The 144,179-nt window shown below is 37.5% G+C and overlaps 5 pseudogenes; 2 read left to right on the forward strand and 3 right to left on the reverse strand.

The window, feature by feature from the left end:
- Positions 1-5,153: 5,153 nt before the first annotated feature.
- Positions 5,154-37,553, reverse strand: LOC125777572 (uncharacterized; annotated as a pseudogene).
- An 11,690-nt stretch (positions 37,554-49,243) lies between these two features.
- Positions 49,244-87,825, forward strand: LOC125777573 (uncharacterized; annotated as a pseudogene).
- Positions 87,826-90,869: 3,044 nt separating this feature from the next.
- On the reverse strand, positions 90,870-91,748 carry LOC125777371 (ATP-dependent DNA helicase pif1-like; annotated as a pseudogene).
- Positions 91,749-93,820: 2,072 nt separating this feature from the next.
- Positions 93,821-93,950, forward strand: LOC125777943 (small nucleolar RNA U3; annotated as a pseudogene).
- Positions 93,951-134,242: 40,292 nt separating this feature from the next.
- LOC125777930 (small nucleolar RNA U3) lies at positions 134,243-134,372 on the reverse strand (annotated as a pseudogene).
- Positions 134,373-144,179: the final 9,807 nt, after the last annotated feature.

Raw genomic sequence — 144,179 nt, forward strand, 5'->3', positions numbered from 1 at the left:
ACGTATGTCACCGCATCCTGGGAGTACTTCTTGCCTTGCCTTGTCTTGGGCTGCCATACTTTGATGGACCGATATTAGAGCGACCTCTTGGTGGCTTCGTAACAAATTTCAATCTGCAATTGACCTCTTTGTGTGAAACACACGTAAAGTTTTCACTGAATAATTTTCAATAATTTTTCTTTTGAATAGCCGGAATAAAAAAGCAAGCGACCGAAATTGAACTATTCAAATAATTTACAAATCAAAATATTGAAAAACAAAACAAACAAAAATTGAAAAAAAAAATGTTTATGGAAAAAAGTTACTTCTTGGAATTATCCAAATTGCCGACTTTTCATGAAAAGTATAAGATATTTTTATTTCTAAACCTTCCTTGATCCACAACGAACAACCTCTTAAAATTTCATGAATATTGGTTCAGCCGTTCTATTAGCGTTACTAACGAACAAACATTCATTCGTTTGTATGAGAAAAAGAAAAGGGCTGTCTTTAGGTCCTTTCGATTGTCATCTCAAATGCAATTTTCACTGGAAACGGAATACGTTTGAACTGAAATGGCAAATCGTTAGAACTCAAAGGATTTCGTAGAATCAAGCATTCTGCCCCTTGTATTCTATAGGTGCGACACAAACAGTCGGGTTCCATTACACAGTTTCGGCGCATTTTGCGCAGATTGCGAAACACAATAACGACAGATCCAACTTTGAGACGCAAATGATGCGATGGCACACAGTGGTGCCACTTCATACAAGCCGCGGCAAAAAATAGAAGGAATCGAGGTAGGGCTTTGAAATTTAGCACACATCTCTCACATTGCCAAATTAGATGAAAAAAAAAAAATTTGTTAAAATCCGCCCACAACACGCCCACCTCCCATATAACATAACCAACAAGTATTCAAAAATGATCATATATTATTAATTATTTATTCAACCAGTAATTTTTTAACATCATGGTCCAATTCTAAAGTCTTATTTTTGGTATTTGTTCTGAAACCATTAATAAAAGGATCCAATGAAGCTAAAAGCAAGTGCATTACATCTTGATTTGTAGAAATCCTGTCGCATTTTCTAGAATGATTAAGCCTATATTTTTTGTAATCTTTATTGCGAGCTTCTTGAGCCTCCTCTGATAGCATGCCCAATGGAAAAATAGAGGATGAAACAATTTTACTTCCATGCATTAAAACTTTATGTACCGCCATTGGCATATAGTAAAAGTCATAAAGGTTGACATATAACCTCGCAGTTTTCATGCAATAAATTTCAAATTTTTGAGGATCTATTGCTGCTTGACTATTAATTGTATTAAATATTATTTTTCGTCAACGCCAACAATATCGGCAGTTTTAGCAGGATTCTCAAAAAATCTTCGTGAGGTATTGCCATCATTTGTCGTACCCAGTCCCTGCTTCACTACATCAATATTTATTCCTAAGGATGACTTCAAATCTGCTTGAATACGTGCTTTTTAATCTGCCTTCAGTTTTTTGCTACGATCGTCAGTTCTCCATTTGCAAAAATGTTTGTTGTAAGCAATATGCAGAATACACTCCATAAACTTAATTCTTGCATGCAAGGGGGAAATTCCAAATCTTAGGGAACCTTCGTTTACTGTTCTCCTCAATATACCATCTAAATCATTCATTTCCTTTGGTTTTGCTTTACATATGAAGCATACACTCATTGCTGGGGTTTCAGTTACGGTATTAACAACTTTACCATCAACCATTGTAAGAGCAAGACAATCACTTATTTCGAAAGTAGATTAAAATGCAAAAACAAAAACAAAAAAAAAATGTAATAGTTGCAGTAGATTAAAATGCTAATTACTCATGAATTGGCAGCTAATTGCAGCTGATTTTTTTTTCTATCGATTAAGCAGATTTTAAAGTTTATTTAGTGTAAGTGGCTAACCTGCGCGCTCCTGCGCACATTAGTTATATTCTGTTGAAGTTGTGAAATATATGATTTTTTGGACCATGAAAAACATCATATTAAAAAAAATCTTGAAAAAGAAAGTATACATTTGATGATGCAAATCACATCTATAACATTGGTTTTAATAAATAAAAACTTTACAATTGATATTTTATGGTTAACTTTTGAGTTTTAACCTTTGCAATATTCATCACATTTTTCTGAGTAACTTTGCGTTGATACTTTTTTGGGCTTTGAAGCTCTCCCAACAAAAAACCATTGAATATATCAAGCCCAAGTATAAGGATAATGTTATTTGATTAGTTCTTAGCTTAAATTGAAAAGATGGTACAAATTTGGAATGATAAAAAAAATCCTTTTTTTCCGCTCTGGCACCACTGTGTGGCATACCAAGTCTCTCCAAAGAGTTTAGAAATTCCACTGGATAATTCACGGCATCGTCTTCATTGTCAAGACGATCGATGGATTTGTGTGAGCGCAAGTCTACCGGAATTTGACATTGAATCTTCCAGTTTAAGTCATCAACATCGGTATTTTTGGCAGCTAACATTTCGCGTGCACTTAAGGAATTATAGTTACGATAATTTGGCCAATGTTCGGATAAACATTCGTCATGAGTTCATCTTTCGTGAATTGATAAGAGGCAGATGGAATTGATAGCAAACTACCGGAAGTATCAACCGGAAATGACCCATTTCTAATTATTAGCGAATACAATGTAAAATGTTTTCGTATCCCATAATAGACGCGGATTTGAAGGCATTTGCATTCCAGTGATTATCATTGTAATTGCTGGCTTGCTTCTCAAAAAGTTGCACGCACCGTATCATTCACAGTACGCAATGACTAAAATGAAGTCGAACCGCGTACATTTATCAATAGCAACCGAAGGTAGAAAGAATCGTCGCCAAAAAGAACGCCAACCGATATTAGCGCGAACTCTTCATGGCATCGTGACAAATTTCAATCTGTAATTGATCACTTTTTGTGAAAAACACATAACATTTTCACTGAATAATTTTCAATAATACCGTATCATTCACAGTAGGCAATGACTAAAATGAAGTCGAACCGCGTACATTTATCAATAGCAACCGAAGGTAGAAAGAATCGTCGCCAAAAAGAACGCCAACCGATATTAGCGCGAACTCTTCATGGCATCGTGACAAATTTCAATATGTAATTGATCACTTTGTGTGAAAAACACATAACATTTTCACTGAATAATTTTCAAAAATTTTTGAAGCAAACGACAAATTTGAACGATTCAAATAATTGAAAAACAAAACAATAAAAAATTGAAAAAAAAATTTGTATGAAAAAAATTAACTTTTTGGTATTGTCCAATTTTCCGACTTTTCCTCAAGAAAAGCATATAGGTTTTTTTACTTCTAAACCTACCCCAATCCACGCAGAACATTCTCTGCAAATTTCATCAAGATTGGTTCAGTCGTTCCCTTAGCGTTGCTAATAAACAAACATTCATTCGTTTCTATGGGAAAAAGAAAAGAGCCGTTTTTAGGGGTTTTCCGACAATTTTTCGAGTTTTTTTCTCCGCATAAACCATCCCTGAACCTCAACGAACATTCAAAAAAAAGAATTATCAAATTTGGTTCAGTCGTATGAAAGTGATGAGCGTACATACATTTTGGCGATTAATTTTTATTTATGTAGATATAGATTATATATTTATGTACATATGTACATATAAGTTAAAATTTTTGTAATAAAATGAATATCCAAGAATGATAGAATAAAAGATTACGACGACCGCCATTACGAAACGTCATAGTTCCGTGTTGAGAAGAACAAGAGTGAAAAACTGTCAAATGGCTTGCAAATTGTAAACAGAAAAATTAAGACTTTTGTAAATTCGCAAAATATTATTAATTCTTTCGATTTTAATGAAAAGTTTTAGTGAAGCGATTGAATATTGTTGAGTGAAAAGATTTGAATAAAGTGATCTCTGCATATTAAAGAGGATTTAGTATTAAATATATCACTTCTTTTGCAAAATAAGACCCATTTTTTGGCAACTTTTAATTCGGCCGGAAAACTGAAAAAACTCCTTTTCAAACCTTTAATTGCATAATAGTTATTACAACAAACCACTGCACATTTCATTTTAGAAAATTAATATATTTATGCTTAGAAATTTAAATAAATACAACAGTACACTTTCACTGGTTTTCTTCATTAGAACAATCTATTTATTGTGGATGTGCCTAAAACTACTTATATCTCTTCTCGCAACAATATTCTAAACATTCCACTGAAATTTTTCTTGCAAAGACGAATGAATTAATATTATTTTGGGAATTTCCAAAAGTGTTTACTTTTCTGTTTACAATTTGTATGCATTTCTATGCTTGTTCTTCTCAACGCAAAACTGTTACGTCACGAAATTGTTGCACAATGTATTTGTTTTTGTAAGAATTGCCACGAGCTAAACCGAAAAAAACTAACGGTAAACTAGTGTCGTAATCTTATATTCTATCGTTCTTGATGAATATCGAAGAAATACGCGCGATGACTGTTGAGGAGTTGAGAACGAAATTAAGGGATCTTAATTTAAATATACATGGACTGAAAAAAGATTTACAAACTAGACTGATAGGGAATTTTAATAAAAACCGAATAAACGATCAGGGTGACGATATGAGTGAAAGCGAACATTCTTATACGACCGTGACTAACGCAAGGGAAAATGCAACACGTACGGAAGGAACAGAAAGGGTTGCTTTTACACTTCGCGATATCAGAGATAGCGTATCCTCTTTTACTGGTGACAATTCCATAGACATCAATCATTGGATTGTTGAGTTTGAAGATGTGGCTGACACAGTGAATTGGGATGAGCTTCAAAAGTTTGTTTATGCGAAAAAACTATTGAATGGCGCTGCTAAAATATTAGCGTATGGGTTAGTGGGAGTGAGAGATTGGGGAACTCTAAAAAATGCTACATATATACACTTATGATGTTAGGTGACGTAGAACTAGGAAAGAAGAAGTTACATTTGAGTGGAGCAGGAAAAGGCAAATTCACGACATTGGGTTGCTTTGATACTGAAATCTACATATGTGGATGAAGTTTTGTTGAAAATAGCTTTTCATGTGGTAAAATAAAGGGATATACGATACGCTGCAATTATAGGATGCGATGTTCTAATGAAATTTGAACTTGTTGTTAATAAGGAAATTCTCTTTAAGCCATTAACGAAAACTGGCTGCGGTTACGGTAGTGAGAAAAGATGTCGAGAGTGATGGTAGGCCATGTGCGACAGATGATGCTGCGGTATCAGTCGTATCTGTTGCTGCGGTAACAGGTAGCAATATCACTTCTGTGGACGAGATGCAAAAAAGTAATGAAACGGATGCTGAGAATAGCATCGGCGGAAAAGCGTTTTGGTTTAAAGAATTTGAAACATTATGTTTAACAAGCGATTTTAAGGAAATTGACGAGCGGGGAAACGCAGATTTATCGAATATCAGTAAGGAAAATGTGAGGGTAATTGAAAAGTCAATAAAAACTTATGAACCTAGGAAACCGGAAAAGTCACCAATACGAGAATCGTAGAAATGAAATTAATCTTATCGGACTAATTACCAGTTTATCAACGCCCGCGTAAAATGTCGTTTTAAGACCAGGAATTCGTAAGCAGTCAGGTAGCAGCTTGGCTGAAAGAAGGCATCATCCGTATGAGTACCTCGGAATACTATTCACCGATTGTACTAACGACTAAGAAAAATGGATGAAAAAGGTTATGCGTAGACTATAGGAAAATAAATGAGAAAATTATAAGAGATAATCTTCCGATGGCAGTTATCGGTGAAGTTCTCGATAGGTTATATGGTGCATATGTTTTTACGACATTAGATTTAAGGGATGGATTTTTCCATGTTCCGATAGAACCAGATTCTACGAAGTTCACTTCATTCGTGACGCAAACGGGTCAGTATGAATTTTGTTTCGTACCGTTTGGTATATCTAATTCGCCGGCAGTGTTTTGTAGTTTCATCCAGGCAATTTTCTATGACTTGTTGAGAGATGGCACGATAATCGTGTATATGGACGACATTGTTATCCCGGCCAAAGATAAAAATGAGGGAATAGAAAAGCTTAAAGTCGTTTTAAATCGAGCAAGTGAAAACGGATTGAATATCAGATGGTGAAAATGCCAATTTTTGAGGAGGCAAATACACTTTTTAGATTACATTATAGAAAATGGCAGAATATTGCCTTCAAGTGAGAAAACAAGGGCTGTTGAAAAGTTTCCGATACCATCAAGTAAGAAGGAAATTCAACGATTCTTAGGATTAACATCATTTTTTAGACGTTTCGTTTGTAATTACTCCGTGATAGCTAAACCACTAACGGAGTTATTGAAAAATTTTTGTTTAATCCGACAGCATATACAGAGGTTCATGCTGATGCATCGAAATATGGTTATGGGGCAGTGTTATTACAGAAAGACGTAGAAGATCAACAATTACTTCCAATAGAATGCATGAGCAGAAAGACGACCCCAGCAGAGGAAAAGTATAGTTCTTATGAACTGGAAGTATTAGCAGTAATTATGTCGGTAAAAAAGTGGCGAATTTATCTCAGGGACTTGAAGTTTAAAATAGTGACGGACTGCAATGCTTTCGCATTGACAATGAATAAACGTGACGTTACAGAATAATGAGATGGGCAATATATCTTCAACAATACGATTACACCGTAGAACACAGAGCAGGAACACGTATGAGGCATATCGATGCACTCAGCCGAGCATATTGTTTAATAATCGAAGACTCGCCAAACTTTAGACTACGAGAGGCACAGGAAAATGATGAGTGGATTAAGGCTGTTAAAAAAATTTTGGTAAACGAACAATACGAAGATTACTTTTTGAGAAATGAAATTTGATATAAAGACCCCGACAAAGAACTTTTAGTGATACCCACCTCAATGAAAGACGAAATAATACGTATAGCTCACAATCAGGGCCATTTTGCAACAAAGAAATCGCAAGATATCATTGAAAATCCCAAGATTAAAAACTAAAATTGGTAAAGTAATTGGAAGATGCGTGGAACGCACAGTCTTCGAGGCCAAGTCAGGGAAAAAAGAAGGACTTTTGAATCCAATCGATAAAGCATGTGAACCCTTAGGCACCTATCATATCGACCACGTCGGTCCATTGGCAGAAACTCGTAAAAAGTATAACCATTTACGAGTTGTCATATATGCATTTAGTAAATTTGTTTGGCTATACCTAGCGAAATCTACAGGGGCAGAAGAGGTGACTGACAGATTGTTGAAGCAAGCGGCAGTTTTCGGTAATCCGAAACGCGTAATTACGGACAGGGGAGGTGCATTCACTTCAAACGCATTTCAAAAATATTGCGAACAAGAAAATGTACAGCATTTACAGATAACAACAGGGGTTCCGCGATGAAACGGTCAGGTGGAAAGAGTCCACAAAATAGTTATACCTATGCTTGCGAAGTTACGCCATAGTGAACCAGCTCACTGGTACAGCCACGTCGAAAAAGTTCAGCAAATCATAAATAGTACAGCTCCGAGAAGTGCGAAAGCATCACCTTTCAAAGTTCTTACTGGCTTATACATACATGCGCGTAGGAAACTTACCGGACTTAAAAGAAATACTTGACGAATTAACTTTAGAGGAATTGAACTTAGGAAGAGACATAATTAGAGAAAAATCTTAAGAAAATATACAAATTTTAACAAGAATCGAAAAGCAGAAAAGGAGTATAAGGTAGGAAAACTTGTCGCGATAAAGAAAACACAATTCGGAACGAACACAAAATTAAAACTTAAATATCTTGGACCATACGTTATAACCGCTAAGTTAAACCACAGGAGATATGAGGTAGAGAAGGTAGGAAATGACGAAGGACCAAAAAGACAAGTACTATATGTGAATTTATTAAACCATGGAGTTCGTCATTCGGGACGAATAACACATCAGGACGGCAGAATGTGGGAATATAGATTGAAGGCAACTCCGCCAACGAAGACGGATAGCTGGGATAGACAATAAGACCAAAAGCAAGAATTAGTCGTTAAACTGATGTCGTCGGCGTAAAGTGTTTCTTCGGTATTTTACTTAATCTTGTATTTTCGGCATTTTCTGAAATCACACTTTAATTCGCGCTATACTTTAATTTGATATAATATTTATATCGGTATTCTGCTTGAGACGATTGTCTCATGTCTCTAATTGTCACAATAGTAATTTAGTGACTCTGTTAGTCAGGAGTCTCATTTTGGTATTCTGGCAGATACAGTATAGTAGTATACTGCATGTAGTATATTAATGTCATTGCCAGCTGCAATTTGATAAAAATAGTAATTAAACTGTAATTACAAACTATAAGCAGCAAATTGTAATAAGAAATTGTAATTTGATTAAAAATTCCACAATAAATTCTAAAACTGTGTAATTCTAAAAACTGTGTGAAATGTCGTTATTATAATTGGAAGCGTGTTGGGGTGGCAAATCCCACATGTATGATAATTATTTGCAAGATATACACATACAAATTTGTACACTAAATAGCACCAGCATTTAATGTGTGGCGTTTTCGAGTTTCGTGTGAGTAATTTAAAAGTTTTGTTTTAATTTTTAATTAAATGCTAATAATAATAATAAAAATATACTTTGTAATTTCCGTTTATTTAGTTGGCTTTAAATGTAATTGTAATAGTAATTATAATCGTAATGGTACTTATATAAGTAAATCATGAGCTAGTTGCAATTAAAATAACAATTTGAAAATTATACAAATTAAAAAAATATATTTACGACTTTGATTGTATATATGTTTTGCACCCGGAAATTGTAATCAAATTCCAAGGTTAATACATATTTCAAACACATGTGTGCAGCTAAGTTGGTAGGACTGCACTCAATTACTACTCCAGATATGGGCGCGATCTGTCAAGTTTGGTTACAGCAGCTGCTTAAGTCGGCACACCTTCGTAGTGCGTTGCGATTTTTACAATGGATAAAAATATCGAAATTTTTGTATTTTTAACCAAATTTTGTGTGCGGAATCGTTGCGAATGTTGGAAAATGCTTACGATGATTCAGTTTTATTAAAAAGACAACTGGTACAAAGCCTTTACAGACAGTCGAGAGTTCGTTTAGGACATACCTCGTTTTGGACTACCGGGACCTGTTCAACTGATGAAAATATTAAAAAAAATTAGGGATATGTTGCTTAGTATCGTCAGGCAAGTTTTAGTAAGACGGTAAGAGCTTCTCACCTCTCGCGAGTCCGTTCGAATGATTTTGGTGGATATTTAGGGTATGAAACGTATTTTTACTTCACATGTCCAGATAAAGATGAACTTGTTTCAAAAAGGGTACGACTGTGACCGACTTTAACGCCAAAAACGCAATACATACCATCGATCAACCACCATATTCACCAGATTGCAACGCAGTATCGACGCAGAAGTAGCCTATTTCGAAAGTTTTTAAAGAATGGTAACGATTGGTTCAGTGAATTTTTTAATCGACTCAGTCCTATTACTTTCCGAACAAACCCTGTGTTTTTTGGACATAAGATGAAAAATCTTGAGAACACTATTTTTTGGAAGAAGGCGAAGTTTTATTTGATGTCGCCTGTTATTTTGGGAATTTGGTCGAAATTGATCTGGATTTTAACCTAATTGTTAGCGGTGCCACGCACTTTGCCCATATTAGGCACAGACTCTTGTAAAACTATCCTTTACCTTCTTGGATGTGAAATCTCTTATCTCTGAAGCATTTATTTATTGATTTATCGCGGTTTTAGTAGTTAAATAGTTTTGTTTAACTATTATATCGGAAGTAGGTGCGGTTTTGATCCGATTTCATCCTTTTTCACATTGTCGAACTTACAGTTTTATATCTTCAATAATGCTTAGCTAACGTATTTTTTAGGCTTTTGATTATTTTTTTGTGGGCATGGCAGTGGTCCTATTCATAACTCGTCTTTATACTTTTACCATTAAACACGATATCTCAATTTTGACTCTTGTTACAGCTTTAACGGAATGACGCATGGACGTAAAGACACTTACCCGGATTTCAACGTGTCTCGTAACCCAGATTATTTATATATACATATGTGTAATATATAACTTCAATATTGAAGAGAATTCTTCTTCATTGTCTCAGTATGAAGAAGAACGAAGGAAAACCTCAGCCGATTTTCATTATTGGTAAAAGTTTATGCTGAACATGCTCTAGCTGAGCCCACCTGCCAAAGTGGCTTAACTGACTTAAAAGTGGTGATTTTCGAAGAAGTGATCTCGCAGAATCTTTAGGAGTCACACAAGCAGCCATTTGAAAAAGTTTAAAAGCAGCTGTATGTATTCAAGAAAATTTGCATATAAATTAAATAAAGCTGAGGGACTTTGAAAAATGTTTTGGCATGTAAGATATGCTACTTGAACGCTACATAAAAAAAATAATGGGCAAAGCTGAACAGGCATAACGCCAAAGTAATGAGTTGTATTTAATGAGATCAGTAGGGTGTGCTTTATTACGAACTTCAAAGCCCGGGTGAAACCTTTAATGGGGAAGGCTAACAACAACAACTCACCAAATTGAAGCGAGTGATTAACACCCAGAATTTGCGACTTGGTAAAAGTTTTTGTTATTAAAAAAAAGATAGAAAAATTTTGCATCATGGCAACGGTCGGCTCGTATTGAAAGATTGGTTAATTTAATATTTGGAAAACAGCGGCTCACTACCTGATTACGATTTTTCCTGGTTGATACCGAACGCCCTCACTGGAACACGAGAGAAGAGAGAATCAAAGATTGGCTTAATTCATTTTTGGCCACCATGCCGATGCAGTTCTTTTAAGGTGGAATCAACAAATTGCCAGAATGGTGCGAAAATCTTACAGCTTCAGGGGGGCAGTGGACATACTATTGTACATTTGTTTATTGAATAAACATTCAAATTCTGAAGAAAGAAAACAGTAAAAACCGTTAAATCGTTCAATTCGTATGGCTCCTATATGCTATAGTGCTCCGATATCGGCGGTTGCGACAAATGAGTATCTTGTTGGGCACAAACACATCGACAAGGCAAAATCGACTCAGCTCGACACGCTGATCATTTATATACATGAGTGAAAAGTTCTGCTTCCACTCTCAATCAATACACAGACGCCGGGAAAGAAAAATCCCATAGCATCAACAAAGGGATATTGCTCCATAATTTATAATAAGTATTTGACTCGTAATTATTTGCAGCTGCTACTTTCAAAAGATTTAGGTAAATGCAATTTCCTAACCACAAAAAAAAAATATGGCACATGATAAATTTGTACCCGAAAAAATTCGTTATTATTTCTATGTGCACAAAAATTACATAGGAGACATTTACTTTTAGGCGCCACACATTTCGAATAATTTTGAATAAGCTCAGAGCGCATGTGTTTTTTTTTTTTTTTTTTTTTTTTTTTTATAGTAGGAGGAAGCATCGAAAGCCGGAGTGCGGGACTTTAATCCGCTAAACCTAACCTACTCCCACCTCATGTCTCTCCCACGGGACCACTGGACAAAGTATTACTTCATGGGAGAGAAGAAGACGATTAAGTCTCCTCTAATGCACGGACTGACTGACGCCTAATCGGTTCTAAATGTCTCAACTTTGTCATATTTAGATTTGCCGCTCTACTGACAGCTTTCCACTTTACAGAGGACTCACACATATGTGCAGTCAAATTTTCCACCGTGATACTACCTCCCAGGGTGATTTTCAATATTTCCCTTATACTTGAAAACCGTGGGCAATAAAAGAACACGTGTTAAGAGTCTTCTATACACTCTGTACACGTCGGACAGTATTGACTAATGTCATGACGATATTTGAAGAGATAGCTTCTGAAGCAACCATGCCCACTGAGTATTTGGGTAAGGTGGAAATCCAGGTCTCCATGTTTCCTACCTATCCACGAGTGTATGTCCGAAATCAGTCGGTAAGTCCACCGTCCTTTGCATGAAGTTTGCCACCGCTGCTGCCACATTGCAATGCTTTTTATTTTCTCTTCTCTTTTTGCTGTGGTAGACGTGTCTGATAAATTATATATTCGCGCGAATTCGTCCCCCTGGATGTCAATCGGTGCCATACTGGCTAATACCTCAGCAGCGTCATTTGAAATGGTTCGGAAAGCACTTATCACTCGTATTGCTGAAAGCCTATGCACAGTGTTGATTGGTCTAGCATATGATTTTGTTTCTAGTGCCTGTATCCATATTGGAGCCGCATACAGGATCACTGAACTTATTGCCTTAGCTATCAAACATCGTCGGCCGGAACGCACACAGCCTTTATTTGCCATCATTCTAGACAACGCATTATATATTCTATTTGCTTTACTTGTCGCATTTTTCAAGTGTTCTTTGAACTTGAGTCTTGAGTCCACTATTACCCCAAGATACTTCAACTGCGGCTGTGAAGTAATCTCACATTCTCCGATGGTCAGCGATATTTTCTCCTCAATTTTCCTTGAGCTTATGAGCAGGACTTCTGTTTTCTGCTCAGCCAGCTCTAGACTCATAGTAGTAAACCATCGGCGCAGACCATTTATGCTGTCATTGCATTTGATCCGGAGGTCATCCAGATGTTTAGCTACAGCTACCACTATGAGGTCATCCGCATAAGCGACTGTTTTCACATTTTTTGATTGCGGTATTCTTAACACCCCGTCGTACATCAGGTTCCATAGCAGCGGGCCTAAAACCGAGCCTTGCGGTACTCCACTGGAGATAGTGTAGCTCTGAGTTCCCTCGTCCGTCTCGTATAGCAATCTCCTATTTTGAAAATAACTCATTATAATATTTATCAGATACTGAGGAGCATGTATATCGTGTAGAACTTTTATTATATTTTCCCACTTTGCGGAGTTGAACGCATTCTTCACATCCAGGGTTATTAGCGCGCAGTATTTTTTCCTACCACCTTTCCATCTTTTTCCGCTTATTGCACATTTTGCAGTATCAACTATTTCTCTTAGTGCGTCAATAGTGGACCTCTTTTTAATAAAGCCGTATTGTCTCTCTGATAATCCGCCGGCTTTTTGGATTGCTAACTCCAAGCGGTTTCTTACAATGCTTTCGTACACTTTTCCAATTGTGTCGAGCATGCAAAGAGGTCGATAAGATGAAGGTTCTTCTGGTGGCTTTTTTGGCTTTGGGAGTAGAACCAGACGCTGTATCTTCCACGGATCAGGGAACACCTCTTCTAATATACACGCATTGTACATGTTAACAAATAAGTTAGGTCTTAGAGTTATGGCTTCCTTAAGGGCTCTATTTGGTATACCATCTATTCCGGGCGCTTTAGAGTTTTTGATTTTTTTCGCAATAGCCAAAAGTTCGTCTTCTGTGACTAATAGGGGTAGCTCCGTAGCTTCGTTTCGTTTAGTATAGGAAATGGAGGCATGTGTCGGGAATAACGCTTCGACCACATTTTTCATAAAGGATGCGTTCTTAGGTTGCTGAGACTTGTATTTAAACTTCGACATACAAATTTTGTATGCCGTTCCCCAGGGGTCTATGTTCGCTTCTTCACAGAGCTTTTCGAAACAGGATCTCTTACTACGGATGATGGCTGACTTCAGGAGCTTTTTCTGATATTTAAATGATTCTCTGAGGCTAAGTTCGTTATCACCTCCCTGGTTACGCTGGTGGCGGCGTCTAGCTGAGTGACAGAGCTTCCTCAGCTTGGTGATTTCGTCGTTCCACCAGTATACCGGCTTCCTATTTATATTGCACCTCGTCCTGCGCATAGTTGCATCGCATGCTGCAACTAGCTCTTTCTGCACAGCGGATACTAAGTGGGCGGCATCTACGCCTGATGATTTTGCCTCACTCCAAACACTCTCAAAAACGCCAATATCAAAGTCTTTTTGCCGCCAGCTTCGTTTTCGACAAGTATTTCTACGACAGAGTTCCGTTTCCTGGGAGAGCGAAACTTCGGCAATTATAGCCATGTGGTCGCTATTTGTATACATGTCTGTCACCTTCCACTTTATATGCCTGCTAAGCGCATCGTTAGCAAACATTAGGTCTATTATTGATCCTTTATTTCCCTTTTGAAAGGTATTTTGTGTCCCACTGTTTATAATCATAAGGTTTGTTTGACTCAAGAATTCTAAAATGAGGCGACCACGATGGTTTGTGATTCTACTACCCCAAGCGATTCTACTACTCAATGCGTTGAAATCTCCCGCTATTATTATTGGCGATTTGCTTCTGATTTCTAGAGACAACTCCAGGAGAAAATCTTCAAATTCGCTAATTGTTGCGCTAGGTCGAGCATAGCAGCTTACAAAAAATATTCCTTGTATATTCGCCCATGTAAAGCCATTATGGGTTTCTTTGGAGCGAGATGTGAAGACTTGTCCTTTGCAGGCCCATATTGCTGCTTTGCCACTTATATCTTTACACCACGTGCTTTCCGAACGTTGAGAATATTGTTCGCTTAATATGGCGACATCTATGTTTTCTTCTAGCACCGTCTGTTTTAGAAGGTCTTGTGCTGCAGCGCAATGATTAAGATTGAGTTGCAGTATCTTCATTTTTCCGTTGACTTCAACATATCTGCGTATTTAGGACAGGCCGTACTCAGAACAGAGTGTTCCCCTTTGCAGAGCATACAACTCGGGGAATTCGTACATGTTTTTGCCATGCGACCTGCGGTTCCGCAACGAGTACAAAGGGATGACCTATCAATGGGGCTCCTACATTTGTGTGCGATATGTCCTAGTTGGAAACACCTAAAACAACGAGTAATAGGTGAAAATTCCCGGAGACGACAAATAGACCACCCGATCTTTACTTTACCGCACTTAAGCAAAGTTTTGGCATCCTCAGCCCGTAGGCATATAAGCGCAATTTGAGTGCCACTTCGAGTTTTCCGCAAATTTTTTATATTTTGCTTCCCCAGGTTTTGGATCCCACACTCCTTTTGTAATGCCTCGCAGATTTCTTCCGGGGTGGTTATCTCATCCAAGTCTTTGCACATAATGGTAATATTATGAGTTTTTGGCTGTATTACGGCCATATCACCAATAACTCCCTCTAGGGCACTTTCGAACGTATCGGCTCTCTTTTCTGTTTGACTTTTTAATTCGATTAGTAGGTCTCCTTTGAGGGTTTTTCTAATATACCTCACGTTTGATCCCAGTTCTTCAAGGCCACTGTCGCATTTTATTTTTTTCAGTATATCTGCATACGATGCTCCCTCTTTTTTTGTTAAGATAATAGCGTCTGGTTTCGATCTTATTCTCTTTTCAATTGGTTTCTTCTTTCTGACAACGTCTACCCATTTTTCGCCTGCGGGCTTGACTCCCAAACTGTCTTTGTGCATGCATTCAGTGACCTCACTATATGTTGCTTGCACTTTATGAATCATATTTTTCGGCTTCTTCGTTGGTGGCAAATATCCCAATATCTCGCGAGGACTCTTTGGGGCATTTTTATCACTTTTGATAGCGGATACCTGCGACGCCTTTTCTACCATAACTTTTTTTGACGGGTTTTCTTGCTTTTCAGCCTTGTCATACAAGCTTGTTATACAGCTTAACAGATCACGCATAGCTTGGTTAATATGTCTCTGACCAGACATCATGCTTTCGAGCTCTTTAATTTTTTTACCCAGTTTGCAGAAAATATTGGGATTTTCATTATTTTGAAACTGCTCAGATTTTCCACCTTTGCCTGCTTGGTCGGCATTTTCACATATTTTTGCTGATCCAGCAGCGGTGGCTTCTTCAGATCTGAAGAAGAGCGCATGTGTGCATGCATGGGTGTGTGCTTGGATTTGTGCAAATCTACCTGCAAAAGCTAATCGGCTCTAGCGTGCAATCCATTTTTGAAACGTCATTTACGTAGTGTACGAGTATGGGTTCTAATGCAACAGCAACAATAACTGCAACGACGGCAAAGCATGAGTAGACCTAATCCATATTGGTCAATAAATTGCAACACTGTCAAATGGAGATTCACGACAATTTTACACTTTTTATGCAATCACAATAACAAGATTATATTTCTTTCGAATTCGGAGTAGAACCACAACAGAACCAACAACAAACGGGAACAAAAAGTGAACCTTAGAGGAGGAGAAGGACAGTAAAAGAAAGTATGAACTGCAGTTTTTAACTGCCAGCGGCTTAAGCGAATTGCCATGTACAGTCGTATTCCAACATTCGGCCACATGTTGCATGCCACGTGTGCGGCAAGTAGCAAATGCAATCTCAGCAAATTGTAGCTTAGGAGCGTCGGCATCGAGTGTGCGCCGGACGGAAAAACAAGAAAAGTAGTAATAATAACAACAACCGTAAATATAGGTACAACAACTTCAAAAATTGCCATACCAACAACATTGTTTATACGGATATGTGGCAGCTAGCCTTTTTTGTTGTGGTACTCTTTCCACGTTGACATATAAATCCTTTTATTTTTCACACCTAAAACCGAGATTTCTCCGCAGCATACCAAAGCTCGCACACTTACAAATATAAAAGTACAAAAACACACATGCTTTTTACATAAGGATAGCTTTTAATGCATGCAAAAGTGCAGTAAATGTTCGCTTATAAAACACCTCGGCAACAACGTTGAAGATGCCTTGGTTTTAACACAAACACATCAACAAGGATATCGAAACAATAGTTGTTGCACTGCCGAACTGTAAGTGCAAATGCATTGTGCCCGTGTGTGAATATGTTTGTGTGTTTGTACATATAATGCTAAACATATCAACAAAATTCCAGTAAAACCCAAATGGTCATAAATTCCGAAATAGTTAAGTCGCCGGCGTTGTTTGTTGCCCAACGGTTATTTTATAGGTTACACACACACTTTGTGCACGAGCACAAAGGCCAACACACAGTTGCGTTATTAACATTTATGCACTTGTGTAAAACTTACTGCAGAGGAGTCCCTCTCCTTTGAATACATAAACACTTGAAGCACAAAAATATGTTCGCAAACAAACCTGTGGTTGAGGCCAAGGAGAATAGAAAAAAATAGGAAAAGAAGGAATGCAAACAATACCGTACCCTCGCACACCTAGAGCCATAAAAGCCACCAACGTGCGTTTTTTATTCAGAAAACTCCAAGTATTTTTGTGTGCATAAAAGCTTAAAAAAGCAAGAAAAGGTATACTAGTACAAAAAGGTCTAAGTAGTTCCTGTTTCCTAGTGTATAGAAAATACTGTCACTAGAACTGAAAAAAGTAAACTCCTTTCCCATAACCACAATAAATTTTAAAATATTAAAAAAAAAATCTGTATCTGAGTCGTGAGACTCACGCCTGTCGTGAGACTCACGCCTGAACAACGTTTACAAATCGTTCAACTTTATTACGAAAATTCAAGTTCCGTAAACAATGTGTTTCGCGCGCTTCTCTCAACCTGTTGTCAACATAATCGGCTCACAACAACTCAGACTGACGTATGGAACGACTTGGCTCATTTTACGTCGAGTTCTTCAACAGAAAGTTAAAAGGAGTTCAAAAAAGATTTTTAGACCACACTGCTAACATTTGTACCAAATTACAGTTCTATATCTTATTTTTGTGTTTAATTACGGAATTTTATACGTTTCCAATTAATGGAGTCTTGTATGTACCAAGTTTCATCGAGATATCTTAATTTTTCTTCAATAATAAACAGCTTGCACGGATGAACGTTATATATAAGAGACAGTACTGCTTTATATAAAAGAAACCCGCTACTGAAGCACTACGAGAAGTTATCGAAATGTGCAGTAAGTGCAAAAGATGCAAAAAGTGATGCGCCCTTATTACCCTGGATGCAAAAAATACGTTCAACTCGGCAAAATGGACACACAAAATTAAAGCCCTGGATGAAATACGCACCGTATAAACATTATAACGAGTACTTTTAAAAACATAAGGCTGATTTTGGTATGGACGAAGGCACCAGGAGCTACTCTATTTTGAGTGGAGTACCCCAAGGCTCAGTATTAGCCCCACTATTATGTAACCTAATTTATGACGGTTTGCTAAGAAGACAGCAACCAAATCATGGTGGTAACAGTGGCTGAACAATTCATCGACTTAGAAAGTAAATTTAATGAGTGCTTAACCCTTAAATGCATGATGATGTATATATACATCAGTGTTTTCTTCCTTACATAATTTCTAAACGGTAACTCAAACACAGTACTTTTTACTTTTATTAGGTGCTAAAAGTATCTGTGTTGGTTTTGAACGCAAACTTTCATATGACATTTCACTTTTTAATTTTAATAATTTGACACCTTGGCGCGCCACTTACAAATACACACTTTGGCGGTAAAATTGTAATTTCATATTGGTGGTTAGTTAATAGTATTTTTACGTGCTATAAGTGATTTATGAGAGGATAAAGGTAAGAAAACACATTACATTGGTTTTATTTAGAATTCGATAACAGTTACAGTAAATACGAGCGTTATAATTGTGATGCAGAAATACATCAGTAAGCAAAATCGGCAAATAATAGTTTTACTGTGGGTACAATAATATCTTTTTTATATTTGTCTTCTTCTTCTTCTTTACTGGCGTAGACACCGCTTACGCGATTATAGCCGAGTCAACAACAGCGCGCCAATCGTTTCTTCTCTTCACTACGTGGCGCCAATTGGATATTCCAAGCGAGGCCAGGTCCTTCTCCACTTGGTCCTTCCACCGGAGTGGAGGTCTTCCTCTTCCTCTGCTTCCCGCGGCGGGTACTGCGTCGAATACTTTCAGAGCTGGAGTGTTTTCATCCATCCGGACAACATGACCTAGCCAGCGTAGCCGCTGTCTTTTAATTCGCTGAACTATGTCGATGTCGTCGTATATCTCGTACAGCTCATCGTTCCATCGGATGCGGTATTCGCCGTGGCCAACGCGCAAAGGACCATAAATCTTCCGCAGAACTTTTCTCTCGAAAACTCGCAACGTCGACTCATCGGTTGTTGTCATCGTCCAAGCCTCTGCACCATATAGCAGGACGGGAATTATGAGCGACTTATAGAGTTTGGTTTTTGTTCGTCGAGAGAGGACTTTACTTTTCAATTGCCTACTCAGTCCGAAGTAGCACCTGTTGGCAAGAGTAATCCTGCGTTGGATTTCTAGGCTGACATTGTTGGTGGTGTTAATGCTGGTTCCTAAATAGACGAAATTATCTACAACTTCAAAGTTATGACTGTCAACAGTGACGTGAGTGCCAAGTCGCGAGTGCGACGACTGTTTGTTTGATGACAGGAGATATTTCGTCTTGCCCTCGTTCACTGCCAGACCCATTTGCGTTGCTTCCTTGTTCAGTCTGGAGAAAGCAGAACTAACGGCGCGGGTGTTGAGACCGATGATATCAATATCATCGGCATACGCCAGCAGCTGTACACTCTTATAAAAGATTGTACCTGCTCGGTTCAGTTCTGCAGCTCTAATAATTTTCTCCAGCAGCAGATTGAAAAAGTCGCACGATAGGGAGTCGCCTTGTCTGAAACCTCGTTTGGTATCGAACGGCTCGGAGAGGTCCTTCCCGATCCTGACGGAGCTTTTGGTCCCGCTCAACGTCAGTTTACACAGCCGTATTAGTTTTGCGGGGATACCAAATTCAGACATTGCGGCATAAAGGCAGCTCCTTTTCGTGCTATCGAAAGCAGCTTTGAAATCGACGAATAGGTGGTGAGTGTCGATTCTCCTTTCACGGGTCTTTTCCAAGATTTGGCGCATGGTGAATATCTGGTCGGTTGTTGATTTTCCAGGTCTGAAGCCACACTGATAAGGTCCAATCAGTTTGTTGACGGTGGGCTTTAATCTTTCACACAATACGCTCGATAGAACCTTGTACGCAATGTTGAGGAGGCTAATCCCACGGTAGTTGGCGCAGATTGTGGGGTCTCCTTTTTTATGGATTGGGCATAGCACACTTAAATTCCAATCGTTGGGCATGCTCTCATCCGACCATATTTTGCAAAGAAGCTGATGCATGCTCCTTATCAGTTCTTCGCCGCCGTGTTTGAATAGCTCGGCCGGCAATCCGTCTGCCCCTGCCGCTTTGTTGTTCTTCAGGCGGGCAACTGCTATTCGAACTTCGTCATGGTCGGGCAATGGAACGTCTGCTCCATCGTCATCGATTGGGGTATCGGGTTCGCCTTCTCCTGGTGCTATGTGTTCACTGCCATTCAGCAGGCTGGAGAAGTGTTCCCTCCATAATCTAAGTATGCTCTGGGCATCGGTGGCTAGATCACCTTTGGGGGTTCTACAGGAGTATGCTCCGGTCTTGAAACCTTCTGTAAGTCGCCGCATTTTTTCGTAGAATTTTCGAGCATTACCCCTGTCGGCCAGCTTATCAAGCTGTTCGTACTCACGCATTTCGGCCTCTTTCTTCTTCTGTCTGCAAATGCGTCTCGCTTCCCTCTTCAACTCTCGGTATCTATCCCATCCCGCACGTGTTGTGGTCGATCGTAACGTTGCGAGGTAGGCAGCCTGTTTTCTCTCCGCTGCGACACGGCACTCCTCATCGTACCAGCTGTTCTTTTGCACTTTCCGAAAACCAATGGTTTCGGTTGCAGCTGTACGTAAGGAGTTTGAAATGCCGTCCCACAGTTCCCTTATACCGAGTTGTTGACGAGTGCTCTCAGAGAGCAGGAGTGCAAGCCGAGTAGAAAATCGTTCGGCTGTCTGTTGTGATTGCAGCTTCTCGACGTCGAACCTTCCTTGTGTTTGTTGGCGTGCGTTTTTTGCTGCACAGAGGCGGGTGCGAATCTTGGCTGCAACAAGATAGTGGTCCGAGTCGATGTTAGGACCTCGGAGCGCACGCACATCTAAAACACTGGAGACGTGTCTTCCGTCTATCACAACATGATCGATCTGGTTGGTGGTTTTTCGATCCGGAGACAGCCAGGTGTCTTATTTGTCTTATTTCTTATAAATATATAATTTATTCATATGAATTATATAATTACACAGTACAACAGCCAATCTGGGGGGTGAGAAAATAAATTTTTTTTCTTTATTTTTCCCTTAATCTATGTTTAATTTTCTATCTGTTACAATTTATGGTATTTAAAAAGGAAAAACCATGCATTTAAGGGTTAAATGGTCTACGCCAGTAGTTCTCTTCTGTGAGTCTGAAACTGGCGGAGCAAAAAACTGAAGTTTTACTCATAAGCACAAGGAAGAAGGAAGAACGAATAAAGCTCACCATAGAGGAGTGCATAATTGCAGTGCTTAACCTTTCCGCGATTCGTGCAATAAGTCCTTTCCGAACCAAATCTATCGCCGTTGAAGTATTAGCCAGTATACCGTCCATTTAAATCCAGGGAGATGAATTCGAGCGATTATATCAGCCCCCAGTGCCTAAAACAGTGTCAACAAAAACAGAGAAGAGGTTGCTTTGTACCCTTTTTGCTAACGCTATGTTTCGCTCACGCAATTATACATATGTTTGTTTGTGCACATTAGTTAATTCTATTTAGCATGTATATACATACTAAGTTTAATATGTAAGCAGCATATTGCAATGCTGCGTTCCCATTTTTTATTTCTCTTTTAATAACTAAATTATATATGAAGAGGCAATAGCGTTAAGTAGGTACTTAGTTTTATGAACTGTTAGAAGTACATAACATATGTATATATGAATTATTACAAAGCGGAATTATGTACATATGTATTTAGCGGTATCGAAATATTGTATAGAATATTATTTAAGGAGAAGAATTGTGAAAATAAAGTTAGTCTAATACCTGACCAGCTTACAGTGTCGTTACTCGGCCCTTTGCTGCAGTTTCGCTATACTTTTCGCTATTTTGTAAATTTGCGCGGTTATAAAAAACGCTTTATAGCCCTACACTACCTTTACAGATTACACAATGACATTGGTCCCAAATGTCCGACGTATACAGAGTACATAGAAGACTCTGAACATGTATTATTATATTGGCCTCGATTTTTGAATACGAGGAAAAAACCACTCCCGGTTGTAGTTTTACGGTCGATAATTTAACGACACTCATGTGCCAGTCGACTCATAAATGGAAAGCTGTCAGCGTAGTGTCAGCATTCATAATGACAAAATTGGAACTTTTTCAAGAAACTAGACGTCCGTTAGTCCGCGCAATAGAGGAGACTTAAAGGTCTTGTCCCTCATACAAAGTAATACTTAGCCGGTGGGTCCGTGGGAGAGTCTTGAGTTGGGAGTAGGTCAAATTGAGTAGATTAAAGCTTCGCACTCCGGCTTTCGATGTTTCTCTTACTATAAAAAACCCTAAGTAAACTTTCATTATTTAAAATACGTTTGTCCTCATATAAGAGCTTTCTTTAGTATATACTTATGTTGATCAATAAAAGAAGTCTGGTAAGCGCAGCATTTAATGCAGGTAATACAAACAGCACACAATAAATTTCTTCTCACTTTCACTTTACGTACTCTCATAAAAAACAGCTCCAAATAAATACCACAGCAATTGCCTTAATTTTTATTATTTATGACCGCAATTAGATGATAATTACCTGAAATTAAAATATAATGAGATTAAATGCCATTAGTTACATCTATGCATATACATATATGTATAGAGAGATACTATTAATAATTAATAGAATAATTTATGATATAAAATGTGTGAGCTGGAATTTCTTTACTAAAAGCGCACAATAATAATGAAATTCTAAGCTGGAGGATGGAGTCATGTGTAGAAGTTCACGCAAGTGAGGAAAGTTCTCTGATCGCCATTCACTTGGGAGTGGCCAGAAACGATTCTTTTGCATATGACTCAAGCAGCTCACGACTTCCGGTAGCCTAAGAACATCCGTTTGAAGGCGAGCTAACGTGAGAAGCCGAAACATCCCCTGCATAGGGTTGTGCGCTGGGTTTGGGACCCGCCACGTAAAAAAACACCCCCAATGAAAAGGAACAACAAGCCTCGGATGAGTGACCCCCCTTTTGATGACGACCATGGCAAACGAAATAAGGACTACGAATTGAGGGCATGCACCTGGAATGTCCGGTCCCTTAATTGGGAAGGTGCCGCTGCCCAGCTGGTTGATGTCCTCGTGAAAATAAAGGCTGACATCACCGCCGTCCAAGAAATGCGATGGACGGGACAAGGACAGAGACAAGTAGGTCCTTGTGACATTTACTACAGTGGCCATATAAAGGAGCGCAAGTTTGGTGTTGGATTCGTGGTGGGAGAGAGACTCCGTCGCCGAGTACTATCATTCACTGCGGTGAATGAACGTCTAGCCATAATCCGCATCAAAGCGAGGTTCTTCAACATATCGCTGATTTGCGCCCACGCCCCGACGGAAGAGAAGGACGATGTGACCAAAGATGCCTTTTATGAGTGCTTGGAGCGCACTTATGAGAGATGTCTCCGCTACGATGTCAAAATCGTGCTTGGCGACTTTAACGCCAGGGTGGGCAAAGAAGGTATCTTTGGCACTACGGTCGGTAAATTCAGCCTCCACGACGAAACATCCCCAAATGGGTTGAGGCTGATCGACTTCGCCGGGGCCCGAAATATGGTTATCTGTAGTACTAGATTCCAGCATAAGAAGATCCATCAAGCTACCTGGCTGTCTCCGGATCGAAAAACTACCAACCAGATCGATCATGTTGTGACAGACGTAAGACACGTCTCCAGTGTTTTAGATGTGCGTGCGCTCCGAGGTCCTAACATCGACTCGGACCACTATCTTGTTGCAGCTAAGATTCGCACCCGCCTCTGTGCAGCAAAAAACGCACGTCAACAAATACAAGGAAGGTTCGACGTCGAAAAGCTGCAATCACAACATACAGCCGAACTATTTTCTACTCGGCTTGCACTCCTGCTCTCTGAGAGCACTTGTCAACAACTCGGTATAAGGGAACTGTGGGACGGCATTTCAAACTCCTTACGTACAGCTGCAACCGAAACCATTGGTTTTCGGAAAGTGAAAAAGAACAGCTGGTACGACGAGGAGTGCCGTGTCGCAGCGGAGAGAAAACAGGCTGCCTACCTCGCAACGTTCCGTTCGACCACAACACGTGCGGGATGGAATAGATACCGAGAGTTGAAGAGGGAAGCGAGACGCATTTGCAGACAGAAGAAGAAAGAGGCCGAAATGCGTGAGTACGAACAGCTCGATAAGCTGGCCGACAGGGGTAATGCTCGAAAATTCTACGAAAAGATGCGGCGGCTTACAGAAGGTTTCAAGACCGGAGCATACTCCTGTAGAACCCCCCAAGGTGATCTAGCCACCGATGCCCAGAGCATACTTAAATTATGGAGGGAACACTTCTCCAGCCTGCTGAATGGCAGTGAACGCACAACACCAGGAGAAGGCGAACCCGATACCCCAATCGATGACGATGGAGCAGACGTTCCATTGCCCGATCATGAAGAAGTTCGAATAGCAATTGCCCGCCTGAAGAACAACAAAGCGGCAGGGGCCGATGGATTGCCGGCCGAGCTATTCAAACACGGCGGCGAATAACTGATAAGGAGCATGCATCAACTTCTTTGTAAAATATGGTCGGACGAAAGCATGCCCAACGATTGGAATCTAAGTGTGCTCTGCCCAATCCATAAAAAAGGAGACCCCACAATCTGCGCCAACTACCGTGGGATAAGCCTCCTCAACATCGCATATAAGATTCTGTCGAGCGTATTGTGTGAAAGATTAAAGCCCACCGTCAACAAACTGATTGGACCTTATCAGTGTGGCTTCAGACCTGGTAAATCAACAACCGACCAGATATTCACCATGCGCCAAATCTTGGAAAAGACCCGTGAAAGGAGAATCGACACTCACCACCTATTCGTCGATTTCAAAGCTGCTTTCGACAGCACGAAAAGGAGCTGCCGTTATGCCGCGATGATTGAATTTGGTATCCCCGCAAAACTAATACGGCTGTGTAAACTGACGTTGAGCGGGACCAAAAGCTCCGTCAGGATCGGGAAGGACCTCTCCGAGCCGTTCGATACCAAACGAGGTTTCAGACGAGGTGATTCCCTATCGTGCGACTTTTTCAACCTGCTTCTGGAGAAAATAGTTCGAGCTGCAGAACTCAACAGAGAAGGTACCATCTTCTATAAGAGTGTACAACTGCTGGCGTATGCCGATGATATTGATATCATCGGCCTCAACACCCGCGCCGTTAGTTCTGCTTTCTCCAGACTGGACAAGGAAGCAAAAGGAATGGGTCTGGCAGTGAACGAGGGCAAGACGAAATATCTGCTGTCATCAAACAAACAGTCGTCGCACTCGCGACTTGGCTCCCACGTCACTGTTGACAGTCATAACTTTGAAGTTGTAGATAATTTCGTCTATCTTGAAACCAGCGTAAACACCACCAACAATGTCAGCCTAGAAATCCAACGCAGGATAACTCTTGCCAACAGGTGCTACTTCGGACTGAGTAGGCAATTGAGAAGCAAAGTCCTCTCTCGACAGACAAAAACCAAACTCTATAAGTCTCTCATAATTCCCGTCCTGCTATATAGTGCAGAGGCTTGGACGATGTCAACAGCGGATGAGTCGACGTTGCGAGTTTTCGAGAGAAAAATTCTGCGAAAGATTTATGGTCCTTTGCGCGTTGGCCACGGCGAATATCGCATTCGATGGAACGATGAGCTGTACGAGATATACGACGACATTGACATAGTTCAGCGAATTAAAAGACAGCGGCTACGCTGGCTAGGTCATGTTGTCCGGATGGATGAAAACACTCCAGCTCTGTAAGTATTCGACGCAGTACCCGCCGGGGGAAGCAGAGGAAGAGGAAGACCTCCACTCCGTTGAAAGGACCAAGTGGAGAAGGACCTGGCTTCGCTTGGAATATCCAATTGGCGCCACGTAGCGAAAAGAAGAAACGACTGGCGCGCGGTTGTTAACTCGGCTATAATCGCGTAAGCGGTGTCTACGCCAATTAAGAAGAAGAAGCTTTGAAGCTACAATATGTGCAAATATCGTACAAAGCAAATTAAGTGAATTAAAATAAGGAAATCATTTTTGCAATTTGCCTGACATATATTCCTTGTTTTATTTGTCTACCCTGAATAGTGTATGTTAAATTATCAATGAGCTGAGTCTGTCAGCAAAATATAGTAAGACTTTTTAATTAAATTTCGCGCATTTGTCGAAATATTTCTATGCTGCTATGAGGGCAATGACATAGATTTTGAAGAATAAATTAAAAATGTTAAAATTATGAACAAAGTCTTACTATTTTTGTTCATAGTAGTTCCTTAGTTCTGGAGATATCGGCCAATCAAATTTAAGTTCTTGTACGAAAATTTCTTTATCAGGCAGGGTATGACACAAAATTCGCATATAAATTATTATACAAACCATAAGTACAACATCAGAAGTGATTTTTCAAATCGAACTACTGTAGCATATAACTGTCATATAAACTGAATAATCGAAACTAAGTTCTTATAAAGAGCTTGATAACTTTTTTTTCTTGAGATGAATTGTTGTCCGAAGTTTTCCCTCAAAATGGCCATAGAATCGCGAGCTGTGTGGCATGTAGCGCCATCTTGTTGAAACCACATGTCAACCAAGTTCAGTTCTTCCATTTTTGGCAACAAAAAGTTTGTTAGCATCGAACGATAGCGATCGCCATTCACCGTAACGTTGCGTCCAACAGCATCTTTGAAAGAACGGCTTCTGGTTGCTCTTCACCTGCGGCATTTTTGCTTATTTACGTAGCCATTCAACCAGAAATGAGCCTCATCGCTGAACAAAACACGCGCGCGAAACACATTTCGAACCGAACACTGATTTTGGTAATAAAATTCAATGATTTGCAAGCGTTGCTCGTTAGTAAGTCTATTCATGATGAAATGTCAAAGCATACTGAGCATCTTTCTCTTTGACACCATGTCTGAAATCCCACGTGATCTGTCAAATACTAATGCATGAAAATCCTAACCTCAAAAAATCACCCGTTATATAAAAATGTAACCCAATATTGGCTAAGACAACGCTATAATAGTTGAAGGAATCTTCCGGATAAGACTACTATTTGATATACATAGCTGCCAAATAAACTGAACGATTAAAATTAAATTCTTGTATGGAAACCTCTTTATTCGTTAAGGGGCTTTTTCTTGTACTCTCGTAATACCGGCTTAAAAATTTAAAATTGTACAAAATATTTGCTGGTAGGGCCAGCTATTTGAATTGGCTCCTTATTTATATTTGTGTAATAAATTAATAATTTGATTAATTTTTATTCAAGACTAGCTGACCCCGCATACGTTGTCCTGCGTGTAATTATGTGTTTTGAAATGAAAAGAAAGTTGAATTTACGTTGTGTTAAAAATCTTTTATTTTCGATTTTTCTAAATTTTTTTCAATGTAACGCAGTTTGATAAACAACATTTTTTGGTTTCTATTCCGGAGCGTAAATGTACAGAGAAGATGGTTTTCCAACTCGGGAACACGCCACGTATAACTGGCATGCACTCATGCAATCGTAGTTACGATAATTTGCCAAATTTGGCATAAACATTCGTGGTGAGTTCATATTTCGTTGAAGTGAATTGATAAAAGACAGGTGGAATTGATATCAAACCACTGGAAACGAAATTTGCCTATTTCCATCTTATCGAATACGATGTAAAATGTCTTCGGCAATGTAATTTTGTTCGTATTCCAAAATTGACGCGGATTTGAAGGCTGATATGTCGAAATGACCATCGCGAAAAGTGTGCGAACTTCAGTGGCATGCGAAGTAGCTATCGAATCGTCCATCGTTTGATTACATTTATTATCATGTTTCAACAATTGTAATTGCTTGTATGCTTTTCAAAAAGTTACACACACTCTACCATTCACAGTGCCCAATGACTCAAATGAAAGCTGAGAACACACCTGGATGTCAATCTACTGGTTGGCCTTGCTTTCTGCGTAACTATTTCTTCGACGGTGCATTCCATGTATAATATCAAGGCATTTCCGAATAGAGCAATCTTCTCGCAAACGAATCACTGACGCAAGTTGAGAAAAAACTCGTCAATGTCAATGTCAATGTTGTTGAAAGTGTTTCCACTGGCTGTACTGTATTCTCTGGGTTGAAAAACACTCTTTAGCCATTCTCCAAATTAACTGCGAGACGCACAACAGTTAAAAAACGTTCATGAATTGCAAAAGTAAATACCCTACAAAGCGCTTTATTGCAATTCGACCGTATCGTTCAAGACCAACAACCGCCATATTGGTTCCTTTGGTGACGTACTTACAAACGTATTTTATAGATTACACCAAACTGCAATACTAAACATTGATATGAGTTTTGAATGTGAATTAGGCAACAGTGGACAATATAGTACGATCCATATGTTGTCAACTTCGATATTCACTACTCTAAGTAGTATGGTCGTCTGATGAGCTACGACGATAGAGTGGATATCTATCAAGCAAGTGGATAGTGTTTCGTGCATTTATTGTTAGACATACAAACCGAAGTGGGATTGTGGTGTCCGCAAGGTCCATGAACCATATTGGTTTTCATCACTTCGTTTAATACTGGATCTGCATCAGGAATTTCCGCAGAAATGATTTCATCAATTTGATCTGGTGGAACCACTATCCACCATCCAAAGAAGAACATCGTAACTGTTGTTTGAAAAGTCGTGCTGTGACAACGTGACGCTTGCTTTCTGATTGATCCCGATCCGTAATTCCACACGTAAGTATGTCATCGCATCCTGGGAGTACTCGTTCATGTGCCTTGGCGTTGATGACAAAAGGAACACCGACCGATATTAGCGGGACCTTTTCGTGGCTTCGTAACAAATTTCAATCTGTAATTGATCACTTCGTTTGAAACACACATAAAGTTTTCACTGAATAATTTTCAAATTTTTTTTTTTTTAAATAGCCGGAATAAAAGAGCAAGCGACCGAAATTGAATGATTCAAATAATTTACAAATCAAAATATTGAAAAACAAAAGAAAAAAGAATTGTATGAGAAAAGTCAATTTTTCGACTTTTTCTTATGAAAAGTTTTTTTTTTTTTTTTTTGAACCTTTCCAGATCCAGATGCTTTCATTCCAATTCAAGAAACAATGACTGTAAACAGTTTTTCGCAATAAAAAGATATTTGTCTTTTAGAGATGAAAGCGAGAGGAATCAAAAAAGGTAAACCAGGATATGATCCATTGTTTCGTATCTGAAAAATGTGAAATGAACTCAACAAACTGTTCAATTCTGTTCCAAAGCCTGCTCGCCTTTGCGCCAAATAAGCCACATAAGTGGGAAATAAAATTGTTCGTTTTGTGTGACCCCACTGGATTTGCGTATCGCTTCGAAGTCTTTAACGGCACTGACGATAACACCATTTTACCAGGTCAGCCGGATCTGGAAGGTACCGCAAATGGCGTTGTGCGACTATCACGAACAATACCAGATTTTTCTCATCACATTCTCTACTTCGACAATTTCTATACATCTTTATTTGTCTTCGCAAGGGTCATCAACAGCTTGGACACGATACGAGTGAACCGAATACCAAAATGCAAGCTTCCATTGTATAAGGATGTAAAGAACGAAAAAAGAAGCTATTTATTTGAGTACGTGGGTACTGCATATGGCGTCGATATTAACACGGATTTGGGGAAAGACAATAAGATAGTTCGATTGGCATCGATCGAAAACAAAAGCAGCATATTGAAGAAGATTGCCTCAAAATTATACGAGAATATAATAGCCAAAAGGAGGGAGTAGACTTAATGGATGGACTTATGGGTTGTTACCATGTCCACGCAAAGACTCGAAATTTGAAGCTTTTTTACCATTTCGTACATATAGATGACAAACTGTTAAAGTTGCCTGAGTTCCAAGTTTCACACCAGCACCACCCTTGGGGAAAAAACTAAAAGAGCAAAACATCCAGTAGCGGATCACTTTCCGATTTGGCTTCTTAAAAATGGTGGCAAAAGAAAATATAAATTGTGCCAAAGTTCAGAAACGCAGTCTTTTTGTTTCAAATGTAAACAAAATTTATGCTGGTTAATTCCGAAAAACTGTTTTTTTGACTATTATCACAAAAATGAGTGAACTTTGTTATTTGAATTCCCCTAGTTATTGAAATTCTTATTTTTTTCTTACTTTCCTTTATTTTAAAATAAAATGAATTCTTAATTGAGACCACACCTATTTCTTTATTTTGACCTAACCGGCAAGGCTGTCCTGAGGCGGTCTTAAGATTATTCTCACCTGTGAGCACAAAAAATTAAAAAAAAATTATATGAAGATATTTTTGAGGTTTATGCAGAATAATTAGCCTACAAAAAAAATCCCAATCTTTTCTGTCCACGATTTTAGTTTTGCCTGTTAGAAGGTTAAAGATTGTGCAATGTAAGCAACTTAAGCATACTTCTCGCTAACCACCAAATTATGCAGTCACTTCAAACATTTGCTTGCCATGCCGAGGCGAGGTCAGCAGACGTTACTCAGTCATTCTGAACATATGTATGTATGTATATGTGCACGGATCTATTGAAACACAGTCCAACATATGTACATACTACTCTAATTTAACAGCATTGCACAATATTTCCAAGTTGAAAGCAAAACGCTGCTAAGCGAGACAAGCCCAGCGAGTTTTATGTCTTGAACAGCAGCCAAGAAACTCTCTCCAGTCGCTGCCAGTGTTTGGCCACAGATGCTTCGGTGCGCATATATAGGGCCAAAAAAATTTTTAATTTAAAGATAGGGCGTAAAAGATTAAGTGTAGCGTTTGCTGTATGGCACGTAGCGCCGTCCTGCTGAAACCAAATGTTGTCCAAGTCTTTCTCTTCAATTTGCTTGAAGAAAAATTCGGTTAACATTGCGCGATATCGCTCACTACGGCTAACGGCGGTTCCTTCTTCGTTTTCGAAGAAAAATGGGCCGATGATTCCATCAGACCAAATTCCGCACCATACAGTGATTCGTGCTGGGTACATTGGCTTCTCGACGATTACGTGCGGGTTTTCTGTGCCCCAAATGCGACAATTTTGCTTGTTAACCATCGAAATTGACCATTCTTGGTCAAACGATCTTCTGCCCAATCTGCAAACTGTGGAATAGTGAATAGCGACCCATTTCGTAAATTTTAGACTTTTTACTGAATATCTGTCACTTTCCGAATGGTATTTGACGTTTCCAATGTTGAAATATAGATAATTCAAATTTAAAACGTTAGATTGCCCACCCGTTACTACTGCCTTTCTACAGTGATTGTTTCCTAAGCATAACGCGGTTAAAGGTAGAAAAGCACGAAAGCGTTAATATAATGGTAAGTAGTATAACGCGCTATCACACCTCCATTTGAATTTTTCACTTTTTTCTTTAACAACGTGATGATAGATAACTAGCAACATGAGCGTATCCGCGCTCAAGCCGCTCAACCCGTGGAGTGCTCTCATTTCCGGCGGCTTGCCATTTTATTTCATATCTGTTGTTTTACAACTGCGAGTTTGCTTAAGCGTGTTTGTTTTTGAATTTTTAGAATTTTTTATCTCTTCAGCAACAACAAAGTGTTCAACCGAGCCTATCGTACTACACACTCACTCGTAGCTCTCAACTTATGCAAGACATACACACATCAATTAGTTGGTTGATTGAGTTGGGCTAGAAATTGCCCTTGTCGCTACACACGACACAACTTTTAATACAATTTTGAGGCCAACTTCATTTTGAATATTCACTTCGTTGCTTAAACATGAGCTCGGAAGTTGTTGCTTTACTTATTACATATGACGCGCTCTCTTCGACAGCCGAAATAAAATGGCGAAATCGTTTGAAATCGCACAACCAACCCAAACACTATTCAACTAACACAACCAACTTCACAAAATATCAAAAAATTTTGATTTTCATCCAACCAGTTGATTCAACTCATTCAACTGCCACATATACGTAGCAATCAGTTGTTCAATTCGTTGAAGTTGATACAATAATTGATGTGTGTATGCCTTGCTTTACAATCACAGTCACTACTCCCAGCCATGCGACTCACAAATATGCCTACCTGCCCGTCTTCTGCCCGCTCTCTTAGCCTTGCATCCTTTGTATGTGTTAATGTCAAAGCTTGTTACTTGTCTGTCACCTACCGTCTGAGTACGAGTATAAATTTACATACAAGAGCACGCACGTGTGTACAGACCCCACTAACCCAATACGAGACAACACAACACGAAAATATATTTATTGTTTCTATCACTCCCTTTGCGTAGTGAAATTTTTATCCGGCAGTTTGCGCTTTAATTAAATTATGAAATGTATGAAATCAAATTTCGTAATTAAATTTTTTATCTCCCTCAAAGAGTGTGACTGTGTATGTGCGTGCATTTTACCGTTGATATTTTCACGCTCTCTTCATTTATGTGCTTTGCTTTGCCGATTTTATTTTCATTTATTTCGCGCAATTGTGCGATAATGAAATTTTCTTCACGCAACGCGCCAACGAACCAAGATAAGACACAACGGAAGAAAGCAATTGATGCTCCAGCAATTGTCTGTTGCTTCCTGGTAACCACATTATCACGGCTTCACATCGTTTGCCTCTAGCGATGAGATTTTGGATTTGGCTTGATTTTTCGGGTTGCTAACACTTGTCGTAATTCGCTTTAGACAATTTGGAGTTTGAGGTCAACGGCTACGAGTAAGAAGAAAAATTTGAGAAATTGGATGGCAACGGAAATTTAAAGAAGTTCATAAAGATCATAATTTTATAATGTAGCTGTTTTATCCAACACGTTTTTATATATACTTGACATAAATTTATATATATTTAAAAATTAACGCATTTTTGAATAAGGAATAAGACCCACAGAAGCTTTTTTATTTCTTTAACTAAGTCTATATTGAAGCTGAACCGTGTCTGCAAAATTTTTAGAACAAACCTTTCACTGCTTAAAAGAAGAGTAGATGGTTGGTGGTTTTGAGGGTTTTTAAGTTTTCTGAGGTTAAGAGGTGTAATGTAGTGAAAATCACACTCGGTAGTTTAGCTACTGATTAAAAACAAACTTACTTAAGAGTCCTTAAATACTTGCTTACAGTCAGATCTTATTCCGGTGATCAATGAGCGACATAACCCATACAGAACTTTTTAATAAAGCTCGTTCTCGTTTGAGGCTATTTCAACAATTGCAAACCCCTATCCGCCAACAAAATGTGCGAAATATTGACAAGTTACACTGAATAGTAAACGGAATACTCATATTACTTCATTTAATGAGTAAGATTGCATATACATATAACACTTTACACAGACAAACACATAATTTTATATTAAGACAATTTGAAGCTTATTATAAGCTAGGCAGTTACTTTTGGACTAGTAAGAAACTAGTGGGCTTATAACGAATGACAAATATAAGGAACAATTTTACAACAAATTAGTAAACTTTAGGTTAATACATACTTGAAAGAAAGCTAGTTGTGAGTGCATTTAGTTAATTTATTAGGTCTACAACTTTGCCTCCGCCGTTTTCCAATAGATATCTCTAGGGTCAAGCGCTGGTCGATTAAATCTATTAAATCGTTTTATATCGATCTTGGACATTTGTGTCAACATTAACCCAATAAAACATTTGTAGAGATCAGTTTGCACCCCAAACTTATTTTCAACTGAAAATGTCACTTTTTGAGCCGAATTCTCGACATTTGCGGGAAATTTTTCTTTTCTTTTTTAATTCCAACAAAAGTGCGGTTGAGGACCCGTCCACACTTTACTGAGGCTGACACATACATAGATAATACTATTACTCTATTACTACCATCTACATGATTTCTATTAGGTATTAGGTTAGGTTAGATTAGGTAAGATGGCTGATCAAAGAACCCACGTAGACTAACAATTAGTCTTTTGTGATGCCATTGAAAAGGAACTCCCGTGTTCGGACTTACAGATTGGCGAAACGCTTTGTAGCCAATACATACTTACACAGACGCTTAACTTCAACACCCGCCAGTTCGGTGGGGTGTTCAAAGGTATGCGTCCCCAAGTGTCTGAGTCTTGACCTCCCAAAAGCGGGACAGTCAAGCAGGAAGTGCTGGCTTGTTTCTACCGCATCTTCTTCCAAACAGCTTCTGCAGTCGGCATCCGGCAATATTCCCATTCTTACCGCATGTAGGCCAATAGGACAGTGGCCTGTTAAAAGACTCACTAACAATGAGAGGTTAGACTTACTGAGGGCTAAGAGATCATTGGATCTCCGACGATCTATCCTGGGCCAGAAGGCTTTTGCAACCGCACAGGTGCCGGTGCTGGCCCAGCGTTGGACGAGCATCCGCGTGGCCCAGCTATCTAGTAGTAGACTACAAGAAGAAACAGGAGCACCGATCCGTTCCCATTCTACCGATAATGATTCTAGGGTACCTTTCCTTGCTAACTCATCAGCTTTGCAATTGCCTGCAATTCCGCTATGGCCCGGTACCCACACCAGTCTAATCACAAAAACTCTAGCTGCTAGAGATAACGACGTTAGACATTCTTCGACCAACCCTGAACGCACTGCGAATGAGTTCAAGGCCAATATAGCCGCTCTACTATCTGAGTGAATAGTCACTTCTCTGAAGGTGGATGCACTCCGTAGCAGCAAATTAGCTGCTACCTTGATAGCTGCGACCTCAGCCTGGAATACACTACAGTAGTCGGGAAATCTGAAACAGGAGTTGGTGGAGAGTTCCCGACAGTATACCCCCCCACTAACCTTCCCCCCAAGCTTTTACCCATCCGTGAAGAAGCTTGCTGCCCCCTCCTCCAACGGCTTCTTCCCACCCACATCTCCCACGTCGGTATATGGGCAGGGAAGGAGCCGCCAGAGCTCGGTACGGCGACTCCATGATCCAGATGATCCGGTATGCAGTCAAAGTTTGTAAGGATATCCGAATGACCAGATGCACGTTCCTTTAAGAAATCAGATTCTCTGAGTCTGATAGCCACCTTCGCGGCTATGCATCTACCGGCAATGTCCACCGGCGTTATATTCAAAATTGCATTAAGTGCCATGGTTGGGGTAGATCTTAATGCACCACATATGCTAATTAGCGCAGCCCGTTGAACGCTTTCGAGTTTCTTGGCCAGTGTGGTCTTCCCTAAATCCCTCCACTACATGAAGACATCATAGATTAAGATGGGCTTTACTATGGTGTCATAGAGCCAGAGGACCACTTTCGGTGAGAGACCCCATCTTTTGCCAATAGCTCCTATGCAGCAGCATGAGGCAATAGACGCCTTTTTTGCTCTCTCCTCGATATTCGGCTTCCATGAAAGCTTCTTATCCAGGATGAGCCCTAAATATTTCACTATCTCCGCCAGTTGCAGGCGAATACCTCCCATCTGCGGAAACGGTGCCGCCGGGATTTTATATTTTCGGCTGAATAAAAACATTTCTGTTTTGTTTGGATTAATGGCGAGTCCACTTCCGACTGCCCACTTTGTTACAACGCTGAGATATCCCTGCGTTAACTCGTACACGGTGCTAAAGAACTTTCCTTTGACCATAAGTGCTACATCGTCTGCGTAGGCAATCACCCGACAGCCGCGATCTTCTAGTTTTTTGAGCAATTCGTCAACGACTAGGATCCATAGAAGAGGAGAGAGAACCCCACCTTGTGGTATTCCCCTACTCACACTACGCTTCGCGCGCGCGCTGCCCCATTCCGTTTCGCTCACTCTGTCGCACAGAAGACTGAGAATGAGGCACTTGAGGTTCGATTCAACCCCAAGACCGTCAAGAGCAGTTACTACTGCCCCAGGCAGGACATTTTTGAAAGCTCCCTCGATATCAAGGAAGGTCCCAACAACGAAGTCCTTGGCTTCAATGGCTTCTTCGAGCCATGACACGATAGTATGCAAGGCAGTGTCCACTGACCTGCCTTTGCGATAGGCATGTTGTGCTTTTGACAAATAGTCTCTCGGAATGCTCTTCCTTATATGCCAGTCCATCAGTCTCTCCAGAGTCTTTAACAAGAAAGAGGAGAGGCTGATTGGACTGAAATCCTTGGCCGTGACATGGGAGCCCCTGCCAGCCTTCGGGATGGACGTAATCTTGACTCGTCTCCAGGCCCCCAGGATGTAACAGAATCTGATGCAGTTCGCATAGATAGGTGCCAACCAGCTGCATGACACCTTCACAGCCTGTTGCAGCTGCGCTGGTATGATGCCGTCTGGTCCCGGGGACTTGAATGGTTTGATCGAGTTAATCGCCCACGTCAAGCGTCACTCATCCAGGTTGCCGACAAAGGCCGCGCAATCGTCATGCGGCACCCCGAGAAATCCCCTCACAGAGGACATGTTGCTCGGGAAGTGGGCGTCGAGAAGCATTTGAAGTGTTTCTTCGCTACTGAGGGCCCACTTCCCATTTGCCTCCTTGAGATACCCCAGGGACACTGGGGTTTTTGCGAGAATACGCCCGAACCTCGAGGACCCGTGACAGCCTTCCACTTTTTCACAGAAGCACTTCCACGACAAGACCTCTCCAGCGCATCGGTAGTGGCCAATGAGTCCACCCCCGGTGCGCGTGGGAGAGTTTGCCGAAGCCTTTGCGGTAACCCTCCCAGTCTGTGTTGCTAGGGTTCCTAAAAGATTTCCTAGGCGGACCTTCTCCGGCTACACTAAACTCGATGTACCTGTGATACGAAAAGGAGTGATCGTCGAGGACCCTCCAGTTCGATATCAGCGGGGCAATCGCTTGTGAGGTTAGGATGAGGTCGAGAACCTCCTCCCTGCCTGCGGTCACAAAAGTAGGAGAGTTTCCTCTATTACAAATGCGAAGATCTTCGCCAATAATGAAATCAAAAAGCGACTCACCTCTACTGTTAGTATCTGAGCTTCCCCAGATCTGATGCCGCGAGTTAGCGTCGGAACTGATGATGACGTCAGTGCCAGTCTTAGATGCTTCTGCTAAGGTCCTCCTCAGCAGTAAGGGAGGTGGCTCCACCACATCATCGTGTGGCATGTATGCGGAGATAAGCCAGCGAGGCAATCGCTTGTGAGGTTAGGGTGATGTCGAGAACCTCCTCCCTGCCTGCGGTCACAAAAGTAGGAGAGTTTCCTCTATTACAAATGCGAAGATCTTCGCCAATAATGAAATCAAAAAGCGACTCACCTCTACTGCTAGTATGGCATGTATGCGGAGATAAGCCAGAAATCTCCGGTGTCGCACTCCAATTTCGCTGTCACTATGTCAGCGCTGCTGAAATTAGGTAAAAGAAATACCGTTAATTCATTCCTTACCAGCATACAGGCTCTGTTCCTACCTGCATCCTTGGCCGTCAGGAGCCTATGGCTCTTTGTCCTCAATCCAGAGATCCCGTTACCAGTGAGCCACGGTTCCTGTATCAGGACGACATCAGCTCCGTCTTGTTCAAGACGGAGCAATAGATTGGCGGAAGCCGCCTTCGCATGCTGGAGGTTAACCTGGAGGAATTTCATCCTTCAGACTTTCCTCCAGGAGCGCTATTTCAGCGCCCAAGTCGTGATCGACCCGAACCTCCTCAAACAGTTGTTCGAGGATGAAGACGGAGTCGCCAATCGACGAACCGCCCCCAACACTCGCCACATCCGAGAGATTCGGATCGACTACTTCCACGGCCATTTGACCGTCGGCGCCCTATGACGCATCAATTTCCACGGTCGTTTGACCGTCAGTACCCCTTGTCACATTCACCGCAGCCACCGAAGCTTGGGGGCCATCAGCCCTGGCATCAGATGGAAGTACTTTCAGCACTACCATCTCAAAACCATGGTTTATGGCTCCCTTTGTTTTGCTGAGAGGACCGATGGATTCCGTGTTTAGCATTATCAGCGCTTGCCGATACGGTTCATCAGTTCTCTCTTAAAACTCTCCAGTCCTGCGTCGGAAGTGAGAGATTACAATATCTGAGGATTTCCTCAATCTCACTCGGATTAGAAGGTTCAGCCGGCAGGCAAACGTAAGCCCTAGGACGAAGAGAAAGATCCTCTTTGGCCACGGCCTCCAGTCTGGCTCCCTTCCAGACCTCCCCCACCTAAGAGACTGCCCTCTTGTATAAGGTGGTCGATCTCTCGTCAGCACAACTTGTGAGCTTGTGCAGCTCCTGGTGTCCGGCACTCACACATTTCGGGGGTGGCCCCGGGTTTTCCTTGGCCACCCTTAGGAACACCGATGAGATAGCCGCCGCTATCCTCTTCCATTCATCATGGGAAATGGCTCCGTCCTCCCTACTACGGTCGAGCACCCCCAGTACTATGGCCCAGCGATTTCGCTAAAGGTTGGCGCCTTTCCTGTTCGCGGTTTCTTAACAAGGGAGGTTTCTCCCTCGTGCGACCTCTGCCGCTTGAACGCCGGTTCTGTCCTGCTGGTTTTCGGTCCTACCCTATCGTCCTCGCTCAGCACTTTCTTGGCCCACTCAAGTGTACTAGCATGTTGCTCAGAAACCTGACCAACATGCTTGTCACCGTAGCTTTCCACGATTTTGGCCGCCAATCGACGGTCTGACTTTAGCTTTCTAGCTAAAGCTGCTTTGCTTTTTCCCCCTGTGGATCTCTTCATAACTCTAGCTGAGGTTCCCCTGCTAGTGCTGGCGATTCCGCCGCGTATGAAGAATCCACCCTAAGCTACTTCTGTTGCCGGCGGTTTAGCGCCGGTTACCCCACCCTGCTACCTGAGGAGACACCTACTGGAGTTTTTGTCGTATTGCTTCCAATTCTCGGCGACGGTTTCGTCGCCATAGGAGCATCCCCGCCTGGGTTGGATATGGTGCCGATTTCGACAGCCCTTCACCACCCTTCGTCGTTCTTCCGTCATTTTTGTCATTTTTAAAATTTTCTAGATGGTCCATGCAAAAAGGGTCCCCACTCAGAGCCGCTATCCGTCCCCCGGAAGGTAGTCGCCTTTTATGGTCGCAAGGTTGTCTCGATGACGAGGCCAAGGCGAGGGTTGACGTACGCCCTTATGAGGCAATACGTTCAGAGCCGACCAGCGCAAAGAAGGAGTCATCTCAACATACACCTACCACGCCAATTTAACGACGACGGGGCCTGCCAGGGTTTTAACGGGACAGGGGCAGTTGCGACATTAGCCTGTCAGCCATTTCTGATGAGTGTCACCTCATCGTACTCAGGTGTCAGAATGCCCCACCACCAGCCCAGGGTTCTACCAAATCCAATAAAAATTTTCTCAAAAACCAGTCCGAAGCCAAAGTCGTCCAGGGAGTTGTTAGGCCGTGAAGGTCGCAGGTCATTTAGCGTTAACCAGGGTGTACCAACTTGGAGGCGACCTACCTTACATCCCTATTAGGTATTAAAAAATATAGACTTTTGTAAAGAAACTTGTGTTAGTTTACAAAAACATGGATCATAAAGCATTTCGTGTGTTAATTAAGCATTGCTTTTTCAGGGAATAAAGGGAAAACAAGTTTGCGGTTGGTTTGTACATCTGAGCTAAGTTGGAATTCAAGGCCAACTGTCCCTTGTCTTCTTTTTTATGTAAACTTCGAGTATTACTAACTTCGAATCTTAAAAAACGCAGAGCATTATGGAATCTCGTCGCGCGATACAGCGGATAAGAATTGGAGTGCCACGTATCAAAAGTATGATCTGCATTATTTGCGCCAACACAAATCAAGACACCGAAGAATGAATAAATTTCGGGTAACGTAAAGTGCTTCCTTTGATTCTGAGAAATTGGATGGTCAGAATTATATTCTTGAAAAATAGTTTCTGCTTTTTTGTTGGTGCGGACGATTATATCAACGATTTGTTTGTGGATACCCGGTTGCTAAAAGACGTTGGTTTTTGTAATATAACATAACACAAGTTAGGTGTCTTATACCATGGGTCCCCCAAATGAAAAAGCGTAGCGCTTGTCAATAGAGCACAAGTGCACAAAAGATGCTTCATTGTTTTTCTGAACATTTAATGCAGTTTTCTCAATTTGTCAGCTCCATTCTGAAGGCTTGTGCCGCCAGCTATGACCAGTGAGTATTACAGCACCTTCTATCGAGTGCCAGCAGGAGCTATGTATATTTCCGAAATACCGTTTTCCAAAATACTTTGGCAATTTTGCACCCACATAGATCCTTCCATTGAGTTTCGATTTTCCTTGTTATACTTTTGTACAGATTGTCGTATACATAATACATGAGTTGTCCAATGTTGATCACGTGAAAGCCATACACCACTGTTAGAAATTGCCCTCGATGTCTTTGTGACCTGGAACTGTGTACAACTTAAGTCACTCTCCTCTGCTGCCTTGCTTTCCGAGACACTTCTGGCCGATACGCGAAATGGGATCAAAGCCTTGGTTGCTGCTAGGCTGCCCACATAGATGTTGTCTCTAGAGTTGTCTGCTGATGTATTAGAGGCTAGCTGCTCGAGCCATCCATATAAACGTTTAATAACGTAACAGCCAAGCTATAATGCATTTACGCCAACTCTTTTTATCCCCACATACATACATTGCATTTTTACCATGGTTTTGTCTTAATCCACAAAGTACTTATAAAAGTATTTTTATGATCTTGTTTAGCTCCTCTTTTGAAGCAGTTTTATTTCGTAACGTACCGTTGTCTTTTCAGAAACGAAAAAAAGTCAAAAGGTGCCTGGTCGGGGCCATATATTTGTAACCAGGAAACGATGCGTGAGCAGGGCATTATCATGATACAAAAGCCAGTTTTTGTTCTGTCACAATCCAAGCCTTTTTGGAGGATTGACAACACGACAATTTGGCAAGGACTCATGATGTATGTCGCCCCTGTAGCGGAGGAAAACTGTTAGCAAAACCTTCGAATTCGACCTATCTTGGCGCGTTTTTTCGCTCTTGCACAACAATACACCTATGATTCGTGACCACTTATGATCCTGTGGGACAGATCTGTGTCGTCGCGTGCTGAGTGCAACATAACCTGAGCAAGATCTACGAGACGCTGGTTTTGGTTGAAAGTGAATATTTTCAGCACAAAAATTGAAGGCGAATCAAAACACATGGAAGGCAAAACAGCGGTCTAAAATTAACTAGGCATTTGAAGTGGCCGATTTTGTCAGCATTAGTAAGGGATATGAGTACCAACACAACGCAACAAAACAAACGAAAATGGAATACACGTAGCCCACGAAGTACACTTAATACTCGCGCCAGCTAATTAAACCAAATTCTAGTAAATAGTGTAATAGCCAAGCACATATATAAACATATATGCTCATACCCACACATATAACTCAGTTAATAGGTGTCAAAAAGTAGCGCCACACGTTAAATTAACTGAGTTGTCCCACAACTTAGAAGAGCTGGAGAGAGCTAGCACGTATGGTAAATATTATTAAAAACGCTGAAATTAATGTAATGGCAACACCTACAGATTTTCGCACTTCAATTGCTGCACTGTGTTTGCAAGGAGAGGCCACAGCCTTAAATGCATACAAACGAACACACGTATATTAATATGGCAGAAGTGAGTGCGTGTGTGTGTGGTCACATTTACATACGAGTACAGTATACTCTCGAAAAGTAAATCGATTGGTATTTTGGGTAATTTACTTTTTCGAATAATTTACTTTTCCAAATATATACATAAATTATCTGTTTTTATAATATTAAATGCATTTTTAAACTTAAAAAATTCATTCAGTTATTTGCTTCAATAAAACATATGGATTTACATGAAAAACATATGTTTTTATTGTGAAGAGAAGAAAATTTGAATATTCTTTTGTTTTTTTTTCTTTTGCAATATATTTTCTGACCATTTACATATGTACATATCTCAAAGTTTATTTACTAAACAGACGCGATAAACAAGAGAGTAAGTGTTTTTGCAACATCGTAAAAAACGCTGCTTGCTTCGTTTCGAGTTTTTTATCACATTCTCTGAAAAGTAAATTAAAAAATTTACTTTTTCGAGGTGCATGTGTAATCTTAAAGGTGATTTACTTTTCCGCGATTATTTACTTTCTGAGAATTTACTTTTCGAGAGTATACTGTATATAATCTGCGTGTTTGCAATCCGTTATCAAAAATGTTTTGCTGACAGTTCACCAAACAACGCACATTCCACGCACGAACACTCGCAAAAACCCAAACAGGCAGTCGCTGCCCAATTAGGGCCTCACTGCTTTTGCTCACTTGAGCGCCTACTTGACACCAATTTATGCACACATACGAGTACATACACATAAATAGGTACTCACGCACACACATGAACAGAAATAGACTATCTTAATATATGACAACATTTATTTCAGCTTTTCAAAAATAAAAGGAGAAAACGTAACCTCCGCTGAAGAAGTTTTTGTGCTCTGAATTACCATTACGCTTGGCAGTAAATTTTCACGCAATGAGTGTTTGCCTATAACTCTGTTTTTTTTTTTTGTTTTGATGCCGATGATCTTATATCTCTGTGTTAGTGTGTATTTTTGCATTTTGAATTTAATTCATATAAAGTAGCTGCAAAATGTGCAAAAGCTGCAAAAAGAAGTTACAGTTGGGAACGTAGCTAAAGATTTATTTCAATATTAAGTGGCGCACTTAAACACATACACACACATTTTACTAAAGTACATATATCATTGTAAACAAGTCTATATTGGGTTGTCAAAAAAATTGAAATGAATTTTTTATGACTCATGCCCAGCTCTTGACCGATGCTACGGCTGCTACTATGCCGGTCTCTTTCGACCAATTCAGCGATTTTATCGCAATTTTCCACGACAGGCCTTCCGGAGCGTGGCGCATCTTCGACCACCTCTACACCAGAACGAAAACGTTGAAACCATCGTTGTGCGGTGGAAATGGAAACTGTATCGGGTCCATAAACTGCACAAATTTTATTGGCGGCTTGAGATGCATTTTTGCCTTTATCGTAGTAGTACTGTAAAATATGCCGTATTTTCTCTTTATTTTGCTCCATGTTTGCGACGCTATAACTCACGAACGACTTAAAATAAACGACAATCAATCAAACACGTGTTAGCGCGAGAAATGAGCTTTTCAAAAAGGTATAGCATGACCCGATGCGACGAATAAAACTAGAACTACGCGCTTTCAGCGCCAACTAGCGAAAATACCGAAAGACTTTTTTGACAACCAAATATAACAAGCAAATACGTATATGTATATACAAACTTAATTTATAAAACACTTAATGGCAAACTTTTTATACCGTGTTTAGGGTATAAAAATACACATTTATATGAGCGAGTATTAGTTTGAATCCATGCTTCTATATATACCGCGGAAGCTGGCTATATATTTATGCAGGTGGACTTTCTTTGCTCTGAAGCAAATGCCACCAAAATTTTGATGTCGAAAAATGGATTTTTTTTTGGCACAGAGATGGGGTTTAAGGCAATGAAATGGTGGCTTGTGGATGTGTCTGCTCATTCATATGTATATGTACATGTATTCACGTTTAAAGAGCTCGCAAGCTATTTTGCATATACATGTGTATTTAAAATTGAACCTATGTATATCTGTTTTTGATATAAGATCGTATTAATTATATCTTAATATATTTTTTTCAATATTAAGTGAAAGCCGCATGTTAAATTCGGAAATTCCCTTCTTCAAGTCGTTATTTAAATTTTTTTCACTTAACAAATACAAAACTTGGAACATGGGTAAAACTCTGGCAACCCTGCACAAAACACACTTTTGTTATTTTACTTCTGTATTTTATTCCGTGCAAATTTTTCTAATAATACAAACTTACACCCACCAGGGAGTTGTCACTTTACTGTTTTGTGAAAATTGGATTGGAGTTAATAAACTTTTACCCTCATGAACTTGACATATTAAAATTGTTCTTTAAATTACTAAAAATTTCAAAGATGATCTATATAAATTCCTTATCAAAAAAACAAAAACGTAAAGATGCAACGCAATCCATTTTAAAAAGTATGCTGGTGAAGTTCTTGCGCACTTTCGCACCTCGCAAGGGGTAACCAACGGTCAACACCCATAAAAGTATCCATTTTACGCAAGAAAAAAATCCCTGTTGAACAAGTTTTAACAACAAAAATGCCAAAATTTATGCAAACATTTCCAAAACTGCAAAAAAATCTTACGTGGTCGTCATTCACCTGTTGTAATGGTTGGGTAGCAAGCCTTCTATAAAGGTTTAAAACTGAAAGGCAAAAGTGTACCAACAGATTATTTTATAAAGGTGGTAAGGCAGCCTTCGATGGAGAGCAGTGGATCTTTTAGCAAGATTCTGCTTCTAGCAGTCTCTAAAAGGAATATTGCTGGTTTCATAGCTGTAAATGATTGGCAGTCCAGAAGTAGAGATTTGAAATCACTGAACTATAGTTCATGGTAAAAGTAGTAAAATAGGTTAAAATAGTATTAGTCGCAATAACTTTGTCATCTAAATGATATTTGTACTCAACCTATCGAATTTAAATAGCAAGTCTGTTTGAAGTCACTACGGCCTCCAACTTTTCAATGGCATTTTACAGTACGATTTGTTCTCTGCTTCAAAATAGGCCTCAGCTTCGGTGATTTCCTCTTCATTTGATGGTTCTTCCTTCTTCAAGGTGAACAATAAAATTATGCAAGACCATTCCAAAATACAAGTGCCATCACCTTGTCAGCCAACTGGTATGCTTTTCCACGTTCTGGAGCAGGTTCATCGTGTGTAGTCCACTCGGCTGACTATGGATTTGATTTCGGAGTGAAATTATGGAGACATGTTTCATTTATTGTCCCATATCGACGCAAAAATTCAAATATGATTAAAGAACTGCAAACACTTCTTAGAATCGGCAATTTTGTTGTTTTTGTTGGATTGTTAGCTTGCGCGGCACCCACTTTCAATAAAGCTTTCGCAAACCCAAATGTTTGTTCACTAAAACACCTGTAGGGAACACCTTTTCAAGCTGTTTCAATTGCTGCAACCGCCGAAAACATTGTTCAATGGATTAATATGTTCACCGGCAGCTTAATGGCATTTAAATACGTTGCTATATCATTGTGGCACGCAATACCCGTACATATTTACTAGCACAGTTCTACACATATGTAGCCAAATAAAACAAATACTGGTGTGTGAAGGTATAATGAGCCCTATCGGGTATATGTATTTTTATCTGTATTTAAGTCAGTGTGAGTCTTTGTATTTGTTTCAAAGTATTAATGTGAGCACACACATATATACAAGCTTACAGTTACAGTAAAGGTATGACAGTAAGCGCGTTGAGGTGTGCTTATAGTTTATTTGGATTTTTGACATATTTATAGCAGCTACTTGGTGTGACTCTACACCTGCAAACTGATATGCGTATGTATTTTCGGAGCTTCAGCTTACAACTTAAAGTTCTGTAGCTCAAACGATATATACAAACCAACACTCACACAAGCATTGCCATGAAAAACTTTACAACGCTCCCGGCATGATTTTTGACCGTTAACTCGGAGTATACAAAATAATTGAATCGCAAAGTTACCAAAAGTTTAACAGATTTTTGAATAGGCCTTAAATGGATTTGAATTTAATGGTGGAGGCTTTTTGTCTACTTTTTCCTTATGTAGAATTTACGTGCTCTAATGGTTTGGCATGTGCCCACAGTCATATACTTACACATTTAGTATAGAAATAATTTATTACTTTAATTCGGGATACGATCTTTAGACCAATATACATGAATTTTTATATTAAAATTAATTTAAATATAGAGCTATGAGACATTTTAGGTTTAATTTTGATTGTTAAAATATCTTCAATTGAAGTAGTAAATAAAATCGAAAATTGCGTTTTGTTTACGAACTGTAATAAACTATGTGAAAAACACATTCGGATCAAACATACCAAAGTTTATAGAAGAATTAGTATAACTCTTATTTCCATTATTTTATAATTGATGTCTACAATGTTATCACTAATTTTACAAAAGATAAATTGGCTAATTTGTGGAACCTAGCGCAGGTGATAAGCATGAAATGTGTTGCATACATTTAGGCGATTTAGCTATGTTACCCATAAAACCTTTACACTGTGTTATGAACCTAGCTTGACAATGACTAGAGCAAAATAATGCAAAATTGTTTTACAGTAGTGCACAGTAGGTTGAAGGGCAGCAGTGAGGTAGAAAAATAATCATTGAAAATTCGGAACAGAAATCAGTAGAGCTACGCACCAAGCGTTGTAAATCCACAAAAAATAATTTGAAATTGAATAATGAGAAGACCTACAAAAAGGTTTCGATGCGTGAAAAAATCAAATGAAGTGTATCCAACGGACACATTTGCACGAACTGGTAAATACCATATATGGTAGACAGGTAATGTAGTTTTGTGAGATTTCTTCTTTGTGATATGTAAATACTTATGTATATTAGCGGTATTGATGAAATGTGTGTTATGAAGGTTGAATGAGCTCAGTTTAGTAGCGGTCAGAAGTAAAATATATTGTAAGTTCTTAAAATCTAACAGATTCGCTAAATGTTTTCCGCAATTTCATAAATACGTTTTTCAACTTAAAATATCTTTAAACAGGCTTATAACGCCAATCAACAGACAAACAAACCATTAAAAAACAATGTCAGGAAAAATTATGTTATATTCAAGTTGCATCCGAAGTAAACATTTTATAAAATCAGTTTGTGATGACACCTAAAACCTCACTTCAGTATAATACATAAAACCTCACTTCAGTAAAATAAATCGACTTCCAGCGAGTACTGTACAAGCCTTAAAGTGCACTGCCAAGAGTGCTTTTTGAATAGGCTGCGTAAAAGCATGACGAATAAACCACCAGTTGGGCCTTAACGTAGTATGTACTTGATCACCAAACCAGTATATAGCCAACTGTTGCCGCTAATACCTCTAAGTAGAGCCAATATTTCATGAGTGCCTAGAGGTGCACTTTACACAACGTGTTAACATTTCTTAGATCTAAAAAATTCCTTAGCATCAAGCAGAATGAATGCATAATTCTACTCTGTATACTTTTTTTTTGTTAATATTCAGGTATTTTAACCGTACATTACAGTTGGGCGTTCGTAGGTTCTCAATAACACAACATCCAAATAGTAAATTTTGCCATGGTTGAGTGTACAAAAAGGGCTGGTCAAAGTGTCATCCGAACCGAGCCGAAGACCATCTCCACTAAACTCTTGGGTCCTGACTTTAGACCAATGCAAGAAAAACAACGTGTAAATAAAGCAGTTCGAAGGAGGATCATAGCCAAGATCGGTCAACAAGAGACATTCCATCCACGCCAAGAGCAAGGGTTTGGATTCCGGCTACACCATCACAGTCAGACCAGATAATAGAGCTCATTAAAGCCAATCCAAATTTATGTATTTATATATACAAATACCCCAGCGGCTTTAAAATCATCATCAAAACAAACTAAATATCTTGCTCTTGAAGTGGATCTGACATCGAATTTTACTAAAAGCCTGGAATGGGTTCTAGAGCAGCCACCACCCTTCAATCAGACTTTGATAAAAAGAGAATATAATATGTACATATTTAATCGGTAGAAACCATCTTTAAACAGGAAAACAAGTAATCGGGGCCGCACAGATTATTAAAATTCAAAAGGAATGGCATAAGAAATATAGTAGGAGATCTAACAGGTAACTGTCTGCTGTCAGATATGTAAAGAGGTAGAAGCACGTTCTACGCAAATCCAAGGTGTTGTATAGGAGAAGAATCGAAACTATTCGAAGAGGGTTTTGATGAAATTCATCAGGAGTACAAGGTGGTTAAAAGTGGGCATGGAAAAATAAGGTATTTTGGGTCCCGGCGGTTTTACAATGGGCATTCTAAAGACCTAGGTGTGTCGTTAGCATACATACCTATGGTAGGTACCTAACATGCACGAAATCTTAAAGCCTTGCTAAGTCGCAATAGAAAGAGATAGGAGAAGAGCGAGTGAGAAAGATGCAGTTGAAAAGAAATATTAAAAAGATAGATTATATGTTCCGAATAACCAAATGATTTCACTCATCATTATCAACAATTTTTCATCAGTAAACTTCCATAGCAAAATATCAGGTTATTTAGTCTTCTTTTAGGCTTGTGTGTATGTACTTATATTATAATAATATATTCGTATCAGCTTACCATGTGTCTAATGAATTTAATAGGTCTCACGTTTAATCAGTCAATTTTTATCTACCAGATAAACACAAACGAGAATCCCTGGAAGTGGATAAGAGTTATTTTACTTAAAGTAAGACGAAGAAGCACTTTGACTAACAGTTATGTGTCACAAACGCATATACCTTAACTCAAAATTGTATTCTCAGTAGTATGCGATCTCTCCAAAATTATCATTGAATATTATTTCAATAGCAATAAGTGATTATTGAACATAATCAATCAGTTAACGGTGCCGGTTATCAATTCAAATTGAAATTCACAATAGTGACATCAATTTAAAAATTCAACTTAGCCAAATTGTGCCTTTTAAACTTCCTTAAAACTCAAATTTGGTTAACGACATCCTTTCAAAATAATGCTCCTAGCCAAGTTCCATAAAGTGTGCTCCAAAGTAAAAAACAAAAACTGTCAGCATTACAATCAACTAGTGACTTACATAACTTGCACTCCAAAATAGGACTTATGAGTACTTATTTTTTATTCAGATGAGCAGTAAAAACGCTGTATACATTGAAACCTAAAACTATCACAAAACTGCTACGAGCAGACAAAGTACTTAAGGAAGAACTCATGCAACATACGATGCATTTTAACCAACTCACTGCGAAAGAGATATGCAACAGTAGGAAAGCGACGATGAGGAGCAACGAAAACTGACACCAAACAAGAAGACATGACGAAAAAACATTCCATACATTTAAACAGCACAACCGAACACCAGGCGTGCCCTTGAGCACGAACATTAAGAAGATTGGTGAGAAGCAGAAGTAGCGGATCTCTCAAGGAGGCGAGTGGAAAGCCAATGCTTGCGTGTGTAATCGGGAAGATTGTGTCGGGGTGAACGAAAAAAAACCTGGTAACAGCTAAAAACCCTTGTATGCATAGGACCTAACCGTTTCCAGCTCTCGTTGCTCCACCAACAATCACTCACACATGTCGAACAAATCAAACAAGTGTAAAGCGAGAAAAAATTGCAGCCGTTAAGCACTCATTTGAGGCAGTCTAAGTTGGCAAACAGGCACGCACACACAGACGTATACGAAACACACACATATACATTTACATGTTTGGCAACATATTAGCGGCCTTTACACGGTCACACATGCTCGCGAACATGGCTTGATTTACAAGTGTGACGTTTTCGTTCACACGGTCATGCATGTGTGTGAACTTCATTTTCGTTCAGCTTTTAACGAGTAAACATGGCACGCGCATTAGTGGCAGCTCTTCTGATAGAAGAAATTTTAGAAATGGAGGAAGAGGAAGAAATTGCAAAAAGTGGCAAGAAAAAACGTGTTTGGGTGCAAGATTGGTGTAAGAAAAGACCAACACGCTCGCATACAAATTTGTTAAAAGAACTGGAAATATCTTGTCCAAAGCATTACAAATGAATGAAATGAAATGAATTAATTTTACATTTTAAATTGTCCAAGCTAGCGTTACCATCAATTTCTTTTAATTTTGATAGAAGCACTTCATAATCTGCATTCTTTTTGTTTTTGTAGCACTCGCTTTTTATTTGCCACAGTTCTGGAAAACTTCGGTAGAGTTCAAAGAACTCTTTCCAAAATTGCGCGTTGATGCGCGACACCATTCCTGCACACTGTCTTTTTTCCTACTGAAAAAATACACTGCGTGCATCATGCAGCCCTTCACACGATCACACTTGTGTGACACACCAGCAAAAAAATTAAACAAGTTTAAAAACTTTGAACATGCGTGACAAGCATGTCTTTTCCTCTTTACACGGTACAACTTGGTGTGATGTCACACATGTTGTCACACATATGTGACCGTGTAAAGGCAGCTATTGAAGGAAGCGGCATATCGCACATATAGGCACTACAGGAACCACAAATGTGCACACTCACCCATTTGTACACTCCTTTGACTCTCTCTTTTTCTCACCTCTCTGTTCACTCGTCAGCCACAGCACGCGAAAGTGAGCGATGCCTGCTTCGCGTGTAATTTATGTGGGTGCGCATAGTGTATTAGAGTTCAAGTTCAACAAACTTAACAACTGCAGCGACTACAGCAAAAATCGCAGCAAAACCAACAGTAAGGGTGCCTGCAGAGTGAAGGCTTGAAGCCAAGCCGAGCGCATTTTCCCATTTACGCAACACGCGAATTTCTGCTCGGCTCGGCTTTAAGCGCCCACTCTGCGCGCACCCTAATAACAAAATTATTTGAAGTTTTCACTAACTCAGTGCTTTTTATAACATACATACACACACATCTGCATGTATATAATCTGGCAAATACAAACATACATTTATCTTATTCAATGTGTTAGTACGTTTGTGATTGCATACTTTTGCATGCTACTATGTAATGGAAACGCATTCAGCTGCTGTTACTTCATACACTCTCCTACCACTATTTATACTATTACAACAACTACCACCATTTAACTGCCATTTAATAGCACTCGATCTGGATGAATGTCAACAGCAAGTGTTTAAATATGTCGTTTGGTAATAGAATTAGATGTGGGAGGCTGGTTGGTTGGGAGAAACGTACACATTTTTTTATACGTTTCATAATTGAAGAGTTTTAGCTTTAAAAATCTAAGAACCATTCGATGATAATGTAGGTAACGGAGATCCAATAATGCATTGTAAAGGGAATGATATTTAAATACCAGAAGATATCTCTTTAGATGTTAACAATAGACGCCCCATTGATAATGATGAAATTCCAGCAGCATGATTTTTATTAAAAATATAGGATATACTAAAGTCGTAATTATTTCACAGAAAATATAAGATTTGATTTCGGTTAGGTTCTTCTGCTGTAGTTTTATACCTTTTCTAAAGTAGTCTCTTCAGTTAAAGCCTTGGCAATTAAAATTCCGTAGAGGGCCCATACGAGTAAGAGACTTTATTAGTTGAGTAGTAAGATTCATGTTAACTTAAATTAAAAAGAATATGAAAATCATGTTATCGTCTATCACTAGCCACCCTTATTCAATTTTAAATAGAGAACTATTCCTATTTCCAGAACAGAAATTGGCCTCCATGGAAAACTGCAAATATTTATCATTAAGGAAAGAAGTATTGATAATTTAAAATTGTTTCAATTTATTATTTATATACTTTATAGGGTCTTCGCCATGGTAAACTTTTGCATAATCTATGAGAAAGCTTGATTATTGGTCTTTCCTACAATTAGAACAGCAAACTCTCTAAGTCAAATTCGTAGTCTCAAACAGAACTTCATAACTCACCTATAAGATGTGAATTTGAAGATAGATTTTTTGAAGTGTCTAGAACTGTAAATTTATAACGGAAAACAATTATTTACTCCCAATCATAAAGAACTATTTACTATGTGTATAGTTAAAAAAGAAGGACTTCATTTATATGTATATGCCAACTTAGTATTATCAAATCTCAAGAGAAATAGTCAGAGTTTAATAAGTGTACCAGTCAGCTCCAGAAACAGAAGAACTCCAATTTTTACAGTTGAGCTGATGAACTGATGAGAGACTACCACATAGCTAAATAATAATTTTTTAAAAGAGGAAAAGCAAAGTAATAATTAGTTCTCTAGACTATACATTTAAAATAAAATTTTTTTGGAAAAACGGTAAAAGCGAAAAGACGAAATCACATTTTAAAAAAACAAGCCATATTCTGACAAGTTGGAAGAAATGTGCTACAGTTTATATTTGAAGGATTTACAACTGAGCTTAAAGAAATCACGGACACACTTCTGACTTATTATCTATTCAATTTCCAAAATATTTTCATCCAAGAAAAATCCGTTTTAATACAACAGCAAAACTTCCACCCACTAAAATACCACAATTTGATAACTTATCACCATGATAGCAGCAACAATAAAAAAAAAATGAATCTCTCAAAAATAAACAGACTTCTCTATTTGAAAGCACCGAACACTTCACAAATGCTGGAATTAAAGGCTAAAATATGGAAAACAGTCAAAAGTATTGGCTTCAACCTTGTCATGTCAAGTAAAAGACACCGTTGCATATTGATCAGGAGCGACACATACTTACACATATACATATATGTAAGTTATAAAACACCCGCATAAATATTAAGATATTACAATGATCAAAAATAACTGACAGACCACACACCGGATATGAAGGGAGCCATCGCCCTCGTAACACTCAAATACACGCACACTTGCACACAAGTGTATGCTCACATGTTTGTTGCTGGTGAAACTAATGGAGATTATCAACATTCAACTACGAATCTATAGTTGTGCTTAATATGCAAATTCTTGTTTGTGTATGTGTGAATTGAGGGTTTGGATTAAAATGGTGTGTCATGAGATGTATGTGGCATAGTAGATATAAAATGGAAACAGTGTTAGCATTGGGGTGCCATCTTTAACAAGAAGTGACAGCCTTGACATGTCACTTCCCAAAGAAAGCACGCAAGAATATAATAGTATTAGGAAGATGGGTGGGAGAAAATGGCAAATATTATAAGAGCGAGTAATGAGAAGAGTATAAACACAATATGGTTGATGATATTGCAGTTTTAAGATAGTTAGGAATTTCTTCCCTGAGATTAATGGATTAGTGAATCCAAAAAATAGCCAATTAAAATAATTACATTTTAACATACTTTAAAATTTGTATGCTGTGTAAATTTTCTTCCAGTTTGAAAGCACTTGAACTTTAGGAATAATTTTATATTTCTATACTCTTGCAACCAGTTGCTAAAGAGTATTATACTTATGTTCACCTAACGGTTGTATGCATCACACAAAACTAAACGAGATAGGTATAGGGTTATATATATATATATTAGGGCGGGTCGATTTAAAAATCGCTCATTGCTCTATGAAAATCGTATTCTAGGGATCAAAATAAGAAACTTTGCCAAAGGAACCATACCTCTAAAACGAATTTTGATGTCCCCCAATTTGGGTCGAACTTTTGGGTAGGGGCAAATTTTGAAAAATCCCACTTTGACCCATTTAGAGTGCTCCAATCGTGTCCAAATGTATGACCGACCCCCACTAACTTTGGACGGCCGATCCACCCTTGCCAGTGGCACACCCCCTGGAACTCCCCTGGGGGTTCGCCATACAATCAATTCAAAAAATCACCATTTTTGGCCTTTATATGAAAAAATCAGCTAAATGGCTATGTTTTTCTTTGTTTTTATTTATTTATCTTCTTCTTCTTATAAATAAAAATGAAACCGTTTTCGTTGTCACGACATCACGCGTGAATGGCTGAACCGATTTGGCTGATCTTTTTTTTGTTGTATTTGTTATTATCAGGAGAAGGTTCTTATGTAAGAAAAAATTACGAAAGTTGCCGGAAAACCCCTAAACCCCTTTTCTTTTCTTTTTCCTATACAAACGTTTTATTTTGTATATACAAACATACATACATACATACATAACTCAAGAACGGCTTAACCGATTTGGCTGAAAATTGGTGGAGAGGTAGCTTAGAACCAGGCTAAGGACATAGGATACCTTTTAGCTCTTTATGTCAAAGTTTAATACAACTCATAAATACAAAAATTATATTTCAAATAAGCAATTGTTCAAAATTCATGTTTGTAGGCATATTTGAATATTTCATTTCTTCAAAAAAAAAAAACAAAGCAAAAACAATAAAAAAAAAACCTCACATCTATATATATTGTTACGATTTTACTGCTTGCTAGTAAAAATGATTGTTTGTTAGTAACGCTAACGCTCGAGAACGGCGGAACCAATCTTCATGAAATCAGAAGTTGTTCGCTGTGGATCTGGAAAGGCTTAGATATAAAAAAACCATATACTTTTCCTAAGGAATAGTCCAAAAATTGGAAATTTCCAAAAAGTGACTTTTCATACAATTCTTTTTTGTTTTGTTTTTCAAAAGTTTGATTTGTAAATTATTTGAATCGTTCAATTTCGGTCGCTTGCTTTTTTTTGCGGCTATTTAAAAGAAAAATTATTGAAAATTATTCAGTGAAAACTTTATGTGTGTTTCAAACGAAGTGATCAATTACAGATTGAAATTTGTTACGAAGCAACGAAGACATCGCGCTAATATCGTTCGGCGTTCTTTTTGCCATCAACGTATGGCAGCCCAAGACATATGAACTACATGAGACTCCCAGGATGCGATGACATACAGTGGTGGTCAAAACATTTGCAACTAAAATCAAATATTTGTTTTTACCATTTTTTTGTTGCTAAAGTAATTTTTGTGTTCTTTGTTTTTCTCTTTTTCTGAGCTTTTTTTGTATTTGTTTAATATGTACTGTTAGAATTGTTATTTTTAACCTATAACAAAAACAAAGCAATATTCCAGTGGAAAATATGAAATGCAAGTATTCAATACATTTGCAACTGATAATTGCTGTATTTTTATTTTATTTTGCTACTTAACGAAAAGCAAGTTATAACGGTAATCGCATTCTACATAATTATTGGAACTTCATGCGTTTTTATTTTACTAAGAGTTTGCATTCAGTCTTTCGCGTTTCTAGAATTAACAAATTTTTCCGTGTTTTGTGATCATTCTAATATTTTCGGTTGAAAATGGGAGGCAATAAATACAGTTCGGACTTTAAAGCAAAAATAAAAGAAGATTTTAGAAATGGACTTTCGCAAAAAGAAATATCGTTAAAATATTTCATACATAAATCAACGATTTGCCGTATTATTCGGACCGAGAACATCCACACAGTTCATAGAGGAGGTAGGCCTCGTGCTACAACCGTAAGAGAAGACCGGCAAATAAAAAATTTCTTTACAAAATACCCCAAAGCAGTTCCAAGAGAAGCTTAATCCGAAGTTCAACTCGACATCAGCCTCTCCACTATCAAAAGAAGGGCTTTGGAGTTTGGTTTGCGTAGTTACAGATGTACGAAAAAGCTATTTGTGTCTGCAAAAAATAGAAAAGAGAGGTTGAGATTTGCTCGATCACACTTAAATTGGACTAAGCAGAAATGGAACTCAATTTTATGGTCAGATGAATCCAAATTCAACCCCCGAGGCTCAGACAGCAAAGCTCATATTCGGCGTCCGCGAGGTGAAAAATATAACCCAAGGTACACAACTGCTACAGTAAAACACGGAGGGGGTAATATTATGGTGTGGGGGTGCTTTTCCGGTAATTTTATTGGTCCTATTCATCATATAACTGACACGATGACAGCTGTAAATTATAGGGACATTTTAGCTAATGTCATGCTGCCGTCTGCCGATTTTGAAATTCCACTTGTGTGGACTTTCCAACACGATAACGACCCTAACACACGTCTAGGCTCGTAAAATCATGGTTAGAGGAAAATCATATAAAAACTATGGTATGGCCGGCACAGTCTCCCGATCTCAACCCGATTGAGAATATGTGGATGATGGTTAAACGCAAAATAGGCAATGAAATATTCCGGATGAAATACACCTGAGGACAAGCCAATTCTCAATTCAGCTCGATGAGTCAACTTTACCAACTAATGAAGCATTGTTGTTGTCTTACGTGAGGTTTATTAAAGATGAGAAAATTTGTGAAGAACTATTATTTGCTAGAAATTTAGAAACCGATACAAAAGGCGAAACCATATTCAATATATTGGAAAAGTTTTGCAATGAGAAAGAGATTCCTTTAAAAAATATTATTTCAGTTGCTACGGTTTGTTGGCGTTCCGGCTATGATAAGGTGCCATAAAAGCTTAATAGCGCACCTAAAAAATAAAATTCCAGATGTCCTTGGTGTACATTGCGTTATTCATAGACAACATTTAGTTGCTAGAAACTTAAGTGAAAAACTATTTCAATCACTGCAATATGTAATGAAAGCAGTCAATAAAATCCGCAACAGCTCTTTGAATGATAGATTATTTCATCAGCTTTGTGTTACTAATGACGAGGATTTCAATCGTTTGTTGTTTCATACTGAAGTTCGTTGGCTATCAAGAGGCAATTGTCTGACTCGATTCTACAACCTGTTTGACTCTGTTATAGAGTTCTTGGAAACTAAAGATACAGAATTTCAAGACAAGCTCATAACATTAAAGAATGATATAGCTTACATGACAGACCTGTATAAATTGTTCAACGGCATGAATCTCCAACTGCAAGGCGATAAACTAAATTTAATTAAAACAAAAAACGTCGTTGCTGCTCTCGCAGACAAACTGCTTCTACACAAAAAGAATCTGGGCAGACGTGATTTTCACAATTTTCCGAATTTATCAGTATCATGCAGTAACGTCGAATTGTTTGCCTACTGCCAACATTTGGAAAACCTCCACATTGACTTCACCGAACGATACCAGGACATTTTGAACTTGGAAATACCAGACTGGGTGTTGGATCCGTTTTCAAATGTCAACACAGCAATGCCACCTCAGCTGGAAGAAGAACTTATAGAATTGACAACAAACGAGGAAATAAAAATCAAGTTCAAAAATGGTTACCAAGAATTTTGGCTACAAAAACCGATCTCGCAATTGTACCCTGGATTGTGGTCAATCGTTCAACGATTCTTGATAGCATTCCCATCGTCATATTTGTGTGAACGTGGATTTAGTGCTGTGACAACACTGCTTACTAAAAATAGAAATCGTTTGCTTGTTTTCGAACGTGGCGACTTGCGACCGTTCTTGAGTAAATTGGAACCTGATATTAACAAACTTATTAAACAGCATCAGATTCATCCTTCACATTAGTTTTTATATATGGATCGATCATTTTAGTTTTATTTTTAATAAAAGATTCTCTGTTTTAATATTATAAAGTTGTGTTTCAGTAATCATTCTTATTGGCAGGTGGAGCCCGTAAGAGTTAACTTGAGTCCTAAGGGCCGTTGTATGTTACCTACTGCGCTCAGGTTTCAAGTTGCTGGTTATAGTGAAGGTTTCGTTTAGAATTCTCCGTTAATATACATATATAGGTCACAATAATACATTTGAAGTTATTGTGGTTTTTAAATTGGTGAAAAAAGGGGGGCGCTAAAAAAATATTTATTCTCAAAGTGGGCGGTAGACAAAATAAGTTTGGGAACCACTGGTCTGGTAGCTTCAATGCCTAGAAGATGTGCTGAAGTTATTAAAAATAATGGCTATTCAACTAAATATTGAAAAAATAAAAAAAATATTTTTAGAATACTTAAAAGTTGCAAATGTTTTGAACACATGAATTTTGACTTTGGTTTATTTAATGCCTTCTTACCGTTATAATCAAATGAATTAATTTTTCAGTTTTTATGATTATTTGTATAAACAAAACCTCCAATAAAAAAATATATATAGATAAAGGATTACTTTATCAAAAGTTAAAAAAAAATGTATTTAACCCTCCATTACTAACCTTAGGGTCGAATCGACCCAGACACGCAAACTTTTTAAATTAACAAAAAATAAAGAATATTTTTTAACGCAAGATATATGTGTAATCTAAATTTCTACATATTTAAACGTTTATAAACAATAAGAATAAGAATCATGTAAAATATTATGCATAAAAAATTGTTTTAAAAAATACCCTGGGTCGATTAGATTACATAATTGAAAGATTTTTACATTAGTCATTCCAATTTTTCTTTTTAACATTTTACTTTCATATTTCAGGTTTCAATTGCACTTTATTTGAAGTCAATATCTTTAAAACTTATCATTTTATGCGGAATCTAGCTGGATAACTTTTTTTTCACTTTTTTAGCTATGTTGCAATGAATACAAACTTAATTTCAATTTAAGTATATAAACTAATTTTTTAACACATCATTTTATAAATTTAACAATAAAATACTACAATATACTAAAAGACGTATACGTTTTAGCAATTTATAAGTTTAAACGATTTTAAAAGATAATACAAATGAGGGTCGATAAGACCCATGGTTAGTAACCATGCGACATGATTTGAGGTTAGTAATGCAGGGTTAAATAAAATAGTCATTCTGGTTGCAAATGTTTTGACCAGCACAGTATGTGTGGAATTATGGATCGCTGTCATTCAGCAAGCAATCATCACGACAATACAGCAAGACTTTTCAAACAACAGCTACGATGTTTGATGGACTTTATCTTGAAGCAATGTATGTACGAGGGCTGTCCGATAAATAACCGACCTCAACGTGAAGCTAGCGGCACATCTGAAAAAAAAGTTTCTACTTCAAATTGTGCATATTATAATAGCTACTCGCCAAAATTTCAGAAATTTATCTTGCGCAATTATCTGTTGACAGTCATTTTTGTGAGTCTATTTCGGTGATTTCCCCAAAATGGAAAAAATTGAATATCGAGCTGTAATTAAATTTTTATTTTTGAAAGGCAATACGCCTTCACAAATCAAAGATGAGTTGGACTCTGTGTATGGTGACTCTGCACCATCGTTTACCACCGTAAAATTTTGGGCAGCTGAATTTAAACGTGGTCGCAGGAGCTTGGAAGATGATGAACGTCCTGGGCGTCGAAAAACTGTAACCACTAACGATAACATCGCTAAAGTTCATCAATTGGTACTAGACGACCGCCGGATTAAAGTTAGAGAAATAGCTGAGATTATGAAGATGTCAAAAGAAACTGTTTGTCACATATTAAACCAAGATTTGGGCATGAGAAAGCTGTCCGCGCGTTGGGTGCCGCGTTTGCTTACGCTAGACCACAAACGTGCGCGCATGAACATTTCCAGCGCTCTGTTGGCTCAGTTTAGAGGCAATAAGACCGAGTTTTGGCGCCGATTGATAACTGTAGACGAAACTTGGATTCATCATTATACGGCCGAAACAAAAAACCAATCTAAACAGTGGATTGAAAAGGGGCAACCAGCCCCAAAAAAACCTAAAGCTGTGTATTCGGCTGGGAAGGTGATGGCGAGTGTTTTTTGGGACAGCCATGGAATTATTTTTATCGACTATCTTGAAATAGGAAAAACTATAACAGGAGCATACTACGCATCATTATTGGACAAGCTAAAGGAAGAAATTTCGAAAAATCGGCCACATTTGCAAAAAAAGAAAGTCTTGTTCCACCAAGACAACGCACCATCTCGCACCTCAACAGTCGCCATGGCGAAAATCCACGAATTGCGGTTCGAACTGCTTGACCATCCACCTTATTCACCGGATCTAGCACCAAGCGACTTTCTTTTGTTTCCTCAACCTAAAACTGCGCTCGGCGGCCAGAGATTTTCGTCAAATGAGGAGGCAATCTCTTTCGTGAACTCGTATTTTGCAGACAAAGACGCCAAGTACTATTTGGAAGGGTTGCAGAGATGGGAGCATCGCTGGGAGAAGTGTGTGAAGTTACAAGGAGACTATGTAGAAAAAAAAAAAAAAATTGAAAAAGTCGCGTGCATCATGGTTAGGTCGATTATTTATCGGACAGCCCTCGTATATACAAGTATGGTGCAGTCAGATGCTGGATGTACTCTCTTGAGTTGCAAAAAAGAGGTTTGCCGCACGCACACATTCTTCTTTGAATGGTGGATGGTGGTTACACCAGATCAAATTGACGAAATCAGTTCTGCGGAAATTCCTGATGCAGAGAAAGATCCAGTATTATACGAAGTGATGAAAACCAATATGGTTCATGGACCTTGCGGACACCACAATCCCACTTCGGTTTGTATGTGTAACAATAAATGCACGAAACACTATCCACGTGCTTTTCTTTCCGAAACGCAAACTGGAAATGATGGATATCCACTCTATCGTCGTAACTCATCAGACGACAATGGCAGGACATTTACCATTCAACTTAGAGTAGTGAATATGGAAGTCGACAACATATGGATCGTACCATATTCGCCAGTATTATCTAATTCACATTCAAAACTCATGCCAATGTTTGATATTGTAGTTTGGTGAATTAAACTTTTCCGACTATTGTGCGTTTCGCAGTTCATTTGGAGAATGGCTAAAGAGTGTTTTTCAACCCAGAGAATACAGTACAGCCAGCGGAAACACTTCCAACAACAAAATTGACATTGACGAGTTTTTTCTCAACTTGCGTCAGTGATTCGTTTGTGAGAACATTGCTCTATTTGGAAATGCCTTGATATTATGCATGGAATGCATCGCCGAAGAAATAGGTACGCACAAAGCAAGGCCAACCAATAGATTGACCTACAGGTGTGTTCTCAACTAATTGCTTAGGACGAATTTACATAATCCACCCGAAAAACTGCGATTGCTAATACCTTCGGTTGCTATTAATAAATGTACGTCGTTCAGTTTGATTTGAGTCATTGCGCACACTTTTCGCTATGGTCATTTCGACATATCAGCCTTCAAATCCGCGTCAATTATGAAACACGAACAAAAGTATATTGCCGAAGACATTTTACATCCTATTCGTTAAGGATTGGAAAAAGGCAAATTTCAGTTCCAGTGGTTTGATATCAATTCCACCTCCCTTTTGTCAATTAACTTAGCGAAATATGAACTCGTCGCGAATGTTTATGCCGAATTGGCCAAATTATCGTAACTAGGATTGCATGGGTGCGCGCCAATTATACGTGGCGTTTTCCCGAGTTGGAAAACCATCTTCTCTGTACATTTACGCACCGGAATAGAAACTAAAAAATGTTGCTTATCAAACTGCGTTACATTGAAAAAAATTTAGAAAAATCGAAAATAAATGATTTTTAACACAACGTAAATTCAACTTTTTTTCATTTCAAAACACATAATTTTACGCAATACAACGCATGCGTTGTCACGGCATCACGCGTGAATGGCTGAACCGATTTGACTGATTTTTTTTTGTAGTTTTCTAATACTCTGTACAAGGTTCTTATGGAAAAAAATATTAAGAAAATCTTTCAGAAAGATTGAAAAATATACATTTCATCTACATCTACATCTATATAAATAAAAATGAAAACGAATCGCCAAAATGTATGTACGCTCATAACTTTCATACGGCTGAACCAAATTTGACAATCCGGGAAACCCCTAAAAACAGCCCTTTTCTTTTTCTCATACAAACGAATGAATGTGTGTTCGTTAGTAACGCTAAGAGAACGGCTTAACCAATATTCATGAAATTTTCAAGAGAATGTTCTGTGTGAATCGGGGAAGGTTTAGAAATAAAAGAACCTGTATGCTTTTCGTGAGGAAAAGTCGGAACATTGGATTATTCCAAAAAGTTAATTTTTTCCATAAACATTTTTTTCCAATTTTTTTTTGTTTTGTTTTTCAATTATTTGAATCGTTCAAATTTGTCGTTTGCTTCAAAAATGTTTGAAAATTATTCAGAGTGTGTTGCACACAAAGTGATCAATTACAGATTGAAATTTGTTACGATGCCAAGAAGAGGTCGCGCTAATATCGGTCGGCGTTCTTTTTGACATCAACATACATTAGCAGCCCAAGGCACATGACCGAATACTCCCAGGATCGCGGTCAATCAGCAAGCGATCGTCACGATGTCACAGCAAGACTTTTCAAGCAACAGCTTCGATGGACTTTATCTTAAAGCAACGTACATATATATGGTGCTGTAAGATGCTAGATGTACTCAGTTGAGTGGCAAGAGACAGATTTTTCGCACGCACACATTCTTCTTCGGATTGTGGATGGTGGTTACACCAGATCAAATTGATGAAATCGCTCAATCATGCGGAAATTCCTGATGCAAAGATAGATCCAGTATTATACGAAGTGATAAAAACCAATAAGGTTCATGCACCTTGCGGACACCATCCCATTTCGTTTTGTATGTCTCACAATAAATGCACGAAACAGTATCCACGTTCTTTTCTTTCGGAAACACAAACTAGAAATAATGGATATCCACTCGATCGGCGTTGCTCACCAGACGACAACGGCAGAACATTCAGCATCCAATTTAGAGAGAGTAATCTTACGAACTACGAGGGACACTTCAGAATTTCCCACAATAGTGATATGGATGAATAAACCCAAGGTTTTACGCCCAAACATGAACGAAACCAACAACAAAACAACAACAACAACTACTACTACAACAACAACCATGACGACAGGAATCCTATTACGGAATCCGATGAGGACGAATTGCTTGCCTCCAGCCAGGAGACGAGTAAGAGTACTACCGGTCGTACCAACCAAAGTACACCGGTAGATACAGCAGAGCAAACATCAGCTATAAGGGAGGAGGCGTCCACCTCCAAGGCTGCCATGAGCACCAACCAAAGTGCACTGGCGGCTAAAGGAGAGTGCAAAAAGAAGCGCAAGAAATCCCAGAATGAGCTGAGGAAAAACCGGTACCAGAGGACGGTCTTCATACTAGGGAAGATATCCAAAGACCAGGCAGCCGGCACCCCAGTTGATGAGGCTGAAACAAAGCGCCTCAAATCTATCGTAGAGGAATATGAAAGCTACCTAACTAACATTACAAAATGCGTCATAACTAAACAATTATGGCCAACATATGACAGGAAAAGAACCAACGACTTATTAAATAGGTCAAGAAAAAGTATTTACAGAATAACTGCTACCACAACGGGGCACTGGCCATTTGGGGAACATGCGTCCAAAATGGGTATGCCCTACAACGACATCTGCCGTGGCTGCGGAGTAGCAGGGAACAAGGAAACAATCTTCCACTTTCTCTGCGAATGCCCAGCTCTAGCACAGATCCGACACAAAGCACTCGGAATCCACCAAGCACCAAACCTTGAATGGATTTCCACCAAAAGCATATCGGACATAAATAGTTTCATCGAAACCTCAAAATGGTTTGAGAGGGAAGGTGAAACGTAATAGCAGACACAGGAGGTTTCTACGAATAGTGTATCAAAATGGCACATCAGTGCTAATTGAGCCCGATAGGGCTGCACTCCTATCTACCTACCTAGAAGAGTGAATATCGAAGTTGACAACACATGGATCCTACTATATTCACCATTATTGTCTAATTCACATTCTAAACTCATATCAATGTTGAGTATTGCAGTTTGGTGTAATCGATAAAATACGTTTGTAAATAGGTCACCAAAAGAAGCAACATTGCGGTTATTGGTCTTGAACGATACGGTCGATACGTGAACTGCAATAAAGCGCTTTATAGGATATTTACTTTTGCAATTCATGAACGTTTTCTGACTGTTGTGCGTCCCGCAGTTAATTTGGAGAATGGGCAAAGAGTGTATTTTAACCAACAAAAAAACCTAACAAAATTAACATTGACGAGTTTTTTCTCAACTTTCGTCAGTGATCCGTTTGCGAGAACATTGCTCTATTCGGAAATGCCTTGATATTATATATGGAATGCATAGTCGAAGTAATGGTTTCACAAAAAGCAAGGCCAACCAGTAGGTGAACATCCTGGTGTGTTCTCAACGAATGCCTTGGGATCAATTTAGACAATCCAACCGAAAAACGACGATTGTTAATACCTTCGGTGTCTATTGATAAATATACGTGGTTTAATTTCATTGAGTCATTGCGTAGTGTGAGTGGTACGGTGCGTGCATGTTTTGGAGAAGTAAGCCAGCAATTACAATTGCTGGAACATGTTAATCACTGGAATGCAAATGAAATTCACACACTTTTCGCGATAATCATTTCGACATATCAGCCTCCAAATCTGCGTTAATTATGGGATACGAACAAAAATGACATTGCAGAAGACATTTTACTTCGTCTTCGCTAAAAATTGGAAATTGTACAATTTCGGTTGATACTTCCGGTGGTTCGATATCAATTCCATCTTCCCTTTATCAATTCACGAAAGATGAACTCATCACGAATGTTTATCCGAACATTGGCCAAATTATCGTAACTACGATTCCTTAAGTGCACGTGCAATGATAGCTGCCAAAAATACCGATGTTGATGACTTAAACTGGAAGATTCAAAGTTAAATTCCGGGAGACTTGCGCTCATATAAATCGATCGATCGTCTTGACAATGAAGACGACGCCGTGAATTATCCAGTGGAATTTTTAAATTCTTTGGAGAGGCTTGGTATGCCACCGCATCATTTGCGTCTCAAAGAAGGATCCGTCGTTATTATGTTTCCCAATCTTCATGCGCCGAAAATGTGTAATGGAACCCGACTGATTGTGACGCACCTATCAAATACAAGGGAGAGAATGCTTGATCCTACGAATTCCTTTGAGTTCTAACAATTTGCCATTTCAGTTCAAACGTATTCCGTTTCCAGTGAAAATTGAATTTGAGATGACAGTCAACAGGACCTAAAGATAGTCGCATAGTGTGAGGCATAAATTTGGAAATGCTATGTTTTTTACATAGCCGTAGCGTGCTCACGAGTTGGAAAACCATCTTTTCTGTACACCTGAACAGAAACCGAAAAATGTTGTTTATAAAGAAAGCTGCGTTACATTGAAAAAAAAGAAATGAAATGATAAATTTAACTTTCTTTTCATTTCAAACTATATAATTTCACGCAGGACAACGGCTGCGGGGTCAGCTAGTTTAAAAATAAAATAGTGTTTTAAGGAAAATTGATATCAGTTTCCTTTTATTTCGCAGAAATTTCCATTTCCTTTCTTGATACTTCATCTTATGTACAGCGGCCAAAAAAAGTATTCGACATGTTCTGTCGCGAATAATAATGCATACAAAAAATATTATCAACAAAAACAAAAAACTTTTGAATGATTTGGTACAAATATGATTTCATCTTCTATTATGGAATTTATTGTAACTATGAAAACAAACTAAATCAGAAAGTTAACGGTATTAATATTCAAAAGCAAATAAGTAAGCAAAATAAGTATTCGACATTTAAAAAAATACAATGAAAACGTAATAATAATGGAAAATTAATATTTTGTTGTTTTTCCTCTGCGACGAATAACTTCCCTCAAACGTCTTGGCATCGATTTCACCAAATTCGTGGTTACCTCTGTGTCGATTTTAAGCCATTCCTCTTTGAGGACCTTCTCCATTTGATTTTTGTTGGTAAAGTGACGCTTTCATAATCGTTTCTCCAAAATGCTCCACAAGTGCTCAATAGGGTTGAGATCCGGACTTTGAGCAGGCGTTTTAATAACTTTAGGACAATTGTGCAGCAACCAAAGTCTTGTATTGTGAGCTGAACGTTTCGGATCATTATCCTGGTAATACTGATAATCTTCTTCAATTCCCAATTTCACAGCACTAGGACGTAAATTTTCTTTTAAAATATTTATGTAGTATATGTGGTCCATAGTTCCATTAATGGTCACAATTTTTCCCACTCCTGAAGCCGCCATACACCCCCAAACCATTATACTACCGCCGCCATGTTTTACGGTAGAAACCATATTTCGTTCTTCCAGCTCCGTATTTCGCTTTTTGTATATTTTTTCTCTGCCGTCACATCCAAAGAGATTAAATTTGCTCTCATCTGCAAAAATTACGTTAAACCAAAACTCTTCAGGCATATTTACAAATTTTCTGGCAAATTCTAACCTCTGCAGCCGATTCTTTCTGGAGATATAAAGCTTCTTCCGTGCGGTTCTAGCGTTAAATCCGTTATGTTTTAAATAATTTCTTATGGCTTGGGGTGTAACATCTACGCCTACGTAACTCCTAGTAATTTTTGCTAGTTTCTATGCATTAATTTTGGGGTTTTTCTTAACTTCGCGAACCAACCATCGCTCCGCTGTTTCAGTCATTTTCTTTGGTCGACCCGATCTTGGTTTATTATGAACCGATTTGCTTTCTTTAAATTTTTTTATTATATAATGAACACCTGTTCTGGGCCTATTTATTATAGATGATATGTGATTTTCGGAAAATCCGTTTTCAAAGTGAGTAATAATTAAATTTTTAATTTCAACTAACAACTCTGCTCGTTTACGCCCCATTTTGCCAAAAGTTTAAATAAAACTGCGTTCATTGTACACACAAATAGTCAATATATTTCAATTCCGAAAATTTGCTGTTCCACATAACGGTACTTTCGCGTTTTCCTATTAAAAATTCAGCAAAGCCATCTGTGTCGAATACTTATTTTGCTTTCTTAATTGCTTTTAAATATTAATACCGTTAATTATACTCTCGCAACAAAGTTTGTTGAGAGTATTATAATTTCCACAATAGAAGCTGTTTGTAAGTCCTAAATCATTCAAAAGTTGTTTGTTTTATATATACCAAAGTGATCAGGATGACGAGTAGAGTTGAAATCCGGATGTCTGTCCGTCCGTCCGTCTGTCCGTCCGTCCGTCTGTGGCAAGCTGTAACTATGAGTAAAAATTAGTAGTAGACGGTCTTTGTTCTGCTAAGCTATACATTTCTTAACCATTTAGTTTCTTTACTAATTTACGCTTTGTTCTCTTTATAAAGACCAAATTCTCTGCCAATAAGTCAAATGTTGGGTAATCAAATTATTCGCAGAAACATTAAATATTCCTCCCTACAATTCTAGACACCGCAAACCTTAGCTATATTATGCGCTCTTTCAACGTTCCATTTCCATTTCATCTCATTTCCTGATATCTAATTTACACTTTTAATCAACCACAACTCTACAGGGTGATTTTTCTTTAAGAGCTTCCATATACAGTTCAAAAATGGAAGAAATCGGAAAATCAACCACGCCATCTCCCATACAAAGGTTATGTTGAAAATCACTAAAAGTGCGTTAACCGACTAACAAAAAACGTCAGAAACACAAAATTTTTACGGAAGAATTGGCAGAAGGAAGCTGCACCCAGGCTTTTTTTAAAAATTGAAAATGGGCGTGGCGTCGCCCACTTATGGACCAAAAACCATATCTCAGGAACTACTCTACCGATTTCAATGAATTTCGGTATATAATATTTTTTTAACACCCTGATGACATGTACGAAATATGGAGGAAATCGGTTCACAAACACGCCTTCTTCCAATATAACGCTATTTTGAATTCCATCTGATGTCTTCTCTGTATAATATATACATTAGGAACCAATGATGATAGCGTAATAAAACTTTACACAAATACGGTATTTGAGCTGAGGTATCACGTTTAAAAAAATATGTAAATGAGGGATAATGAAATCTCGATTATCACTTTGTCATGCGAGAGTATAAAATGTTCGGTGACACCCGAACTTAGCCCTTCCTTACTTGTTTTCTGATTAAGTTTGTTTTTGTAGTTACTATAATTTCCACAATAGAAGCTGAAATCACATTTGTACCAAATCATTCAAAAGTTGTTTGTTTTTGTTGACAATATTGTTTTTATGCATCATTATTCGGAGAAGTCGTTACATGTCGAATACTTCTTTTGATCGCCGTAGAATTAATTTCTCTTCAATGGAAAGTTAGTAGTAGACGGTCTTTGTTCTGCTAAGCTATACATTTCTTAACCATTTAGTCACTTTACTAATTTACTCTCTGTTCTCTTTATAAAGACCAAATTCTCTGCCAACAAGTCAAGTGTTGGGTAGTCGAATTATCCTCAGAAATATTAAATATCCCTCCCTACAATTCTACACACGACGAAACTCTGCCATATTATGCGCTCTTTCAACGTTCCATTTCCATTTCATCTCATTTCCTGATATCTAATTTACACTTTTAATCAACCACAAATAGTTATATGTTCGCAACGATGCGAACTCGACCCTGCTGGTCTTAATGAGCTCTCTTTATATGCTGCTTCTTCGTTCGTCTCATTGTTTGCGTTGCGTTATAAATTATTTATTCGGAACCTTTAGTGCTAATTTTAAACGATTTTCGCTCTTGCTTGCGTGCACCGCGAAGCAATTTCTCATCCCCTTACGGGACATCACGTCAGGATAGAATATAGCTTACTTACATAGCTTACTAGATATAGAATACTATCTAGTTTGCCATGTATCGTAAGCTAGAAGCTGTCACTTCAGCAGTTTGACAGCGCAGTTTTCATTTCTATGAAAATTTTGAAAAGGCAACATATCCCATTTGCACATATGCCGACGGCATTTACAATTTGGCAATACGAAATTTAGAAGAGCGAGTATTAAGACGGTTGTTTTATATTATAAAAATAAAGTACATGTTCAAAATAACATTTTTTCAAAAAAATTATATTTAGTTTAATATTGTTAATTTACAGAAAAATTATGCAAATTGGGTTGGGAATGAGCGAAGTCTTAAATTTAATAAAATTATACAAGCATAAATCAAAATATTATTGCGCATTTTAAATTTATTTTTTCAATTGGTATATAAATTTTATGCCACAATTATTATATAGTAGTCCAAAAATATGAATTCTTATTTTTCCCAGAAGTACATTTGTACATTTCTCCTTTTCTTATTATCTTATTTTTCCCAGAATAGTGTTTGTAAAAAATGTATTTCCTTTTTTTATTTTCCACATAAAAGATTTAAGCTACCTACCTCTCATTTACGTATATAAGTTAATCAAACACAAACGGTTGATTTAAAAAAATATATTTTCGGGAGCTATACTCCTTTATTCTTTCAAATCCAACTAAAAACTAAACTTTACATTTCATCATTCTTAATGCTAGCCCTAAATCTGTCGCTACTGCTACGTGACCAAAAGTGCTGATTCTGTGGTTCCCACCGTTTTGCTAGATTTGTGTTGCTGGCCGTCCGTTCCTATAGTCTGGAGTTACACGTGCCGCAACGTGAACGACTTTATTAGTTGGATGTATGTTGGATGCCTATGCATTAACATAATGAGGTGTTATGTTGCGCTAAAGAATGTTGGTGTAATAGTATGCGTGCCTTAACATTTGTTAATATGTGTCGTGCTAACAGGCCCCCCTCTGAGATTCAAACGTCCTCGTTTGGACCTTTAGGCTTATTGAAGATCTGGTTAAGTCCTTCGACTGCGGTTTCTGTTAGATCGATGGACCGTTTTTGTTTGTCCTCCTTGGGTGATAGAACGGATTTTGTTAAGTATATGATAATGATTAACAATATGACGGTTAAAATAATATTTGCGGTATATTCAAGTTGGTTTGCTGATTGTGTGAGGCTTATTTCTTTTGTATTATCGATATTTAGTTGCTTCAGCATATCTATCAGTATGTTTGATGTTGAGGGTGGTTGGAGTAGGGCAGGTAGGGGCTTATTTGTCGATCTTTGTGCATTGAAAAATATCTTCTCATTAATCTTGATTGTAGCGTTATGGTAGTGAATTATAAAAGTACCATTCAGGATCGTAAGGTCCTCGTTTATTATGATTTCTCCTTTAAAATTGTTTAGAAATAGTATTCCTGGTGACAATTCTTCGTAGTCTAAGATGTGTTGGCTGTTGGTCACTGTACAGTTTGACAAACGACTCCTTAGGAGATTACTTATGCAATAGTCATTACCTAAATTTAATAAGTTACTTCTTAAACATATTTGCAAGGAATTATATTGTTTACAATTGGTTTTTATTCCGAAAATATTCTTTTCACAGCTAAGAATTGAGTTAAAATTTATTTTATTGATCTTGTTATTCCTCTTCACTGCTCTAATATCTATTGTTTTGCAAATTTCTTTTTCTACTGTAGGTAAAATTATAATGTAAACTAGCTGACCCGGCGAACTTTGTACCGCCTAACAGTCAATGAATGTGGTGTTACAGATAAGCAGAACTTTATGATTTTCTGAAAGCAATACAATGAATACATATAATATTTATAAAGCTAAGTATAAAGTGAAATATTAAATCAAACTCATTTATAAAAAAAATATATATTTAATTATTTGCTAGCTATCCAAAACATTTGGATAAACAATATTTTTTGTTTTTCCATTTTGAGCCTGAATAAACAAACGGCTGGGGGTACCGACTCTGGAACAGGCAACATAAAGTTGGCCATGTGAAAAACATGATTCCTCCAAATTCACACCACAAACGTTAAGTGTTTGCCGTTATGCTTTGTTGATGGACATCGCAAATGATAAAAGCACAGGATATTGTAATCGTTTGGATTCAAATGGCATATCAGTTTTACCAGTTAAGATCGTAGCTTCATTCAAATTTGGCAATAAATTTTTCACTGCCAATCTGGTGCCATTACACAGTTTTGGTGGATTAATATTTCGCAATAATATAATCAAAGAACCCACTTTCAGATTCAAGCAATGCGGTGGCATACCAGTCGGTTCTAATGAATTTAAAAATTCAGTTGGATAATTCATTGCCTCATCTTGATTCATAGCACTGTCAATTGATTTACATGTCGTGACTACGCCTGGGAGTTTTGCTTGAATTTGAAAATTAATGGCATTGATATGAAGTTTCTTCGGTGCTAAAATGGCGCGTTCTCTCAACCAATCATGGTTTCTGTAATTCTGAAGAATATTTGGAAAAACAATTCATCTATTGATTTCGTAATTATACAAAAATTGCTCGGTATAGTGATCAATTCGTTGGTTCTGTCGATTTGTATTTTGCCATCACCAATTTGTAACAATAGTTTTGAAAACTCATGGGCAGCTGGATCATTTTGTAGGTGAATACGCATATTAATGTTCGGTGTCAATTTTTGTATATATCTCCAAAGAACTGATGACTTCAAACAGGCATTTATTTCATCAGCAGGAGTCGACCGAGGAATGACAGGCAATGTTTGTCGAAAATCCACTGACAGTAATATCAAAGCACCACCAAAAAGCTGTTGGTTACCACGTAAATCTTGCATTGTTCGATTAGATGCTTCTAGTAATTTTTTACTCGCCATTGTACACTCATCGTATAAAATAATTGACGTTAATCGCAGAACTTTTGCCATAGCAGAATTTCTTGAAGTATTGCAAGTTGGAGTTTCAATCATCTGTATATTCAATGGCAATTTTAATGCAGACTGTGCTGTCCGACCACCTTCTAATAATGTAGCAGCAATTCCCGAAGATGTAAGTTCCAATGCAACTTTCTGTTCCTATCGAATAGTGGCTAAAATCAGTGATATAACGAACGTTTTGCCTGTACCACCAGGTGCATCCAAGAAATATAACCCACCTGCATTATTGGAAATGGCTTGCATGATTGTGTCATAGACATGTTTTTGCTGAATATTCATTTCGGTTTTATTCGATTGTACAAATAAACGCAAATCATTAGAATTGAATTCCTGCTCACGTTGCAATTCACGATAAAACAGATCATGCATGTCACGATTTGGTGCGGTCATACCCAATTGTACTAATGTTTTATTTGCAATCCGTAGACACATATATGTATATCTTCAACTATTATCAAAGCTTCGTTGTACATTTACAAAGTTATCAACAAATCAGGATTTCTTGCATGATGACGCTTACGAATTAAAATATCTTCTGCAATATTATGTTTATATTTGTTCCATAATTCAAGTGGATTTGATGGCATACATGTTGATAATATAACGGCAAACAGCATTCGTATTTGTTAAGGATGAGCCGAAATAGATGCATCATGAAGTGTTGAATCCCAATGAGCATCATCCTCCAACGATTTTATGATGATAAGAGGGCATACGATCGAGAGCAATTTTGAACAATTGAACTAATGCGTTATGCTGATGGAAAAACCTTTGTAGCTCACAAATAATTTCTCGTCTTGTATTCAAAGCAATTGCACAACGTTGATCCAATTCACGATTTTCATCACCAATAAAATAAATTTGCAAAAATTGATAATCAGCGTCGGGGTATGGCAATAACGAACCAGCTTGATGATAAATTTGGCCCTGAATCTGCAACATGTATGCAATTTTAGGTATATGTTGCATAATAATTTTTAAAACTATAGAATACTTTTATGATTCAGATTGATTGGGACAATCCCGTTTAAGTATTTACCTTAAACGTCGGCATAAAATTATCTCTAATAATGTTAGTAGCACCAAAAGAAGTCATTTGAAATGCCGAATTGTATTGTTGAATATGACTCAAAAAGTGCTTAGAATTTTCAGAAGTCCCAAAAATTAATGAAGACAATGGTTCGGGTGGAGTTTCTAATGGTGGCAATCTCAATTTGCCATTACTCAACACATGCCGGGCATTTCACCTGGAAATTTAGCCGCATCACAATGTGGACATATTGCGTCCATTATTCCAATATATCCGTATATACTGTAATTAATCTGACTGTTGTAATTAAAAGCAGCACGCATAATTTCAGGTACAACAGATCTATTTCGTGCATTACGTTCACGCTGCGATGCATTAGCTTGTGCTCGTTCATCTGGAGTCTGTGATCGCCTTTGTAATGCCGTAGCATTTGCATGACGCGTTCGCCGACCTAGTTATATATCCTCGTGTGGGTCGTGGCATTTTTCTTTCAATTAAAAAAGAATAAATTAAATTAAAAAAATGCCTACATTAATAGTGGTACACAATATGTTTTTTCAAATACGGAAACACATACATTCGTGTAATTCATTTCAACAGTTCAAAACTTACCGTTTTTTCTCGGAAATTCGCTTTGCTTTCTTTTCAAAGCCTACTTTGTTTGTCGATCTGCCTGCTACATACATACCTACATGTTGATATAAATATAATGCAAGTAAGTTTGTAGGTGGGAATAATAAGTATGCTAGTTAAGACGAAAGTTCATAAATTTTCAGAGCGAAAGAGCGTAGTTAAGTAGGTAACAAATCATTTAGTAAATGATTAAACTATTATTGATGTATGTATGTTAATATGAAAACGTATAATCCGCTGGCTAAGTGGGATGAATCTGACCAAACAAATGCGTTTTTGGTGTGTTTTTAAAAACAATTTCACCATACATTGAGCGCTTTTCAGCTTTCCAAGTAGGTACGAGTTAAATAAAAAAAAAATGTAACATATGTATGTGGGGTGAAATTTTTGAAACATTTTGACCGATATCTCGAGACCCTAGTCACGGAGTGGTATCAAAAATACTCTATACTATAGAAATCATCGACAGCTTCCATTTGCTACCCATATTGTACAAACACATCCCAGGGTTACCCGGGTTCACGTTTTGGCCTATTTCTCGAGACCCTGGTATCCGATTCTTCAAATTTCAAAACACATAGCATCTACTGAATAGTCCAAACAAAGCCTAAAAATTTGGTTTAGATAGGTGAGCCCGTTCTTGAGTTATAAAGTCACAACGAAAAATGGCATTTATTTTTATATACATATATAGATTATTATTTTTCCATCGGTTGCTATTTTTATTTCAGAAAATTCTAAACCTTCGTCTAAATTTATGAATGGAATATCATCTTTTTAAAAAATTTTCTTGGCAATGTCCGCTTCTTCGCTTGACATGATGTAGGAGTTGATTATATTGGCTTTTGCCCAATGTATTGCGTACGCAATATTTACGGCCTCTTCTTTTATAATTTCTAATTTATACTTTAACTTCAAAAATGATTCTATTTCTTTGCTTTTATCATTTTCCAACTCTTTAATAATATGATTTGTTATGTTTGTAATCTCGTTTACTTTTTCTATCGTTAGCTTGTTAATTAGAACTTGATTATTATTATTTTCTTGAACGTTGTTTAATTTGTTTAACACTATTTCGTGGTCTTCGTGGTCTGGACTTCCTGCAATCCATTTCCACGCTCTACCTAGAAAATTTAATGACCTTTTTGATTTTCTTACAATTTTTAAATTATTGATATGAGCCTAAATCTGGGATGTTAGTAGAGTAATGAAAGAATAGTTGGGATTTCTATGAAATGCGTCCGTTTTCGTCGTTATTTCGATATGTTCGAGGACTTCCGTATATTTGTCAATGTCGATTTCATGTATTATTCTAAACGTTCCTGTCTGCAATCTAGCCGATCCTTTTTCTATAGCCACTAATTGGGAATTCGAATAGACTATGATTTGCACCTCCGCGAGGCATAGTGGTAAGAGAAACCTGAATAAAAAAAATTCCGGCTTTCATCAGTTACGTATACTGCTTTTATGGATAATTTGTCCTTTTCCGGTAAGGACTGTACTATTTCTATCCTCTGCTATAACTGCTCTTTCTAATAGCTCTTCGAAATTTCTGTGGCCTCCATTATTCTTGATACGTCGCATTATTACGGTTAGGGTGGAGTGAAACCTCTCCACTTGGCCGTTCGCTTTTCTTTTGTATGGGCGAGTAGTGTAAACATCTACTCCTAGTTCGTCTTTTATCATAAATTTAATTGAGGTGGAATTAAACGCTGGTTCGTTATTCATTACCATTAGCTTTAGTACACCGAAAAAGAATATTACGTCTCTTAAGGGTCTTCTGACGTCGCTCTGCTACTCAATATTTCTGTTATAGCGTATTTACTAAATTTGTCCAATGCGGTCATAACTACATTACCTTCGGTCAAATAAATATCAACGTGTACGGTGTGTCCTGGAAATGTGGGTAGCGGTGTTGGTGCTAATATTGGCTGATTAGCATGTCTTTCGTATTTATTCCCCCGTAGCCTTTCTCTAGAATTTGTTTTTTGTTTTCGGTTGCATTCCTATGGGCTCTTGAATGTTCTTCTAGTATAATATTTTCCTGTTCCTGGTATCTGCATTTATAATTGCTGAAGTTTTGAGGGTAAATATTTTAAATCAAGCCCATCGTTCTTTCGTCTGTGTGTATTCCGCTAATAACGGACGGATTTAAATATCTTCTAAACAACGCAGTAAAGTTCTGTTCATTAAAATTGGGTTCATTAATTATATGTCGGTGCATGGTCCGAAAAGTTATTTTGAATTGGTATGAGGGGTTCGTCTAATTTAAGTAATATTTAATTTTTTAAAACGTTTATGGGTACCTCTGCACAAGGTATTAAATTGTGACTTGAACTATCGTCGCTATGGATAGTGGGAGTAAGTGAGTTTACTTGGTTCGATATCCTTGATAGTGCGTCTGCCACTACGGTCTGTTATCCTGTGATAACACACCGCCTATGGCATAGTCAGAGGCGTCGGTAGTCAGTTCGAAGTCTTTTTCAAAGTTTGGGTGCGCAAGAACGATGTCATTTGATATTAATGTGCTTTTAATTTTATTGAATGCTCTTAACGCTTCGTCATCTAGTCTTACTTCCATTTTCCTAGATTTGTTTTTAGGGACGTTACCGGCTTCTCCTCGGAGAAGTGCTGTAAGGGGCTTGGATAACTTAGAGTAGTCCTTAATAAATCGTCTATAATATCCCGACATTCCTAAAAATGGCCTTAACTCTTTTAGGTTGCGCGGAACTGGGAATTGAGCTATTGCTTCTACCTCTTTGGGGTTTGTTTTTATTACTTCAGGGCTGACTACATATCCCAAGAATTCTACTTCCTTCTTTGCAAATTCACATTTATCTAGTTGGATTTTCATGTTGGCTCTTTCCAACGTTTCGAAAACCTTTTCTAAATTTCTTAAATGATCCTCTTCGTCTCTTCCGAATATAATAACGTCGTCAATGTATACGTAACAGCGAGTTCCAATATGTTCACGGAGGATATCGTCTAGTGCCCTTTGGAATGTGGACGGGCATTTTTAAGCCCAAAGGGCAATCGGAGAAATTCGTATTTTCCGTTATTTACGGAAAATGCCGTTTTCTCTATGTCAGTTTCACGCTTTTTAGTCTATAACTGTAAATATTTTGTTATTTCGAAGGGTTGAAAGGACTTCACTGATCTCAGGAATAGGATATCTGTCTGAAATGGTAATTGAGTTGAGTTTCCTGTAGTCGATGACCATGCGATACTTCTTTTTGCCGGAAGCATCCATTTTTTTATCGGCTATCCAAACGGGGGAGTTGTATGTGGATTTTTATTGCCTTATAATTCCATTGGCAAGGAGTTCTTCGATTTGACGTTCGATTTCTTCCTTTAAAGCCATTGGGTAAGGATATGGTTTCGAGTATACTGGGGTTTCACTAACTGTTCACCGTTCACCTACACGGTGAGTTTTTCGTCCGGGTCTGCGAAAAGGTTAGGGCATTTCTCAATTATGTTATTTATTTTTCGTCGCTGTTGTTCAGAGAGATGGGGCAACTGCATTTCAGTATTATTGACTTCCTGGGGCACTCGTTGTTTTAGACGAATTGTTAGATTGGGAAAAATTGTCGTAATGTTTTTATCGGTGTGGATGGTGGCTTGTAATTGCCTTAAAGTATCATTGCCAACTATCCCGTGGAATGATTTTAATGTAGGCAAGATGAAGAATTTTATCTTCCCTACGTGGGGTCCAAATATGTCTATAAAGGTGTGGGGCGTAATTTCTATGGATCCAGCTACTGAATTGACTTTAAACGATTTTTCATTTGGTATAAGATTCCTGATCCTAGTAGATTGTATATAATTTTTGTTAGATCCTGTATCTATGAGAAAATCTAGAGCGTCTCCACTCCTTGTCACGAATTCGTAACAAGGTAGTGAGGACGGCGTTAGTCAAAAAAATGGATCGTATCGGGTTCGTAATAGTCATGATCGTCCTGTTGCTGTTCGTTATTATTAATGAAACTCCTTCCGTTAGTTGATTTGGTTCGTTTCCTTCTATGTATTCGTTAGGGTAGATACTGCTTTCAAAAATTTGGTTGGGATCTGCTGGTATTTGGTAGTTGCTAACTGCTGGTTCGGTATCCGCATAAAAATTTCTTTGTTTTTTATTCGGTGAGTGGACTTGTTGTGCAGAAAGTGGTCGCTTCTGTGCATTGTAATTATTTTGGTTGGTATTGGGGTGGTTTTGGTAATTGACATTTCTGGACTGTATAGATCTATCTACATCCATTGGTATGGGCGGTTTTTTAGGTAGATTGGGTCTATTATTAATATAACAGTTTGGTTGGTTACCAAATCCTGGAGCATTCGGCCGGAACCTTTGGTTATTTTGGGGATGATTATATCTTTTATAGTTATAATTGTTAGGTAAAGCAGCCTGTTGTTGAGGGCGGTAATTTTGAGGTGCGATTTGTGGGTAGTGATTCAACGGTCGATTGAAGGAGTTTGTCCTTAGTCCGGGATTCTGCCTAGATCCGGAGAAATATGTAAGCTCGGGATAAAAGGGCATGTTGTGGTTAAATGTCATGTTCTGTCGAGGAGGTCGCGGTGGTGGATGGCTGGGTTTTTGCACGTTATGTGCATGATGCATTCTGAACGTCATATTTTCTAATTTTTGACATAAATGCAACGCCTGCGGCAAGGATGTTGGTTCGCGTATGCTAAGGAGGCGGGGAAGGTCTCCATTAAATCCGCAAATAAATGTATCCAGGGCTTTTTCTCGATAAGTATGTGAGATAGTTTTGATAGATTCTTCGTTCATATCGAAGCAAGCGATTTTATCTAGTATCAGGGAGATATGCTGATAAACCTTTGGTAAAAAGTGGGAATATCATAGTGGCGCTGAGCCAGTGTTGTCAGTTGGTACTCGAGGGTACCGATGTCTCGTTTGTCTGAGTAATGAAGCATCAGAAATATTTTAATTTGTGTCCAAACCAGTGGAGTTCGATAAGACTTCAGGGCCGTATCGGCATCGCTGATAATCTTATGCCGTATGGGATGTAGGATTCCGAAGTATCTTGGGGTGTCCTGGAAGTTTTTGTAAACTTCTAGAATTCTGTCTACGGATTTGCGCCAAGAATTGAATTCTCCAGGACGTCCGGAAAATTCTCTTAGGCATTTGACCATGCCCGGTAATCTGTCAATTTCATTCACGTTAGTGGTATTCACTGTCATGCGATAGTCCCTATACTCTGAGTCTGGGTTGTTGGTCATGTGGTTCGCGACTTGTTGTGCTATCTCTCGTATAAATGCGTTATTCATAGGTACGGATTGGGAGGTAAAAGATTCGATATTTGGGTTTTCATTTAGTGGAATCTGGTTTAACTGTTTAACTAATTCTTCCTCCATTTTTTTTATATTAATTTATAACTAATATTTTTATTTATTAAGGCGTTCGATTTACGTTTTGATTACGTTTTTTCTTCTTCACTAGAATTTTTCCCAATAAATATTATCGTCTAGGTAGCCGATTTCTTTAATATCAATAACTTTGTTTTCAATAAAATTTATAAACAATATTTTCTTTTCGATTTCTAAAAAAATAATAATTTTCTTTTCAATAGAATTTTACAATCAACATTCTCACTGCGGGAAGATTTCCGCTTTCTTTAGTTTTAATAACTTCGCACAATATAAATTTTTAAATAATTAGTATTTTAAAATTTGGAATTATTCCATTAATCAATATTTTACTATATTTTTATGTTGTTACAGTATATTTTGATTCCACAATGCTTAAATAATTTTTTTACGTTATTCTTTTCACAATCATTCACAATTACAAAGAGATATTAAGAATAAACTTACAATAAACTAATCATGTTCAGCGCTGGGGCTCTGAGTTGTTAAACGTTTCCAGATGATCCTTTTCCTGCTGTACTGGGGTCATTAGACGTTATTATCGGTGAGTCCTCCTTGTTGCTAAGTATCCGCTCGCCTTTTTCTTATCCCGCGTAGGGTCTTACTTTTGCTGTTCAGAACTTTTTCACTTTTCACAAACTCTTGGAGCCGTACTTTTTGATTTTCGAGCTGTTATATTATTTGTTACGGCATTCGCGAAACCTTACTTCTTGGTTTTCAGGTTATTTACTTGACGGCACGCTGGTCTCTGCTCGGCCGCCAGTTAATCAAACACAAACGGTTGATTTAAAAAAATATATTTTCGGGAGCTATAGTCCTTTATTCCTTCAACTCCAACTAAAAACTAAACTTTACATTTCATCATTCTTAATGCTAGCCCTAAATCTGTCACTACTGCTACGTGACCAAAAGTGCTGATTCTGTGGTTTCCACCGTTTTGCTAGATTTGTGTTGCTGGCCGTCCGTTCCCATAGTCTGGAGTTACACGTGCCGCAATGTCAGCGACTTTATTAGTTGGATGTTTGTTGAATGCCTATGCCTTAACATAATGAGGTGTTATGTTGCGCTAAAGAATGTTGGTGTAATAGTATGCGTGTCTTAACATTTGTTAATATGTGTCCTGCTAACATATATACCGACGAAAGTTTTATTTCCGACGCCATTTCGCAAATGATAAAATAAATTTTTCAAGAGCTCAAAGCATGGGCTACATCAGCTCCAACCTACCTATCCTACGCCTTTGCGCTAATGATTTTATCATGATAGCAAATGCCCACATACAGATTTGGCAATGGTAATAGCAATTCGTTTGACAACTAGTATTCTATAAATTCTATCGTGTCGAGATGCCCCGTTATAGCGCCAATGACTTTGCCTGTCTCACGTTTGCTTATTACTTTTCGGCTTTTTAAAATTAAGGAGTAAATAAATGAAAATTTACAAGAAATATGCATAAATTATTGCAGTAAGTAGACGAAGAATACGTTCTGAAATTTTCATTGAGAAAACTCAAATATTATTAGAATTATATCCAACATAAAATCACCAGGAAGTTCGAAAATCTTTATATTAAGTATGTGGAAGCTCAGGAAAGTATTGACCCGATTCCACCTATTTTGGATCCATAGAATTACTATTGTCGGAAAAGGATTATATCTAAATTTCTATTGCATATCTCACACATTGACCGATATTTTCGAAGTCAACTACAGGTACTGGGGTCCACATATTTGTCTTGAACAGTTTAGGTTGGATTTGAACAATTTTTTGTCATAAAGGGGCATACTCTATAGGCATTATTCGTGCAAAGTTTAATCCCATTTGGCTAAATGGGTATCAACTTTCCCACTTCAGCCCGTCAGCACCATCCCACATATCCTTGTATGCAACATTGGTACGCCACATTCCCCACACTCATCATCATTTTCCTCGCATTATACACCACGCTCTAACTCACAACGACATCATACACCATCTTCTACTTTCGCCGAACCCAAGTACAAAAGGACAGACAACTTGATCAAAAAAACACTCTGGCGCTACGACATCGGTCCGAACAACAAAACAAAAACAAAGACAAAAGAATATGAAAATAATGCCCACACTTTTCTCGGCGGAAAATTTTTACCTTTCTGATGCATATAGTTATCGATTTATCGCGCTATCAGTAGCTTTGAACAGTGCCATTATATGGGGAGTGAACGAGGTTTTCATTCGATTTCATACATTTTCAGACTGTCGGCTAGGCGAGTTTGGTAATTGTAGCTTTAAACTTATTCGAGAGCGGGGCACCGCCCACTTTTTCCAAATTATTTATCCACAGATGCCCCTTGCTACTTCGATCCCCTGTGACAAATTACACATTTATATCTTAATTTAGTACTTAGATATGGCAACTTATACGTTTTCGGTTAATGGCTATTAGTGATCTTGGCAATGGTCCGATTACGGCAATCGACGAACTCAATTTTTTTTGTACTAAGGAACCTACATACCAAGTTTCATCAAGATAGCGCAATTTTTACTCAAGGATTTTTCAACTTTTCTCCTCACCCTGAACATTTATATATATATATATTAGGCCGGGTCGATTTGTGGGGAGGCAAAAAAATCGCCCATTGCTCTATGAAAATCATATTCTAGGGATCAAAATAAGAAACTTTGCCGAAGGAACCATACCTCTGAAACGAATTCTGATGTCCCCCAATTTGGGTCGAACTTTTGGGCAGCGGCAAATTTTGAAATAGAATTGAAATTACCATTTCATTCTTATTACCTCTGAAAGTGAGGAGAACTAAAGCAATAACCACTATGGTATTTAAAAAAAAATAATAAGTGAAGTGACCATTCCAAATCAAAAAGTTTACAATGAATCCACCATCCTCTACACCGCAAGATGAAGCAACTACATCAAAGACTATCGAAAACCCAATGAGTCATATACCCAAGCATGATGTTACTGTTTTTGGTGTGTCTACTGATTTGACTGATCTTAATTTACCAACCCATCTGGATATCTTGAGATATTATCTTTACAAAAGCGAACGTGCTAAAACAGAACAAAAAAAGTTTTCCTATAAATCATTCACTATTCAAGTTCAAGATAAGTTGATTGGAATTTGGTAAAAACTTGGTATGGAAATAATACTGAAAAAAAGTGTATGTAATAAATTGAATAAACTACTTGACATGTATCAAGAGCAAATCAAGAGAAAAAACAACACCCAACAATTTACAGAGTATGTAAAGTCTCTGGAAACAATTTTTTACATTGGAAAATGTAAATGTGATTTGAAGGCAGCTCCATGTGCATGCGGCTGGGTTCCCGAACGCCTCAAAGAATTCATGCACGATCAACATAATCAGAGAAGACTAACAATGAATGCATTTATGATGGAAACTGAAGAGCAAGGAGCAATGTCTATGCCATCAATGCCAACATACCAAGATCCCGATGATTCAACATACGCACCGCCACCGGTTCAAGAAGATATGGATAGAAGCACAAGTTCACAATACACAGAGAGATACGATTGTTTTAACTTTGTCTTGGTATGTGACAGATTTGGTGTGCCTGACAGAGGCTCAGCATTGGGAACCGCTCTTTTGTAAGATTTTAAAATTAAAGATAAGCATGGGAAACCTCTCATCATGGATAAATCGAAAGTTCGCAGAGGAAAAGAAAAATGCAGACAAGAAGTGCTTCGCAAACGGTTAGATGATACCAATTTGTTAGCGTTTTCATTCGATGGCAGAAAAGATGATAGTTTAACGATAGATAAAATTGATGAGAAGTATCATACTAGGATGGTAAAAGAACCTCATCTTGTTATTTTGAGAGAACCCAATTCTGAATTGATTGGTTACGTAAGACTGGAACATGAAACCGCTGAATACAAAACAACCAAATTAAATGGTTTTACGATAAAAATATATCACTGGATACATTAATTGGAATATGCACTGACGGTGTGCCAACAAACACTGGCCCACACGGTGGAATTATACGACGATTCGAATTGCTGTTAAAAAAGACCATTGCATTGGTTTGTTTGCCTTCTACACTTCAACGAACTTCCGTTTCGGCATTTGTTTGAAGCTTTGGAAAACTGAGCCGCCAAATCGAAACTTGTAAAACTCTTCCGGTAAGTTGTTGCTATCACTCATTTATTATAATTGTAAACCATTTTTAATTATTTTATTATTATATATTTTTAGGTGGTGGACGGCTTCCAGAAAATTGAGTTGCAAAACTTATACGACATGGCCCATGCAATTTCTAGCGGCGTGGTTCCGGTGGATCTGGCTAACATCAAACCAGGGAAAATTGTACATTCTCGGTGGCTCACCAAGGCCGCTAGATTATTGCGATTATATGTGACAACGGAAAATCCAGATGCAAATTTAAGAATTCTGGTTGAATTTATAATTAAATGTTATGTGCCAATGTACTTCAATATCAAGTATTACAGCTCTGTCGTGTACGGCAGTGCATTATTTTTCAAGTTCATTGGTTAGTCACGATTTCTAGAACCTCGTTTACGCAAAATTGTCAATCAAGTAATTGAAGATAACTCATATTATGCGCATTCGGAAAATATCTTGTTATCAATGTTGTTTGATGATAGGAAAGAAAAGCGCGACTGTGCCATCAAGAAAATTCTACGCTATCGAACCAATGTTGACGAGCCAATGGAACTCAGAGTTTATAAAAAACCAGATATAAACTTTAATTGCACAAGTTATACAGAAATGATCAATTAGAATGATATAAATATCGTATTTGAACCACCATTCACGAGAAGCATTCCGTACGATACATTGAAAAAATATTTAAATCAAAATGATCCACCGTTTAATGATCAAAAAATTCCATCACACATACAAGGAACGGAACGACATTTCAATTGCTAGCTAGCGTTTCCAAACGGGTTATACCGGAAAATGTAGAGGCTGTTTGGCGACGACATTAGAGAGCCGTGCGAAATAATTTTTTCTAGTTTCTTTTCTATAACTCACTTAAATTAATTTTTTCATTTACATACTTATGTTCTGACTAAATATGTTTCTTAAGAGAAAAAATAGATATTATTATAAACTAGCTGACCCCTCAGCCGTTTTTCTGCGTGAAATTACATATGTGTTTTGAAATTTTCAATGTAACGCAGCTTGATAAACAACATTTCTTGGTTTCTGTTCCGGTGCGTAAATGTACAGAGAAGATAGTTTTCCAACTCATGAGCACGCCGTGTAAAAAACATAGCAGCTCAAAATTTATGCCATACACTTCTAGCGACTATCCTTGTGTCCTGATGATTGTCATCTCAAATGCTATTTTTACTGGAAACGGAATCCGTTTGAACTGAAATGGCAAATCGTGAGAACTCAAACAAATTCGTAGAATCAAGCATTCTGCCCCCTTGTATTCAATAGCTGCGTCACAATCAGTCGGGTTCCATTACACAGTTTCGGCGCTTGTAGATTGTGAAGCATAATAACGACAGATCCAACTTTGAGACGCAAATGATGCGGTGGCATACAAAGCCCCTCCAAAGAATTTAGAAACTCCACTGGATAACTCACGGCGTCGTCTTCATTGTCAAGACGATCGATCGATTTGTATGAGCACAATTCTCCCGGAATGTGACTTTGAATCTTCCAGTTTAATTCTAAACAATTCTTGATGAGTTCATCTTTCGTGAATCGATAAACGGCAAATGGAATTGATATCAAACCACCGGAAGTATCAACCGGAATTTATCCATTTTCAATTTTTAGATGTAAAATGTCTTCGGCAATGTCATTTTTGTTCGTATCTAATAGACGCGGATTTGGAGGCTGATATGCCGAAATTATTATCGTGAAAAGTGCGCGAACGTCATTTTCATTCCAGTGATTATCATCTTCCAGCAATTGTAATTGCTGGCTTGCTTCTTAAAAAGTTGCACACACTGTATCATTCACAGTACGCAATGACTCATATGAAGTTGAACCGCGTACATTTATCAATAGCAACCGAAGGTAGAAACAATCGTCGTTTTTCGGGTGGATTGTGTAAATTCATCTTAATGCATTAATTGAAAACACACCTGAATGTCCATCTAATGGTTGGCCTTGCTTTCTGCGTAATTATTTCTTCAACGATGCATTCCATGCATAATATCGAGGTATTTCCGAATCTCCTCGCAAACGGATCACTGACGAAAGTTGAGCAAAAACTCGTAAATGTTAATTTTGTTGCTAGCGGTGTTTCCATTGGCTGTACTGTATTCCCTGGGTTGAAATACACTCTTTGGCCATTCTCCAAATTAACTGCGAGACGCACAACAGTCGGAAAGCGCTACAAAGTGCTTTAGTGCAGTTCACGTATCAACCGTATCGTTCAAGACCAATAACCGTCATGTTGCTTCCTTTGGTGATGTACTTACAAACGTATTTTATCGATTACACCAAACTGCAATACTCAACATTGACATGCGCTTTGAATATGAATTGGATAATAATGGTGAATATAGTACCATCCGTGTGTTGTCAACTTCGATATTCACTCTTCTAAATTGAAAGCTAAATGTTCTGCCATTGTCGTCTGGTGAGCAACGCCAATAAAGTACAGTCCAGCCATCATTTCTTGTTTGTGTTTCCGAAAGAAAAGCACGTGGATAGTGTTCGGGGTTATCAGACATACAAATCGAAGTGGGATTGTGGTATCCGCAAGGCCCATGAACCATAATGGTTTTCATCACTTCGTATAATACTGGATCTTTCTCTGCATCATGAATTTCAGCAGAAATGATTACATCAATTTCATCTGGTGTAACCACCATCCAAAAAGGAATGTGTGCGTGGGGCAAACCTCTCTTTTGCCACTCAACAGAGTACATCTAGTATCTAATCGCAACATATATACGTTGCTTCTAGATAAAGTCCATCGAAGCTGTTGCTTGAAAAGTCTTGATGTGACATCGTGACGATCGCTTGCTGATTCACCGCGATCCATAATACCGCACGTATGGCATCGCATCTTGGGAGTACTCGGTCAAGTGCCTTGCGCTGCTAATGTACTTACAGTGGGTTGCCAAATTATTAGGGACAGTCACAAAAATATGGTATAAGTGAAGTATTGGTCTTTTTTAGTTATAAAAAGCTTTAATAATAATAAAAGAGTAATTTACAAACTAACATAAGAACAAAAAAATAAAAATAATTATTTCAAAAATATACATATGAGCGAGATAAAATATTTCTGATTAATAATCAGTACTTAGTCACATTTCCTTTCGCCACAATGAGTGCTTTAATCCGTCTGGGCATACTTTCTATGCACGTTAAGGCACTTTCTTTAATCATGGGGTTGTAGTGCCATACATTTATTAACTTTTCAATCAATTTTACCTTGGTAGTTATTATCTCTTTGGCAATTTCGGCCTTGGTAATCTGCCATAAATTTTCTATGGGGTTCATGTCAGGTGAATTGCCAGGCCAAGGTAAAACTGGAATGTTATAGTCTGCCAGAAATTTGGTTATGCTTCTTGCTTTATGACATGGCGCTGAATCATGTATAAAAATGAATACCTCACCGTCTGTGAACCAATCCTTAAGTTGCGGTAACAGTCGTGTTTCCAGAACTTGTCTGTATTGGTCTTGTCTCATGGTACTCTGGACAATGTAGAGACGTCCAACCCCTTTAGCGCTTATGACAGACCACACCATTATTTTAACAGGGTGTTTAACCCTCTCCACAATGCAGTCAGGGTGATATTTTTCGCCTGGACGTCGCCTGACGAAGCTGCTCTTGTCGGCCAGAATTTCATATGTTGACTCATCTAAAAAACATACCTGAAAAAAAAACAAAGTTGCTTATTATTTTCAAATATATGATTTAAAAAATGGTGTAAGATGACAGTAATAATAATAGCTGACCTTACTCCAGTGCTCGTCAGTCTTCTGGCGGTATTTTTGGGTCCAGGCATCTGTTAACCGAGGTTTCTTAGCAGGACGATGACCAGTCAACCCTTCTTCTGCTAACCTTCGCTGCACAGTTCTTTTGGATACTAGTACTCCAGACTCTTGGACTAATTGAGTTAAGAGCCCAGCACTTTTCTTCCTGTTTTGCAAGCAGATGTCCCGAATTTTCCGGTCAGATCGTGATGTTGTTATGCGTTTTCTTCCACTCTTGCCTTTTCTTTTTGGCGAAAGTGACTGATTTTGATCCAAACTAATCTTTATTTTATTCACTGCTGTCTTAGAAACTCCAGCTAGTTTTGCTATCTTCCTTTGCGAATGGCTTGTGGCCTGGAGAAGAATTTTAATCTCTGATTTTTCCTTTGGGGACAAATCACACCCTCGACCCATACTGGAGCAAAATAAAAAAATATTATAATGAAAATCGGTCCAAATTCATGATTTTTTAATAATACAACTATGATACTTACATTTGATCTGCGTTTGTTGCACAAAAATGATAAAAACTTTTTTTAAATAATTAATTTCAACTTTCACTAAAATACGTGTTCAGCACCCTGCGAGTCTACCGTTAATAAAATATTTTTAGAAAGTAAACAAATACATTAACTCTCAAAATCTACTTAAAACTGGAGTTATCAAGATGTGGTGAACGCAAAAAGTACTTTCCTGTAAAGTTGTTCCTCTTAAAACCGCACTCAACTGCGCCCAAAGGAACAAATTGGTAAAAAATACGACTGTCCCTAATAATTTGGCAACCCACTGTATGTTGATGCCAAAAAGAACACCGACCGATATTACAAATTTCGATCTGTAATTGATCACCTTGTGTGCAACACACATAACATTTTCACTGAATAATTTCAAAAAATTTTTGAAGCAAACGACAAATTTGAACGATTCAAATAATTGAAAACCGAAAGAAAAAAAATTGTATGGAAAAAATTAACTTTTTGGAATCGTCCAATTTTCCGACTTTTCCTCATGAAAAGCATACAGGTTTTATATTTCTAAACCTTCCCCGATCCACACAGAACATTCTCAGAAAATTTCATCAAGATTGGTTCTGTCGTTGCTTTAGCGTTACTAATAAACAAACAAACATTCGTTTGTATGGGAAAAAGAAAAGGGCTGTTTGTAGGGGTTTTCCGGCAATTATTCGGGGTTTTCTTGACGTAAAAACCATCCTTGAGCCTCAACGAACATTTTAAAAAAAGAATTGGCAAAAATTTTCCAGGCGTTTTTGAGTTATGCGCTTACCAACACATTTTGCGATTCATTTAGACTAGCTGACCCCGCAGCCGTTGTCCTGCGTGAAATTATATAGTTTGAAATGAAAAGAAAGTTAAATTTATCATTTCATTTCTTTTTTTTCAATGTAACGCAGCTTTCTTTATAAACAACATTTTTCGGTTTCTGTTCAGGTGTACAGAAAAGATGGTTTTCCAACTCGTGAGCACGCTACGGCTGTGTAAAAAACATAGCATTTCCAAATTTATGCCTCACACTATGCGACTATCTTTAGGTCCTGTTGACTGTCATCTCAAATTCAATTTTCACTGGAAACGGAATACGTTTGAACTGAAATGGCAAATTGTTAGAACTCAAAGGAATTCGTAGGATCAAGCATTCTCTCCCTTGTATTTGATAGGTGCGTCACAATCAGTCGGGTTCCATTACACATTTTCGGCGCATGAAGATTGGGAAACATAATAACGACGGATCCTTCTTTGAGACGCAAATGATGCGGTGGCATACCAAGCCTCTCCAAAGAATTTAAAAATTCCACTGGATAATTCACGGCGTCGTCTTCATTGTCAAGACGATCGATCGATTTATATGAGCGCAAGTCCCCGGAATTTAACTTTGAATCTTCCAGTTTAAGTCATCAACATCGGTATTTTTGGCAGCTATCATTGCTCGTGCACTTAAGGAATCGTAGTTACGATAATTTGGCCAATGTTCGGATAAACATTCGTGATGAGTTCATCTTTCGAGAATTGATAAAGGGAAGATGGAATTGATATCGAACCACCGGAAGTATCAACCGAAATTGTACCATTTCCAATTTTTAGCGAAGACGAAGTAAAATGTCTTCTGCAATGTCATTTTTGTTCGTATCCCATAATTAATGCAGATTTGGAGGCTGATATATCGAAATGATTATCGCGAAAAGTGTGTGAATTTCATTTGCATTCCAGTGATTAACATGTTCCAGCAATTGTAATTGCTGGCTTACTTTTCCAAAACATGCACGCACCGTACCACTCACACTACGCAATGACTCAATGAAATTGAACTACGTATATTTATTAATAGACACCGAAGGCATTAGCAATCGTCGTATTTCGGTTGGATTGTGTAAATTGATCCCAAGGCATTCGTTGAGAACACACCTGGATGTTCACCTATTGGTTGGCCTTGCTTTTTGTGAAACCATTTCTTCGACTATGCATTCCATATATAATATCAAGGCATTTCCGAATAGAGCAATGTTCTCGCAAACGGATCACTGACGAAAGTTGAGAAAAAACTCGTCAATGTTAATTTTGTTGCTGGCGGTTTTTCCACTGGCTGTACTGAATTCACTGGGTTAAAATACACTCTTTGGCCATTCTCCAAATTAACTGCGAGACGCACAACAGTCAGAAAACGTTCATGAATTGCAAAAGTAAATATCCTATAAAGCGCTTTATTGCAGTTCACGTATCGACCGTATCGTTCAAGACCAATAACCGCAATGTTGCTTCCTTTGGTGACGTATTTACAAACGTATTTTATCGATTACACCAAACTGCAATACTCAACATTGATATGAGTTTAGAATGTGAATTAGACAATAATGGTGAATATAGTAGGATCCATGTGTTGTCAACTTCGATATTCACTCTTCTAGGTAGGTAGATAGGAGTGCAGCCCTATCGGGCTCAATTAGCACTGATGTGCCATTTTGATACACTATTCGTAGAAACCTCCTGTGTCTGCTATTACGTTTCACCTTCCCTCTCAAACCATTTTGAGGTTTCGATGAAACTATTTATGTCCGATATGCTTTTGGTGGAAATCCATTCAAGGTTTGGTGCTTGGTGGATTCCGAGTGCTTTGTGTCGGATCTGTGCTAGAGCTGGGCATTCGCAGAGAAAGTGGAAGATTGTTTCCTTGTTCCCTGCTACTCCGCAGCCACGGCAGATGTCGTTGTAGGGCATAACCATTTTGGACGCATGTTCCCCAAATGGCCAGTGCCCCGTTGTGGTAGCAGTTATTCTGAAAATACTTTTTCTTGACCTATTTAATAAGTCGTTGGTTCTTTTCCTGTCATATGTTGGCCATAATTGTTTAGTTATGACGCATTTTGTAATGTTAGTTAGGTAGCTTTCATATTCCTCTACGATAGATTTGAGGCGCTTTGTTTCAGCCTCATCAACTGGGGTACCGGCTGCCTGGTTTTTGGATATCTTCCCTAGCATGAAGACCGTCCTCTGGTACCGGTTTTTCCTCAGCTGATTCTGGGATTTCTTGCGCTTCTTTTTGCACTCTCCTTTAGCCGCCAGTGCACTTTGGTTGGTGCTCATGGCAGCCTTGGAGGCGGACGCCTCCTCCCTTATAGCTGATGTTTGCTCTGCTGAATCTACCGGTGTACTTTGGTTGGTACGACCGGTAGTACTCTTACTCGTCTCCTGGCTGGAGGCAAGCAATTCGTCCTCCTCGGATTCCGTAATAGGATTCCTGTCGTCATGGTTGTTGTTGTTGTTGTTTTGTTGTTGGTTTCGTTCATGTTTTGGTCCCACAAGTAAGCCGAAAAGGGTTGGTCACTCATCCGCAGAGCCGGTATGCGGAGAGAAGGCTATTTATACCTCCGACCTCGCCCGGGCATCGGAGGGGACCGTTCGCGATCAGCTATTTTTACCCCCCGCTGACCATTCAGCCCTCGGCACGGGTACCTCGACACCTTGGCTTAGGGTGGTGTTGGTTCGGGTATCCTCACAATTCCACAATAGGAGATGGGCGTAAAACCTAGGGTTTATTCATCCATATCACTATTGTGGGAAATTGTGAAGTGTCCCTCTTAGTTCGTAAGACTACTCTCTCTAAATTGGATGCTGAATGTTCTGCCATTGTCGTCTGGTGAGCAACGCCGATCGAGTGGACATCCATTATTTCTAGTTTGTGTTTCCGAAAGAAAAGAACGTGGATACTGTTTCGTGCATTTATTGTGGGACATACAAAACGAAATGCAATGGTGTCCGCAAGGTGCATGAACCTTATTGGTTTTTATCACTTCGTATAATACTGGATCTTTCTTTGCATCAGGAATTTCCGCATGATTGAGTGATTTCATCAATTTGATCTGGTGTAACCACCATCCACAATCCGAAGAAGAATGTGTGCGTGCGAAAAATCTGTCTCTTGCCACTCAACAGAGTACATCTAGCATCTAACTGCACCATATATATGTACGTTGCTTCAAGATAAAGTCCATCGAAGCTGTTGCTTGAAAAGTCTTGCTGTGACATCGTGACGATCGCTTGCTGATTGACCGCGATCCTGGGAGTATTCGGTCATGTGCCTTGGGCTGCTAATGTATGTTGACGTCAAAAAGAACGCCGACCGATATTAGCGCGACCTCTTCTTGGCATCTTAACAAATTTCAATCTGTAATTGATCACTTTGTGTGCAACGCACACTGAATAATTTTCAAAAATTTTTGAAGCAAACGGCAAATTTGAACGATTCAAATAATTGAAAAACAAAACAAAAAAAATTGGAAAAAAAATTTATATGGAAAAAATTAACTTTTTGGAATAATCCAATTTTCCGACTTTTCCTCACGAAAAGCATACAGGTTTTTATATTTCTAAACCTTCCCCGATTAACACAGAACATTCTCTGGAAAATTTCATGAATATTGGTTCAGCCGTTCTATTAGCGTTACTAACGAACACACATTCATTCGTTTGTATGAGAAAAAGAAAAGGGCTGTTTTTAAGGGTTTCCCGGCAATTATTCGAATTTTTTTTCTCCTCAGAAACCATCTCTGAACCACAGCGAACATTTTGAAAAAAGAATTGTCAAATTTGGTTCAGTCGTATGAAAGTTATGAGCGTACATACATTTTGGCGATTCATTTTTATTTACATTCTAGCTGACCCGGCAACTTCGTACCGCTGTAATTTTATTATGTAAATATGTGTTTTCGAAAACCCCAAAATTAATGCTTCGCATGGGTGATAATTAAATGGAGAAAATAAATCGGTTTATATTCTATTGCAATGCCTTGTAGTGTACAATGTTTTTAGTTTTTTCTCCTGGAGCAAAAATATATAGCGCCGACGGTTCGCCGACGGTTTGCCGACTCTCGAGCACGCGACGTACAACTGCCCATGCGAAAAACACGGCAATTCAAGGTTTATTCCACACACTTTTAATGATTGACCTTGGGATTTATTAATCGTCATTGCAAGTGCAAGGCGCACTGGAAACTGGACACGCTTAAATTCGAAAGGAAAGTCTGTTGGCATCAGTGGTATTCTTGGAATAAGCACATCCTCGCCTTTAAACTTTCCTATGATTATAGTCGCTTCAATCAACTTGTTCATAATTTTTTTAATGGCTAGTCTTGTTCCGTTGCACAATTTTGGCTGATTGAGATTTTGTAGCATAATTACTACAGATCCAACCTTGAACTGTAAATTGTGAGGCGGTAATCCAGGCAAATCCAAAGAGTTTAGGAATTCAGTTGGATAATTGACAACTTCATTTGGATCGGTAATAGAATCGATGGATTTAAATGAATGCACTTGTCCATTAATTTGACTCTGAGTTTTTATATTCAAATCATCCACATCCTGATTTTTCGCTGCTAAAATGGCTCGTTCGCTCAACCAAGCATGGTTTTTGTAATTTACACCTATACTTGGGAAAACTTTTGAAATTAATTCTTCCTTTGGCGTTGTAAAATGAAAAAAATTTGGGGGATACGAAATAAGGCCAGTATTTGTGTCAGCTTGAATTTTCCCATTGCCCATGTCTAATAATGCCTTCGAAAAGATTTCCGCCGATACGTCATGTTGTAACACTACTCGCATATTCGTTGTTAATTTGATATTTTTACGTATTTCCACAAAAATGATGTTTTCAAGCAAGCATTTATTTCATCAGCAGCTGTTGATCTGGGAATTACTGGAAGCGTTTGACGACAATCTCCAGCCAGTAGAATTATCGCGCCTCCGAAGAGTTTTTGATTGCCACGCAAGTCTCTTAATGTTCTATCGAGTGCCTCTAATGCTCGTTTGTGCGCCATTGTACATTCATCCCAAATTATTAATCTATAATTTTGTAGAACTTTTGCCATTGCAGATGTTTTGGTTATATTGCATGTCGGTTGATCCAATGTTTGTAAATTCAATGGCAATTTCAGGGCAGAATGTGCAGTTCGTCCACCTTCTAATAATGTAGCAGCTATCCCAGATGATGCTACTGCCAGTACTATTTGACTTTGTGCACGAATCGTATCTAAAATTAATGAAATTAAAAATGTTTTACCAGTTCCACCTGGTGCATCGAGGAAAAAGAATTCGCCATTGTCGTCATTTACTGATTTCATTATTGTATCGTAAGCTGTTTTTTGTTGCAGATTTAAAAGTGGGATTTTATTTTGTACGGATTGACTTAAAGCATTTCTATCGTACTGCCGTTCTCGTTCAAATTCACGATTGAGTGCATCGTGCATAGGGTGATTAGGCGCAGGCATTCTTAATTCGTGCAACATCTTACCGGATATCATCACGCACAAATCCTCTAAAGATATTAATACCTTATTGTGTATCGCAAGATCGGGATTTGCCGTTGTTACACGTATTTGATGAAAACTGTCTTCAGCCATATTGTCTTTGTATTTGTTCCACAAGTTTTGTGGACTCGATGGAAAGCATGCTGAAATTATGATAGCAAAAAGTGATCGAATCTGATGAGAAGTAGATGAAATAACAGCGTCAGCGAGTGTATGATCCCAATGAATATCATCCTCCAGTAAATGTAAACGTTGACAGGCTTCTCGATATGTTGTGCACAATTCACCATTGACGGTTTGTAGAAATTTAAATGAAGTTGGTCCACGAACATTAACTAATAACAAATGCAGGTAAAAACATTCATAATTTCTCGGATGAACTGTGTAAATGCGCCCTAAAGCATCGGTTGAATATACATTTGTATACCCCGGTACAGGCTGTCCTTGTTTCCTACGTTGGAACTTTTTGGATGATGCATTCCATGTAAAATATTTTGGCATTTCCGAGTAAAACAATGTTTTTGCAAATGGATCACTTGCGCATGTCTCGAAGAAACTTGTGAGCGTTGTCGCTGGTGGTCTCTCAGCTCTTTGCGCTGCGTTTTCTGTTGTGAAATAAACTCGCTGGCCATTCTCCAAATGAACTGCTAAATGGACTACGGTGAGATGACGTTCGTGTATAGAAAAGGAAAAGATTCTCCAAACCGCTTCATTGATACTAATATATCTTCCCATTTGATATTGTGAAACTTCATCGTTATTAGAATCTGCAATACCAAATACAGCCATGTCGTTTCCTTTGGTGACGTACTTGCAAACATACTTTATTGACTTCACCGAATTGCTGTACTCAACATTGCAATGCGTTTTAAAGGTTTTGGAGAGCAGCGGGGAATACGGAACAACCCATCTGTTGTTAACTACCACATCCTTATTTTTGAAGTTATACTTCTTATACGACGCCGGAAAAGGTTGCGATGGATTCTGGTTGCGCAACCTTCCATATAAAAGTAACGCAAAGTTGCGCAACCTCGCTCCATCCATATGAATGTAACGCAACCTTGTCTGCGAAGATGTGCGAGCAGCAAGCGAAGCGGTGACAATCGGCGATCGTTTGTTCGTTTCTTTCGGCACAGCTCGGCCGACACAACAACACAACACAATGTTCCATGCTTATGCTGTTGTTGTTTTTGTAGAACAATGTTTCAATTTTTGGTTGGTGACATATTCACATGTGTGCGCATATGTATGTTTGTATGCTTGTGCATTATTGAAGTAATACTTCTTTTTCTTTCGTTTGTCTTTCATTTCTGCGAATTCTCAACTATTTTACGTATGTTTTGGTTGAAATACTCTGCGTTGGCCTTTCAGAATCACACAGAATCATTTCTGTGGTTTTTGAAACTGACCCACGAGGACGAGGTATATGGTTTTATCTGGAAGCGTGAGATTTAAGAAAATCGCTCGCTTACAAGGGACAAAATGACTTCTGAGTGGCGATTTTAATGAATAAATTCACAGAATCATTTCTGTGCTTTTTGAAATCTATACTAATAAATATTTTTTTCTTACTAATAGAAAATAAATTTATCACAGCAATATATGTAAACATATACATAATATTGCTGTGATAAATTTAATTTCTATTAGTAAGCAAAAAATTAATAGTAAATTTATTAAGACTATACTTCTCAGGGCATCACAGCAATGTTATGTATATATATGTATGTATATTATGCATATGTATTGCTGTGATAAATTTATTGCGAAAGCAAATGTTCTACAAAGTATGTATATTTCTATACTTAAACAAAATTATTAGAACCATCGTATGTTTCTTGCATTCATAATCACATCATACTTAAGTCAGCGCAACCTAATTGTCAATGGTGGTGTTGGTGGTAAGCGCTTGGAAGGTCAAGATGCTAACACAGGTCCCAGGTTCGAATCCCGACAGAATAAATTTTTAATTTTTTGCTTTTAACATCGTATACTATAAAAATAAGTATTTTTCTTTATTTTAATTTCATTAGTAAGAAAAATATTTATTTGTATAGTATACGATGTTAAAAGGCATACATCTTCTATCCTATCTTGTGTGTCTGTACATGCTCATATGAGTGTATGTATACGCATGTGTGCGCATTGACTTGCATGTTCATACATTCATATATACTTATATGTACATATATTTGCATACATTGCCGAAAAATAAATCACAAGCATACAAACATACATATCCGTACACATATGAATATGTCACCAACAAAAAATTGATCTTCACAAGTCAATCCGGCAGCCAAATTGGCGAAGAACAAAAGAGAGATGATTACGCTGCATATTCTCTTCCGCAACGAAGAGACGGAACTACTTTCCGAGTCAAAATTCCTTCATTTAGAGATTGCTTTATTCTTCAATTTATGTGCATAATAAATTTATAAAATGTGAATTTAAGTTTTCTAGTTTTCTTTCATACAAAATGATATGCATTTCTGAAAATCACTAAGAAGTATAACTTCATCCGCGCGTAGGGACTCCACGCACCTTTTTTTTACTTGCAACGGTATTGTTCTGCCGTTATCTTCCACAGAGCGGCGACGATAAAGAGGGTAACCATTATTGCCTGTAATTGTATCAGCCGACAAAGCACGCGGATAATGTTTTGAGCATTTGTACCGGTTGATCGTCTGCTTTGTAGCCTCCTGCCTGAAGTCGATGGTATAGATTCTTCCGTAGTTGTTGTAGATCTCACTTCTGAAATTCTCACTCTGTTTGCCTCCAAACGCTGCCTACGCTGTTCATCATCTCATAGTTCCGAAGATTATGCACTCGACTTGCATTACGCGTACGCCGACCGATATTGTGACGCTTTACTGATGGCGTTTTCTTTTAAATAAATAACACGACAATTAACCTCCACAACACAAAATACACTATTTTGCTTTTGCAAAAAAACTGTAAGTAATTAATGTAAATAGTCTTCTTATAAATAACACCACGATAAACCTCTAAACACACATATTCAATGAAACTGGAGACAAATTTATAAATTTTCAACCGATAAAATTGCAAAAAAAGTAATAATAAATAACAAAAATTCATTCATCTATCCGTTTCAAAATATTTAAATATGCCAGTATTGCTATTGAAAGTTTTCACTAAATAATTTTTAATAATTTTTCTTTTGAATAGCCGAAATAAAAAAGCAAGCGACCGAAATTGAACTATTCAAATAATTTACAAATCAAAATATTGGAAAACAAAACAAACAAAAATTGAAAAAAAAAATGTTTATTGGAAAAAGTTACTTTTTGGAATTATCCAATTTTCCGACTATTCATGAAAAGTATAAGATATTTTTATTTCTAAACCTTCCTTGATCCACAACGAACAACCTCTTAAAATTTCATGAATATTGGTTCAGCCGTTCTCTTAGCGTTACTAACGAACAAACATTCATTCGTTTGTATGAGAAAAAGAAAAGGGCTATCTGTAGGTCCTTTCGATTGTCATCTCATACGCAATTTTCACTGGAAACGGAATACGTTTGAACTGAAATGGCAAATCGTTAGAACTCAAAGGATTTCGTAGAATCACGGCTTCTGCCCCTTGTATTCTATAGGTGCGACACAATCAGTCGGGTTCCATTACACAGTTTCGGCGCATGAAGATTGCGAAACACAATAACGACAGATCCATCTTTGAGACGCAAATGATGCGATGGCATACCAAGTCTCTCCAAAGAATTTAGAAATTCCACTGGATGATTCACGGCGTCGTCTTCATTGTCAAGACGATCGATGGATTTGTATGAGCGCAAGTCTACCGGAATTTGACTTTGAATCTTCCAGTTTAAGTCATCAACATCGGTATTTTTGGCAGCTAACATTTCGCGTGCACTTAAGGAATTATAGTTACGATAATTTGGCCAATGTTCGGATAAACATTCGTCATGAGTTCATCTTTCGTGAATTGATAAGAGGCAGATGGAATTGATAGCAAACTACCAGAATTATCAACCGGAATTGACCGATTTCTAATTATTAGCGAATACGATGTAAAATGTTTTCGACAATGCCATTTTTGTTCGTATCCCATAATAGACGCGAATTTGAAGGCATTTGCATTCCAGTGATTATCATTGTAATTGCTGGCTTGCTTCTCAAAAAGTTGCACGCACCGTATCATTCACAGTACGCAATGACAAAAATGAAGTCGAACCACGTACATTTATCAATAGCAACCGAAGGTAGAAAGAATCGTCGCCAAAAAGAACGCCAACCCATATTAGCGCGACCTCTTCATGGCATCGTGACAAATTTCAATCTGTAATTGATCACTTTGTGTGAAAAACACATAACATTTTCACTGAATAATTTTAAAAATTTTTGAAGCAAACGACAAATTTGAACGATTCAAATAATTGAAAAAACAAAACAATAAAAAATTGAAAAAAAAATTGTATGGAAAAAATTAACTTTTTGGTATTGTCCGCAGAACATTCTCTGCAAATTTCATCAAGATTGGTTAAGTCGTTCCCTTAGCGTTGCTAATAAACAAACATCCATTCGTTTCTATGGGAAAAAGAAAAGGGCCGCTTTTAGGGGTTTTCCGGCAATTTTTCGAGTTTTTTTCTCCGCATAAACCATCCCTGAACCTCAACGAACATTTTAAAAAAAGAATTATCAAATTTGGTTCAGTCGTATGAAAGTGATGAGCGTACATACATTTTGGCGATTCATTTTTATTTATATAGATGTATATATAGATACTTAGATGTGGATTAAACTGTGTGAATGAAAAAAAAAATTGCTATTTTGAGTACTTCACTCCTTTAATATAAAGATATCTTAAAAAACATACCGTTCCACAGTGGTCGGTCTTGTATGGAATCAGCAGACAAAAATACTTTCGCTGCCTATGCTAAAGGATTTTCCTACTCCGCCACTACCTGATGGTAACGAATTTTCATTCATTATATTAAATTTAAAATGTTTATAAACGAAAAACGGATTGTTTTGAATATTATTAAACTAAATCAAAGACTGATTTTAATTAAATTGATTTACTTTTGCATCATAGTTTTCTTTGACTGGTGAAAAAAGGATCTAAGCTCAAAAGTAATCGGTTTAGAAAGTCCTGTTTTGTAGATCGTAGATCGTGTATGATGGAGTCAATACATCTTAACGTCCTTATTGCTTGACTCAGCAAATTCTTCGGAGAGCTCTTCAATTGAGACTGGTGCATATTGAATAACATCGAGAGCGTAAATTAAAATTCTATGGTCTGACGAAGGAAGATAATACCAAGAATATTTTAAAGTTAATTCTAGGATATAGCGCAAATCTGGTACATGTAGGGTTGATTGAGTTGTTCCCTTTTGAAATTGAATTCGAACAAGACGGCAATAGCGGTAGGGCGAAGGTTTGTTTGTGCTCTTCATCATTTTGCGATTTTATTATTAGATATACAAGGACATATGTCGAGACAAACATATTATTGTTTTTCAAATTATTATTTTCAAATTTTCGAAATAAAGGGAAACTGATATCAATTTTTCTTAAAAAATATTTTATTTTTAAATTAAAGTGTGTGGTTCTGGGTTCTGGAAACAAAGCAACAAATATACCACATCAAAGGAAGTGTTAGCAGATACCTCAACTACAACTTAACAAAGTACTTTAAGACGTTATCGACAAAGTATTTACAGGTTAAGAGTCTATAAAGTAAAATCCTCCAGTATATACGTACAACATATTTTTGTGATCTGCAGATATTTCTCAGATTTGTCTAACAACTATGCTTTTTGGAAGAGACATATTCTGAAATTCATCCTTGGACTTCCCCACCAAATTGATTTCACCGAATCTTTTCTTTAATGAGAAAACATGCTGCAGTGGTAAATGTTTCTCTTGCCCAAAATGTAATCAGATGATAATTTAAAAAGATATTGTGGATGGTGTATAAATAAGAATAAAGATTGCAGAGGTTAACGCTACAAAAAGAGTTGATAGATTTGAAAGGGGATTCGTTCGCCATACAAAGTAGAATGCATTAAAAGGCAAAGAAATTTCAGAAATACTTAGGAGTTTTCAAAATCTGTAACCTTTTCCATACATAATTTGCACTTTATTTTTGACCACCACTTGTTACATAACATCAATTTCAAGACGTCAAACAAATGATATTCCATTCGAGTAAGTCCAAAGAAATTTCTAATACAAAAATTTTTTTATGAATTTTACAAAAACTCATTTTCAGACAACTACATCTTCAGAATTTTCATAACAAAATTTATTTACTCAATACGATATGTATGTGTGCTTACCGGAGAAAAGCATGCAAATCCAATTTGCTGAAGGTGGTTTATGGCAATATTGAACTTTTATAGGTATATACATGTGTATATAACGGGTGATTTTTTTGAGGTTAGGATTTTCATGCATTAGTATTTGACAGATCACGTGGGATTTCAGACATGGTGTCAAAGAGAAAGATGCTCAGTATGCTTTGACATTTCATCATGAATAGACTTACTAACGAGCAACGCTTGCAAATCATTGAATTTTATTACCAAAATCAGTGTTCGGTTCGAAATGTGTTTCGCGCTTTTTTATCGACAAATTTTGTTCAGCGATGAGGCTCATTTCTGGTTGAATGGCTACGTAAATAAGCAAAATTGCCGCATTTGGGGTGAAGAGCAACCAGAAGCCGTTCAAGAACTGCCCATGCATCCCGAAAAATGCACTGTTTGGTGTGGTTTGTACGCTGGTGGAATCATTGGACCGTATTTTTTCAAAGATGCTGTTGGACGCAACGTTACGGTGAATGGCGATCGCTATCGTTCGATGCTAACAAACTTTTTGTTGCCAAAAATGGAAGAACTGAACTTGGTTGACATGTGGTTTCTACAAGATGGCGCTACATGCCACACAGCTCGCGATTCTATGGCCATTTTGAGGGAAAACTTCGGACAACAATTCATCTCAAGAAATGGACCCGTAAGTTGGCCACCAAGATCATGCGATTTAACGCCTTTAGACTATTTTTTGTGGGGCTACGTCAAGTCTAAAGTCTACAGAAATAAGCCAGCAACTATTCCAGCTTTGGAAGACAACATTTCCGAAGAAATTCGGGCTATTCCGGCCGAAATGCTCGAAAAAGTTGCCCAAAATTGGACTTTCCGAATGGACCACCTAAGACGCAGCCGCGGTCAACATTTAAATGAAATTATCTTCAAAAAGTAAATGTCATGAACCAATCTAACGTTTCAAATAAAGAACCGATGAGATTTTAAATTTTATGCGTTTTTTTAAAAAAAAGTTATCAAGCTCTTAAAAAATCACCCTTTATATGGCATATTCGTTTAGAGAGTTGGAGCATATAAAAATGCAAAAATTGTCAAAGGGACTATACATACATATGTCAATGAAAATTTTGTAAGAAATAAACATGTCAAGTCTTGCCTCGAAGCTCCTAGCTTGCTATCTGCTGCTACATCTTTATTTTTCCACTTTATTTCACCATTCCTCTGTGCTTTTATTTTCCTTGCGCTCCATTCGCAAGTGCTTTGCATGGTATTTTTACGTATGTATACTACTTGAAAAAGTAGTGGCACGAGGTATTGGAAATGATGGTTGTGGCATTAGTAGTAGAAGAACGAAAGTAAAAGTTATGAGTTACGTGATGAGCGCGAAGACATAGTGTTGGCAACACGAAGTACATTTTCGCTGCCGCACAAAACGTGATTTGAACGCAACAAAACAAAAATAACAACACAACCAATAATGTTACAACAACATATCACCTTATGTATTAGAAATTTGCTTCTGTTCTGCAAGTTTTATTTTTCAGATATAGAAATACATACAGATGTATGTATGTATGTAAGTACATTGTTTTTGTAAGCGCTCAATTTTATTATTGCTATTTTATTTTTTCCTACTTGCTAGCATTAAAGTACAATACAAGTACGCTTTCGTTATTACCTGCATTGTTTTAGTTAAACTCACTTTGTAAACTGGCTACTTTCGGCGAAAGAAAAAGTTCTAGAGAAGTTCTTTACCTTCATTTAGAGGCATATGTAGTTAAGGAGAAAAATGCTGTTGCGCTATGCAAAAACTCTTGGTATGCGCTGAGTGTGCGCGGAATTTGCTGGATACGTGCTATATTAAGGAGGATAAACTATTTGAATTTACCCGCTTAACAAACTTTAATTATTTCAATGAACCGAGCAAATGTATGAAATGTTTACACACTTTTCATTTATTTTGCGGCGCCAACTCAGCAAATCAAAACGTATTTTTGTACTTCATTATGAAACTTAAATAAAATTTAAAAGTATGATACATTCTGTCCGATTATGATTTTAAATTGGTAAAGAGAAAAAGTATGCAGTTTGTGCTTGGTTATAACAAATAAATCTGGTTATTAGGTGTACGAGTATAAGAACCGAATATAAATCTAAATTATGAAGTCTTCTCTAAAAGGTTTCTCAAAGGATCCTGTGATTCAGTGCGAAATATGTAATACCATGTTCAGACCGAAAATTTTAGAGATTAGATTACATTTAAGCATTTCATAACCCAACAGTGTTCTCACTGCCGTTAGAAATATTAAAAAACAGCTGTTATTGTCATTCATGAAGTCACATCGCCTAATATTTATCAAAAGAAAAGATTATCACATAGTATTTTGAAATAAAAGCCGTCTTTTTTCAAATATTTTCCGTATAATAGAAATAGTGGATGCATTTTTTCATTTGTTAAGTCGATTTTCAGTTGAAATTGGATTCATTGTTTTAAAAAAATTTGTTTGTTCACATTTTTCCCCTTTGTAGTGTCTAAATCAGCTGTGATAATGTAACAGATTTCCAATGCTGACAAGTATATGGCGCAAAATCAGAGTCGCACAGAGAGATTTTGCGTGGATCCGTTTCAAATTATTTCAATGAAGTGATTTGGAACTGTCATTTTTGTATGGCGAAATTTTGATACATTTTTAAGATTAGTGGGATAATCTATTCAATAGCCGAAATCGTGTGATTAAGTGTCGGTCTGAACATGGTAAAAGCCAAGATTATTTGAGCTATGTTAATCGTCAGCCAAATCTTATCCCGATTATAAAAACATGACCGCACTATAAACAGAATAAAAAATTGTTGCATTCAGTGTAATCCTGGAGGTTTTAAAAGTCAGCCCCTTATGATGTGTTCCTCTGAAACAAAACTTTTAACTGAGCCTTGGTTCTGAAGAAAAATAACTATCATGCAGATAGTGACACGTTAGAATCTGTGGAAAAACAAATTGAGGTTATGAACGATATGTAGTAAAGAGCTGCAAAAATACATTTGCAATTACTAATTATACTCTTTCTGTTGAACCAAATGTAGTAAACTACTAGCCACGATCGTGAACAAAAGTTAACCGAAGCTAAAGCAACAAGTAGAGAAAATATTTCGTGCTGATTGTATTACTCCCAAGTACTTTTAAATCCGAAATTAGTTTTTGCTTGTTTGTGACTTGGGTGGTATTGCTTCCGCTGAAATTTTGTCATCATTTAATTACGCCGTCTTGTTCTACCGAAAATAGTATATTGTTTACGGATTTTGTACAGCCAAGACAAACGCTTAATGTTGAAAATAAAATCGATAAAGAAATGCATAAGTACGAAAACACTGACGTCGATTTTTTATGATGATTTCGACATTATTCAGTGGTGGGACGGTCGAAGAGAGGTTTTTCCAATTTTATATAAACTGAGCTGTCGAATTTTAGCAACTCCAGCATCCTCAGCTCCTTCTGAAAGAGTGTTTTCTGTCGCCCGGAATAAATAAGATAATGTTCCTGCATTCAAGTATAGACTAAAAGCGTATTTAAAAGTGTATTTAAAAAAATAAGAATTTATGTGCATTATAATTATTTTCTCTGTCTTTGAAAAAAGTTCTTTAGTTAATTTTGTACTTTCTTTACTTCCGTGTTTTTTCTGAAAGATTATATCCATCTTTGTTTATCAAATAAACTACATATAAAAATTTATGTTTTATTAACGAGTTTTCATTATCTTAATGCAGCAAAGCAAATTGAGTGTACCAATAATCAACAGCTCCATAGATATCCCCAAGTACTCCAAGCACAGTTCACCACTTTAGCATACTTCTCACTCTATGTAATTGTAGCTTGCAAAGCAAATACAATTTGTATTGCTTATGATCGGCTTTTTACTTACTCATACACCAACTGGTTTGTGTTTGCCGGCACTCTACAAGAGAACGGAGAGACAAAGAGTTTCAGTAATTGCGCTGCTGGCAAATGTTTTGTTGGGCGGTTTAAATGTATTCATGCAGCGCTTTAATATGTAGCCCCATCCAGTAGGATATGAACGGCAGGCTCATTGAAAAGTGCTATAATAGAATTATGTTACTAAGAAAATCAGAAAAGTAATTTGCAAAAATAATTTGAGATTATCATAAAATTTCTGGGAACAAAAGCTTTTCAATCACCAAAAGTTTGTACATCCATCGAACTTTTGTAGTTTTTCATTTCGTAACCGAAACTAACGCTTCCATTGAACGTAGACGATGGGTTCCTAGCTAAATAATGCATTTAAATCCGTTTCATGTAGAAACATCGAGGTAAATAATTAAGTGGTGTAAAAATACCTCATAAACGTATTATTTACATAACTTAAATGCACTTTGGGTAAAACTCTGTTTAACCAATCAACTAGTTTTTTTAGTTATTTTTATTCTTATTTATTTTAGTAGTCTGCTCACAATCTATAATAGTAACATTAACTTGTTATTAACTTGCAGCTGAAAACAAATTTCCAAATTATTTCTAATTACTAGAACTGTTGAGTAATTATATAGAAAATAATTTTTAATTTCAACGGAAAATAAAATATGTGTATTAGACTTCCCGTTATCTCCCAAGTAGATAGTTTGTTTTCCAATGCATCCCGGAGTTTCAGTAAGTGGCCTAAATCCACAGTAAATAAGCACTTTATTATACCCCTAGAGAGTACGGGAAACCCTGTAAAGTGTATACAAGTACATAATTGTATATAATTGATTAGAGTGACTAGCTTAGTCGATTAGCCTTCTTCGTCTAAATATATGAGAAATAAACCCTCAGTTTTTGAGATATAGGCCAGGAAACGGCCACATCATTTTTTTGTCTTAAGCGCTGCTGTCGGAACTATCGAAATAAAGTGCTTGTATGGAAAGCTTTTTCATTGACAAAATATTTTAAAGAAATTCCTTTGAAGAAATTCGTGTGATCGAAATTCTTTACCTTCACGAAAATTTGTACTGATTATCGCCCAAAGCACCGCTACAATATAGAAAGAAATTGCTCAGATCGAGCCACTATAGCTGCCATATGACCAAACAAAATCATAATAGAAATCTTTAGACACTCATTTTTGTTATAAAAAATGCACCGTAAAGAGTACCTATACATATATTACCTTGGTGTAACCGAAGTTAGCCTTTTTATACTCTCGCAACAAAGTTGCTAAGGAGAGCATTATAGTTTTGTTCACATAACGGTTGTTTGTAAGTCCTAAAACTAAAAGAGTCATATATAGGGTTATATATACCAAAGTGATCAGGGTGACGAGTAGAGTTAAAATCCGGATGTCTGTCTGTCCGTCCGTCTGTCCGTCCAACCGTGCAAGCTGTAACTTGAGTAAAAATTGAGATATCATAATGAAACTTGGTACACGTATTTCTTGGCTCCATAAGAAGGTCAAGTTCGAAGATGGGCAAAATCGGTCCACTGCCACGCCCACAAAATGGCGGAAACCGAAAACCTATAAAGTGTCATAACTAAGCCATAAATGAATATATAAAAGTGAAATTTGGCACAAAGGATCGCATTAGGGAGGGGCATATTTGGACGTATTTTTTTTGGAAAAGTGGGCGTGACCCCGCCCCCTATTAAGTTTTTTGTACATATCTCGGAAACTACTATAAGTATGTCAACCAAACTCTATAGAGTCATTTCCTTCAGGCATTTCCATATACAGTTCAAAAATAAAAGAAATCGGATAATAACCACGCCCACCTCCCATACAAAGGTTATGTTGAAAATCACTAAAAGTGGATTAACCGACTAACAAATAACGTCAGAAATACTAAATTTTATGGAAGAAATGGCAGAAGGAAGCTGCACCCAGGCTTTTTTTTAAAATTGAAAATGGGCGTGGCGTCGCCCACTTATGGACCAAAAAGCATATCTCAGGAACTACTCTACCGATTTCAATGAAATTCGGTATATAATATTTCCTTAACACCCTGATGACATGTACAAAATATGGGTGAAATCGGTTCACAACCACGCCTTCTTCCAATATAATAAAACTTTACACAAATACAGTATTTGAGCTGAGGTATCCCTTGTGGAAAAATTGTCATGATCGGACTATAACTTTTCAAGGTCCCTGATATCGAACACGAAAAACTCAGTGCCTAACCTAACCTAACCTAATTTTTCACCGAAAATATCGGTAAATCTCTCAGAGTTTAATTCTAATTAATTTTACAGCAAAATAAAAAAAAATATGTAAATGACGGATAATGAAATCTCGATTATCACTTTATCACGCGAAAGTATAAAATGTTCGGCGACACCCGAACTTAGCCCTTCCTTACTTGTTTATATTATTAATTTCAACCCTGCCTAAATCAATTTACCTTTCTAATCATTATTTTATGTAAGATATCTTCACATTTAGCAAAAAAAATTTATCTCCCAAGTACAACTTTGAAAAAGAAATATAATAATAAAACAAGTACGGAAGGGCTAAGTTCGGGTGTCACCGAACATTTTATACTCTCGCATGATAAAGTGATAATCGAGATTTCATTATCCGTCATTTACATATTTTTTTATTTTGCTGTAAAATTAATTACAAATAAATTCTGGGAGATTTACCGATATTTTCGGTGAACAATTAGATTAGGTTAGGTTAGGCACTGAGTTCTTCGTGTTCGATATCAGGGACCTTGAAAAGTTATAGTCCGATCACGACTATTTTTCCACAAGGGATACCTCAGCTCAAATACCGTATTTGTGTAAAGTTTTATTATATTGGAAGAAGGCGTGGTTGTGAACCGATTTCACCCATATTTCGTACATGTCATCAGAGTGTTAAGGAAATATTATATACCGAATTTCATTGAAATCGGTCGAGTAGTTCCTGAGATATGCTTTTTGGTCCATAAGTGGGCGACGCCACGCCCATTTTCAATTTTTAAAAAAAGTCTGGGTGCAGCTCCTTCTGTCATTTCTTCCGTAAAATTTTGTGTTTCTGACGTTTTTTGTTAGTCGGTTGACGTACTTTTAGTGATTTTCAACATAACCTTTGTATGGGAGGTGGGCGTGGTTATTATCCGATTTCTTCCATTTTTGAACTGTATATGGAAATGCCTGAAGGAAACGATTATGTAGAGTTTGGTTGACATAGCTATAGTAGTTTCGGAAATATGTACAAAAAACTTAATAGGGGGCGGGGCCACGCCCACTTTTCCAAAAAAAATACTTCCAAATATGCTCCTCCCTAATGTGATCCTTTGTGCCAAATTTCACTTTAATATCTTTATTTATGGCTTAGTTATGACATTTTATAGGTTTTCGGTTTCCGCCATTTTGTGGGCGTGGCAGTGGACCGATTTTGCCCATCTTCGAACTTAACCTTCTTATGGAGCCAAGAAATGCGTGTACCAAGTTTCATTATGATATCTCAATTTTTACTCAAGTTACAGCTTGCACGGACGGACGGACAGACAGACATCCGGATTTCAACTCTACTCGTCACCCTGATCACTTTGGTATATATAACCCTATATCTGACTCTTTTAGTTTTAGGACTTACAAACAACCGTTATGTGAACAAAACTATAATACTCTCTTTAGCAACTTTGTTGCGAGAGTATAAAAATGTCTACAAATTGTCTGTCATATAAGCAACACAGATTGTAGTATAAATCACTTGTTTTGTACGACAAAAACTGAAATTTCAAGGGCGTTTGTAAAAAAACCACAGTCAACTTGGAAATAACGAACATCCTAGCGTGCATGTGTCTGTGTCAAAAATCAAAATTCTAAATTGAAATTATTAAAAAATTTGCCAAAACTAAGTTGGTGTGAAGGAAGCCGCATATAAGTAGAGTAATTATTTGCAAGGGTTTATGCGTGTTTTTTTGCACACATAATTTATATCCTTTTAATTTCTGTTATAAACGAAAATATGCACACTCGTTATATTTTTAATTAAATAGCAGTGATTTAAAACAAAAACAACAGCAAACAAAGAAATAAATAAATTAAAATATAAATGAATATAAATGCTTTATTCAAGCAAATTGCTAATAATCACACATTAGTAGCGAATGAATGAAGAGCACGTAAATTAGTTGAAGGGCTTGTAGTTATTAAAATTGCTTTTGAATATTAATCAAATAAAATTTGTAATTTGGCTCGCACTCAAGCAAATAATTTTCTGTACAAAATAGTAAATGAAAAATTGAAATGAAATTTAAATCAAATAAATACTTCAGTGTGTGCGACAATATTTGCGAAAATTAGTTAGTTATTCATAGCCCAATGCCAATCAGCGTCAACATTGTTTAAATAATTATTATTAAATGCCAACAACAACAGTGGTAGTAGACCACAAATATCAGAAGCATAATGCTAATTACGTGAAATATTGTTATTTTATTCATTGTTAATATAGCATTTACCTTAATTACATTAAAAAGAAGTATACGCTGACGGAATTCCATGTGCAGCGAGTGTTTAATATTAATGTTTATACTTTTTGTGCATTTGTTGTCCTCACAATAATGTAGTATTGCATTTATTTGTTGGAGGGCTTATAAATTGGTTTGGAGTTTTGGAGTCCTGGAGAGTCAGGACAAACATTTTCGCGCGACGTGTCTGTGAGTGGTGCAAGCCGAAATCGCAGCGTTTGTTAGAGCAGAGGTACGCGATTAAATTCTGTTTGAAAGACGGTAAACCTGCGACAGAGACGTTTGATATGATCAAGCAGGCTTACCCAGATGTTACTTTGGCAAGAAGTGGCGTGTTTGGGTGGTACCAGGCCTTTTTTGAGGACCGGGAAGAGACCTGCGACTTCGACAAACACCGACAATGTGACTTGTGTGCGCAAAGTTTTGAACTCAGGACGTCGACAAAGTATTCCTTTAATTTCCCAGATGTTAAATTTTTCAAAATCTGTGGTTCACGACATTGTGACGGAGCAATTGAACATGCGCCGAGATGGTCCCAAAAGTTCACACTGACTCAGAATTGCTGCCAGTGGAAGTCGCTCACACCGCCTTTCTTGTGAATATATGTATACCTAACCAAGGCATCCCAACGCTTCCGCAACCGCCTTACAGCCCAGATGTGGCCTTATTTGTTTCTTTGACTGAAAAGGCCGATGAAAGGCAAGCATTTTGAGACGAGAGAGGGGATCCAAACAGGATGCATCTCGGCCCCGAGGCTATTCGGAAATCGGGCTGGCAGCGCTACATCAACGCAGAAAGCGCCTATTTTGAAAGTGTTTAAATTGTAATCGATTGGTTCAATAAATTTTTTTAAATCGATTCAATACTATTACTTCCCGGACAAACCTTGTATATAATAAAAACTTAACACGATGTACATAATTATATTATACCAGCGTTTTACCCGCGGCTTCGCCCGCAGTGGAGCCATTAAAAAAGTATGAGAGATAAAGGGTAAGGGTATAATAATAGAAATGAGGCAAAATGATAACTAAATTTTATTGCATGGCTGAGATCAACAATTTTTAAAAATTACTGCAGGCAATGAAGTTTCAACACCTTATAATATGCGTATTGAACTGCAACAAGAAATTTTAAAATATATTTCACCGTAACAAAATTAAATAATTCTGAATTCCAACAATTTAAAAAAATAAAATACAAAGTATTAGTATAGAATATTTTTGTAGACAATGTTATAAGTTTTCCCGTCGGGTGCAAATATGTGTAAATTCTGGGCATTAGATACACGTGAACAGGCTACATAAAGTTGACCAGGATAGAAGCATGGGTTTTCTAAATGCACACTTGCGACCAGTAATGTTTGAATGAAAGGTCAGTGGGAATAATTGGTATCCGAGGTATTATAACACTATTTCCTTCACCGACACCTGTTAAAATAGTATCACCAAGTATGTTCTGTCCCAATTTTGTTATCCGAAGCTTTGTTCCATTACATAGCAGAGGAGCATCTAGATATCGCATAAGCATTACTGGTACATTTAGTTTCAATTGAAGTTTATGTGACGGTACACCCGATAGTTCAAGTGAATTTAAAAACTCCACAGGATATGAAGTACTTAGTTCCGCATCTGTAATTGTATCCATTGACAAATATTTCTTCATTTCTCCTTGAACCTCGTTTAAAATGTCAGTGTTGATCCTATTAACAATTTCATTTCTTGTTGCTAATATTGCTCTTGAACACAACCACTGATCACTACACAAAGTTTGTCGCAATTCCGGAAAAACATTAGTAATGAAATCCACATCACTTTTAACTAAATTACAAAATTCTCTTGACAGTAATTTGTAGTCTTCAACGTCAACATCTAAACAATCATCACCAATTTTCTACAACCACCAACATTTCTGCGTAAAGTCCTGAATCCACGTCATTATGAAGATGTAATATTCATTGTCAGGCGGGGTTTTTCAACTGTCGATCATAAGCGTGATGATTTAATGCACGCTTGAATTTCATCTGCTGGTGTCCCCCTCTGAATCACTGGAAGGGTTTGCCTGAAATCACCAGCTAAAAAAATACCATGACTCCCATTATATCTGTACTATCTCGCAAGTCCTGGAGAGTCCGGCTTAATGCTTCTATAGCCTTCTTGTGAGACATGGAACTTTCATTACACACCAAAAGCTTGCATTCTCGCAGCATCCTACCTCGTGAACTATTTTTACTAAAACTGCAGATGGGCGAATATTCTTGTGCCAAATTCAATGGTAATTTTAAAACGGAATGTGCCATACGACCACCATTTATCTGACGAAGCTACAGCAACTACTATTTTTTGGTCTTTTCTGACAGACATTAATAATAAGTTAAGCAAAAACGTTTTTCCAGTTCCTCCTGGCGTCGAGAAAGAAGAGTCCGCCACTGCCGGAGTCTATTTTACGTAAAACTTGATGTTCCATGTTTTGTCACCGCCGGTACTATAGTGGGACGGCATTACAGTATTCAGGGTTGAAACTTCATTACTATAATGCTAGATGGCGTTGAAGTAGCTAAATTTGACGATTTTTTGACAAACAATTTTTTTATCCTTCTTAAATTTTTTTTTTAATATAAAGTACCCTATTTTACTTCTAATACCTTCAGGAGTATATGTACAAAGTTTCATGATGATCGGTTAAGTAGTTTTTGCGTGAAAGCGTAACAAACAAACTTACATTCGCATTTATAAATTAAGTAAGTATGATTATTCAGTGAAAGCTTTATGTGTGTTTCACACAAAAAAATCAATTACAGATTGAAATTTGTTACGAAGCCACGAAGAGGTCGCCCTAATATTGCTCAGCGTTCTTTTTGCCACCAACGTATTACAGCCCAAGGCAGGACATGGCAAGGCAAGTTTAACTCCCAAGATGCAATGACATGCGTGCAGAATTATGGATCACGGTCAATCAGTAAACAATTATCACGATGTCACTGCACGACTTTTCAAACAACAACTTCGATGTTTGATGGACATTATCTTGAAGCAACGTGTATGTGGTGCTGTTAGATGTAAGATGTACTCTGTTGAGTGGCAAAAGATACGTTTGCCGCACGCACAAACTTTGAATGATGGATGGTGGTTACACCAGATCAAATATATGAAATCATTTCTACGGAAATTCCTAATGCAGAGAAAGATCCAGTATCATACGAAGTGAAGAAAACCAATATGGTTCGTGGACCTTGCGGACACCACAATCCCACTTCGGTTTTTATGTCTGACAATAAATGCACGAAACAGTATCCACTTCCTTTTCTTTCGGAAACGCAAACTGGAAATGATGGATATCCACTCTATCGGCGTAGCTCACTAGACGACAATGGCGACTAATGCATGAGAACGAATTTACACAATCCACACGAAAAACGACGATTGATTCTATGTACCTTCGGTTGCTATTGATTAATGTACGGGGTTCAACTTCATTTGAGTCATTGCGTGAATGGTACGGTGTGTGCAACTTTTTGAGAATCATGCCAGCAATTACAATTGCTGGAAACTGATAATCGCTGGAATCAAACGATCGACGATGCGACAGCTACTTCGCATGCCACTGAAGTTCGCACACTTTTCGCGATTATCATTTCAACATATCAGCCTTCAAATCTGCTTCAATTATGGGATACGAACAAAAATTCCGATCGGCTTGACAATGAAGACGAAGCCGTGAAGTATCCGGTGGAATTTCTAAATTCTTTGGAGAGGCTTGGTATGCCACCGCATCATTTGCGTCTCAATGTTGGATCTGTCATTATTGTGTTTCGCAATCTTCATGCGCTGAAACTGTGTAATGGAACCCGATTGATTGTGACGCAGTTATCGAATACAAGGAGGCAGAATGCTTGATTCTACGAATTCATTAGAGATGACAATCACCAGGATACAAGGATAGTCGCTTAGTTTGCGGAATAAGTTTGGAAATGCTAGTTATACCTGACGTGCTCACAAGTTGGAAAACCATCTTTTCTGTACACCGGAACCAAACCAAAAAATGTTGTTTATCAAGCTGCGTTACATTGAAAAAAATGAAATGATACTTTCAACTTTCTTTTCAATTCAATTAATTTCACGCAGAACAACGCACAGTGATTCGCCTGAATCATAGAAGGTGGACAAAAGTCAATGTAAACAATCAAATAATTGACAGTACTCTGATTATAACAACCCTTGATATGTCACAATTTCAGGTAAGAATTGCGCAAAATATTCTAATACGGTTAACTACAACAGGTTTAATCGAAGTGATACAGTGTTATCATTTTTATGTTTTCAATTTAAATAAAAAATACAATTTAAAAATGATTTAACAAGGTTTGGAGAGGAAAACATGACTGTTGATGAAATGGAATTTAATTTATACAATTTTATATTTGGTTTGCGTTTAGCTAATACGTTTTTATTTTCAAGTTTTTAACGTTTACAACTTTTTTTATCCACATATATCCAAGCTAATTTTTGAATGTTGTATAACGGCAACCTTAAGCTATACAATAACCTTTGATCGAGTACCACATCTTTCCCCCATAAATTTTAATCACTTCTTTCCGGATCGAGTTTGCTCTATTTCAAAAATGGAGTTATTTAAAGAATAGCGAAAATGTAGTAAAATAGAACAAAATTCCCGGTTAGTTAATAATGTTTTGACAAAATTTAGTGCTATAAATGTAACGCCTGATACACAGAAGGAGATAAAGTTAAAAATTTCGAGTGTTTCGTCAAAATTTTCGAAAAAATGGACTGAAGCAAATATGATGATTGAACATTTTTCAAACAGAAATCGCAGTTGGTTAGAAGGAGCAGATTTACAATTTCACCTACAAATGGAACATCCCTGTCCAACCTCATCAACTGAAAGCAATCAAGGTAGACAAAACAAAATTTTGAAGAGTCATCTTTTAAAACGAAAAAACGAAGGGTCGAAGACTTACTAGAATCGCGAAGTGCCATCGAGTTGACCGTAGCCGCTGAAGTAGCAAATCACTTGGAGGGTAATAGAAACATAGCTACTTCAATTAAAGAAAGTTTGAAATCTACAGAAAAAAAGAAGTCTGGTAATACTACATGTGAGGGCAGGCAATTGACAAGTGATGAGGCATTAGCTTATTATGTTTATTCTAAGTGCACAAGTTACTCCTATAAACAGACGCGAAAATGGCCATTGAAGGCGGGACATAAAGTTTTTCCATCCTATTTTAGTTTACGTAAGTCTAAAAATTTGTGTTACTCTGCAGATGAGCATATATTGGTTAGAAACGCGCGCCTAAATTAAACTTCAAGCCATTTTGGATAAAACCGCTTAACGTTTAATTGAAGCGCAAAGTGAAGTTTTCAAAGAAAATATATATTCTTAGTCGTCATTCACACTAATCAGCAAATGGGGATGTGACGCAAGCTCCGGCCATAGCGCTTATCGTTTGGACATAAAAAAGTGGCAAGCTAAAAGCGATATAGAAAAGGCTAGTGTAATACAGCGTTCGGAAGAAGTAAGACAAAAATTTAAAAACCAGATGGGACTTATAGTAGACACACCGAAACCTGGATATGGGAACTCTAATGATGGAAATACCGCCCGCAGGTTCTTTATGAATCTGGAACAGAGTGGGCAGATTACCAGATTAGATATTAAGCTAATTAAAAATTTTAGCATTTTATTGAGAAAGCTATCCTCCGGCTGCGATATACGAGGGCTGTCCGATAAATAACAGACCTAACCATGATGCACGCGACTTTTTCAAAATTTTTTTTTTTATTTTTCTACATAGTCTCCTTGTAGCTCCACACACTTCTCCCAGCGATGCTCCCATCTCTGCAACCCTTCCAAATAGTGCTTGGCGTCTTTGTCTGCAAAATTCGAGTTCACGAAAGAGATTGCCTCCTCATTTGACGAAAATCTCTGGCCGCCGAGCGCAGTTTTAAATTGAGGAAACAAAAAAAAGTCGCTTGGTGCTAGATCCGGTGAATAAGGTGGATGGTCAAGCAGTTCGAACCGCCATTCGTGGAGTTTCGGCATGGCGACTGTTGAGGTGTGAGAAGGTGCGTTGTCTTGGTGGAACAAGCCTTTTTTTTTCAAATGTGGCCGATTTTTCGAAATTTCTTCCTTTAGCTTGTCCAATAATGATGCGTAGTATGCTCCTGTTATAGTTTTTCCTTTTTCAAGATAGTCGATAAAAATAATTCCATGGCTGTCCCAAAAAACACTCGCCATCACTTTCCCAGCCGAATACACAGCTTTAGGTTTTTTTGGGGCTGGTTCCCCCTTTTCAATCCACTGTTTAGATTGGATTTTTGTTTCGGGCGTATAATGATGAATCCAAGTTTCGTCTACAGTTATCAATCGGCGCCAAAACTCGGTCTTATTTCCTCTAAACTGAGCCAACAGAGCGCTGGAAATGTTCATGCGCGCACGTTTGTGGTCTAGCGTAAGCAAACGCGGTACCCAACGCGCGGACAGCTTTCTCATGCCCAAATCTTGGTTTAAAATGTGACAAACAGTTTCTTTTGACATCTTCATAATCTCAGCTATTTCCCTAACTTTAATCCGGCGATCGTCTAGTACCAATTGATGAACTTTAGCGATGTTATCGTTAGTGGTTACAGTTTTTGGACGCCCAGGACGTTCATCATTTTCCACGCTCCTGCGACTACGTTTAAATTCAGTTGCCCAAAATTTTACGGTGGTAAACGATGGTGCAGAGTCGCCATACACAGAGTCCAACTCATCTTTGATTTGTGAAGGCGTATTGCCTTTCAAAAATAAAAATTTAAATATACAGCTCGATATTAAATTTTTTCCATTTAGGGAAATCACCGAAATGGACTCACAAAAACGACTGTCAACAGATAATTGCGCAAGATAAATTTCTGAAATTTTGGCGAGTAGCTATTATAATATGCACAATTTGAAGTAGAAACTTTGTTTTCAGATGTGCCGCTGGCTTCACGTTGAGGTCGGTTATTTATCGGACAGCCCTCGTAGATTGCAATAAATTCGAAAATCTTTGTTCCAAAACCAGAACCCTTTATCTTAATTTATATTTGTAGTACTATATGCCAGTACCGTGCACAAAATCAAATCAAATAGTACGGAGGTACGGAGAGGTTGTATTCTTCCAATCGGGCAACTTTCGGAGGAATCTAAAGAGGCCCGTAAAAACGACTGCCGTAGATTTCGTGAACACCACACCATATAGCCACGAATATAGATTTACTACATATGCTTTTAATAACATCCGATCCGGTAATCAACTCACTCAGAGGAGTTCCTAAAAAGAGAACAGATAAATTACCGGAGGAAGTTCTAAATTTAATTGTCCCGCCTTCAATACCATGAAAAGTACCACGTCGGGTAACATGTGACCATGACAATAAAGACTACTACTACTATCTGATTCAGATGACTCTGACAGTGATGATGAGTCATTCAATGAGTAATGATATAGTAGTATTAACATTTTGTTGTTGTGTGTTAATGTTATTTTTATGTTATTGTTATTATTAGGTCTGTTGGTAAAAAACCCCTTATAATCATCGCGTTTTTCATTAATTGAAATGTAATGGACTTATGTATTTGTACGTATTTTATACATTCAAGTAAATGTTATTGTATGTTCTGAAATTTAAAAAAATTATTAAACATATTTTTACACAATTTTTTGTTTTCTATTCGTAAATCTACAAAAAATATATTTAGGGTTTTCACAAGTCTCATAAAGTTGTAAGTTATAACGATTCGAAGACATAGCATTGAGAGTTGTAAATGTGTAAACTCATTTTTGTATGAAATCCAACAACAATTTTTTAAACAAGTGTAAAAATTTATAATTTTACGATGCTTTACGACAGGTTGTGAGTACCCCAATTAATTTTTCAATGAAACTTAAAATCATTAATCAACACGGCCAAAACACTTAAATTTCAAACTAAAATATTTTTGTCCCCCTAACTTGTATTAAACGATGCACTGTGCAACAGCTGCGGGGCCAGCTAGTCCCTAATAGAAATCAGTGCCTAATAGGTAGTAGTAGAGTAATTGTATTATCTATGTATGTGTCAGCCTCAGTAAAGCGTGGACGGGTCCTCAGCCGAACTTTTGTTGGAATAAAAAAAAAAAGAAGAATTTCCCGCAAATGTCGAGAATTCGGCTCAAAAAGTGACATTTTCAGTTGAAAATAAGTTTGGGATGCAAACTGATCTCTACAAATGTTTTGTTGGGTTAATGTTGACACAAATGTCCAAGATCGATATAAAACGATTTAATTGATTTAATCGACTAGTGATTGACCTAGAGACATCTATTGGAAAACGGCGGAAGCAAAGTTGTGGATCTAATATATGTTTTGTATTAAAGCCTTGTTTAAATATTACTAATTATCTCGTTAATTACTAATTATCTCATAAATAAAACAAGAACACAGGTTAACTTCCATCGCATCGAAGCTTTAATATTCTCCGGTTGTTTGGTCGGTATATGCTATGGTGTGTTGGACAATAACTTATGCCCAGAAATTAAGAAGATATCTTTTCTTATGAAAAAGCTTTCCATGCAAGCAATTTATTCTGATTATTCAGTTTGTATGATTATATGTTAGTGATCCGATATCGGTAGTTCCGGTAAATGATGAACAGTTTCTTGGGAACAAAGTGATGTTGCAAAATTTCAAGAGGATTAGTTGTTGTATTTGCAGCCAGGCAAACAGAAAGACAGAGATGGCTAAATCTACTCAGTTCCCCATGCTGATCACTTATATATACTTTATAAGGTCTCTACCTAAGGAAACAGGACTTTCTGAATCTAGCGCCCCCTGGTTCCGTCATCTATGTGTCGACTGACAGTGATCACGGGAAATTCCATCGAAACGGTGCGCGAATTCATCAAAAATCAATCAAAATCATCAGTGAAATTCATGGAAATGGAATTGAACATATCCAAAACATCGAATTAGACGCAGACGTAGAGGCCATTCAATGGGCTTGCAGCAGCATAATGCTGTATTGAAGCAAAAAGAGACTATTTTGAATAAAATAAATTGATTTTGCCGAAAAAAGCATTTATTTTATTTTTGTTTTAAAGTCCTGTTTACTTTGGAACGGACCTTGTATCATTCTAAAAATAACTAAGGGGCGGGTAGGTCATGTTCGTTTTCATGCGCCATTTTTATTTGTAAAGATCAAATGAGATCGTAAATCAACCATGATGATCAGTCAGACACACATATGCACACGTCCATTATTCTCAATAAGTTGCTATAACATACAGCTGTCATACAAAATAAACCGTCAAAATGAATTTATTGTAAAGAAAACTATTTTATTTATCAAGACTGCAAAATCCAACGGTACAATATCGAAATAATTTATTAAGATCAGACCATTTTAACATATATGGTAGCTGTCATACAAACTACTCGATCAAAATCTAGAAATACTCGTGGATATTTTTAATACTCTTTAATGTTAAGTCTCTTAACAGAATGTCACAAACCGACTAGGCGAACCAGAATACTAAAAATTCATCATTGAACTCGACGAATAGTTCTGATAGAAATAATATTTCTGAGTCTGGTCCTTCGAGATAAAGAGGAAAATATATGTAGCATAGCTTTTGCAGCTTACTCTCCGCAGTCTCCTCCGCCTCAAATCTTTTGAGAAAACTCAATATTGTTTGGGATACCAACAGAAGTACAGCATATACACAGACCCTTGGTCGTCGCTACTTTTCTCCTATTTAGACCAGCTCATCTATTATATTCTCTATGTCGACCAAACCATACACATTTTGTAAGTCCTCACACTACGATGAGTACTTACAAAGTTTTTGTATCGAGTTCCCATATACATACGTATCCATTATTGAAGCCTCTTCCTGTTTTAAAACGAAAGAGTAAGATTATAAGGAATTAAGGAAAAGAAACGTAAATTCATGGCCAGTAAATTTAGAGTGTTTTCATGTTTTATAAATACTAGTGAAACCATATTACTGTCGAAATTTCCGGAAGATAATGAGTACAATTATTGGTGAATACTTTCAACTGCAAGTTAATTTCGAATGAATTTAAAGTATTGCAACCAAAGCAAATCTATAACAAATCATGTAAAAAGATTCCGAAATAGAATATAGTTTAACTGATATAAGCCAAGCAAAATGTTAAGGTATTAAGAGAGTCAGAAACCCCTATTGACCCCGAGGTAGTACGGTTTTAGAGTTTTTCTTCGATGAAAACGCACACCATACACATTAATATTATACATACAGGGTCTATGTTTACTGGAGCAAGTAAAATCAGGTAACGTAGTTGTACTCAGAAGCAACTTAACTTTCTCTGTGACTACTAAGCTTTTGCTGTATGATGAGAAAAGGCAAGGAGCAGGAGAATTCACTTAAGAGACAAAAGTTAAAGGCACACATTTGTCTCTTAAGTGAATTCTCCTGCTCCTTGCCTTTTCTCTTTTACTTTGTAAAACTACTCATATTTTATTATTATATTCACGATGATAATTACAATAAATATAATTAATATGAAAAGTATAGTTTTTTATTGCTGTAGCTGCATGTTACTTCTACTACATTTGTGGCTGGTGGTAATGCAAGTTTTTGCAATTTCTCATGTGGTTGTTGGACTGCTACCGATCACGATTTTGATTTTTCTAATAAATGTTGTCTGTCTGTCAGTAAAGAAGTTATATATAAAATTGCTTGGAATTCGGTCCTCTGGTTGAGATTTTACACCTAAAAATATTTCCCTGACTTTGATTCTTGTAAGATGCAAAAGTATAAAATGTTCGGTTGCTCCCGAACTTAGCCCTTCCTTACTTACTTCTTTTTTATTAACTATAAATAAGTCTTTCTATTATATAATATTACTTTAAATAATCATTAATAATTCTATATTATTATTATTATTAATATAATAAAATAATAATATAATATTCTCAAATGTTACACCACTAACTAGAAATGCGTTGGCGGCTTTCGACCGCGTTTTAAAAAAATAACCCTGGTTCAGCCAAAACCCGGGGTAACCTATTTTATTAAGTAATGTCATTATCTATATATATATAAAAAAGTTAATGTTAGTTACACCATTTATAACTCAAGATCGGCTGAACCGATTTAGCTGAAAATTGGTGGAGAGGTAGCTTAAAACCAGGGTAAGGACATAGGATACCGTTTATCTCTTTATGTCAAAATTTAATACAATTCATAAATACAAAATTTATATTTCAAATCATAAGCATTTGTTCAAAATTCGTGTTTGTAGGAATATTTGAATATTTCATTTCTTAAAAAAAAAACGATAATAAAAACAATAAAAAAAAACCTCACATCTATATATCTACATACGAGTATATGTATATGTATGTATATAAAACAAAGAGGTTTGTTCGAACACTTAAGTATAACTCGAGATCTGCTGAACCAATTTTCATGGTTATTGATTCGTTGGATTTGTCTCCACCCCGAATAGCAGAATACATATTAAAAACAATGAAAAGTCTATAAAATTGGATAATTCCAAATAGTAACTTTTTTGCATACAATTTTTTTTTTTTAATTTTTGTTTGTTTTGTTTTTCAATATTTTGATTTGTAAATTATTTGAATAGTTTAATTTCGGTCGCTTGCTTTTTTATTCCGGCTATTCAAAAGAAAAATTATTGAAAATTAGTCAGAGAAAACTTTACGTGTGTTTTACACAAAGAGGTCAATTGCAGATTGAAATTTGTTACGAAGCCACGAAGAGGTAGCCCTAATATCGGTCGGCGTTCGTTTTGCCATCAACGTATGGCAGCCCAAGGCAAGGAAAGGCAAGAAGTACTCCCAGGATGCGGTGACATACGTGCGGAATTATGGATCGCGGTCAATCAGCAAGCGATCATCACAGCACGACTTTTCAAACAACAGTTGCGATGTTTGATTGACTTTACCTTGAAGCAACGTACTTATATGTGGTGCTGTTGGATGCTTGATGTACTCTGTTGAGTGGCAAAATAGAGGTTTTCGGCACGCACATATTCTTCTTTGGATGGTGGATGATGGTTACACCAGATCAAATTGATGAAATCACTCAATCATGCGGAAATTCCTGATGTAGAGAAAGATCCAGTATTATATGAAGTGGTGGAAACCAATATGGTTCATGGACCTTGCGGACACTACAATCCCTTTTCGGTTTGTAGGTCTGACAATAAATGCACGAAACAGTATCCACGTGCTTTTCTTTCGGAAACACAAACTGGAAATGATGGATATCAACTCTATCGGCGTCGCTAAACAGTGAATATATTCACCATTATTGTCTAAATCATATTCAAAACTCATATCAGTGTTTAGTATTGCAGTTTGGTGTAATCGATAAAATACGTTTGTAAGTGCGTCACCAAATGAAGCAACATGGCGATTAGTAGTCTTAAACGATACGGTCGATACGTGAACTGCAATAAAGCGCTTTGTAGGATATTTACTTTTGCAATTCATGAAAGTTTTCCGAATCTTGTGCGTCTCGCAGTCAATTTGTTGAAATCGCCAGCAACAAAGTTAACATTGACGAGTTTTTTCTCAACTTTCGTCAGTGATCCGTTTGTGAGAACATTGCTCTATTCGGAAATACATTGATATTATACATGGAATGCATCGTCGAAGAAATAGTTACGCAGAAAGCAAGGCCAACCAGTAAATTGACATCAAGGTGTCTACTGACTTAGGACGATTTTACACAGTCCACCCGAAAAGCGACGATTGTTTCTACCTTCGGTTGCTATTGATTAATGTACGCGGTTCAACTATATTTGAGTCATTGCTTACTGTGAATGGTTCGATGTGTGCAAGTTTTGGAGAAATAAGCCAGCAATTACATTTGCTAGAACACGTTAGTCACTGGAATGAAAATGAAGTTCGCATACTTTTCGATATAAACATCGAAATTGCCAAAGACATTTTACATCTTTTTCGCTAAAAATTGGAAATGGTACAATTTCGGTTGATACTTCCGGTGGTTCGATATCAATTCCATCTTCCCTTTATCAATTCACGAAAGAGGAACTCATCACAAATGTTCGGGCATTGGCCAAATTACGATTTTCCATTTCACTTCAAACATATTCCGGCATAAATAAGGAAATGCTATGTTTTTCACACGGCCGTAGCGTGATCACGAGTTGGACGTTGGAACGTGGAATGTTGTTTATAAAGCTGCGTTACATTGAAAAAAAAATTAAATGATAAATTTAACTTTCTTTTCATTTCAAAATATATAATCTCACGCAGGACAACGGCTGCGGGGTCAGCTAGTATAATATAAAAGAAGGTTGATGTTAGTTACACTATTTATAACTCAAAAACGGCTGAACCGATTTGGATGAAAATTGGTGGAGAGGTAACTTAAAACCAGGGTAAGGACATAGGATACCTTTTATCTCTTTATGTCAAAGTTTAACACATTTCATACATAAATACAAAAATTATATTTCAAATCATAAGCATTTGTTCAAAATTAGTGTTTGTAGGAATATTTGAAAATTTCATTTCTTAAAAAAAAAAAAACAATAATAAAAACAATAAAAAACACATCTATATATATAAAAGAAGGTTGATGCTAGTTACACCATTTATATGAACTGATTTGGATGAAAATTGGTGGAGAGGTAACTTAAAACCAGGGTAAGGACATAAGATACCTTTTATCTCTTTATGTCAAAGTTTAACACAACTCATAAATACAAAAATTATATTTCAAATCATAAGCATTTGATCAAAATTCATGTTTGTAGGAATCATTTGAATATATGCGTACAATTTTAAACAGAGTCTTCTCAAAAATAATACAATTGCTAATATTTGGAATAGACGGGAAAAATGCAACCAAATACGCATTGAAATATATTATAACTGGCTCAGTAATCAGTCGTTGAGTATGTATTATACCACGTGCATCCCAAAAGACTGATGTCATAACCTTTCCCGCCGCCTTTTTCGTTTTTCCACGCCTGAGAGCCGGATCATCAGATTCATCATGTGCAGTCCACTACAATGACTGTCGATTGGACTCCAGTGGGAAATGATGTAGCTATGTTTCTATCACTGACGAAAAATGTCGTCTTTATTCCGATTAGAGAGCACTTAAACACTTCTCAGAATCAGTTATTCGTTGTTTTTGTTGGATTAAGAACTTGCGAGGCGCCTTATTTGCTCATTTCGCCTGTTTCCCGGTTAGTAAATATCCTTTCAACGGTGGATTTCCCTGAGGCCAAATTCAACAGTATTTTCCCCCAAAAAGCAATGCTTTATTAATACACAAAATGCTTTATGATCTAGTTTTTTGTAAACTAACACAAGTTGCTTCACAAAATATTTAGGTAGTTCACAAGGTGTCATACAATCGTAAATCGTATATGAAAATCTTAAAAAAGTATAAGACTTGTGAGCATCCCTGTGAGTTGTAAATAACATATAGTCATATCTAATCAGCTGTTTGCTAAAATTTAAATAACTAAAATGCCGCGCGCAAGTGAAAAGGACAAAATTGTAGCAGTTGTGTGCCTAAATCATATGATTGATTTACTGGATATGAATTCGAGTATGGGTTACATTTTTTACGGCATTTATTTAAATATCTTCATTAACACACCTTTACTATTTTCCAGGCGACGAGGAAGATGAAGCGATTGGGGGGGAAAATTTTAATTCATACATGCTTTGTGTGCTAACTAATCGCAGAGGTGTTCACCTTGGCATTCCAAAATCATGCGAATGGAAACAAACGGTGCTCAGAAAATTCGATGATAACAGGTTTCAATCAAATGGTTTAGGGTCCGTCCCGAGGAGTTTTGTTATATTTAAAACTTAATAAAGCATGGACGAAGTTTTTAACACAAGTTCAAGTGAAGTGCAGCTCCCAATAGAATTGCAGCTTAAAATTGTCCTTTACCGTTTAGGATCATCACGGTGAAGGGGACAATCGAGTGCGTAAAGTAGCTTCCCTTTTTGGTGTTGGTGATGGGGCACTATTTACAATCTAACCAGGAGGATATTTTAAAGCCAATTTTAAATTTGAAGTCTAAATTCCTATTTGGCCCCATGAAAGAGAAAGGCAGCAAATTGTGTCCTCAACCAGTACAGAAATGCCGGATGTGTTGGATATGTAGACTTCTGAGGTTAAACTATCTGAAGCTCCTGTTAATGAGCATATAAAATACGATGTACTATTCTCGCAAACGGCAATATGCGGTCAAGCTTCAAGCTATATGTGATTATAAATTGAGAATAAGGACAGTTAATAGTTGGTTATCCCTGGTAGTGTACATGACGCAAAAATATTTTCGAACTGTTTACTCTTTAAAACATCCGGAGCGTTTCTGGTCAAAACCTCGCAGTGGATAGCTGGGGATAGTGCCTATCCACTGAAGCCCTTTTTAATTACGCCATTCAGGCCAAAATAGCAGCGAGTACACAGAAGAAGAAAGGCACAGTTTCAACAAATATTTTCTCAAAATACCGGGGTGTACGAGTCGAGAACTGCTTTGGTCTTTTGAAAGAAAAATTCGGTAGCCTTAAGGAACTTAAATTCAGAATGCATTCGAGATCAAATAAGAAATCAGTGCAACGACTGGATTACTGTGTGCTGCATTCTTCACACATTCTTATTAATTTCACATTGAAAATGAAGACGGAATGAAGTTCCAGGTCCTCAGTTCGATTTACATTAGAATGTAACACCAGAGATTTTCTTTTAAATTTTATACAAAAATAAAACAGCCTTAGTTTGTATATCTAGCTAATATGTATTGTTTCAAAATTCCCACTTTTTATAATGTTTAGGCACTCGGAGCTTTTTTGTTTTATGTAAAAGTAGAGTACTCGACCACTGTGCTATGTGAGATTTCGACAATCTTGGTGGAAAAATTATTTCTTTAAGATTTTGGTCATTATATGGATTATTTATAAATTGAAAAACATACATTTTTCTTTTAAATATACTTTTAGAAGAAAAACTTATGCTTAAGGTACAACAGTTTTAATTAAAAATATTCCAAGAAAATTTTACTTGAGCTCCAAAGGAAACATTCCAAATTATAGATAATACATATATGTACATATATATACACAAAAGTATATTTCCTCAAAAATATATTAGAATAATAGAATCATTTTTTTTTTAAAAAAAATGCATACATACTCTCTCTGCAAACAAAATAAATGATTTGCTTTCAAACATATTGCACTAACCATATCTACATTTATTCAATTTTACATTTTCATGTATTACTGTATTATTTGGCGTTTATTGTACGTACATACATACATACAAATGTACTTATAAAAATTATACCATTAACAAAAATTTAAATTAAACCATCGTATAAAAACGATGTGTGAGTCCATCTCATTGAAAACAAAAGTAAAAATTAGAAAAAAAATTGGTCTTTTCGTATACTAAATAAGTTTTAAAAATTTATTTGTACTTCAGCTTTAGCTCCTCCATGGCGATTCGCTCTTTTTGCATCTGTAGCTCTAGTTGTTTGATGTCTTTTAGCGCTAATATTTCAATTTCTTTGAGCTCCACTTCTTTAGCTTTTAAACTGCAACTCTTTTTCTTTTTGCTCGAACTCTCTTTCCCGTGCAGTCAATTTCTGCCTCTAACTTTGCTTTCGCAATGTCATTATTTCGCCATGGATTTGCATAATATCGGAAGCCGCTGTTCTGGAGTATATTCCTCTTTGCCTTGGAGTGGTAACGGTTTCATTTACAATAGGAGTTTTCAATTTGCACAGGACTTTCAATGGTAGTATCGGCACTTTCCATTATTTCTTCAACTACAGCACAAGCGTTTAGTCGGAGCACCGAAAATATCGTCAAATTCGTAAAATAGCGAAATTTTTTGAGCAAAAACGCCTATATAAAGTTGATTCTTATGTATTAACAATGGATATTCAATTGAAGACATAAACTCACTTTTTATAGTATCGCCATCCATGCAACCAGCGCCAGTACTTCCTTCCCATTCCTTCGCTTTATTATATGCAGATCGCATATTCTTACTTTTGAGCGCTGATTTCCACTCGACCAGGATTTTTGTTTTCCATTCGCGAAGCGATTATAAAATAGCCGTGCCGATGGTTTCTGTAAATAACTAAGTAATTAATAGTTTCCATTTACCCTAAAAAATAACATCAAACCTCAAAATCGCGATTCTCTAGAAGGAATTCAATCAACGCTTTTTCCTCGGCAACTTTCCAACGCTTTTGGGGGTTGTAGCGTTTGCGTTTTGGTAAAAACTAAAAGAAAGTATTCACAAACGTTTAAATTAAAAAATAATTCAGTATTTTCTATTATATTTACCTCAGCTTCACCGTTTGTGCTCATTTTATTCACTTACTTATTCGTTTAACGTATTTGCGGCCAATTTATTTCAACTAAATGCAAACAATAAGAAGAAGAAAGATAAACAAACACAGCTGATTCAAAGGTGCACTGAAATAAAACACAGTACGCAGAGTTGTATCGTCAAATTTATATTTTTGCATTTAAAACAGCAACAACGGCTCTACAACAGTTGTACAAAACTATGACTTACGACATATAACGGGTGATTTTTTTGAGGTTAGGATTTTCATGCATTAGTATTTGACAGATCACGTGGGATTTCAGACATGGTGTCAAAGAGAAAGATGCTCAGTATGCTTTGACATTTCATCATGAATAGACTTACTAACGAGCAACGCTTGCAAATCATTGAATTTTATTACCAAAATCAGTGTTCGGTTCGAAATGTGAAAATCCGCTTTTTTATCGACAAATTTTGTTCAGCGATGAGGCTCATTTCTGGTTGAATGGCTACGTAAATAAGCAAAATTGCCGCATTTTGGGGTGAAGAGCAACCAGAAGCCGTTCAAGAACTGCCCATGCATCCCCGAAAAATGCACTGTTTGGTGTGGTTTGTACGCTGGGTGGAAATCATTGGACCGTATTTTTTCAAAGATGCTGTTGACGCAACGTTACGGTGAATGGCGATCGGGGATATCGTTCGATGCTAAACAAACTTTTTGTTGCCAAAAATGGAAGAACTGAACTTGGTTGACATGTGGTTTCAACAAGATGGCGCTACATGCCACACAGCTCGCGATTTCTATGGTCCATTTTGAGGGAAAAAACTTCGGACAACAATTCATCTCAAGAAATGGACCCGTTAAGTTGGCCACCAAGATCATGCGATTTAAACGCCTTTAGACTATTTTTTGTGGGGCTACGTCAAGTCTAAAGTCTACAGAAATAAGCCAGCAACTATTCCAGCTTTGGAAGACAACATTTCCGAAGAAATTCGGGCTATTCCGTCCGAAATGCTCGAAAAAGTTGCCCAAAATTGGACTTTCCGAATGGACCACCTAAGACGCAGCCGCGGTCAACATTTAAATGAAATTATCTTCAAAAAGTAAATGTCATGAACCAATCTAACGTTTCAAATAAAGAACCGATGAGATTTTGCAAATTTTATGCGTTTTTTTTTTTTTTAAAGTTATCAAGCTCTTAAAAAATCACCCTTTATGACAATATACGACACCTTGTGAACTACCTAATTATATCTCATTAACTAATAGTTATAATCCAACTAATAGAAATCTTATAGATGGTAGTAGTATTATCTATGTATCAGCCACAGTCAAGCGTGGACGGGTCCTCTAGTATAATATTGAATATTTGTTTATTAACTTTAAATAAACAGTATACAAATACATTGAAAGAGTTTTTATACTCAATTTAATCTGATTAGATTATATTTCACTTGCACTTGCTTTCATTAGAACTTAGATTGCTAAATAGAGGTATTTTATCGAAAAAGAGGAATTTCAGCGAGTTCCCGTACTTACATTTTGCAGCTCCAATTCCTCACAATTGTTAACATATAAATAATGTTCACTAGGAGTGTGACAAGAATTTTTTAACTTATAGATTTTTTATTTAAAAGACCTGCATAAAATGTAAAATGTGAACTTTAAATGTTTATAGTTTAGTTTAATGAATTGAGTAGCCGTTAGCGTACAACCAACCAATTATTTTGGCCAAGCTGAAGAAAATCACGCTCGTGTACTTGCCACATAATATCGACTGGACGCATACCGTCCTCCTGTAACAGCAGGGCGAGAAGCTCTGCTTTGAACGAAAACTTTACGAAAAGCGCAAGAATTATACGCGTAATCCCTCACTCGCTGTTCGGTATTTTAGCGTAGACGATTTAACTCAAACTAAATTGTGTCTTCGTATAACAGTTGTTTAAATAGCAAGTGCAGCAAGTGCCACCTGGACCATCGGAAATTCGAAGCTAGTGGTTAAATTTTCATGACATATTGCTTATATAAAACATTGTTATGCTGGTGGGTGGAAGCAAGTGTTAATTTCCTGAGCGCAAGGCTTTTCAATGTTACGGTCAATGAAATTCAATTATTACCGTTAAGGTTCTCTGATCTAAATCGCCGGGTAGTATGCGAGTGCCAGTAAGCTCTCGTGAGATTTCAAACAGCTAAATGTCGAGAAAAAGTTTAGGGTATTTTTAACGGTTTATTACGAATATGCTTGTCATTCGTCTGTTACCAGTCGAAATGCTCGAACGAGTCTTTAAAAATCGTCGTTTTTTAACTTAAAAGAAAGCTATTTGTGAGTTCATTTAATTGATTTATTTTTTATTTTTCATTTTAAATAAGTTTAAACTTTAGCCATCGCCCTATTAACAACCGAGTACCCGGGTAACCACAGTGGAAAGCATAGGAAATAAATTGTATATAATTTCTATTAATGCATGCAAATAAATTTTATTAAAAAAAATAAAGAAATATTACACTTTTTTATAATTAACGACATTGAACACATTGAACACGATTAACTGAGTGCAAACAGGTTGGTGACAATTGGCACAGGCCTTCCGTGTCTTTTGCCGTCTTCTTATTAGCAAAGCATTGCAGACATGACAACATCCTGTTGCTTTTTTCCCTCCGGTTTTATCTTTCGAAGTCTCTGGACCAGGATTTATCACGACTTTTCCTGCCAGTGTATGACCTAAATGACCTAATGACCTTTGTGGAGAAGTGGCGCATTACTTGTGGATTCGCCGTGCGATGTTCAGTCATCGGCGATGCTAGTTCTTCACTCAGTTTACGCATAAATTGACGACGTTCTGTCGTTTTTTTGACAATCATTTTATTATTTTCATAATAAATTATATATGCCGCAAGTGAAGAAATATCTAGCATATTGAAGAACATTGCCATTGGCCATCTCGAAGATCGTCGTTGACTGGTGTATCTCCGCACCATTTGGTCCATTGTGTCAACTCCAGCTTTATGTTTATTATAAAAATTTATTATTTCTGGGTTTTGTTTAGCGTCATCACCAACTGATATATCTGAATGCATTGTCGATATCAGAATGACAGCTTTATTTTTTTTAGGAACGTAGGAACACATGGTAACCTTTTCGTGAAATCCAAAAACTGTCGAATACTGCTCCCGTGTCTTATTCGCTTCCATAACACTAGGGATGTAAGGTTTATTCTTTTTAAGCGTGTCAACAATGGTAATTTTCCACGACAACAAATGTTTAGCAACTGGTACAGTAATAAAGAAGTTATCCATGCATATGTTTCTACCTCTACCTACCTCGGTACGGAGCCGCCAAAAATTTTAATACTCAGATCGTGAGTACCCCGGTACCCGGTTGCTAAAAGACGTTGGTAAAGTTGGTTACTAACATAAGGGCTAACGGTTGGACCATCTGAGCCAACATCTGGAAGAGTTCTTTAGAATGATAGATAACATTTTCCATTAAATTTTAAGTTTCTCTGTTCTGTTTTCTTTAAGAAAATAAGTCTTTACACCGTATATATCGGTCAACATGTAAAATTGACTACAGGATGGACGCTGAAAGCTGGACCGATCGCAAAGCGCATTATATATGGGCCATTCCCGTGGTTCTCCGATTTTGATTTTTGTTTGCTGTTCATGGGATCAGAGTTCCATATTTTTTAACACTAATTCTTATGTAAAATTTAATGAAGAATCGAAGGGAAAAGTCAAATTTGAAAAAAAAAGTTGGTGGAAAAGCACAAAAAACCGGATTTATGGAAAAAAAATGTCTTTTTTTTGGATTTTGAGTGACAACTTTGCATTTTTTCTTGCTGTTCATGAAATCAGAGTCCCATATTTTTGAACACTGAATTTAACGAGGAATCGAATGGAAAAGTAAATTTTGAAAAAAAAGTTGGTGAAAAGCACATAAAGCCGGGTTTTTGGAAAAAAATGTCTTCTTACCATTGAATATATTTGTTCAACAATTATCTCGGTTGAATAGCTGCAGTGGACTTCAACTGATGGCGCATGGATTCAGTTTCATCAGTTTGAAAAATTTTAACTTTCGTTTTTCACAAAATTTTAGAGATTTTAAAGCATTAAACAAAAAATTTGGCGACCTAATCAAAATATTTGCGATTTCCCTTTGCCTTACCCTTTCCTTGCAATCTTTTTCCTCTGAACAATGTTTTGCTCGAACTATTTTTATGCTCTTGCAACCAGTTGCTACAGAGTATTATAGTTTTGTTCACCTAACGGTTGTACGCATCACATAAAACTAAACGAGAGAGATACAAACATATACATATATAAATGGGCAGGATGACGAGAAAAGTTGAAATCCGATTGACTGTTTGTCTGTCCGTCCGTGCAAGTTGTAACTTTACTAAAAATTGAGATATCTTGAGGAAACTTGGTATGTAGGTTCCTTAGTACAAAAAAAATCGAGTTCGTAGATGGACGTAATCGGACCATTGCCATGCCCACAAATCACCATTAATCGAAAACATTTAAAGTGACATAACTAAGCACTGAATTAAGATATAAAATTTCAATTTGGTACAAATGATCCTAGTAGCAAGGGTCACTTGTGGGCAAAATTTTAAAAAGTTCGTGTGGCCCAGTTCTCTAACAAATCTAACATACATATCTCTTAAACTATTCAAACCACAACAACCAATTTTGCTGAGTACAAATCTTATGTAAACTTCTACCGACAGTGTGAAAATCGATAAATAATCCCGTTCACCCCCTATTTAACGGTAATGTTAAAAACTACTAAAAGCGCGATAAATCAATAACCAAATACACTAGAGACAATAAATTTTACCATCAAGATGTTATGAGAGAGCTCAATGGGAGCCGGTGTGAAAATTGGACGATGGACGTGGCACTCCCCACATTATGGTGAAATCCCATATCTCGGGACGCGACGAACTGATTTAAAGAAAATTTAGTATGTAGCATTATCTTTGCATTGGGTGCAACCGAAGCAAAATGTTATTTAACTGAGGGACCTATGTCTTCACAGAGGCCAAATCTTGCATCCACTCGGCGATACCTAAAATAGACCAGCGTTAATTAAGCTAACTTCTGCGCTCAGCTCGGTTTGCAGCGTCCACTCTTGAGGCACTCTTAGATTTCTTAACAAAATTGAATAAATGGTCGTTCTTAACGTTCTATATATAGTGTGGTGAAATTGATCTATTAATTCGATAATGACACTTATGGATATTGCACCTTCCCACCACGCATCGAAGGTGCTGCTACTGGGCACTGAGCCCCTCTGTTATTGTCCCCCGCACCAACACTAACTAGTATTTACGAGAAGAGGAGAATGTTGAATACAAAATTACTATTGCTACTAAAATCCATGATACAAGATTACACCCAAGTACTCCACATTTGCGTCGTTTATATAAGTGGAACAAAAGTTTACCAATAAAGAAAGGTTTGGCAGCAGAGAGAATTATTAAAAACTACCAGACAGTGACGACAAAGGTATTCAACATTAAAAGACAATTTAAAAATTAATTTCATATACCATCCTTACATAAATGCATAAATGGTGTGAATAGTCATAACTAATATCTACAGTCTTTCCTGTTCCAATTACTCTAATAACGGAAAAAATAAATAAAATAATAATAATAACTAATTCAACACCGTGAAACACAACTTTTGATTGAATTTTTCACTCATAGCATACAATTAATTACACAATATATATAAATAAATAAAATAAATATGGGTAATTTACTGCAATATATCCCAATTAGGGAAACTATGCGAAAGTCCGAAACCGATATTGAAGTCATTTCTGTCACTTAGCTATATACTAAAAACTATGTATATTTACATGGAGAGATGCTCTAGACCCTTGCCTTTTTCTTCTCTAAAAGTTTAATAAGGAACACTTAGAGCCCTGCCGTTTCGCATTTCTCTAATTTGTTGTCGATGTAGAGCACATCAAGTAAATACCAACACACGGTGGCTATGTATGTCTTTTCCAACAGAAAGAACAGATTTCGGCTTCTTCGGAACGGGATATTCCACCGATGTCCACTGTTTCGACTCACTAGACATAAAATTGCGCTGGCGTAGCATCAAATACTGCTCTGAAGTGGACTGACGATTGTTATCTAAAGTAAGCAACCGTGGCAAACCATCTCGGTCTACGGTCAAAACAAAATTACTATCCCCATTCAAATGTATGTAGGGACTCTGTTAAGGCTAAGGGCTTATCGCACCGCCCTCAAAGAATTTTCCGAAATGATAGTATTAAACTGAGTGGCAAGGTATATCAAAATATTGCTTCTATGTTTCAATTGGGAACCTCTCTTGCAATTGATACATATTCCAATACAATTTTTAATTGTAAAATATAAAATAGTGAAGACCTTATTTAATTATACCATCTTCCATTATTATATCTTATTTAATTATACCATCTTAATTACACCACGTGGCGCTTTAAATAATAAGTATGTACTCTTGCGAGTAAATATTCGATATTTACGAAAATCATATTGTTGGCTTAGAGTCTTCGACATCAATTTAACTTTCATAGTCTATTATTTTTATTAGTACCACTATTGAAGCAGACTAAAAAATTCACGTTCTGATCTTGTGAGTAAGTGTACATGTATGTAGTTAGTTAGTGACGCGTGGATGAAATTTCATAATTCTAAGCATTTTAATTCATCGATATATTGTTTCGTATATTTTCTTTTGTAGAAACTTTTCAAAAAAATTATTGTATCTACTTAAATTTATCTGATCTTTTTTAAGATTTCATCATTATCTAAGCCAAGCCTTCTTAGAAGCTGAAAGGAAACCCGGCCGAAACCACTCTATTGTATATCGAAACCATTAAAATTTAACAATTTTTTTTTTACTTTCTCCTCATCAGCTTCTTATGGAATCAATTTCTATCTTTCTGGTATTGGTTTGCCTTTCGTCCTCAGATTTGTATTGAAGGGTATATTATGTATGTTCGGAGACGCACAACTTTTTTTTGTCTAATTTGTGTATATCTACCGACTGCAATGTTCCGCTTTACCATCGGATTTATGTATGTAAATGAAGTGAAGTAAGCGAAATATCTATAGACGTATGATTGTACTTTTATATGCACTAAAGAAACTCCAATAAAATCTGACTTACTGCCCGCTTTAGAATTTACCACCTTCCCGGCGAAGTCGATCAGCCTCAATTCCCCATTTGGGGATGTTTCCTCATGGAGGCTGAATTTTCCGACCGCTGTGGCAAAAATACCTTCTTTTCCCACCCTGGCGTTAAAGTCGAGCACGATTTTGACATCGTGGTGGGGGCAGGTCTCAGAAGTGTGCTCCAAGCGCTCATAGAAGGCATCTTTGGTCACATCGTCCTTTTCTTCCGTCGAAGTTGAAGAACTTCGCTTGTGGCTAGACGTTCATTCACGGGAATGGATGATAGTACCCGGCGACGGGTCCCAAACCTAGCGCACAACCCTGTGGAGGGAATGTTTCGCCTTCAAACGGATGTTCCTAGGCTACCCAGAGGATACTTAGTCAAAGACCGGAAGTCGTGAGCTGCTTCAGCCATATGTACAAGAATCGTTTCTGGCCACTCCCAGTGAATGGCGATCAGAGAACTTTCCTCATTTGCGTGAGAGTCTACACATGACTCCGTCCTCCATATTCAAGTACAATCTATTATTTAAAGCCTTAACTTTTTATATTTTTTTATTTTTTTGTTACAATTTAATACACATCGTGCCTTTAAAACCTTTGATAAATAAAATATGTTTCAAAACTGAATGCGAAAATGAAAGTAAAATGGAATTTGAGTACAAAACGCGCTGTAAAAATAAAAACAAAGAAATAAAAAAATGCATTTCGAATGAAGCCGCAATATTATGCGTGTTCACCAGAATATTGATGTTTTCATTCTTTTGAAATCGAAATAATTCCATTTTGAATATGCCCGAAACTAAGCAATCCACATCCACACCAAAATAATGGCGCACACGATTTTTTTTCGCCTGAATTATGCAAATTCAGCAGCCTTGCGTTCGCAACAAAACCAGATGTTCGACGACGCCGCTGCGGGTGCTGGTAATGCTGCTCGGTTGAATAAAGAATTACAACGCTGTAGATTCACTGACCATGACCTGGAAATGCCGAGCGCATGAGCACTTAGTTGCAAGTACAATTTGCGCGCGGTATTAACAAAAAAAGGTGCGCGGAGTCCCTACGCGCGGATGAAGTTATACTTCTTAGTGATATTCAGAAATGCATATCATTTTGTATGAAAGAAAACTAGAAAACTTAAATTCACATTTTATAAATTTATTATGCACATAAAATGAAGAATAAAGCAAAGTCTAAATGAATGAATTTTGACTCAGAAAGTAGTTCCGTCTCTTCGTTGCGGAAGAGAATATGCAGCGTAATCATCTCTCTTTTGTTCTTCGCCAATTTGGCTGCCGGATTGACTTGTGAAGATCAATTTTTTGTTGGTGACATATTCATATGTGTACGGATATGTATGTTTGTATGCTTGTGATTTATTTGTTCGGCAATGTATGCAAATATATTTACATATGAATGTATGAATGTATGAACATGCACGTCAATGCGCGCACATGCGTTTACATGCACGCATATGAGCATGTGCAGATACACAAGATAGGATAGAAGATGTATGCCTTTTAACATCGTATACCATACAAATAAATATTTTTCTTTCTAATAGAAATTAAAATAAAGAGAAATATTTATTTTTATAGTATACGATGTTAAAAGCAAAAAATTAAAAATTTATTCTGTCGGGATTCGAACCTGGGACCTGTGTTAGCATCTTGACCTTCCAAGCGCTTACCACCAACACCCCCATTGACAATTAGGTTGCGCTGACTTAAGTATGATGTGGTTATGAATGCAAGAAACATACGATGGTTCTAATAATTTTGTTTAAGTATAGAAATATACATACTTTGTAGAACATTTGCTTTCGCAATAAATTTATCACAGCAATATACATATACATAATATGTATATACATATACATAATATTGCTGTGATGCCCTGAGTAGTATAGTCTTAATAAATTTATTACTAATTTTTTGCTTACTAATAGAAATTAAATTTATCACAGCAATATCTTAATATATAAAAATCACGTGTCACATTGTTTGTTTGCGATGGACTCTTAAACTACTGAACCGATTTTAATGAAATTTTTAACACTGTGGGCAGTTTGGTCCAACTTGAAAGATAGGATAGTTTAAAACTCTCCTTATAGTCGCATTATTTATTTATTGCAAATTATTTGTTTATTATTAGCAAAGAGCTATCCACCAGTTGGTGGCGCTAAGAGCGGTATTGAGTGCGGTATGTTACAGTAGATGGCGCTACAAACATTAAAAACATTAAATGAAAATGCGTTGTTTGAAGTTTATATTATTTGTGGTAAAGTTATACGAGTCTATGACTTCCAAAAAAAAAATAAAAATTGGGCGGGGCGAAGTTCGCCGGGTCAGCTAGTTATGTATATGTTTATGTATAATGCTGTGATAAATTTATTTTCTATTAGTGAGAAAAAAATATTTATTAGTATTGATTTCCAAAGGCACAGAAATGATTCTGTGAATTTATTCATTAAAATCGCCACTCAGAAGTCATTTTATCCCTTGTAAGCGAGCGATTTTCTTAAATCTCACGCTCCCAGATAAAACCATATACCTCGTCCTCGTGGGTCAATTTCAAAAACCACAGAAATGATTCTGTGTGATTCTGAAAGGCCAACGCAGAGTATTTCAATTAAAAGTCACACAAAATAGTTGAGAATTCGCAGAAAGGCAAACGAAAGAAAAAGAACTATAACTTCAATAATGCACAAGCATACAAACATGCATATGCGCACACATGTGAATATGTCACCAACCAAAAATTGAAACATTGTTCTACAAAAACAACAACAGCATAAGCATGGCAACATTGTGTTGTGTTGTTGTGTCGGCCGAGCTGTGCCGAAAGAAACGAACAAACGATCGCCGATTGTCACCACTTCGCTTGCTGCTCGCACATCTTCGCAGACAAGGTTGCGTTACATTCATATGGATGGAGCGAGGTTGCGCAACTTTGCGTTACTTTTATATGGAAGGTTGCGCAACCAGAATCTATCGCAACCTTTTCCGGCGTCGTGTAAGAAGTATAACTTCAAAAAATAATGCCATGCATACCCAAGCACAAGCACACGCACTCACAAGCACGCTAATACATATGTACTCGTATATGTAAAGTGGAATATGCGGCATGAATATCTACATCAAAATGGTGCCGCGCGTTACGGCGGCAGGTGTATACTCGTACATGTGTTGCGTTTATGGCTGACGGTGGCGGCTTGAATTGATGTCAGCGCTAGCCAAGTCTCAATTTATGCCAAATTGCATTGAAGTGTTTGCTCGAGATATACGGGAGCTGGGCGATGAGCCACACAGCGATTGCGTTTATGTGTATACGTATGTATATGCGCAAAGTGTTGCAGCTGCTGGTGCCTCAGCATCAACAAGCGCGCTGTTGGCATCACAGGCTGCGTCGCTGTGGCATTTCGTACGCGCTCAAGCGCAGCGCGACTTCCTTGCTGACTTGCAATGTATATACTTTCAAGTATACATAACTTTGGATATATATATGTGTTTATTAGTGGGTATGTTAGGGCTGCCTGACAACCCAATCCTTCAGCTTTTTGCATTTCTCCACGAGTTATAGGAAAACTTATTCATGCATATATTCGTTCAAAAACATTCATGCTTCAATTTAATTGTGTATATGTGAGTTTTTTTTTTGTTTTGAAGGGGGAATCTTTCAAAGATACTGATTCTTACTAGTATGCAGTACGCACGACTCGTACTTCTCGGTAAAGGTGCACCTCACCCGGGACCACACCTAATAAGTATTATCTTACTATATTAGACTTGCAAAACAGTACGCCTACGTACTAAACCCTTAACTCCGTCATCTGTAGCTTTATGGAAGGCCCTGCGGAGCCGCCGCTAAGCATTACATCGCAGGGCCAGCTTAGCCTATTGGCTCATGTCATAAGCTCGCTATTTGCTGCTCTAGCATCACTGCTTCTGTGATGTTCGGCTCTTCTCAGCTCTTGTAGTATTAAACTGTCGTCTTCTCCATGGCATACCATACTCGTCTAGATACTAATAGTTCTAATTGCGCTTAGCCGGAACACTGGTTGTGCCATTCTTGCATCTTGCATAACTGTTTTGCATTAGTGCTGGCCCCCATACAGGTGCAGCACTCATTAGGATTGACTGGCTAACCTTGCCCAAAAGTGCTCTGCTGTTTTGTTTTGGACTTCCTATGTTGGCCCTAATTCTGGATAAGGCCGCATTTACACGAGCAGCTTTTTCGCAGACTTTTTCAATGTGGAACTTTATACAATATATGAGTCTCGCGTCGATCATTACACCAAGTGCTGATTGTGTTTTTTTTCTACTTGTAGTAAGCACTCCTTCCGTTTTTTGTTCTGCGAGTTGGAGTTTTGAGCTATGTAACAAGTGTTTTATTTTTGGTACCGTCTCATTACATATCCTCTGAATTTGGCATTTTCCGCAATGCCTGTGAGCTTCTTAATTGCGCCAAGAGTTGAGCGTTTTTTGCGGAAGCCGTATTGGTTATTTGATAGACTGCAGGCCTCCCCTTCCAGGTAGCTTTCTAGTCGGACACAGATAATCCACTCCATAATTTTTCCAATTGTGTCGAACATGCATAGAGGGTGGTAAGAGCTCGGTTTCCCTTCTGAATGCAATGGCCTGATGCTTTTGAATTGCCGAATCGTTCAGCAGCTTGTAGCACTTCGAGGTCACTTACTGGCGCTGCATCTGTGGGCTCTTTTTCGAGAAGTAAACTTCCAATTTCTTGGCTTTGTTTAGGGAAAAGCGTCTCTACCACATTTTTTAGCAAACACGGACAGGTCGGAGCTTGCCCCTTCTTGAAAATGTCTCTCAGCCTCGTACAATCGCCGCTGCCTATGCTACGTTAAAAACGGCGCCTCGCTTTGTTGCACTCGCTTCTCAGTAAAGCGATTTCGTGATTCCCCCAGTATACGAGCTTTCTTTATGTTGTTTGTTTCCTTTTAGACATAGCCGCATTGCTGGCTTTGGTTATGTGGTCTACCAGCAGTTTGACTTGGATATCTACGTCGGTATCTTCCTTCAGGTTATCGTCCAGCATAAATTGGAATAGTTCCTCGTCAAGTTTTAAATCCTCCACCCTTTGGACTGCACTCTTTGGCGACAAGTGGTTCTACATAGTCCTTGTGTGGGTTTGCTGGTATTTATTAATATAGCCAGGTGATCACTCTGGGTATAAATGTCGCACTCCCGCCAGTCCGTTGATCGAATTAAGGTTCTGCTAGCAAAGGATACGTCAATAATAGAGCCACGCCCATTATTTTCTAAAGTGTTCTTTGTCCCTGTATTCAGTAGGACAACGTCTAACACAGCAAAGGCTTTAAGCAGTGCCCTTTCTCTTGGGTTAGTTGCTTTGTTTCTCCATTCTACCGCCCAGGCATTGAAGTCACCCGCAATTATGTTTGGTGTAGTTGTGGTTGCATCATTCACAAGTTCGTCAAGTATTTTTTTTTTTTATTCGTCAAGCCGGATACTTGGCGGTATGTAGCAGCTGTAGAAGTAGATCACATATTGGTTTGTCAAAAAAGTCTTGCGATATTTTCGCTAGTTGGCGCTGAAAGCGCGTAGTTCTAGTTCTATTCGTCGCATCGGGTTATGCTGTACCTTTTTGGAAAGCACGCGCTAACACGTATTTGATTGATTGTGGTTTCTTTTAAGTCGTTCGTAAGTTATAGCGTCGCAAACATGGAGCAAAATAAAGAGAAAATACGTCATATTTTACAGTACTACTACGATAAAGGCAAAAATGCATCTCAAGCCGCCAATATAATTTGTGCAGTTTATGGACCCGATATAGTTTCCATTTCCACCGCACAACGATGGTTTCAACGTTTTCCTTCTGGTGTAGAGGTGGTCGAAGATGCGCCACGCTCCGGAAGTCCTGTCGTCGAAAATTGCGATAAAATCGCTGAATTGGTCGAAAGAGACCGGCATAGCAGTCATTAAACTGTTATAAACCATTTGAAGAAGCTTGGTGTCACTAAGAAGCTCGATGTATGGGTGCCATACGAATTGATTCAATAAAAATACCGCAAGACTTTTTTGACAACCCAATATATTTTCGCTCTTGCGTAATAGCCCTTCCAGTCTGTTGTTTGTGTTGGAACGTTTTGTCTCCACATGCCCATATTGCTACCTTTTTTATTGTTCACAAATTATTGCTACATCAATACTGTGTTCATATACCGTTTGCGTCAATAGCTCCTGAGGCGCCTCATAGTGGTTCAGGTTTATTTTCAGGATCTTCACTTTGTATTTTTACTGCACACTGCTATGTAGATGGGACATTTTCGGCTACCTATTTGGTGTTCCGTGTTCGTTTTCCCACTCTTTTTGCACGCAATGCAAAAGGGTTTACTTATTAGTGCAGGATTTCGCAAAATGACCCTCCTCTCCTCCTGTCTTCCAAGTTGCTGCACTCCTTCGCCACAGGTCAATATTCGAGACACCTAAAGCACTTCTTCCGTTGAGCTTTCTCTCTAATCCTGCAAATTGTCCAGCCGATCCTAATCTTTTGGGCATTTAGTAATATATTGCTTCTTGCGCAGAAAGACTTACATATCACTGCTAATAGGGTGCCCGCGTAGGCTGCTCTGATAGTTTTTTCCGCTGCTACGTTAAACAGGCCAAGTTCTTTAATTTCTGATCGGACTGCTTCTGCTATGTCTTCTTTTGTGGTGATATCGTCCAGGTCCCGCAGCTCCACTGTGGTTTCTGGGCGCATCATATCAGCTAACTTCTATATAAATGGCGCTCGCCCAGAGCAACGCAGACTACTAGTTCTGCGCCCAATGGACACTTCCTGACCAAGGCCCGAAGGGGCTGGTTACTGACACACATCGTGGCTAACACTTCGGAAGAGTAAGCTCACATCACCCTTTCCACACCACAGTTGATGGTGCTTCGTGGGACTCCCAGTGCGCCCCGGTATGGACCGGTCATATTCGCAGCCGCACCTAACATGGTGAACAGACGCTGAGCAGGAAGCCGCTGATTGTGAGTCCGTCAAGCCTGGGTTTTTTTATTACCCACCATGCGCATGTATGATGAGGGGGACACCTATTTTTAAGAGGCGGTATTGACTCGCCTCTGTCGCAGGGGTTTCACCGGCTTAGCTGGCTTTTATACCGCGTCCTCCACTCCTGCCGCTCCTCGTAGGGGGTTGCTTATTCGTTATAACTTATTTCGGAACTAACCTGCTACTACAGGCCGTCCGGCTATCCGCAACCTTCCGAACCCCCCGGTAGCTTAGAGCTCAGCTGAAAAGCCTGGTCCCACTGGAACCAAGATCAACGGGTATATGCGAGTGTATGCATATGTATGTGTGTGATCGCTTGGTTCGGGTTTACTTTCATGCTGCTTTTATGGGTACTTCTGAGCACTTACATATATGACTTTCACAATTTTGACCCGGTTGCTCAGTTGATATGTGTTGCACCTATTTTGTTGTAATACACAGTGAACAATTTATGCTGAAAAATGTAGATATTACTTCGAAGTAGGCTCACTAGATTGGTTCTTCATAGTAATAATTCTGGGCTAAATTTTTACAATGATACAAATAAAATCCACTCAGACGAAAGTCCGGGCTTGATTGAAGCTTGCTGAAGATCTTAACATTGTATAAACCTACAAGTAACCAATCCTTCATTTTTCACTAATACATACGCAAAAATCTACTACAAATTAGGCACTTGGTACGGGTTGCCCTTAAATATTCTACTACAAATTAGGCACTTGGTTCGGGTTGCCCCCAAATATTCTGCTACTAATTAGTCACATGGTACGGGTCGCCCCCAAATATTCTACTACCAAAACATTCAAATGCCTCAAATCTGCTATAGTGTGTTGCCGTGTTAGGTTTTAAAAGTTATAACTTTAACAATATTTTTATAAAATATTCAAATATTTTTCGATTATTTAAATCCCTAAATATTAAATTTAATCAGTTTTATCCAAAATATTATTTATTATATCAATATATTATTAAATGTTTCCAATTTTATAAAAAAACAAGTAAGGAAAGGCTAAGTTCGAGTGTCACCGAACATTTTATACTCTCGCATCATAATCGAGATTTCATTATCCGTCATTTACATATTTTTTATTTTGCTGTAAAATTAATTAGAATTAAATTCTGAGAGATTTACCGATATTTTCGATGAAAAATTAGGTTAGGTTAGGTTAGCCACTGAGTTCTTCTTCGTGTTCGATATTAGGGACCTTGAAAAGTTATAGTCCGATCACGACAATTTTTCCACAAGGGATACCTCAGCTCAAATACCGTATTTGTGTAAAGTTTTATTCCGCTATCATCATTGGTTCCTAATGTATATATTATACAGAGAAGGCATCAGATGGAATTCAAAATAGCGTTATATTGGAAGAAGGCGTGGTTGTGAACCGATTTCACCCATATTTCGCACATGTCATCAGGGTGTTAAGAAAATATTATACACCGAATTTCATTGAAATCGGTCTAGTAGTTCCTGAGATATGGTTTTTGGTCCATAAGTGGGCGACGCCACGCCCATTTTCAATTTAAAAAAAAAGTCTGGGTGCAGCTTCCTTCTGCCATTTCTTCCGTAAAATTTTGTGTTTCTGACATTTTTTGTTAGTCGGTTGACGCACTTTTAGTGATTTTCAACATAACCTTTGTATGGGAGGTGGGCGTGGTTATTATCCGATTTCTTCCATTTTTGAACTGTATATGGAAATGCTTGAAGGAAACAATTCTGTAGAGTTTGGTTGAATTAGCAACAGTAGTTTCCGAGATATGTACAAAAAACTTTTTAGGGGGCGGGGCCACGCCCACTTTTCCAAAAAAATTACGTCCAAATATGCCCCTCCCTAATGCGATCCTTTGTGCCAAATTTCACTTTAATATCTTTATTTATGGCTTAGTTATGACACTTTATATGTTTTCGGTTTCCGCCATTTTGTGGGCGTGGCAGTGGGCCGATTTTGTCCATCTTCGAACTTAACCTTCTCATGGAGCCAAGAAATACGTGTACCAAGTTTCATCATGATATCTCAATTTTTACTCACGTTACAGCTTGCACGGACGGACGGACGGACGGACAGACAGACATCCGGATTTCAACTCTACTCGTCACCCTGATCACTTTGGTATATATAACCCTATATCTGACTCTTTTAGTTTTAGGACTTACAAACAACCGTTAAGTGAACAAAACTATAATACTCTCTTTAGCAACGTTGTTGCGAGAGTATAATAAATTTTATATGTATACTAGCTGACCCGGCGAACTTTGTACCGCTTAACAGTCAATGAATGTGATGTTACAGATAAGAAGAACTTTATGATTTTTTGAAAGCAATACAATGAATACATATAATATTTATAGCGGCCCGGTACGTGCTTCGCTACGTATAAAGCGAAATATTAAATCAAACTCATTTATAAAAAAATATATATATTTAATTATTTGCTAGCTATCCAAAACATTTGGACAAACAATATTTTTTGTTTTTCCATTTTGAGCATGAACAAACAAACGGCTGGGGGTACCGACTCTGGAACAGGCAACATAAAGTTGGCCATGTGAAAAACATGTTCCTTTAGCTTTTTACCAGTTAAGATCGTAGCTTCAATCAAATTTGGCAATAAATTTTTCACTGCCAATCTGGTGCCATTAGACAGTTTTGGTGGATTAATATTTCGCAATAATATAATCAAAGAACCCACTTTCAGATTCAAGCAATGCCGTGGCATACCAGCCGGTTCTAATGAATTTAAAAATTCAGTTGGATAATTCATTGCCTCATCTTGATTCATAGAACTGTCAATTGATTTATATGTCGTGACTACGCCTGGGAGTTTTGCTTGAATTTGAAAATTAATGGCATTGATGTGAATGTTCTTCGGTGCTAAAATGGCGCGTTCTCTCAACCAATCATGGTTTCTGTAATTCTGAAAAATATTTGGAAAAACACATTCAATCAATTCATCTATCGATTTCGTAATTGTACAAAAATTGTTCGGTACAGTGATCAATCCGTTGGTTCTGTCGATTTGTATTTTGCCATCACCAATTTGTAACAATTGTTTTGAAAACTCATGGGCAGCTGGATCATTTTGTAGGTGAATACGCATATTAATGTTCAGTGTCATTTTTTGTACAAAGAACTGATGACTTCAAACAGTATCATCATCAGCAGGAGTTGACCGAGGAATGACAGGCAATGTTTGTCGAAAATCCCCTGACAGTAATATCAAAGCACCACCAAAAAGCTATTGGTTACCACGTAAATCTTGCATTGTTCGATTATATGCTTCTAATAATTTTTTATTCGCCATTGTACACTCATCCCATAAAATAATTGACGTTAATCGCAGAACTTTTGCCATAGCAGAATTTCTTGAAATATTGCAAGTTGGAGTTTCAATCACCTGTACATTCAATGGCAATTTTAATGCAGAGTGTGCTGTCCGACCACCTTCTAATAACGTAGCAACAATTCCCGAAGATGCAAGTGCCAATGCAATTTTCTGTTCCGATCGAATAGTGGCTAAAATCAGTGATATAACGAACGTTTTGCCTGTACCACCAGGTACACATCCCATTTGTAATACTGAGGCACTTCAGAATATAACAAAGTTATCGCAAATGTATCAGTTTCGCATAATTTGAAAAAAGCTGTTAACGTAGTTGCTGGTGGTTGCGCTGCTCTTTCCAATAAATTTGCTACATTAAAATAAACACGTTGGCCATCCTCAAGATGTACAGCCAAGTGAACAACCGCAGGATGTCTTTCATGCATTGGAAACGACATAATCCTCCAGACAGGTTCATTGCTACTAATATAGCGACCCATTTGATACTGAGTAATTTCAGGATTTCTATTCTCACCAGCAACACCGAAAATAGCCATATCACTACCTTTATTTACATACTTGCAAATATATTTAATGGATTTGACAGAATTACAATATTCCACATTTATATGAGCGTTGAATATTTTCGATAATAATGGACAATACGGAACCACCCAACGATTATCAACTTCAACTTCCTGGTTATGCATTCTAATGGTTGCCGTTTCGCCATTATCATTAGGTGATCTACGTCGATACAACGGCTATCCGTCATTGCCCGTTATTGTGTCTGAAGTAAATTGCCTTGGGTATCGTTTCGAACACTTTTCATCAATCATACATGGTGAATTCATATTTAGTTCACCGCACGGTCCATGTATCATGTTTTTAACGACAACTTGAAATAACTCAGGATCAGCAGTGCGATTAGGAATTTCAGCTGATATAAGGTTATCGATTTGATCCGGAGTTACTTTATGTACCAGCCAAATTAGTATATGTGCGTGCGGCAATCCCCTTTTCTGCCATTCAATGTAGTACATATGGCAACGCACCTCCCCAAATACATATAATTTCGCAATTAAATCCATAATTGCTTTACATTTTTGCCGAAAAACACGCGCAGTAATGTCATGACGATCGGTTGTCGACTGTCCTGCAAATAAGTAAATTGTTTTTGATGTCATCCCACTGCGGATTACATGTAAATGTAATGAACAGATCCGGTCGACCGTATTTTCTTATATAACACATTGCGTCTTGTGCATATTCGTTCATATTCCGTGGGCTACCAATATACGAAGATGGCAATATAGTTAAACGTCCGATGTCATTAATATTAGCATCATTCGCTATCACATCTTGCAAATGAATATATTGTTCAGATCTTAATTTTGCTTGGTTGGAACGAATAAAATTAAGACGTTCTGTTTCTATTTTGACGTATGTACATATCAACGATGTACTGATGATATAGTTTACGACATCTCAAGATATAATTTTGTTCTTGTGAGCGAACCATCAATCGATAAGAATAAAAATTCATGGCACTAACTTTTTTCTGTACATGTAGACCTTAAAATAAGTGGAAAATGTGACTTAAGAAATTTCTACAAATGATGAAATGTCAACACACTGAAAATATTATTTACCTGTTCGTGGATCAATCATTGGTATATTTATATTATAGCCATCGTCACCTTTCCAATGCAATATTTGGTATTGCAATGCGTCGTAACTACGATGAAGTTCCGAAACACGTTGCAATTGGTCATTTCTACGATGAAGTATAATATCATGCGATTGAAACTGATCACCACGAATTACAATTGCAACCTCATCAATTGTCGGTGCATTGAATCGCCTTTCATGCTCTCCAAAAGGTGTTCTATCAACCCTTATTACGATTTTGTGATGATCAGAGGGCATACGATCGAGAGCAATTTTGAACAATTGAACTAATGCGTTATGCTGATGGAAAAACCTTTGTAGCTCACAAATAATTTCTCGTCTTGTATTCAAAGCAATTGCACAACGTTGATCCCATTCACGATT

Source organism: Bactrocera dorsalis, chromosome 3 (assembly GCF_023373825.1).
Source record: "Bactrocera dorsalis isolate Fly_Bdor chromosome 3, ASM2337382v1, whole genome shotgun sequence".
NCBI lineage: Eukaryota > Metazoa > Arthropoda > Insecta > Diptera > Tephritidae > Bactrocera > Bactrocera dorsalis.